This window comes from Tenrec ecaudatus, chromosome 10 (assembly GCF_050624435.1).
Source record: "Tenrec ecaudatus isolate mTenEca1 chromosome 10, mTenEca1.hap1, whole genome shotgun sequence".
Lineage (NCBI taxonomy): Eukaryota > Metazoa > Chordata > Mammalia > Afrosoricida > Tenrecidae > Tenrec > Tenrec ecaudatus.
The window spans coordinates 82,819,750-82,963,928 of NC_134539.1; positions in this window are offsets into that span (position 1 = coordinate 82,819,750).

Below are 144,179 nucleotides of genomic sequence, written 5' to 3' on the forward strand. Positions count from 1 at the left end.
AGGTATTGCAATCAATATCATAAAACATAGCATGAATTGTAAAGAAAATCAATTTACTCTGTAGATTTTCCCTCACATCACAATCAAAACAGTGTAAAAAGAAAATAAGTCATATGACCGAGTACGCTGGTAGATCTTGCTGAAGACCAATTTCCAGTGTTAAAAGATGTCACTTTGAGGAATAAGGCACAGCTGAGCCCTAGTGGTATAGTGGTTACAAACATAATGCGTCAGAACCAACCAAGTTGGGTTGCTCAACACAAGATCAGCAGTTCTGCTCCCATACAAAGTTCCAGTATTGGAAACCCACAGGGATATCTCTCCCCTGTCCTATAGAGTTGCTAAGGGTTGGAATCAACTTGATGGCAGTGAACTGGATGTAAGCCAGGCTGACTAGAGACACAAATCAAGTGACACTCATATATGTGCAATAAATAGTTTTTAATCAAGAAGTCATTATAGTATTTCTATTTCAAGGAAATATCCCAGGCCAGTCCAACTCAAGTCCATAAGTCCAACACTAGCCCATAAGTTCCTTTCCAACTTACGCAGTTACATGCAATGATGCAGAATGCAGGGATTTCAAAGGCCAGTGATTGCAATGTCGTGTGGACCCAAGGTCGATGGAAGCATGGCAAGACTCTGGCAGCTCTCAACATGGGCAGGAAGCAGTCATGTGAATGCAAAAAGAAGGGGAGGTTCCCAGGGCCCTCCTTATGAGAAGGCCATGGTCACAAAGAGGCACCATCAGGCTATGGTGTGATTGACAGATTGGATACCAACCTTACACTTTTACATATCTTCAAACTGACATAAAATTATATAACTATCATACTATGGCATTTTCAATCACCTCATATGTACTTGAAAATGGACAATAATTATGAAAGGTAAAATAAAAGTTGATGTCTTTGAATTATGATGCTGGTGAAGAATATTGAATATTCCATGGACTTTCAGAAGAAGGAACAAATCTTTCTTGGTGGAAGTAGAGCCAGAATGCTTCCTAGACGTGAGAATGGCAAGACTTCATATCACATACTTTGGACATCTTAACAGCTGAGCATAGTCCCTAGAGAAAGATATCATACTTGGTAAAGTGGAGTGGTGAACAAAAGAAGGTCCTCAATGGGATGAATTGGCATACTGGCTGCAAAAATGGTCTCCAACATTAACTGTGAGGAAACAGGCTGTGGGTGCTATGAGTTAGAGCCAAATTAACAGTGTCTAACAATGACAACTCCCCTCCCGCGCCCCATCTGTCAATTTGCTGCACTGTGGTAGCTTGTGCTTTGCTGTGATGCTGGGAGTTAGTCCACTAGCACTTCAAATACCAGGCAGGATCACCCACGGTGAACAGATTTCAACACAGCTTCCAGACTAAGAACTGACAGGACGACAAAACAATCAGTCCACTTCTGAGGGATTCACCATTGAAAACTTTATGCATAGCAGTAAAATATTGTCTGATATAATGCCAGAAAATGAGTCCCTCAGATTGCAAAACAATCAAAATATCACCGAGAAAGAGAGCTTCCTCAAAGTAGAGTCCACCTTAATGATAACTCAAAACCTCACAACAGGAGCTGTAGATAACATCATAATAAATGGAGAAAATATTGAAGTTATCAAGGATTTCGTCTTGCTTAGATTCACAGCTAATGCTCATGGAAACAACAATAAAAAAACCAAATAACATATTGCATTAAGCAAATCTACTGCACATAACCACTTTAAAGTACTGAAGATCAAGAATTTCACTTAGGATTAAGTTGCGCCTGGCCCAAGGCATGGCATTTTCCGCCACACCTTATGCATGTGAAATTTGAACATTGAATGAGAACGACTGAAGGAGAACTGGTGCATTTGAATTAAGGTACTGACAAAAAAATACTGAAAGTACCATGGGTGGAGAGAAGAACAAACAAATCTGTCTGAGAAGAAGTGCAGCTAAATGTTCCTTGGCAGATAGGATGGCGAGACGTCATCTCATGTACTTTGCAGATGTTATCAGGACAGACCAGTCCCTGGAGGACATCATACACATTACAGTGGAGGGGTTGCAAAAAGAGGAAGACACCCGATCAAATGGATCGAGACAATTCCTACAACAATGGACTCAAACATAACAAAATTTTTGAGTATGGGGCAGGACCAGGCAATGTTTCATTCTGTTGTGTAGGCATTATTATGAGAAAGAACTGACTTGAAGGCATCTAGCAACAAAGTGTACTAAAGCTTCTTCTGGCACCTTCATTTGCTAATGGATTATAATTCAAAATGAGAAAAATCATTGCAACCATTCATTAATAATCAGAACATGAAACGTGCAAAATAAGAATCTAGGAAAATTGGAAATCATAAAAAAACGGAATCTGACCTATAAAGATCAATATCCTAGGCATTGGTGAGTTGAAATAGTCCCTTTGAATCTTAAAATGATAAGAATGACTATGCTGACAATGACAAATTCAAAAGAATGTCTCTTTCATCCTCAAAAAGAGCATTTTTAGATCTATCTTGAAGTGCAATGCTGCCTGTGACAGAATAATATTTATCTTCATACACAAGGAAGGCCGGTTAATAGAACCATTCTTCAAAATTTCTCACAAACCACTAAAGCCAATGAACAATTGTACCAACTTCTTTAGTCTGAAATTGACCACACATGTACTGAAAATGCATTAATAATTGCTAACAATTGGAATGCACACATGGAAACAAAAAGGAAGGAAGAGTAATTAGAAACTATGGCTTTGGGGATCGAAAAGAAGCTGAAGACTGCATGAAAGAATTCTGCAAGAGCAATAACTTCCTCATTGCAAACACCTTTATTCAACAACAGGAGCGGCATATATACATGTGGAAAACACAGGAATGGAATTGATTAAATCTGTGGGAAGACATGATAGAGAAGCTCAATATCATTGAGACAAAACAAGACCGGGGCCAACTATGTAAAAGACTATCAATTACTAATATGCAAGTTCAAATCAAACCTGAAGAAAATTAAAATAAGAACGCAAAAGAGCCCAAATACAGTCTATATTATATTTGTGGTCGGCTGGGGTTTCTAGAGAAACAAATCAGTGATACTGATACATGTAGAAGAAGGAAATTTATATCAATAAAGAATTTTACATTAAGAAGTCCACACAACAAGAAACCCCAGTCCAACTCCAGCCCATAAATCAGATGCAAACTAGAGGCCCTTCCAGACTCCTGAAGCTGTTGGAGGAATAGCCCAAGAAACAGGAAAACCACAGGTTGGTGGAAGCAGAGTTGGGAGAATCCAATGTCAACAGGCAGTTGGCAGGCCACAGACAGCTCTTAGGGTCAGCAGGTCTCATGGTGATTGCCATCCCAAGAAGCCAGACGTAGGGTCCAGGGTCATTTCATCAGGAAGAAAAAGAGTGAGCCCATTCTCCACAGTCTACTTATAGCTATGAAATAGGTCATACCCCCAAGGAGAGTGTGAGCTGCACCTTCTTATGATCCTGGTCAAGCTAAATTGACACGAAACCTTACTATCACAATATCTCACCTGAATTTAGAGCCTATCTCAAGAATGGTTCGGACATATTGAACATTAATGATCAGCTACCAGAAGACTTGTGAAATAGCATAAAGGTCATCAATCTTTTTTTTTTGTCATGTCACCTGTGGCTATTTATTTATTTATCTTAAATCATTTTATTGGGGGCTCCTCAAAAAGATCATTAATAATACAGGAAAGAAAGAAAATACTACAGTGGATATCAGAGGAGACTGAGAAACTTGCTCTTGAACCTAAAGCATTTAAAGCAAATGGAAGAAATGATGAAATAAAAGAGTTGAACAGAAAAATTTGAAAGGACAGCTTGAGAAGATAAAGTAAAGAATTATATTGTAACGTGTAAAGACCTGGAATTAGGAAAGCAAAAGGAATGAGTACAGTCAGCATATCATAAATTGAAAGAACAGAAGAAAAAATCCAAGCCTCGGATTACAATGTTCAAGGATTATTTATCAAACTATTGAATGATGTAGGGAGAATCCAAAGAATATGGACGGAGTGTACAGAGTCTCTGTTCCCAAGAATTAGTTGAGGTTCTACTAGTTCAAAAGGCCAAGAGGAAGTTGAAGCTGCAATGTAAGCATTAGTGAAAAGCAAGGAAGGGATAGGAATGGAAATATTTCAACACGCTCATGCAGTGATAGTCCATGTCAAGAAATTTGGAAGATAGCTATCTGGCCAACCAACTGGAAGTGATTAATATTTGTGTCCATTCTAAAGAAATATGACGCAACAAAATCTGCAAATTAATTTAAAATAACATTAATATGACATGCAAGTACAATTTTATTGACGATACCTTTAAAAGTAGTTATAGCAATATGTCAACAGGAAGCTGCCAGAAATCCAGGCTGTATTAAAAGAGGGCATGGGCAAGGTATATCAATGCTGGTTTCAGATGGACCTTGGCTGAAAACAGAGGATACAAGGAAAATGCTTACTTATGTACTATTGACTATGCAGAGGATTTTACTGTGTATCATAACAAACTTTGGGTAGCATATGAATACATATGAGAACAATGGGAATTCCCGTACATTTAATTGTGCTCCTGTGGTACCTGTACACAAACCAACAGGAAGTGGTTCGAATAGAACAAGTGGATAGTGCGTGGTTTAAAATCAGGAGAGTGTGTGTTGTGGTTATATCCTTTCACCATATGTGTTAGACAGGGTTCTCTAGAGAAACAAAACCAGGACATTTATGATTTGATAGATAGAACACGAAGGAATATAACAGCTAATTAGTCCACATAGCAGTACAAAGGACTCAGTTTAACTCACTTCCATGCAACAGTAAATATGGCAGTACAGCCAGGCAGCAAACTGCAGAACTAGGTAAGGCAGCCACACACTGGTCTGATCACCAGAGAGCAACTGAGAGATAGGTGTGGCTTGCTGAGCCATTTATCTCTTTGCCCACGAATCAAACTGCGAACTTATTAATCCCACATGTTCTTATTGGCCAGGTTGGCACTATAAACCTACCTATCTATCACACTATACTTATTCAAATAATCTGAGAAGCTGCTCTGTATGAAGAAGTTGAGGCATCTGGTTTGGAGGAAGAATCATTAACAACCTGTATTATGCAGATGACCCAATCTTGCTGGCTGAAAGTCAATAGGCCTTGAAGTACTTACTGATAAAGCTCATATAGTACACCTTCAGTATGAATTAGTCTTCAACACTAAGAATACAAATGTCTTCTCAACTTGACAAATATAAACACACAACATCATTACAAATAGAGAAATGTAGCTAAACTCTATTTTACTTGGACCCACAATCAATACTCACAGAAGCAGCAGTCAATAAATCAATGTATTTCATTGGAAAAATCTGTTGTAAAAGACCTCTTTAAAATGTGAAAGAGCAAATGTTTTACTCTGGGGATTAGCAAATTATGCCTGCTTTTAGCCTTGATATTTTTAATCACCTTAGATGCATGTGAAAGGAGTCTTAATTTCAGTGTCTGGTATGGGTTGAATGACTAACAGCAAGGTTGGTGGTTCAACCCACTTGCTGCTCCACAGAAGAAAGAGGAAGATATTTGACCCTGTAAAGATTTACAGCCTTGGAAACCCTATATGGACACTATGAATAAGAATAGACTTGATGGTAATGTTTGACATATGCATGTGAAAGGTGGACCATAAATAAGGAAGACTGAAGAAAATATGATGCCTTTAAAATATGATGTTGCAAATAATATTGAATATACCATGAATGCCCAGCAGAACAAAGAGGTCTATCCCGGAAGAAGAACAGCCAGAATGTATTTTAGAAGTGAGGATGGTAAAACTCCATTTCATATACTTTGAACATGGTATCAGGAGAAATTAGTCCCTAGAAAAGGACAAAATACTTGGTAGAGAATCGTCAAAAAACAGGTAAGCCCTGAATGAGATGGATCAACACAGTGGCTGTAACAATAGGCTAAAATATGACCATTGTGAGGATGTCACAGGACTAGAAAGGCTTTTATTCTATTGTGCATAGGGTCACTATAAGTGGCAGTGCGTGAGTTTTTGTTGATTAACAACACTGGGATATGAGCAATGTGCCCATGGCATATGCTAAACTGTCACCATGCTGGACACAGTTGATCTTTGTGGCTTTAGAGGGTAATTATTTAGAGGGTTATGATTCCACTGAATTTTTTTCTGTGTATTCAAACTATTCCATCCTAAGATTCCACATATCTATCCAAACCAAGCTCACTGCCATTGAATCAATGCTAACTCATATCGACCCTACAGGACATGGGTAAAATTGTACCTGTGAGGTTCTGAGACTGTACCTCTTTACAGAGTAGAGTCCCATCTTTCTCCCGAAGAGCAGCCGGTGATTTCAAAATACCGACCGTGCAATTAGCAGCCCAATGTGTAACCAAGAACTATTCAGGGAAGCTAGAGGGAGAGCATGAAAAGAAATGAGTAGTTGAGGTGGTTGGATGCGCATCCATCCCTTTGTTCTACTCTCTATGACTTTTTCTGAGTTCATTCAAAATGTAAATTAAGACACAAAATAGAATTCTACCCAACCCTGCTATATGCCTAAACAGTATCCATTTTTCTCATTCTTACTACTAATAGAAGCTCAATTTTGTTTAGGGTGATAATGTACCTACTTAAATCGCTCCCTCCTAGGCTCCCTTGCAGCTATGCATAAGCATTTGACCCAGTTTGGGCCAAATATGTGTAGGTGAAAGATACTGAGTAGGACTCCCAAGAAAGTTTTTGTTGTTGTTTAAGGCAAAACACTTGTCTGGCATAACCCATTTCATTTTTGTCCTTGGCTCTTCTGCTGTCATGCTCCCTAGTCAGAATATTGAAAGATGAGAGAGTCACATAGGTTACATGAGTTTGGCAGACCAAAAAGCATGCATTCTCCTATATCCAAGATGAGTCCCTGAGCAAATACGCCAGACCTAGGCTACCTATTTCAAGACTTACTATTGTATAAGACAAACCCCTGTGTGGTGCAAAGGGTTAACACAATTCACTGCTAAGAAAAAGATGCCTTGGAAGAAAAACCTGGCAATCTACATTTAAAAATTCAGCCCTTGAAAACCTCATGGGGCACAGTTTTACCCTGAATCATATGGGGTAACTGTAAATCAGAATCAATTCAGTGGCAACTGGTTTGGTATTTTTGGTGTTAATATAAGAAAAATGAAGCATTTGTGATTAGACCACTAGTGTCGGTTTGTTTTTTCCCATGTAGCCAGATGCAATTTGGACTGATAGAGAAATAATTAAAAGAATGTAGAGTTAAGTAAGCGTAATGATTATGGAACTAATCATTTAGCAATGGGCTGCTAACCACAAGGTCAGTAGTTCAAATGCACCAGTCACTCAGGGGGAGAAAAGTGAAGCTCTCTGCTTCTGTAAAGATTTACAGTCTTGGAAGCCCTATATGGGGTTGCTATAAGTTGTAATCAACTTGATAGCATTGTATTTGTTTGAGTTTGGTGACTAGTATGTAAGCTTTGAGGGGGTAGTAATAGATACTTTGAATACTATTCTTAGCACTATAGGTATTATGTCTTTTGCAAATGGATAAACGAACAAAAGCGATATTCATTTTGTGTTTTCTGTAGTTTGCCTTATTCTTCCAAGAAGATTGCTCAAGTGTTAAGACCCAGTCTTCTCTGGCATACTTGAATAAAAGAATAACTGATAGACACAGACTTGAACCCTGGCCTGTGTGATCTTGGGTGTGTCACTGTTTTTCAATCCATTTCTCATCTGTGAACTGGGGATTACACACGTAGCCCACAGGGTTGTTTTGGAGATTCAGAGTAATGTGTGTGTCTTGGATTGAGTGCCCTTGCATACCGAGCTTATTCCTCAGGCCTGGGTGCAGGGAGTCTATTTGAGATCTGATGGCAGGGAGTGGGAATAGGAAAGCAGACGCAAGACTGAGTTAGGGGGAGAAGCAATCACAATGGGAACGGGGTGTTGAGGCTTTTAATTTAGGATACAGGGGCTTGATTCCCCCAGGACTTCTGAGCAACATGGGTTCTGTCCTAGAATTGTCTACCAGAAACAGGAGGCTGGGCTCTTCTTCGCCTGTAGTGGTGTTGAGCATTCCTCCTAGTAAGGTGACCTCTCCTACCTTCCTGGGTTTGGCTTTCCATGCCTTTGAAAAGGCTTCGAGGCAGAAGGACATGGAGAGCTGCGTGCTGCACAGTTGTGATAAGACACCATTTCAGCAGGAGCCTGCACTTACATAGAGCCGTTCGTCACTGCTATGATGGATATCAGGAGGAGCCCTGGAAGTGCAGTGGTTACAAGTTGGTTTGCTAACTTCAAGGTCAGCAGTTCAAAACTACTAGCTCCAAGGAAGAAAGATGGGGTTTTCTACTCCAATAAAGAGTTGTAGTGTTTGAAACTCGCAGGGGGCAATTGTACACTGCCCCACAGGATCGCTATGAGTCGGTATTGACTGGAAGGCAGTGAGATGGTGTCAGAGATGGGTCAAAGGAATGTGGCATGGCAACCCTAAGAATCTGCTACAGAACCATAAAGTGCCTGGGATAGATGAGTTTATTGTGCTTGACCTTTTAAAACCATCAAACGGGCAACAGTTAGAAAGACAAACATACCAAGTGTCATTGGAGATCCGGGGAACGCAGAGAAACACTGCTAATGATGCAGGTTTGCTGCACAGCAATCTGGCAGAGCTTAGTGAAAGCCCATTGAATGGACCCTAGGACCTAGTGAGCCCCCCCTGGGCGTACAACCAAAGAAGCGCAATCACTGAGTTGACTTTCATTCCTCATGACCCTATCAAACAAAGCTGAATGGTCCCATGATGTTTTCAAGGCTTCTATTGGGAAGTAGACAGCCATGCCTTTATCCCACAGTGTGTGGAAGACGGCTTCAAACTACTGACCTTTGGGTTAGCAGCCAAGCACTTAATATCTCCCCCATCAAAGCTCTCTCCTGGATGGATAAAAACAAACAAAACCCCAGTTGATTCTTCCTCATTAGCAACCCTACAAGGCACAGTAGAATTGCTGCTATAGGTTTACAAAACTAAATTCTTACGACAGCAGACAGCCTCTCTTTGCTCCATGGAATAGCTGGTGGGTTGGAACTGCTCACCTTGGGGTTAGCAGCCCAACGCATAATTCCTGGGTATATAGGCCAAGCTATTTATCCAATTCACAGGGCCCTTGGGGCATTTTTAAAAGAATGGTCACCACGCTGATACCTGCAGTAGAGAAGAGTTGGAGCCGAATTGGATGCCAATCAACAGACAACTGAAGAAGGAAAAAAAAGAAAGATGATGATTGCTCATGACCAAGTGGCACGCAGCAGCACATGCAATTGATATGCAGCATGGCAATAACTCTTAATGACATTGCAAGGAGTTGAAAAGTTCAGAAACTGAATGAGATTTATATTGCAGTACCATTCATGGAAGCTGAAAGCCCATTCACCAAGCAGCATTGTCTAGTGCACATGGCTGTATGCCTATAAGGACACACACACACACCAAGCACCCAGCAGGGGGTACTTGTCTGAAGAGGGGAATGGAAGTGATGTGAATGTGGAAAAGGAGGGACAACACAGAAGCAGGGCCTGACATTGATCAGGGTTCACTGTGTGCTATAAAGTAGGCATGATTAATCACTTCCCTGTACCAGAAGGCTGAGCTAGATTTTTAAAGCAAATCGAGTGCCTAGAACACAATGGTTGTTAGCTGCTGTTGAGTCAGCCTCCAGTCCAACTCACTGTGACAACCAGCTCCCAGTGACTCCATGGGCAATATTCTCCCTGGTCCTGCACCATCTCTTTGGTTGTGCATCAGATTGTGATTCACAGGGGTTTTCGTTAATTGGTTTTCAGAAGTAGAATACCAGGCTCTTCTTCATCGCTCATCTTAGTCTGGACACATCACAGAAACAGGTTCAGTCTCATAGCCGCACCCAACCAAGCTTCCCCATTTCAGTATCATAGCAACACAGAAATCAGTTCAGTACCACAGCAATAACCAAGCATCCCCCTGACAAATGAGTGTTGGATGCACATGAGTTGCATTGTCTTGGACTCAAACCCAGATCTCCCACATGGAAAAGGAGAATTCTACAACTGAACCACAATTTACCCTCAGAATATAATAAGTATCCAGTAAATGGTTATTAAGAATGTGGCTGCCAGGAAAATCCAGCAATTTCCTGCCAAGGCTTAACACTAATATCTTCCCCCACACACTAGAAGGCTGCAGAGGAATGACTTTCTCCATGCCAGCCCTGGTATCTAGACAAGGGACCCTAACACTGAACCACTGAGCCCCAGCAGGCTGGGGAGCAATGTCAAATTGGATGAGGGACAATCCTGGTTGAGTTAGTTCCCCTAAGCTCCTAGGGCAGTTTAGCATGTCCACCGCTGTGTTCTGAATAGCCATGCGATTACCACCGAGAGAAATTCTACATGCTTTCACACCCCATGCTAGTCGCTGCAGCCATCGTTGAGTACAGTTCATGCTCATCACTATCTAGAACTCACGGTGACGCTGTGGGTGAGCCATTGGGCTGGGAACCTCAAGGTTGGCAGTTCAAAGGCACCAGTTGTTCTCTGAGAGGAAGGTGAGATGATCTGCTCCTGTCAAGATTTAGCCTGAGGAATTTTATATAGGGTCACAGTGAGTCAGGATCAACTCAATGGTGTGGGTTTGGTTTATTAGACCCACCATCAGATCATATTTAATGTATTTATTAACATGTATATTTGCCACAAATCCAATGTCTTATTTTTATCACTGCATTTCAATACAATTTGTGCCTTTGTGATTCTGTATTTCATTGGAGGTATTTGGAAATATTATTCTGGGGAGTGGGCAGGTGTTCCATAGCCTTTCCTAAATGCCAAAAGGATCCATGGGGTTGCAATGGTTAAGACCCTCTGATAGAGTTTATCAAAGAGTCCTGGAGGCACAATGGTTAAGTGCTCAGCTGCTATCCAAAAGGTTGAAGGTTTGAACCCACCAGTGGCTCTGTTCTTGGAAGAAAAACCAGGCAACTCATTCTTGTAAAGATTACAGCATAGAAAAGCCTAGAGCAGTGGTTCTCAAACTTCCTAATGCCACAACCCTTTCATACAGTTCCTCATGTTGTGGTGACCTCAACAACCATAAAAATATTCTCATTGCTGCTTCATAACTGTAATTTTGTTACAGTCACCCTGTGCAAGGGTCCCACAGGTTGAGAACCATTGGTCTAGAGAGCTCGGCACTGATGCATTGAGTCACTATGAGTTGGAATGGACTAGAAGGTTCCTAACAAAAACACCAACAATCATTTTTTACCATGACCTTGTTAACTCAAAAAGATTAATAAGCAAATTCACAAATGAGGACATCCAGTTGCCCCTCCAAACTGGAGAAGCATGAGTTAAATGGTGACCCTGACCCCACGGTGTCCTCCAGCTGGTGCCATGCTGCCTTTATTCCTTCTGCCTCTCAGTTCTATGGAGAAGAAGGGGAAAGGGAGGGAAAGAAAAAGAAAGAAAGGAAAAGATAATTTTCCCAGCTTCTTCACATCACTGAATTGAACTTTACTTTTAATAAAAGTATTATGAAATGGAAATGGTGCTTTCACTATTTTGCTTTCAGGTGATATTCAGAGACATGGTGCTGGTAATTATTTGAGCCGGGGAGGTTAGTGTGCAGATTTTCTGAATATGGTTGAGCCACATGCCCCCTTCCAGGCCTAGCATTTCCCTGGGCTATGAGAAGTTATAGACAGTCTACCCTCTTCTTCCTCTGACTTCGCTGCAAACCATGGACACACTGGTTCTGACTTGACCTGGCTCCAGTACAGAAAAAAATATCCTCCTTGCATAATTGTAGTGCTTGAATTGGAAGGCACCCAGATACAAATCTCTCTTCTGGTGGCATAATGGGTTATGTGTTGGGCTATTAACTGTAAGGTCAGCAGTTGGAATTCACCAGTCGCTCCTTTGGAGAAAGATGAGGCTTTCTTCTCCCATAATGAGTTATAACCTTAGATGAGTATAAAAACTCAAAATGCATTGGCAGAGATTCCACAGAGAATAAGCCTCCATTAAATCCCCTGGGACCATTCACCAGGGATGGGATTAAACCCTGCTCAACATCAGTACATCAGAAAGTGTATTGTTGCAGATATGATTAGGTTAAAAATTAGCATCTTATCATTTGTCTTTACTCTTAACACGTTTTTCATTTGTTCTTTTTTTAATTTTCTGCTTTCCTTTTTATTGAAAAATTAACTAATGTCACTAAACAAGTAGAGAATTTGTTAAATGAAAATCTAATCGGTTATGTAAATTTTCACTGAAAACATACACAATTTTATTTTTACAAAGAGTTATAGCCTTGGAAACCCAGGAGGCCGCAGTATTTTCTCTCGATAGGATTGTTATGCACCCAATGGCAATGAGTGTTGTTGGATTTTGTTTCTTTATTGTTTTCTGTAGCTATGGTGGGGTATAGGGTTTATGTGTTGGGCTGCTAAACGCAATGTCTGAAATGGCAAATTTGAAATCCCAAGCCACTCCAAGGGAGAAAGATGAGGCTTTCTACTCCCCTAAAGAGTTCCAGTCTCAGAGCAGCCAGTCCACAAAGAGAACAACATGGCTGGCCCCACTATGAGACAAGATGCCCCTCAGTTACCAAGGGTGATACAGGGGACAGCACTGGAGACACAGTGTGCGAACTGCACCTAACCTGATTCCACCACACCGAGGCAAAGTGTGGTGGAGTGCAGTGGAACAGCAAGGGAATGGAGTGGCAAGGTCCCCAGGGAATGCTGAAAGTGGACTTTGGGGCCAGGTTGTGGTGCCTCAACAGACTGGATTGGAAAACACTCCTAAGGTCCAACAAATGATCCTTGAACTAACTACAAGCTCTTCTTTCTTGATGTGTTTTGTTTTGTTCTTTGTCAGTGGTTAGTTTTTGTTGTTTTGTTGTCTGGTTGTATACTGTTGCTTTGTTTTCCTCTGTCTTGTTTTCGTGCATGTTAGTGTCTCCACAGGTCTGTCTAAATAAGAGAGGCTGGATGAACTATCTGGAGGAAAAACAACAGGACCGACAGTTCCGGGGGCACTTGGGATAGGGGGAGGTGCGGGAGGTAAGGAAGTGGTGTTAACAAACACAGGGACAAGGGAACAACATGGGACTCGAAATGGTAGTGAGGGGGAAGTGGCAGGCCTGGTAGGGAATGATCAAGGGAAAGGTTACGTAAAGAAGAGGTATAGCTGTAACCCAGGTGGGGACGGAGCATGGTAGTGGGACAGGAGGAAAGTCAAGGGAGATGGAGGAAAGAGCTAGGAGTCAAAGTGCATTTATAGAGGTCTAGACAAAGACATGTGCATGCAAATATATATATGGATGGGGAAATAGATCTATGTGTCTATATTTATAGGTTTAGTATTAAGGTGGCGGCAGGACCTTGGGCCTTAACTCAAGCACTCCCTCAATGCATGAATACTTTCTTTTATTAAATTGGCCCTCTACAATGCTCATCCTCCAGACACAACTGCTGAAGCCAAAGCTGGTGAACAAGTAAATGTGGTGAAGAAAGCTGATGGTGCCCGGCTATCAAAAGAGATAGTGTATGGGATCTTAAAGACTTGAAGATAAACAAGAGGCCATCTAGCTCAGAAGGAACAAAGCCCACATGGAAGATCACACCAGCCTGTGTGATCACGAGGTCCCGAAGGGATCAGTTATCAGGCATCAAAAAACAAAAAAATCACAGCATTGGCTGCACACCTCCATGATACGATTGCCAAAGACAAACTTGTGCATAAGCAAATGTGGCGAAGAATGCTGATGGTGCCCGGCTATCAAAAGAGATAGTGTCTGGGGTCTTAAAGGCTTGAAGGTGAACAAGCGGCCATCTAGCTCAGAAGCAAAAAAGGCTACATGGAAGAAGCACATCAGCCTGTGCAATCACAAGGTGCCAAAGGGACCAGGTATAAGGCATTATGAAAAATATATGGTATATGATATATATATATATATATATATATATACACATAATAGTGAATGAAGGGGCAAGTGCAGAGTGGAAACCCAAAGCCCATTTGCTGGCCACTGGAGATCCCCTCACAGAGGGGTTTAGGAGAGGAGATGGGTCAGTCAGTGTGCGATGTAGTACCGATGAAAAACACAGCTTTCCCCCAGATCCTGGATGCTTCCTCCCCCCAACTACCATGCTCCGTATTCTACCTTGCAGGACTGGATAGGGCAGAGGTTGTACACTGGTACATATAGGAGCTGAAGGCACAGGGAATCCAGGGTGGATGATACCTTCAGGACCAGGAGTGTGAGGGGCGATACTGGGAGAGTAGAGGGTGAGTGGTTGGAAACGGGGAACAGATTACAAGGATCCACATGTAACCTCCTCCCTGGGAGACAGACGGCAGAGAAGGGGGGGGAGGGAGACTCCGGATAGGGCAAGATATGACAAAATAACAATCTGTGGATTATCAAGGGCTCATTAGGGAGTGGGGAGTGGGAGGGAGGGTAAAAAAAAGAGGACCAGATGCAAAGGGCTTAAGTGGAGAGCAAATGCTTTGAGAGTGATTAGGGCAAAGAATGTACGGATATGCTTTATACAATTGATGTATGTATATGTATGGATTGTAATAAGAGTTGTATGAGCCCCTAATAAAATGTTAAAAAAAAAGAGTTCCAGTCAGAGAAACTCTCAGGTGCAGTTCTACCCTATCCTATAGATTCGCCATGAGTCGGCATCAACTGGATGGCAGGAAGGACACATAACGATTCAGACCTGGGCTTAGTTTGGGTTCTCACTGAAGCAGACCCTGGCCAAAGACTTAAAGGCAATGAGCTTATTTAGGAAACACTGAGCATGCAGGTAATGATGTGGCATTGTGAGCCAGTGGAGGGAAGGCCACCGATAACAAATAGATTGTGAATCCAATTACAAACCTGGGAACCTGCTGCTTAATCACTTAGGAAGTCTCCAGGGGTAGGTGTAGCACACGCCTCTCAGAGTTTTGCCATCCAAGGAGTGAGGGGCCTGGTCAGGGCTGTTCCCAGGGGCATATGTTCCTCAGCACATTCAGCCAGCACCAGCAAAGGTTCCTTCAGAGCTGGTCCTTGGTGACTGAGGCGAGTACACGGAATCAGGAATTTGGGAATGAAGAGAAGGAGCACCGGGAATGTCTGCTACAGATTGGAGACTGGAAAGTCAACTCGGTGCTCCTCAAGGGGACAGGCGCTCCCCTCTCTGGATCTCACTTTTAACATCGATACACAAAGGTCGATTCTGTGAGGGTCACAGACTGGGGACTCCCATGGCCAAATGAGGACCTGTGTGGACTCTGGTTGGCCTGCTTATTCACTGCCATCTAGAAGATTCCAACTCACAGTGACCCTGTAAGACCGAGCGGAACTGCCCCTGTGGGTTTCTGAGGCTGAAATTCTATATGGACTAGAAGGTCTCATCTCTGCACAGCCCCCCGCCCTATCCCCCACCCCCCGCTCCCCCAGTGTGACTGGTGGTTTCAAACTACTGACCTTCTAGTTAGCTGCCCAACACATAACCCACTGTGCCATCAGGGTTCTTTGGCCTACTTGGCTTCTATCCAATGTTATTGAATCGCCTTTGAAAAAATCAGGAGGTTTTTAAGAAAACAGGAATTTTGACTTTCTCTAGAAAAATCGATCTGGCATCACTGGAACCTAAACTAGAGGATCCACAATTCCACGTGGCTCCGGGAATCTCAACATTTCTTCCTCCTGCTCAAAGTAAAATGGTTTAAGGGGACCTTTCACAGCTGGTGGGCTGGTCTCCTTTCTAGAAAGTTGCCTCTGTAAAGAAAATGCATCTTTCTTCCCTTTTACCTAGTTGGGGGTGGTGAGGGTAGCAGGAGCCATTGGGTTAAGAAAAAACAGTCCAGGTAGCTTCAGTCTGCCCTGCCAGGGCTTTAGAGGCCAAGCCTTTTTTGCTCCAGCTGACTGGCCTGCTGTTTCCAGGGCAGCCCCACCATCTGTTCCCAGATGCAGGGAGGGAGCCGACTTTCCTTCATCACACCTGCCCCAAACTCAGGCCCAGAACTACTGTCTAAACACAGAACAACTTTTGTCTGTGGCCAAATGTGGGACCCCAAATTTCTTCCCTCTTTCCCGATACTCCTTCAGTGACTTGATGACCTGGGCCAGGCTGAGATGAATTAGCTTGCCCTCACAGCTGGCTGCTGGGTTCCAGTCAACTCCAAGAGGCCACTGGCTGTGCCCATCAGTAGAAGTGGGAGTTGAGAACCCTCAGCTCTTGGCTGAGCAGCTCTGTCAGTCTGTAGCTGTTGACTGTAGCTGCTTCTGACAGCCAGTCTAGCTGGTGCTTTAAGTCATTTCAGTCGCTCCACTTCAGCTGTGATTAGTCTAGTCTCTGTAGCCTCAGAGGGAGGGAAAAACAAAACACCTCAATGACTTTGAATCAGAGTGGGTTATCCTCTTTTAAAAGGCAGAAAGTATGAATTGGAGGATATTTTTTGGGGGGTCTCTTTTATGCATTTCACATTTATGAAATAAGAACTAACAGTATTTGTTCCAGTAAGTGGATCAGAACCACCTAAGGGCCCACTCCTCCCACCAGGCCACGCCTCACTAAAAATAGAGGTCCATCACTTGTCTGGCATTTTGTGGTACTGTGGTGACTTTTGTTTTGTGAGATACTGGGAGCTATGTGATTGGCATTTCATATACCAGCAGGGTCACCCAAAGAGCTTCCAGACAAAGAACAGACAATGAAGAAGGAATTGGCTACCTGCATGGGAAGAATGAGCCATTGAAAACCCTATGGATAGCAGCAATACTGTCAGTTACTAGACCCCCCATGAACAACAGAAGAACATTGTCAGAACGTGTGCCAGAAGATGAGCTCTTCAACTTGGAAAGTACTCAAAATACTGGCTGAGGAAGAGGAAGAGCTGACTTTTCATAGGCAAGTCGACCATAATGATGCAAATCGAGGATAGCCATCAGGACCTTCATTTGCTGATGGGCCACAACTCAAAATGAGGAGAAACAGTTCAAATCGTCATTAATAATTGAAACTTGGGATGTATGAAATATGAGTCTAGGGACATTGGAAGTCATTAAAAATGAAATGGAATACATAAAGATTGATATTGTAAGCATTAGTTAGCTGAAATGGACTGATATTGACCATTTTGAAACAGAAAATCTTATGGTTTACTCTGCTGGAAATGACACAATCAAGAGAAACAACATTGCATTCATCATCAAAAGGACATTTTAAGATCTATTTTAATGTACAATGTTATCTTTGATAGGATGCTATCTAGCCCCCTTCAAGGAGAACCAATCAATACAACTATTGTTCAAATTTATGCACCAACCACCCAAAGCCGGTGATGCAGAAATTGAATAATTCTACCACCATGTTCAGTCCCAAATTTGTCAGACTTGCTGTCAAAATGCTATTGGAATGCAAAAGTTGAAAACAAAGAGGAAGGATCAGTAGTTGAAAAATATGGTCTTGGTGATAGAAACCAAGCTGGAGATCGCATGACAGAGTTTGCAAGACCAATAAATTGCTGATAGCATATACTATATTTTCCAACTTCTGTTCTTTCCTCTTTGGTTCCAACATTTGCACTCCAATCACCAATAATTACCAATTTATCTTGATTGTATGTTAGAATTTTGCATGATTAATGATTTCTTCAAACATTTGATCAACAACAAAAAAGGTGACCATAAATGTGGACTTCTCCAGATGGAATACACGGAAATCAAATTGACTACACCTGTGGGAAGAGACAATAAAAGAAGCTCAATATCAGCAACTGAAACCAGTCCAGGGACTGATTGTGGAACAGATCAGCAATTGTTCATATGTGAGCTCAAGTTGAAGTTCAAGAAAATGCAAACAAGTACACGAGAGTCAATATACAACCTCGATAATAACCCACCAAATTTTGAGAACATCTCTGAATAAAGCACAGTGTCATTTAAAAAAATGGAAATAAAGAAAAGATACAAGTGCATGTCAGAAGAGACTCTGAAACTTACTCTTAATCAGAGAGTAGCTAAGGCAAATGGAAGAAATGATGAAGTAAAGAGCTAAATAGAAAATTTCAAAGGACAACTCGAGAATACAAAGTAAAATATTATCACAAAATGTGCAAAGGCCTAGAGTTAGAAAACCAAAGCAGATCATATTCAGCATATCTTAAACTGAAAGAACTGAAGAAAAATGTCAAGTCTCGAGGTGCAATATTAAAAAATTCTATGGGCAAAATATTGAATGATGAAGGAAACATCTGAGGAAGATGGAAACAATATGGAGTCACTGTATCAAAAAGAATAGACCAACATTCAACCATTTCAGGAGGTAACATATGAGCAAGAACCAATGGTCAGGAAAGAAGAAATTCAAGATGCATGGAAAGCACTAGCCAAAAACAAGATGCCAGGAATTGCTGGAATATATATTGAAATGTTTCCACAAGCTGATAAAGCACTGGCAGCACTCACACATCTATGTCAGGAAATTTGGAATACAGCTACTTGGCTAACAGACTGGAAGAGATCCATATGTGTATACATACCAAAGAAGGGAGACCAACCGAATGGTCAAATTATGTAACACTATCATTGGCATCACATGTGAGTCAAATTGTACTGAAGCTAATACAACAACAGTTGCATTAATTCATTGACAGAAAGTTACCATATTCAGCATTCAAGAGCCATGGTGGCACAGTGGTTACAGGTTGGATTGCAAACCCCAAGGTCAGAAGTTCAAAACCACCAGTCACTCCGTGGGAGAAAGGCAAGGTTTTCTACTCCCATAATGAGTTACAGTCTCAGAAACTCACAGGGGCAGTTAGTTCTACCTTATACTATAGGGTCAGGATGAGTTGTCATCAACTACAAGGCAGTGAGTTTGGTTTCCCAGAGATTTAAGCCAGATTCAGAAGAGGATATGGAACAAAGGATATCAGATATCAGATGGATCTTGCCTGAAAGCAGTGAATACCCAAAAGATGTTTACTTATGTTTTATTAACACCCAAGGTATCTGACTGTGTGGATCATAACAAAACATGGATAGTTTTGAGAAGGGAATTCCAGAACACTTTGTCTTGCTCATGTGAAACTTGTACATGGATTAAGAAGCAGTAGCACAAATAGAACAAGGGTAGATTGCATGGTTTAAGAATCAAGAAAGGTGTGCATCCAGGTTGCACCCAATTATTATACTTTTTCAATCTGTATGGTGAGCAAATAATCAGAGAAGCCAAATTATATGAAGAAGAACACAGAATCAGATTTGGAGGAAATATTATTAACAACTTGCTATATGCAGACGACACAGTTTGGCTTGGTGACAAGGATGGGGGACTTGAAGCACTTGCTGGTGAAGATCAAGGATTGCAGCCTTCAATGTGGGATACAACTCAACACAAAGAAAACCCAAATACTCCAGTCCCTGGAGAGGCATCATGCTTAGAAAAATGGAAGGGCTGTGAAAAAAGGTTGAAGGCCCTTGAAGAGCTGGATTGACACAGTGACTACAACAAGAGGACTGAGCATAGGAACACTTGGGTGGATGGAGGAGGAGCTGTTATTGTTACATTCTGCTGTGAATAGGTTTGCCATGGACCAGAACCAACTGGATGGCAAACTAACAACAACAACAACAACAACAACAACAACAACAACAACAGGGAGAGACATTAAAAAGCCAAACTCACTGCCATTGTGTTGACCTTGATTCAGAGCAACCCGTGAGTTTCCCGAGAGTGTAACTTTTCACAGGAGGGGAAAGCCTGTTTAACCTACTACTTAGCAGCCCAGCCCATCACCAGGGCTCCACAAGGATAGAGAGAAGCACTGTTAGGGCTGGATAGGGCAGAGGCTGTACACTGGTATATATGAGGGCTGGAGGTACAGGGAATCCAGGGTGGACGATACCTTCAGGACCAAGGGTGTGAGGGGCGATGCAGGGAGAGTGGAGGGTGAGTGGGCTGGAAAGAGGGAACTGATTACAAGGATCCACATGTGACCTCTTCCCTGGGAGAGGGACAGCAGAGAACCGGGGAAGGGAGACTCTGGATAGGGCAAGATATGACAAAATAACGATGTATAAATTACCAAGGGCACATGAGGGAGGGGGGAAAGGGGAGGGAGGGGGAAAAAAGAGGACCTGATGCAAAGGGCTTAAGTGGAGAGCAAATGCTTTGAGAATGATTGGGGTAGGGAATGTATGGATGTGCTTTATACAATTGATGTATGAATATGTATGGATTGTGATAAGAGTTGTATGAGTCCCTAATAAAATGTAAAAAAAAGAAAAGAGGAGAAAAAAATGATTAGGGCAAAGACTGTACAGATGTGCTTTATACAATTGATGTATGTATATGTATGAACTGTGATAAGAGTTGTATAAGCCCCTAATAAATTGTTTAAAAAAGTGATCCTCAATTCTATCTGAATCCTTGCCAGAGCTGCAAGTTGCCTTAATAAACACGAGCAAAAAAGTACCTCTGGCAGCAGACCGCTCAGGTTCAAATCCAGGCACTCTAACTTATTGACTATGTGACCTTGGGCAAACCTGGACCTCTCTGTGCTTCCAAAGACTCACTTTCCAGAAGGGAAGTCATAAGCCAACTTTTCTTATTCCTCACTGGGTTGCTTTGAAGATGAAATGAGACATCTGTCTAAAAATGCTTCTGACCATCCCTTGGTTCTCAGAGCTCCACAAATGCTATGGATTATTGTTATTAGATTATGAATGATTTTTTCCAAGGGTAGTGCAAAGATTAACATCAGTGCTACTTCTCTCTGACAAAATATAAATCCAAATTTCTAAATAGCAGGGTCTGAATAGATGCGCTGTTAACAGCATCTTGCTTTTCTCCCATCACTTGTCACAGTAAATCTGATAAGAAATGCTGGGCTAGGGCCTGCAGCCAAGCCCCTCACTGGCAGCGTGCAGGACCTCAGGTTGTTGGCAGGCCAAGGGGCATCACAATGGCAAGAGGAGACTCCACAAAGGGCCCCTGCTTCCTCCACCACGCCCCCCTTCCCCACATTCAGGGTGAAATGTCAAAATACAATTTTTTTGTCACCTGGAGAAATAATGAGCCCCCTTTCCCGTTGCCTTGGCATCGTCAGAGCGCAACAGCCACGTGGGGTAATCACTGTCTCAGTGTTAATGCTGCTCAGTTCAAACATTTACACAGGCCCTGGCGAAATGAAACCCGTGCTTTCTACCTAGGTGGAGTTTGAGGTGATTCAGCCCATTTGCTTCTGCTGAAGAGGCTACCTCAGAAAAACAGGAAATAAAAACATAGAGGGTGCCATTGACATTAGGTTTCTCGTTTTCTTCCTTTCTTCCCTACCTTCCTTTCTTCTTCTTGCCCTTCTCTTTCTCTTTTCTTCCTTCCCTCCCTTTGCTCACGTCTTCCTGCCTGCCTTCACCTTCCATCTTCCCTCCCGCACTCCTCCATTTCTTCATCGCTCCTCTCTCCCCACCCCCACCTTTCTCCTTTACTTCCCTGCCTTTTCCCTTCAGCCTCCCAGTCTCCCTCCTTCACTCTCTCCCTTTCCTCCTTCCTTTCCCCACCTTGTTTTGATCCAGTGATTTGTACTCCTTTCTTCCTCTCATCCCACCCCTCCCCATTGCTGGAGAAACATCAGTTCCTTGTGGCGCTGGTTTCTTGGCGCCAGACCCTGTTCTTTGGGTGTTCACAAGTCTGCGTCCTGTGTGCAAACATAAGACAGACATATGATCAGGGTTGGACAGAAGATGGGATTTGACAGGTGTTCTGCATCCCAAATGTTCAGGAGGCAAAGGTAAATTCAGGCTCCTGCCTTTAAGGTTATCTCTCCCATTGTAACTGCATCCCACAAAGGCTCCTGCCTCCTGGCCACATGAGGCCTGCTGCCTGCCTTCCTCTAGCTCCTGGGGAATTGGGGCAGCAGTGGCAAGAACAACAAAAATCCCCAGGAGTTGACAAGAAGGGAGGCTGCCTTGCTCGAGAGACGGCCCCCTCACCCACCTGCATGTTGTTGAGATGCAGGTTCTCATCCCTGTGGCTGGGCAAGAAACGCCTCCTCCCCAAACGCAGTGGCTTCAAACAAGGACCATCATCGTGTGGTTGCTGGGAGGCCACTGGGTCGTGCTTGGAGTCTCCCATGAGTTGGCAGTCACATGGGAGCTGGGGCAGGGGCCTCTGGTGACTCCAGTGCCTACACGTGCACTCAGAGGGCTGGCAGCTGAAGCTGGCCGTTAGCTGGGTGCTTAGCTAGGTTGTTGGTTGGAGTGTCTCCACGTGGCCTTTCCAGGTGGCTCAGGCTTCTTTCAGCATAGTGTTCGGGTGCTGAGAAGTGTCTTGAGAGGTAGCACGTGGAGGCTAGACATTCTAAGGGTGAGCACTCAAGAAGAAGTCTTTGAAGGTATTTTTCAGAAGCCGTGAAGCACTTTGGGGGAGGAAAGGGGGTTGCCCAAACTAGATGTCACAGTGTCATCTTCTCCATAATCTATTGGTTACAGAGGTCATGAAACATCCCAATTTAAGGGGAAAGGACATAGACTCTACCTTCCTATAGGTAGCCTGTCAAGGAATTTGGGGGTCACATACGAAGACTGGGAGACCCTGGGTGGCACAAATGGTTAAGGACTCAACGTATCAAGAGGTGGGCAGTTGCACCCCTCAGAACAAATAACTAATGGCCTGCTTCTAGAAGCCCACAGGCTTGAGAATCCTGTGATTTGTAGTTTCTCCCTGGCACCCAGGGGGTCCTCGGGAGCCAGAACCAACATAACAGCAACGGGTTGGGTTTTTGTTGGTTTTGTTTGGGCTAATATTAAAATGACTAGTATGAAATGATATATGTATTGTGTTTAACTCTCAGGACTCTGATTATGCTGAAGTTGAACAAAACCGTCTGCCTCTTCTATGAACGCCAGCCGATGGAGGCAAAGGGTGAGGGTCTAGAGGAAGAATGAATGTCAAATTCCCGTCCTCATGTTTCAGCTGTCATTAAAGGGCACAGGGGATAAACCAGATGTCTTTGATATGATTTTAGCCTAATGACATGCTAGTATGATGATGAGCAGCCTGAAAAGTGGTTTTAACTAATGTGATCCAATATTTGAAAAGTTGACGATTTCACATCGAATTTTATATTCTCAGCATCTCAGTTACAAACAGAAAATCAGGCCTTAAAATCCTTGCATTTCCCCAAGGCAACAACAGTCTGGAGCTAGAATTTGAATGTCCCCTGTGGATGAGCTGACACGTGCCTGTTAACCACAGTCCCCATCCATCCCTATTGCCCCCAACACAGAGGTTGGCTACAAGTATCCTTTATCTATATGGCTAAATAGGTTAGTTGGTTTGGATTGGGTTGCTAGTTTTTCCTGTTTTGTTTTTGCTTACTTTTGATTTTTGGGGGGCTAGGAAATGGTGTGTATTTTGGTACCATGTCTTCCAAAGCGAGAAAATAAAACCCAGTAAGCCAAGAAGGTCAAACAGTCTAGATTAATGATGAAAGGAGGAGCCCTGTTGGTGAAGTAGATTATGAGTTGGACTTCTAACGGCAAGATCAGAAGTTCGAAACTCCCCCCACCCCCACTCCACAAGAGAAAGATGAGATTTTCTACTCCTATAAAGATTTACAGCCTTGGAAACCCACAGGGGCAGTTATATACTCTGTCCAAAGGGTTGCTATATGTCAGAATTGATTCCAGGGTAGTGAGGTTTTCTTGATTGACATAAATAATTTTTGGTGAGTATTGAAAAAACCAGTCAATATTATTTTTAATACACATCAAAGAAGGTCCACATTAATTGTTCACACAACCCTGCCACCTTCTTTCTTTATTCCCTTGCCTCCCACTCTCCTTTCTTCCTCCCTATGGTCTTTTATCTCATTCTTTTTCTTTCAAGGGTTAGCCTAGGAGTGGGAAAGTCTGACTAATTCTTAACCAAAAGACTAAATTGGTTTTATTGTTGGTGTTATTACTTGGGTTAATTTTTTTTCTTTTCTCTTCTTCTATTGGTTTGTGTCATGTAACCCAGAAAATGGGAAACATTTGGAACATCAAAACACTATCCTTTCTCAGTAGACTACAAGCATTAAAGGCAACAGAGATAAATACTCCAATAATAACAATAACATACAAGGATAGCTAAAGAGATAAATAGATAGATAGAAAAACCACAAAATCTTAGCAGTTGTGGGAAGGAGAATGGGACTAGCCCCATGAATAAATATAGGTTTGCCAGAGAATAGTTCTATATACATATTAGCATATACTACAAATATGCCCATGAATATAATAGTGCATCCAGGAGGCATAGTTATGAAAATGTCTTAGCTATAACAAAACCCCTTGAGGGAGCGTGTCCTAAATATGGGGGATCAGGAACATAGCTCTGAGAGACCTCAAGATCAATTGGTACAAACTAGCTCACAAAGACAATGTTCTGTATCCATCAGGGAAGTGACTGGGGTCTTCAAAAGCTAGTGAGTAGCAAACTAAAAGTCAGTTCTTGGTCTCACCCTATGTGTTGGACAGGGTTCTCTAGAGAGACAAAACCATATTGCTAGTAATTATATATAAATATATCTATAAAGCTAGATATACAATACAAGAAATGAACCACTAAATTATATACAGATAGATAACACAAGAAACTAACAGTTAAATTATAAAACAGTGAGACACTAGCAGTCCTTTAAGGCTTGAGAGCCGCCAGTTGCCAGTCCCTTTCTGTAGAGAGAGCTGGGCTATATATACCCAGGCAGCAAACAGCAAGGCAAGTCACCAACTGTCACCAACTGTCGGTCCCCAGCTCCAGAGACGAACATTCCAATCCTGTGGGATTAAATGGACCTCAACTTACAGCGACACAGTCCACAAACTAGGCATCCCACAGGCAGTGTACCCCTTTAAATTGAGGCAAAGAACAAGCAAGGCGAGGCTCACGAAGCCATTTATCCCTCTGCCCTTCGATTAATCCTACTTGTGTTTATCGGCCAGGCTGGCACAATAAACTATTGCACCCTGTCTGGAGCAAATAACAGTGAAGAAAATCAAGATGCCTGGCAACAATTAGTCCAAATCAGTAATGGACTATGCGTACCTCAGCCTCTATGATGCTAAGGTCAGAAGAACTAAATGGTGCCTGCCTATCACAAACAGCTGCTCTGAAAGGGATCATGGTACATGATGCTAGATAGAGTGGGGAGTAATGTGTAAGAAAACTGAAAGTCATACTACTACTACCAATAGTAATAATAATAATGATAAAAGATGAGGTTTATTGGTTAGATAGACTAGTGAGATCGCCACTACTATGGTCCTTCATCACGCTTCAGGTCTGGAACTGAATTCAACCCCCTGAAAAATAAACAGGTTTATAAAGTGAACCTTATGAGAATCAAAGATTGCAGCCCTCAGTATGGATTACAACTCAATGTCAAGAAGACACACATGCTCACAACTTGATCAATAGGTACCATGATAAATAGAGAAGTTTGTTGTTGTTGTTTTATTTGTTGTTATTTGTTGAAGTTGTCACGGATTTTTGTCTTGATGAGGTCTATAATCAATGCTCTTGGAAGCTGCAATCATGAGATCAAATGACGCATTGCATATGGATACATTTGGTGCACAATACGTCTGTAGAGTGCTAAAAAGCAAGGATGTTACTTTGAGGACTAAGGTGCACCTTACCCAAGCCATAGTAATTTAAATTGCTTCATAAGTATGTGAAAGTCAGACATTGAATAAGGAAGGCTGAAGAAGAATTGATATGTTTGAATTGTGGTGCTGGTGAAGAATATTGAAAGTAACATGGACTGCCAAGGGAACAAACAGATCTGTCTTAGAAGAAGTATGGTCAGAGGGCTCCTTAAAGGCAAGGATGGTGAGACTTCCTCTCACATACTTTGGTCATGTTATTAAGAGAGACTAGTCCCTGGAGAAGGACATCATGCCAGGTGAAGTAGAGGGACAGTGAAAGAGAGGAAGCCCCTTAAGGAGATGGATTGACAGTGACTGAAACAAGGGGCTCAAGCTTGGGAACAATTACGAGAATAATTCAGGGCTAGGTAGTGTTTCTTTCTGTTTGGCATAGGGTCAATGTGGGTTGCAACTGGCTCAATGGCACCTGATAAGAACAACTACACCAAAATGAATCATAGCACTGAGGAGCACACATTCCTCAGAACCATCAACCATTCAAAAGCAAATAGGCAGTATTTGCCCAAGGCCAAATTCAAAAGGCAGGCAAGGTTAGGGGAGAAGGGTGAATGAAAACAGGAAGCAGAGTTTCAATGGCATGAGTGATATTACATTGCAGGAGATTGTCATCAATGTCACATAACAAAACGTGTATAAATTGTTACATGCAAAGCTGATTTTCTCTGTAAATCTTAACCCACCTTACAATAAAAAGTTTCTTTTTAAAAAAAAAAAAGACACCATCGTTCATATAATAGACACAGCCAAAGATCTCCTGGACAATCCTAAAATGATCTCCCAAATGATTTGGGTAGTTAGCCCTCCCCAGGGAGTTCTACCCATTGAACCGCTGGGCGGTTATGGCTGCAATTATATTTCAGGCCAGAAGAGGCAGCAGAGGCCTGGTTGTTCAAATGCTGCAAAACTACCAGACAATGGGCAGTTTCTTTCCACGGACGACTAGTGGCTCTGTCATATCCATGTCTGGTGTTCAACACTTGGCGACAGAATCCAGCCCGCTGGGTTTGGGTGGGGTCTGTTTCTCACCCATGCTTGGCTTGGGATTGTTCTATGGCATCCACAAAGTGGAGTCCTCTCCTTTCTGATGTCCCGAGAAAGCTGTTTTCTCCTTTTTCTCTCTCTGGCCCTCTTCCCAAGAACCCTGGGGTTCACTCTGCTTTCCTCTGGTTGATGTTTCTCAGGCAGTTACTTGACCTTGGTTCATCTACTGCAGGTGACCATTTGCAAGGAACTGTACCGTCCTTGGATGGTATTGTTCATGAGCTAGGCTGCGAACTACGGGTTAAAGGTTTGAGTTCACCCAGAGGTGCCTTCCAAGAAGGGCCTGGTGATATGCCTCTGGAAAAAAAAAACCACCCCAGCCATGGAAAATTCTAGGGACTGGACTTCTCTAACACACTTGGGCTCTCCATGAGTCCGAGTTGACTCAATGGCAATTGGTTGCTGGTATTCCTGTAAGTACAAGACAACAATCTTTAAGCAGTCCCTATTGGATTCATGGGAGGAGGATGGCTTCCTCTGAGAGAACTTCTCAGGGCTCCAAGGGCTCAATGATCTTACAAAAAATGAGAGAAACGATGAGCCTGATGACAGATGATATTGCTATGCAGGCCCCGTTTCAGGATGCTCAAGTTTCCAGGTCTTTCCCTGACTCACAGTGGAGCCCTGTGAGGTTCCAGATAGAAGGGCACCCTTGATCCCAGGACCTGGAGCCTTGTAGCTGAGCAGAGCAGTCATGATGAGAAAGAGGACCCAAGGGGGAAGTCAGGGGCTGCTTCACTTGTCTCGTTGTCAAGCAAACAAATGTTTTGGCAGGAAATTTATCTTCAAGAGTGTTCTGATTTCTTGAAGGAAATCTTTTTCTGAACCATTTCCTCAGGGGAAAACCACTCAACTACCTCGGGAAGGAAGATTTTTCTCCTTCCAAGCTTACCAGGCTGTGCTAACTCACAGAGGAGGTGTGACTAGCAGGCCATGAAACTGATTTCCAGAGTCCTATGAAAATCAGCAAGTGCTCAGCTGCTAAGTGAAAGTTCGGCAGTTGGAAAACCCCAGCTGCTCTGCAGGAGAAAGTGGTGGCTGACTGTGTCTGACAAGATGACAGCTTTGGAAACCCAATGAGGCAGTTCTCCTCTGTGCTCTACAGTTGCTTTGAGTTGGAGTGGACTTGACAGTGATAGATCTGATCTTTTTCCCCATGAAAATCAGTTTGCACGAATACATGTGCATTCATGGATGTCTGTGTCTGCTTTGGCATGCATGTGCACAAATGTGCCTATTTGCACGTGGATGGATACGTCTGTGAATGTGGGCGTCTCTATTTACTTTGCCATGTGTGTGCACATGTCTGCCTTTGTCAGTATGCATGCGGGCTCAGGCAGCATAAAGAGATCACAGAGAAACTCGGAGAGAAAGAGAAAAGTAACCTATTTTCTCATGGGTCTCCCATACCTGACGGTCTACTGGCATCCACCACCACGAAGACCAGAGGTCACTTCATGCCATGTGTCCAGCTGCCCATTGCTGGTTGAGGTCAGTCACCAGGGAGGCAAGTCAGACTGGCCTCGCCAACCTACCACCCATCTGCAGGAGTGATTCCCACCATCTGTCCCGGAGCCCCTCCCACCTTACTCAGCCTCCCTAGACCTTGAGTGAAAGGCGTTTGCAACGTTTTTACATAAAGATTTCTGAGATTGACTAAAGAAATGATTTCATTTGACAAAACATGAAGCTTTGAATTTAAAGATTTGAGGCAAGTGCCCTCCAGAGAGGGGGACACAGGACGGGGCCATGCTCCCTTCCGGTATGCACAGGGGTTGCTATGAGTTGGAACCAACTTGATGAGCACCTGCCAGCAACAACAACAACCAGAAGTTGTCCAAACTTCTGTGGCCTCAACTCGGAAATGAGAATATTAATATTGCCTCCTAGAAAGAACTCAAGGTATGTACAATTGGTTCATAGGCATTTGGAAAGTGAGTACATTAAGTGGACTGATGACATTGATAAGGCAATAAGAAACTGAGAAGGCTTCACTAACAGATGCTTTCACATCTGTAACCAGTAGATTCCTTCCTTCTTCACCTCTTGCCATCTTAATCAGCTCCCACACTTTCCAGGCAGCTTGAGGGATTAAATGTTCAGTCTGATCCTATTATAAGCCTCAGAATCAGAGGCTTTACCTGAGGTTTGAGGAGCTATACTGGGAATGAGGGAGAGTAACTTGTCTTTTCTATTGCTCTCCTATCGCTCCCTCTTCCCTAGCCCTTCCCTGTCTCTGGGCCTGCCTTTCCTCCCTAGAGCAGTGGCTTCCGGGAGAAGTGGATGGAAACAATGAGCACATTCCTGACCAGGCCTCTTACCATGCTATGTTCCAACCCTCTCTTGGAAGGGCCTCCACGAAGTCCTCTTATGTCATCTCACAATAACTTGTTAGATACCATTGAGTGAGCTCCTGACTCATAGCAAAAGTACACACAAGAGATTGAAGCACCACCTGGTCCTGCACCGTCCTCACAATGGTCCTTGTGTGTGAGCCCATGGTTGCAGCAGTGTTGAGGAAATCCTGTCCAAGAAGGCTGCCAGTGGGTGGGAGGGGCTGCAGCTTTCAGAGACTTTGGAGGATGCCAAGGTGGACAGTTCACGGTGTATCATATGAGGTCAGCCAGCGGGCCTTGGGGGCCCTTCCCATTATCCATAGATATTTGAAATAAATGGAGGCCCTCAGCAAGATGGGCTGCAGACACCTCCAGGACTCACTTGATCCTTGGGAAGCTCCCTTAGCCTTAGGACACCACCTGCTGGAACTGTGGCTTTGCTGCCTCTCCTGGCTCTCAACTTCCCTCCTAAAGGACTCCAGCCACCCTTCTCCTTCCATATCCTTCCAGCAGGAGGCAGATATTGGTCTCTATGCTTTTGCATGTGGCCAGTTTTCTAGGGACAGATCAGCCTCTCCCAAGAATTTGGGTTCACCAGAGTGAGCGTGCCCACAAGTCTGCAGAGCGTACAGCCAGGCCTCTGAAGAGAGAACTGCTGGAAGATTTGCCCCTTTTCAAAAGCGCTAATTCCATAGTTGAGAGCTCGTCTCCTGGGGACTCAGCTTGAGTCTCAAGGAGCACATCCCCTTTGACACTGCTGGCAACTCGAGGTGCTGTGGGTCATTTTCTTGCCTTTGAGGAGTGCAAGGGAAATGCTACAATCTGTCCCTTCACATGAACCACCATTCCTTATCTGGAGAACTCTCAGAGATGACAGGGATGGGAGGGAGATGTTTCTGGGGCACGCTTTCACCTGCACATCTCTCAGGTGAGTCAAACATTTGACCCCCCAAAAGTTGAGTGTGATGGTGAGAGTTCAGGCTGGGAGATAGAGTGTCTGGGTTCAAATCAAGAGACTGCACATCTCAGCTCCCATGGTTCTCCTTCATAAAACCCAAGCCAAGCAGTTTATCACTTCCCTGCTGAGCATCCTACTGAGGCCAGCTAAACTCATTCTTTGCTGATGACAACGTTGCTTGTACCAAATGGCTTTGCCATGTAGCCCTTAGCAATGGCCAGAAGGGCTGCTCATCAAACCGCAGAGCAGGGCTTCTGGCGCACATGTTAAGAAGGGGGCTATTCACAACAAAGTCGGTAGTTCAGAACCCACTAGCTGTTTCTCTGGAGAAAAACTGTGGCTGTGTGCTTCCATAAAAATGCCCAGCCATAGAACCCCCCTGGAGAGGGCCATGATGAGCTGGAGTGAGCTCTACAGGAGTGGGATTTTTTACTGTGGATGTAATCCCACCTGGGCAGAGATTTTCTTTGTGACATTAAAGAGGCTGTACCTTACACCAATCACTTGGCTGATACAAAAGGATTCAATTCAACACTGAAGCAAACCAACTCCAAGGGAAGAAGGCAGAGAGATCCAAGGACCACCAACCATGGAGGTTTTTGAAGTCAAAACAAGAATACCGCCCACGAGCCCTCAGCCCCCAGGGATGGACAAAGAGAGCCTGCCCATCAAGCTGGTGCACTGGCATGATGCTGTCAGCCTCCGGTGCTGTGAGAACATTGACTTTGGTGTGTTAAAGGCACCCACTTGCGGTATGTTTGTGATGTCAGCGTGTGGAAACTATGGCAAGCCCCCCTCCCTGCCTCACAGCAGCAAAGCCTTGGCATTAAAACCCCGTGCCTTCTGGGGCGCTTGTCAGCTGTGAGAGGGCAGTAAATGCCCTTGGCTTTTCTGCTCCTTGTTGCGACCTCCCGCTGAGGCAGGGAGCAGAGGATGTGAGGTTGGAATCTGTTTTGTTTCATCACTACCCTTTGTCATCTCTCTGAACACTGTCATGTGCTCCTCACCAGTGCTTCGCCCTCTCTATCACCAAGCCATGTGCTCTTTAAAACATGCACACACACACACACACACACACACACACACACACCTGATGTTCACATTTTGAGGCACATTTGTCTTTAATTCACTAATAATAACAATAATTATTCAAAGCCACTTTACCATCTGAAAAGAAATCTCTATGCATACACTTAGATCATGGATGCCAACTGCCTTCTTAAGAACATTTCCCAATGAAATATTCAGCAGCGATTATATTAAGCCTGAAGCTGTTCATCCAGTTTGTGTTAATCAAAACAAAAACAAGAGACGAAGGGATCCAAAAGGACATGTAAGATCATAGACTGAAAGTAGCCCCCTCGAGCACCAAAGGCTTGTCCAGAAGGGCAGAGCCACAGGTAAAAGCTATGTCTCTCTGGAGTTGCTGGCATTTAACTAGATGCAAAATGTCAGCGCAGGAAATTGCTTGCCCAATGCAAATACTAACAAGGGAGGCATGTGTTCCTGTGTAAATGGAGCTTCTGCCAATCCGGGCCTTCAGGATCCAGCTCCCATCACAGCATCCACGGGAAGCACCAGGGGAATGTTCCGTTTGCTTATTTTCCCTCTCTTTGCTAAGAAGAAAAAGAGCCTTTGTGGCCTAGTGGCTACAGGTTGGGCTGCTAATTGCTATATCAGCAGTTTGAAACTACCAGCTGCTTTGTGGGAGAAAGATAAGGCATTCTGCTCCCATAAAGAGTTCGAGTTTAAGACACTCACAGGGGCAAACTTACAGGGGCAGTTCTACTCTGCCCTATAAGTTGGCTGTGAGTCAGCATGGATTCGATGGCAGTGAGTTTTCTAAGAGTAAGGAGTATCTAGGGGTGTAAACAGTTAATGAGCTCTGCTATTAAGGGAAAAGTTGTCATTCCCAACCCACTTAGAGGAGCTGTGAAAGAGAAGCCTGGCAATCTTCTTCAGAATCCTCGGCCATTGAAAAGTTTATAGAATGTATTGGCCTTGGTTGTTAAATAGATCCAGGTATATGGTGGAGCATACAGGGACCAATGTCATAAAACTGGGTGGGGGTGGAAAAAATCTCTGAGACAGATGCAAAAACTGTGAGGGAATGAGTTGTTGAGCCTGGGGGATCAGGACCATCGTCTCTGGGATTTTCAAAGTTCCTGAGCAATCAGGAAAGGGGCAACAGTTGGTCTCTCCCCATCCAGAGGACAGCAGAAGAGGAGAACTGATTGAGCACAATGAATTAATGACTAGTGACTCAAGCAACGATCACCCTCCACCACTGGAGACCAGAAGAACTAGATGGTGCCTAGCTCCCACTATCGACTGCTATGAAAGAGATCACATTAGAAGGGCTTGATTAGACTAGAAGGGAAATGTGGGGCAAAACTCAAAATCATGATAAAACACCAAGCTTACTGTTTGGATAAAGGCTGGTGAAATTGCAAGACTATGGTGCTTAGTTACCATGCAGGTCTGGAACTGAACTCATCATGGCTCGATGTTCAACCAAACAATAGACAGGCCTATAATGGGAACAATGACATTAGAGACATACAAATACCGTAGAATAATAGATTACATGAGATCAAAAGACAGCATTCCCCCAAGAACGAAGTTCAAAAAAGTTGAGAATGAAGGCAGCTTGGAGACAAGAAACAAGAAGATGTGGGGGAAGTGATGGTACATTGTGGGAATTGCTGTCAATGACATGAAACAAAATGTGTATGCATTGCTCAATGGACAGCTGAGCTGCTCTTTAACCTTCACCCAAATCACAATAAAAATGTTTTTAATCAAAGAAAACTTCATGGTTCACTTCTACTCTGACACACACAGGGTGATGAGGAAAGAGTGTCAACCGGGTTTGCTGTGGTCCAACCACCAGACATGTGCTTATGGGAGAAAGAGCATGATGACGCTGGCAATACCGAGCAGGACCAAGATGGTTTTATTTGCCTGCATCATGAAGATGGTAGCCTGGTGGTGAGATGATTCAGAGCTCAAGTGCTAACCAAGAAGCCACCCAGTTTAAACTCACCCAGCCCTACTGAAGGAGATTTCCCTCCTCAAAGGTGTTGTTGGTTGTTATGTGCCATTGAGGCGATTCTGACTCCCTGTGACGGGAAGGAAAGGCACACTGTGCTATAGTGTTAGGGTTTTCAGCGGCTACTTCCTCTGAAGTGGGCAGTGGGACCCTTCTTTGTATTCTGTTCTTAGCCTGGAAGTTTCCCTGACACCTCTTCACTTCGGGTAACCCTGCTGGCATTTGAAATACCAGTCACGTGGCTTCCAGCATCACAGTAACACACAACTCACCACAGCACCACAAATTGACAGACAACAACAGGCTAGGAATCTTCATGGGAGCAGGCAGTCACGTCTTCACTCTCTCGATGGGGATCAGTGAGTTCAAACTGCCAGTCTCTCTGTTACAGCCGCACATGCAACCACTGTGCTGCTAGGTACATTTCCTTAAAATTCTGCCTAGAAAAATCTGTGGAACAGTTCTTCTCTGTCACAGAGGGTCACTGTGAGCCAGGATGGGCTCTGAGACACACAAATGCAACACCATGAAGCCACCTTACTCTGTCCTGCTCTTATTTAACTCTATTCTTTTCTGAGCTATCTTTTCCGTATATTCAGAAGAGACTGACACTGAGCAGTGTTAATTCCACCAAGGCCAGGAAGGAGGTCAAAGAGTCACAAAGGACTATCTCTTTGCTCTCATTCCACTGCACTAAGGAGGCTTGGGTGGCAGCTGGAAGCTGCACATTTCACTCCCTGTCCCTACACTCCTGGCTGAGTCTCCTCAGAGTGAGACTGCCCCTTTACCCAGCTCACTGCATTGGCTGTCTTGCTCTGAAAAGAGAATTCGCACATGTGAGTCTGACTGGGTGGCAGATGGGAATCTTAATGCTGCTCTTTGGAATATGAAAGGTCTTGGATCAGAGTGCTGCAGGGGAGTGATGTCTGCAGAAGACCTGCTGGTCTCCCAGTTAGAAAGAAGCCTTCCCCTTTGCCTCAGAGGTGCGTTCACTTTGGGTGGCAAGTCAGATCCTTGGGCTGGCACTCTCAGTAAACAGGTCATATGGGCACCTTGAGAAGCGCTTGCTCACTGACCCAGCTCCCCAAGGATGTAAATATACCAACCAGGATGACTAAGGACACCAGTGCCAAGAATGATCACATTCTTTGCATGTGTACAAATGAGGTGGGCAGCCACCTTCGCTGATGGTGGCTGCACAGTGAGTGTCTGGAATTACACCTGGCTAGGTGGACCATTGTAAGAGTCGGTGACATGATAATAGGGAGTACACCCCGTTGCCAGTAAAGCTGAGGAAATGGCATTTGAGGAAGCAGGGGCAGCCGGGTCGCCAGCATGAAGTCAATGAGAACCTTGCTTGTGCCTCCTTTGTTCACTGGTGGCTGCTGGCATCTGGGTAGTGAGGACACCATGGCTACTGCCAGAATTCTCCACGGTCCCTGGTTCCACTCTCAAGTCGCTGGCTTCATCACTACCACTGCCATCGAGTCGATTCTGACTCACAGCAACCCGAAAGGACAGAGTAGAACTGCGGCTGGTGGGTATGGGGGGGGGCTGTGGATCATTATGAGAGCATTTCTATCTCGCAGTAGCTAAAGGGTCCAAAATGCTGACCTTACGGTTAGCAGCCCAACATAACCCACTTGGTCATGAACCCTTGCCAGCTGATCCAGGGAGTCCATTCCCAAGTGCATATCTAAAAGAATGAAAGACGAATACCCAGATGGATGCTGCACTAATCACTATGGGCAAAAGGTAAACAATAAGCCAACAATACCCATCAGTAGAAGAATAGAGAAAATATGATCTACACAGAGTGGTGTATACATATAGTCTGCCACAAGAAAACTAAGGCCTTTGATTCGGACAGACTCTGTAACACAGGTGAACGCAAGACATGAAGTGAAAGATGCCAAACACCAAATGCCATGTATTGTGAGTCCATTTAGAGCAAAAATGCTGGACAGGTAAATCCCGTAGAGCCATAGAGTAGATTGGTGGTTTCCCAGGGTGGGGTGGGAGGGGCAATGGGGAATGACTGCTTAATGGCTGCAGGGTCGATGAAAATGTTCTGGAACTGGATGGTGGGAAGCTTTCACAGTGTCCTTAAAACTACTCTTAAAAAGGGGAGAGAAAGAATCTGCAGAAAGCACAGTTCTGATTGACTCACATGAATGCGATCACCAAGAATTGGAATCCACTAGAATTGGAATGGCAGCTAGACTATTGTTTCCTTGGGAGGTGCCTCCAGGAAGGACCAGTAGAGAAGGGTAATACTGATAGAGCAAAGGAGGGGGCCGATAAAGAAATGTCATTGAGTAGGTTCCCAGAGACAGTATAAATCCTCTTGTAGTTGTCCCCCCCAACGGCTGAGGGAACTGGAGTGTGGCTCCACCTATCCTCATGTGTCATTGGTTAAAGTGGCATTAGGTCCTGGAGGATGTCAACTTCCCTGTCTGCTCAATGACTGTTCCCTGTGTGGGGAGTTACATGTGCTTCCTGTGAGACCATTGGCATTTATGGGAGTGGTGGGTGCCAAGTGCTAAGACATGGGCACATTAGCAGCTGCTACAGCAAGTGCTGTACATTTTTAGCTGCTTGAGTGACAGGTGGGCCCTACCTCCTGCCTATATTCAGTGGTAGGGTGTTCAGATGGGGGGCATCCGAAAAATAACAAGGCCCTATTCTTTGCAAATAGACATTATTATTATTTTAATCTGTCGCAACCCCCTTTCTTATCTGTCCCTGTGAACTACCTCACTGGCTGAAATATCAGTTCCCTGGGGAAGACACCACATTTCAATACGGTCACAAGGCTGTTTTCATTGGCCCAGTGGAGACACTGACATAAGATGGGTCAACTAGATGCTTTTTCTGGAGCATTTCCAACCAAAAAACGAAAAAGAAAGTCCCGCTTTTGCAAGTGGCCTGGCATCTAAGAAGCATAATTCAGAAGCACATGTCCCGCCACGTGGAAGAGGCGGTCTATGTTGCGAGATTACAGCATGTGCCCTGAGAGACAGACACAAAGAACACAGGAACATGCCAGTGGTGGTCAGGAACGGTCGACAGAGCCAGCTGTCCTCTTGTTCTCCCCACCTTTCCATTTTCCTAGGATTCTCTCTTCCAAGTATTGGTCTCTTTGCCTGTTTACAACCAAATGAGCCCCAAATAAGATCCAGATCATAGAAATAGAAGGAGGAAGTTGGATGGAGACTGCAGTTCATACTCCCCGGAAGCCATTCAGACTCCCTGCAAGAAGGAGACACTGTGATGGAATTAGCTCTGGATTCCTGACATTTATTGAGGAATGCGCAGGGAATAAGCACCTGTGGGGGGAATCCAGGAAGGGCACAAGAGGGAAATCTCAACAGAGGTCTCAACCCTGCCTATGGAGAGTGTCATAGTCAGTGTCCCCTAGAGAAACCAAACCAGTTATATAGTTGTAACTGGAGATATCGATATATCCACCAGGGCTCCTATGGTTAACCACTGCACCAGCCACTCATTGCCATCAAGGTGGACTCAAAGTGACTGTGTAAAACAGTATAGAACTGACCTTTTGGGCATTGGAGACTGTAACTCTTCAGGAGATTATGAAGCTTCATCTTTCCCTCAAGGAGCCCTTGGTGTTTTCAAACTGATGTCCTGGCTGTTGGATGCCCAATGGGCCACCCACTACGACACCAGTGCCCCAGAGAGTGAGGCTTATTTCTAGGAATTGGCTCACATAGGGGAATGGCAAGTTCCAAATTCAGAGGTCAGGCAACAGCCTAAAGAGCTCTGTAGATGTTCATCCTAAAATCGATAGGTTAGGTGATGGGAAAAGACACAGAATAAGAATGGTCAGATTACAAGGATCCACATGTGACCTCTTCCCTGGGAGAGGGACAGCAGAGAAGGGGGGAAGGGAGACTCCGGATAGGGCAAGATATGACAAAACAACGATGTATAAATTACCAAGGGCATATGAGGGAGGGTGGAATGGGGAGGGAGGAGGGGAAAAAAAAGAGGACCTGATGCAAGGGGCTTAAGTGGAGAGCAAATGCCTTGAGAATGATTGGGGCAGGGAATGTATGGATGTGCCTTATACAATTGATGTATGTATATGTATGGATTGTGGTAAGAGTTGTATGAGTCCCTAATAAAATGTAAAAGAAAAAAAAAAAAAAGAATGGTCAGAACACACCCTAGGGAAACTCCCTTTCTGCGCTGAAGGCCTTTGCCTGAAAGGTTTACCCCTTCCCACATTATGGAAGGTATTCTATTTTGCTTGAGACCAACTCCTTCATAAGAGCAAATAGATGAGGTGAACAAGCGGCCATCTAGCTCAGAAGCAATAAAGCCCACCTGGAAGAAGCACACCAGCCGGTGCGATCACGAGGTGCCAAAGGGACCATGTATAAGGCATCATGCAAAAATAAAAGAATATATATATATATATATATATATATATATATATATATATATATATATATATATATATATATATATATATATATATATATATATATTTATATCTGTGTGTATATGGGTATATATATATACCATAGAGAATGAAGGGGGAAGTGCAGAGTGGAGACCAGAGGCCCAAATGTCGACCACTGGAGATCCCCTCATAGAGGGTTTTAGGAGAGGAGATGGGTCAGTCAGGGTGCGATGTAGTACCGATGAAGAACACAGCTTTCCCCCAGATCCTGGATGCTTCCTCTCCCCAACTACCAGGATCCAAATTCTACCTTGCAGGACTGGATAGGGCAGAGGCTGTACACTGGTGCATATGGGAGCTGGAGGCACAAGGAATCCAGGGTGGACAATACCTTCAGGACAAGGGGTGTGAGGGGTGATACTGGGAGAGTGGAGGGTGAGTGGGTTGGAATGGGGGAACTGATTACAAGGATCCATATGTGACCTCCTCCCTGGGAGATGGACGGCAGAGAAGGGGGGAAGGGAGACTCCGGAAAGGGCAAGAGATGACAAAATAACAATCTGTGGATTATCAAGGGCTCATGAGGGAGGGGGGAGCGGGGAGGGAGGGGACAAAAAAGAGGACCTGATGCAGAGGGCTTAAGTGAAGAGCAAATGCTTTGAGAGTGATTAGGGCAAAGAATGTACAGATGTGCTTTATATAATTGATGTATGTATATGTACGGATTGTGATAAGAGTTGTATGAGCCCCTAATAAAATGTTTAAAAAACAAGAGCAAATAGATGAATGCTTGTTTGACCAAAAAACTGGGCACCATAGCCTGGCCACATTGATATGCAAAAGGAGCCATCACTGGGAGCTCTGTAACTGGGACCTGGCCAAGTGGTGACCAGTAGCCTGGGACTTTGTAGCCTAATACGTTGCAGTGAATTGCTTACTAGTTCTCCTCTAGCTATAGTCTTTGTAACTCCTACCAATGACAGGGTGGAACTATGCCACCGAGGGAAGTAGATAGCATGCTAATAATATCAGTAAGGTGCATGGCATCCTCGAAGAGGTGAGACCATTCAAATAAGACCTGTAGACCCCTAATGTGGGGATTGGTCGGTTTGGTCATCCTGGGTGAGTTAACTCAGAAACAGAAAGTGGAGGTTCTAGAGCACCGAGAAAGACGAGCCAGCAGTGGAGTGTGCTCTTTGGACCCAGGATTATTACTCTGAGCACCACCTCTGTCCAGGAGACAGAGATCCCTGACACTGGATGCATCAGGAGATAATGAAAAACAGTGGCAGATAAATAGCTCATGGAAGCACAGGCAGCAGCACCAAGACCCCAGAACAGGGAGCTCGCCAGCACACAGAATGAGAAAGCTGAGTGTCTTTGGGCCAAGGCTTCCAGACAAAGTGGGCTGCCTCAACGCACTTATCAGCAGAGCTGAAAGAACTTTGTACACGGTCCCAAGCAGAGCAGAGGTCAAGGAGCTGCAGGGCAGAGGCCAAGGACCAGAAAAAGTTCTGCCTCTGGGCACCACTGGGAAGAGACTGTCCTGACTGAAGAACTATATCCCCAGTCATTTCTGATCCTGAATTGTCACCTGCTAGGTCCCCAATTAACCCCAGAAACATAAGTATTGTTTGCGAGTTCTGTGTGGCCATTGCCACTTAAGGATTATCAAACCCAGCAGAGAAGAAGAGAGTGTCATGGTAGGGATGGTTGGTGTCAGAAACTGTGAAAAGAAAGGAGGGTGGCGGCATTTTGATCTCTGTCTCATAGGAATCAGCCTTGGGCTGTTTATCTCGATTTTCCTCCATTGCCTTTTGTGAAGTTACAGGGGGGTCAAATGCCTCCACTATGCCATTTATACCCCTACATTGACAAGTCGTTGGATGAAGGTTAGTTTGGGGAAGGAGCAGACCTTGGATGAGCTCTCATCAGCTGAGGCAATCCTGATAGGGGCCAGACAGCTGGGACCTTTTCTATCAGTGGCTCTCTCCGCAGCTGGGGAAATCAGTCACTTGGCCCTGAGAGGAATCTGGGTGACACACTCATCTATGACAATACCCTGAAGAACAAGCTCCCACAAAAACCTGGCTGAGAACTCTCGCCTAGAAAACAGGAGTGCATGCCTAGCTAATAATAGCCATTTACTGAAGGCCCTATGATTGGAACTGTGCCTCATTTACAGATGGAAAACTAGAGGAAGGGATTTAAGGTGGCTAAGTTAATAAGTGACAGAGACAAGATTCAAACACAAGTTTGAAGCTGGTACTGTTAGCCTTTTATCCAGGGCTGGGTTTTAGATGAGGCAAATGAGACACTTGTCAGGCACACAAGGTAAAGAGGCCTTCCCTCTCCAGTGTGACTTTCCCCATAAGTCTGAATCATGGGCCTGGTGTGTCTTATTTGCCTTCCCTGAGTCTCAGAACCTGGTCTAGTCTGATTTGCTATTTGGAGGAATAAGCCAGAATGCTCAAGTACTCTGAGTCAAGACCCAATCTCTCCTGGAATTGTTCAGTGGGACTTACCAGCTTCTTCCTTCGTGTTTCACTTTTCTAGAAACCTCCATGGAGGACTAGCTCTCATGAAGAGAGCTTCAAAAAGCTCATGGCAAAATTCCATTATTTTTTCGTATCATTTTTCCACAAGCTTTTGGAAGCTCCCTCCTCATCCCTTTCCACAGTCTTTCTCAAGGAAAGAGACTGTTGCTGGTTGATGTCAGATGCCCCTGAGTCTGTTTTCTACTCAGAAAGCTCTGCACAAACTCTATCAAAAAATGACGTAGAGTCAAACGTGCTGTGTGTCTTTAAGTTGATGTCAGCTCATAGTGACCCTACAGGACAGAGTAGAACTGCCCCCAAAGGTGTCCTAGGCTGAGATCATTATGGGACCAGCTCGTCAGGTCTTTTCCCCTTTAGAGCCCATGGGTAGGTTCAACCTACCAGTCTTTTGTTTAGCCACCCAGTCCTTAGCCATTGTACAACCAGGGCTCTTTAAAACAGGGATTAGGTTGATTAATTTTATAATCTCCAGCCACATTTGAAAGCTGCTTCCCAGAACACCCTTGCCCAGATTGTTGATTAAGACGGGCATTTGGGGACTCATTTCTTTCTCATTTGTGTAAGTGCACTCTATGAGAGGGGTTTCCCTTCATAGATAGGTGATCACATACTATTTTTCCAAATTGAACCACTCTTGGTGGTATATTGGGTTAAGAGTGGGGCTGCTGCTAATGGCAAAGTTAATGGTTCAAACCCACCAGCTACTCCTTGGGAGAAAGATGAGGGTTTTCTGCTCCAGTAAAGATGTGCAGTTCTGAAAATCCGCAGAGCCAGTCTATTGTGCCATATATGAGGTCAACCCCATGGCAGTGGATTTGGTTTTGGTCTGTGGGGGAAGTCCTTAAGTCATTCTTTAGCCACATGGAGGAGTCCCTGGGTGGTGCAGTTGGTTAACATACTGGGCTACTAACTCATAGGTTGGAGCTTCAAGCCCAGCCAGAAGTGTCTCTGAAGAAAGGCCCGGTGCTGCATTTCAAACAACAACAACAAAATCAGTTATAGAAAAAAACAACAGAATGTCGTTCTACTCTGGCCCAAAGGAGTCCCTATGAATCAGAGTTAACTTCATGGCAACTGGCATGGGTTTGGTCCATGGGAAAAAAGAACCCTTCATAATTGCCTCCATGCCCAATAGTTCCTTTCCGGTATCCCTAGACCACCCCAGCACCCTCAGCATCTTGCCTTATAATTGCCATGGGTCCATCTCTCTTCCCAATGGGCCAGGCCGTGATGCAGCCGCTGCCGACACAGAGGGATTGTGCAGTCCCTGCATGATCTACAGTCCTCATGACATATATCTTGAATGAAGATTAAGTGATCCTCATTAGAGCTTAGCTCAGGTGAATCCATTACCTCAGCTGGAACCCAAGTGGTGCCAGACCAATATCTGTTTTTAAAAGATAGAAGGGCATTCCTAATCTTTGTGGAGAAACAGAGAGGATTTAGTGAAATGTTTCTGCAGTTGAGGCTACAGATGATCTGTTGACATGGTCTAAAAGGTTGTAGGTGGTTTAATGTCTCTTGGTAGCATCAATTTTGCATTTTGTCCTGACTTAGCAAATTGGTTGGGATTTCGGCTTACTGACAAGGACCTTCAGAAAGAATGTGGTTGCAGGAGCAAGTTTACGAAAGGAAGGAGCTTTGAAGTAGCCCTCACTGAGTGCCAATCCAAAACTCTGTTACCCAGCACCTCAGAGGGCTTGACCTGGGATGGACTATGGCAGCAGCACCATGAGCCACTTCCTCCAGTGGCCCTGACTGAAGGCTCAGAACCTGCCTCTGATTGGCAGCTGAGAGATACTAGGACCGTCACCTGCCACATCGCCTGTATTTCTCCTGGCAGTAAGAAATCCCCTAAGTACACTATGTTTGGGCAATCTTTCCAGCCTACAAGCAGTTGTTGCTTATCTCTGTTAGCTTTGTGCAGGGGAACAATCAGGCTTTGAAATTGAAAGACTTGCATGTGACTCATGAGGTTAAGAGCCCAACACATAACCACTATATTACCAGGGTTCCTTCCTCTTGAAGGATAGGTAAGCAACAAAAGGACCATTTCTCTTAAAACCTCTGATCGAGAGTGGCACACAACTCCTTCCACTTTTATTCTATTGGCCAAGCCCTTTGCTGGCAGGGCAGGGAAGTTTACTCTTTCCTTGGATGACTAGGAAGTGAGTGAAATTTTGTCATCTCATACAAAGGGAAACATGCTCTATGATCAAATAAGTTAAAAAAAAAAAGTCAAAATATTCATAGAATCTGCCCAGTGTGGCAAAAGCATGAGCACTCCCATTGTAGAAGAAACACTGCTCTCGGGAACCACACTGTGCCTGGCAAGGGAGGCTGGGAGGATTTATGCTTGCTCACTTTGGCCAAGTCATTAAGCAAGGCTGATCAGTAGAAAAGGAAATCGGGTTTTGTGCGGGGATGTGTCATTGGATATGCAGGCGATTCTCCTTGAGATGTATTGGCCCACAACTTTGGACTCACATACAGCAGTGACCATGAAGATGGCATCGGACCTGGCAACACTTCATTTTCGTATATAGAAAGTTGACACAAGCATCTCCTGGTGGTGTAGTGGGTTACACATTGTGTCCCTAACCTTAAACTCAGCAGTTCGAAAACAGCAGCAATCAGTGAGGGAAAGATGAGGCTTTCTACTCCTGTCAAGAGTTACAGGCTCAGAAACTCATGGGGGCAATTCTCCCCTGTCCTACAAGGTCGCTATGCATCAGCAGTGACTCGATGGCAGGGAGATTAAGTTGATATTACCTATTTTAGAAAACGGTTCTGGTTATTCAATTAAGTAAGGCAGGTGCAGCCCTGTCACACAGCGTTTGTTTAGATAGCACAGTAGTGTCCACTCACTCATTAGCTCAGTGTGTCTGGAACCCCAATGTGTATTACCACATGGGACAATTCAGGTTGAAGACACTGGGGATTCGTTCTTTGTTGAACAAGCCCTGGAATTGCAAGAGTTCTAAAAAGGGGTCAAAGTTCCTATTTTTATAACTCTCTCTCTCTCTCTCTCACACACACACACACACACACACACACACACACACACACGGAGAAAGTGGTGAACTTCACAGAACGTAGTGGGGACTTCACAGAAAGGGGGGTTGATAGCAGTGAACAGGGTTGGGATGGGTCTTGTTCTATCCATTTGAAAGTCTCTAGGCTAAACAGAAATGTCCTGGTGGTATAGTAGGTTCGGTGTTGGCCTGCTAACCACCAGGTCAGCAGTTCTGAATCCACCAGTTCCTCCATGGAAAAAAGATGAGGCTTTCTATTTGAGTAAAGAATTATAGTCTCAGAGACTCATTGGGGCATGTTTATTCTTCCCTATAGGGGCGCTGCGAGTCAGAATGAACTCAGTACAGTATGCAAATAACAAGCTGTGCTAATACCATTCCAGAGAGACAGTGGTGTTCCAGGGACATTGGTTTCCCCTGACCCTGACCCTGAGGAAACATGAGGTCTTCAGGTCCTCTCCTGCTGCTCTTCTTTACCATCCTCCCATATCCTCCTCTGCACTCCCAAGTGGTGGGCATGATTTATAAACACAGAAATCCACTTACTCCTTTGGAAAAGTGCTTTACTTCACCCAAAAATTCGGAGAACTGTGTCGTCTCCCTTTCAAAGTAAATTATACGATGAACATACAATATTGATTGCAGGCATGTGGATTCTTAATCCTCAAGTTCCCATGAAACCCTGCTTTCCATGGCAAATCAGCCCGCCATTTCAGCATGCCAGTATTGCCAGGAGAAAGGAGCCTAAGCAGCCACCACTTCTCCGCAGCCTGCTTTTCACGGTCACACGGGGATGTCAGAGTGCCCCACACCTCATGCACTGACTCAATGCTTGCTTGCAGGGGTTGCATTTCGTTAGAGCCCAACAACTTCCGAACATTGGCAAATTCCCTCAACCAAAGGTGGGCAGCGGCCTCAAAATGTCACCAGTCATTAACCACCAGCAGGGTTGCGTTATGCTCGTCAGTGCCATCATGTGCAAGCGGAAAGACAATTCCCACAGGCTGCCAGCTGTGTTTGGGGAGGGAATGCCAAGTGGGGAAGCTGGGGGTCCTCACCTCAGCAGCCACAGTTCCTGGCTCCAGGCCCTGCCCCAGGCTGTGCCAGGACGAAGAGCCTGGACTCTCAGAGACTCCGTAGCTCAATTTCCACTCAGGCTGTGTTGTGTTGTGTTGATCATTCCTTCCCTAGGCTGCCACCCATCTGTCAGTTTGTCATCATGTTGTCATTTGTCTATAGCTGTGATTGCTGTAAGCAGTGTCACCAGCTAAGATTATAACCAGAGCAAGCCACTCTGGACACGCTTCACCAGAGCATCCAAGCTAGGACACACTGGGAAGAAAGACCTGATGATGTACTACTGAAAATGAGTCCATGGAACCCTATGGATCAAAAGAGAATACCGTCCAAACAAGTACTGGAAGAGGAGCACCCTAGGTGGGAATACACTCACACTATTCAGTGGGAGGTCTCCCTGGGTAGTGTTTGACTAGCACCCAGGAAGTCGGCAGTTAAATCCCACCCAGAATCCAAGAGGTGCCTAAGGAAGGTAGGCCTGAAAATCTGCTCCCAAAAGGTCACAGCCTTAAAAACACTATGGAACAGTTCTACTCTGAAATGCATGGGGGTCGCTATGAGTCAAAATGGACCGAAAAGCAGCTAATAACAACAACACTGTATAAAGAACAACACTGCAAGTCCTTAGGACAAAATACACAGCAGGCACAATAGCCTCAACCCCACAGGATAGGGCAACTTATTTTCCTTTGTACCAGAGACCGGAACTGTACAACGGAATGAAACCCTGCCTGCTCTTGTGTCATCACCACAGTCGTTGGTCCATGTTGAGCCCATTGCTGTAGCCACTGTGGACATCCATCTTATCAAGTGTCTTCTTCCCTCTTGCTGCCCCTGTACTTTAACAAGCATTATGTCCTTTCTTAAGAACCAGTCTCTCCTGATAGCATGTCCAATGGATGTGAGATGAAGACTTGCCATCCTCACTTCTAAGGGGCATTCTGGCCGTGCTTCCTCCAAGAGGGATTTGCTTGTTCTTCTGACAGCCCAGACGACTTTCGGTATTGTTTGCACATCATTCACATGCATTGATTCTTCTTCAGTTTTCCTTACTCACTGTCCAGCTCTCACATGCATATTGACCATTGAAACTACTTACCTTGAATTCAGAGCTTAGGGTACACTACTCAAAGCCACATAGCTTGTGAGTGGCTGAAACATGTCTGCTGCCAGGATCTGTCCAATTTATTTTATTGAAACATCATACTCAAAAGGTGCTTTAGGCAAACATATTTTGTCTTTTGACTACATGTCCCAATAATATAACCAGACTCAGACCCTCACATTGTAATGATTCAGGAATATGTCTGAGAGGTAAAAAGACTGCCAACCATATAACTGATGGGAGAATAGGTACTGACTGTCACCTGCAATGCCATTCCTTCAACAAATATTTATTGAGTGTTATTCAAATGACAACTTTTTGCAAAGCTTTAAGAAGACCCAGATGTAGAGAACACAGTCCCTGCTCACAGGAGACTCACAGATACTGCATCAGGGCATTCAGATCAGGGACACCACAGATGGATGCAGAAAGAAAAATCATTAAAAAAAATAGCAACACGCACAGAATCCAGGACAGATAAAATCCTCAGGAAAAGTAATGGGAGTAGCGATACTGTGGTAGCTTTTTAATCTCCCATCATCTTGCATAGGGGTGGAGTCCAGACTGTCACTCAGGCCATAGCCAGTGAGGTCTCAATGTGGGCATGGCCTTCTCTTGAGGATTCTGGCAACTCCTGTATTCTTTCCTGGGGGTGAGAGACACCCATAACTTGATATTCCTGCTGACAAGATACATGGATCTACATTGACGGCAGCCAGAGCCTTGAACGGCGAGGAGTCATGTGGAGACCCATGCCACTTTCCACCTCCACTGGGTCCATAAGACATTCCACCGACTGCCCTGTGATCTTCCAGCACTTGGTGTCATTGCATGTGTTGCATAAGTCTGAAAAAATTTACACACTGTTATTGGATATATGGGTTAATTTCGTACTTTTGGACGTGGTCTGGGATGTTTTCTTAATATACAATTATTCTTCTATATAAAGCTTTTTTAAGACACATGAGTGTTTATGAATGTGCTTCTCTAGTCAACTCAAACTGACTCAGATACCATGAGGGCACAGGGTGGCTGTGTAGGGAAGGGGAGGGAAAGGGAACTGATAACAATGATGGATTTAGAACACACACACACACACACACAGCCTAGGGGCCGAATAACAGAAATATGGGTAGAGGGACACAGAAGACGGTGTGTATAAAGATATTAATTTATATACAATTTAGTAAGGGTGTGAGGGTTGAGGAAAGAGGGAAAAAACAGGAGCTGATATCAAAGGGGTCGAATAGAATGATAGTGTTTAGAAAATGATGGTGGCAGCATATGTACAAACTCGCTTGATCTAATTGATTTATGGATTGTTATATTATCTGTCAGAGCCCCAATTAAAATGTGTTCTTTTTTCGATAACAACATAAACTCACTGCCATGGAGTCAATTTTGACTCAGTATAGAACACCCCCTGCGGTTTCCTCGCTTGCTATTCTTTAAGGAAACAGAAAGCCTTTGCTTTCCCCTGCAGAGTGGCTTGTGGTTTCAACTACTGACTTTGAGGTTAGCAGGCACCATAGCACCATGATTCCTAAGGATGCTGATAGAAAGGGAGAACCTTGTGGAATGTAATTTAAAATTCTTTAATTATCTAGACTTACTTAACTGGAAGAGTCCCAGAGACTATGACCCTGAGTTACTCTTCAAACCTTGAATTGAAACTGTCCCCTGAAGTCATCTTTAAACTAAATAACAATTTAGCTCTTAAAGGATTGCATCCTTGAGTATTGCAGTCTTTAAAAAATCAGCACAAAACTAAATGGGTTACAGATAATTCAAAATATATGTGAGAGGGTTGTGGCAGAGAGATTAAGTAAAAAGAAAGGAAACACCTAGAATAGAAAGAACAAGAATGTTAATTCAATATGAAGAGTGTGACCAATGTCACTGAATATTGTGTCCAGAAAGGGTTGAAATGGAACAGATTTTGCTTTGTATGTTTTCACATATCAAAATTAAATATCAGTAGAAAAAAAGAGAGACTCGCATCTGTTTGAGGCAGACTACCAAATACTGGGTAATATATAATGCTAAGTATTGAATATTATCCCATTTTCATATGGCAAGTATGGAAAGCCAAGGATGGAGTGAGGCATTCACAGGGGAGATGGCATTTGAATGATCCGGGAATATGGCTAAGAAGATGCTCATTCCCGAGTGTTTCCACTGGGTTTGCAAACACATCAGCAAATGAATGTCAAATAACCCGTCTCACCGTCTAACTCAGAGCTGTGCAACCAAACTCTCTTCTATGATGAAAATGTTCCAGAGCAGTGATCCTCAACCTGTGGGTCGCGACCCCCATGGGGGGGGGAGGGGTCGAACAATGCTTTCACAGGGGTCATCCGATTCATCACAGTAGCAATATTATAGTTATGAAGTAGCAACAAAAATAATTTTATAGTTGGGGGTAGCACCACACATGAGGAACTATATGAAAGTGTCACAACATTAGGAAGGTTGCAAACCACTGTTCTAAAGGCATGACATCCAATCTGGTAGCTACTACATTTTATCAGGAATGACCAGTCCATGGAAAGGGACATCATGCTCGGTAAAACTGAAGGTCCAAAGAAAAGAGACTGACCATCAAGGAGATGGGCTGACACCATGGCTGCAACAATGGACTCCAACCTAACAACCATGGCAAGATTTGGCACAAGATCAGGCAGTGTCCTCAAAGTAACATCCTTGATCTTCAGTCTTTTTAAAAGATCTGTTGTAGCACATTTAGCCAATGCAGCGTGTCATTTGATGTCTTGACTAATGCTTCCTTGAGCATTGATCTGGCTTAGGGTTTAAAAATTCCCCTTGGCTTCTCAATCATACAGGAGGCCCACACAGTGATCATCTTTCCTCACTACAGAGTGTCATGCCACACTCACATTGGTCTCCTTGCTGTTCCAGGAAGAAGCTTGGAGAACCCAATCACAAGGCCTTTTGCACTGACTGTCTCCTACCTGGAACACTTTCCCCACCGCCAGATGGCCACTCCTGTGTCTTCCTGCCTTATTCAAGTTCTGCACTGTCAATGAGATCTTCCTTGGCTGCGATGCACTACTTGCCCCAAGTTTCCCATCCAGTGCAGTTTAGTGAGAAAAATCTCACTGCTACCTGCAGGGGTGGGAGCCTTGGCACTGGCATCTCAGAGAATGGAGCATAATCAGAACAGAAATGAGACCCTACCTCTCATGCTAAAAGGCTGCTAACTGCAAGGTCTAAACCACCACACAACCAGCCACTTCTCAGGAGAAAGGCTGAAAGTTAGTCTCAGAAACCTACAGGGGAAGTTCTACCCTGTCTTATAGGGTCATTATGAATCAGTATCAACTCTATGGCAGTAAATTTGCATTTGGGGGGGAGCGTTCTAAGGAGCTCTGGGTCACATACCCTGATCAATCCAACTGGCAGCTGCATCAGCTGGCTAAGGCTTCAAAAGTCTGAGTACGTAACCCAGGGCTCAGTGCTGTTGGCAGAAACTTGTGGGGGGTCAGAAGGACTTGAGGTGATGGTGTCCTTCTCAGTGGCCTCAGATAATCTTCTCCCCGGTCTGGGCATCAGCATCTTCTTTGCAAAATGGGATGATTGCATTAGAGAACCACTAAACTCCTACATACCTGAGCAACCAGGAAGCAATTGTGAATCCTGGTGAGGAGCAAAGACTATGCTGGTGGCTCTGCAAATCTTGGGAAGCCTGGATCCGATGTGGCTGGAACTGTCCACTGCGAGGCACCAAGAATTCCGAGAGCTGTGGTTCAGGTCTCCCCCTTGCCTGTGTACTATGGAAGATTTAATAAATGTTCTCCTCATGCTACCTTTAGGATCCTTGGTGGCAAAGTGGCAAAATCCCTTCACGTTGGCCTGCTAACTGCAGGGTTGGCAGTTCAAACGCACCTGCTGCATTCCTGTAGAAAGGGCAGCTTTCAACTCCCACAAAGAATTGTTGTTTCAGAAATCCACAAGGACAGTTGTATCCTGTAACTATGAGTCAGAACTGGCACAATAGCAGTGCGTGAGTGAGCTTTAAACTACATTTGAGACTGGGGTCTATTTTGAATTCCCCTACCTGTCCATTGGGTGTCATGGGAAGAAAGTAGATAGGAGAAAAAAGGGTAGGAGGCAGTGAGGGAGGAGGGTAGAATGTACTGGAGTAACACATTCTGGCAGAAAATTGTGTGTATGTGTGTGTGTGCGTGTTCTATTGTAATTCACACAGAGTATGGGTGGGGGAGGGAACTGAAAAAGTAATTATCCATGAAAAAGAAATTTATTTTTCTTTGGTGATTTTCCTTTTGTTGAGCTAAGGGATGGAGAATGTACTGCATAGGCATGACCAGCCACTAGACCGGTGTGCTGTTAACACACCCTCCTGCCTTTGCATACTGGGGGCCTCTCTGTAAACAGAAGTAACTTGTGACTTCTGATTTCCTGGGGCTCTAAAGAGAACCCGAGAATAGAAGTTTTAAATCGTGAACAAAGGGGAGACAAAGGGTTAATGAGAGGACAGAAGTTTGAAGTTTCATTGGATGAACACAGCGCCAGCATCCAACAAACATGCCAAAGGCTGAACTCTGCCCGGAAGTAATGAATGAGCACTGCCTTTAGCCCGTGTCCTCACTCTCCCCGTCTCCTGCACTCCAAGCCAGCCTCACTAAGAGTAGTCAAAGGTGACATGATGGTCCTTTCATCTCTCTCTGACCCCTCACACTGCCTTCACCTCTATCCATGTTGCTTCATCCTTCCCCCTTCTCCCTGATCTTCCTCTTTGAAAGATCTAATTCACACTAACTGGTAAAAGTCAGTTAGCACACAAGAGAGGAGACATCTCCTTCCTCAGCCTATACTGCAGAAAAGGAAATTCGGGCTTGTGCTCATTTGCCCAAATGGCAAAGGTCCCATCAGGGGCAGGGCCATGATGTGAAAATTCAAGCAAGCAGCCCCAGAGCCAGAGCTCCCAACCCTCATCCACTGCAGTTCAAGTTCATGGGGTGAAGTGGTGAAACCCTAACCAGAAACTGAGAGTCAATGTAGATACCCAAGGTTTACTTGCCAGGGCACTCACTCACTGCCATTGAGTCAATGCTGACTCATAACAACCCTATAGGACAGGGTAGAATTCCCCTGTGAGTTACTGAGGATGTATCTCTTTATAGGAATAGAAAGCCCCATCTTTCCCTTGTGGCGTGGCTAGTGGTTTTAAACTGTTGCACAAAGCATAACCATGACACCATCAGGACCCCAAAACATGCCAGGGCAATCAATGGTTCTGTGAGATCTCTCAGGATAGAGATATACCTTGCTCCTTGGCTACACACGAGAAAGCATTCACCTCCAAGCCTAGTTTGTGATCCAAGTGAGTTTTATGAGAATTAGAAGAAGTTTCAGGTTTATAAAGGCACCTGCAGGGCTCTTCAGAAATGTGCTTCTCCTTAGAAGCTTCCCTGAAAGTCACGAGGTCTGCTCTCTGCTCCTGCCTTTTAAATTACTCCAAGAGGTGGGGCGTGCTGGTGACCCTGGTGAACTCATTGGCTGAACTGAATTCACCTGGCCTTGGTGGGCCATTTCAGGTGCAGAACACACCCAGGTGTACCTCCCCTTCCTGGCTGGGAACCTGAGCCTTTGAGCATGCGCAGTGTACCACTCGTTCATGGGACAAAGGCTCAGACTGCTGACCCTGCGTAATGGATGCCTCAGTCCCTAAGCTAAACTACCTAGCAGTTCCAAAACCCCACTGCTGTGTAGTGTTCATAAACTTTGGCAGGAACACATCCTTACCACGAAGAATCCTGGTGGCCCAATGGCTAAGCACTTGGGCTTTAGACCGCGGTCAGTAGCAATACATTTGAAAAAGGTCTTTCCATTGTAAACATTCCACCCCACTGCCATCAAACGCAAAGAACCTCTGGTGACATGGCGGGCTATTCACAGAGCTACTAAATGCAAAGTCTTTGTCCGTTCTACACACTCACACACACAAACTCACACTCATACTCTTTCAAAATCTCTGGAGGGCTTCTGATGTCGTGTCCTTTTTACACACACACACACACACACACACACACACACACACACTTGCAGTATCTCTGGAGGGTAACTGACTTCGTGTCCTTTTTACACACACACAAACACACACCCACTCTCATACCCCTGCAGAAACTCTAGAGGGCTTCTGACTTCGTGTCCTATTTAGTCACACACACAAAAAAACACTCACACCCATGCAGAATCCCTGGAGGGCTTCTGACTTCGTGTCCTTTTCACTCACACTCACACACAACCTTCCAGAATCTCTTGAGGGCTTCTGACATCGTGTACTTTTTATACACACAAACACACACACACACACACACATACTCACACTCATACCCTTGCAGAATCCCTAGTGGGCTTCTAAATTCGTGTACTTTTTTACAAACACACACACACACACACACACCATGGTAGAATCTCTAGAGAGCTTCTGACTTCGTGTCCTTTTTACACACACACACACACACACACTTTCAGAATCTCTGGAGGATTTCTGATTTAATGTCCTTTTTACAAACACAAACACACACACACACACACACTTACAGAATCTCTATAAGGCTTCTGGTTTCGTGTTCTTTTTACACACACAAACAAACACGCACCCTTGCAGAATCTCTGTAGGGCGTCTGATTTCATATCTTTTTTACACACACATACACACAAAAACACTTGCAAAATCTCTAAAGGGCTTCTGACTTTGTACGCTTTACTTACACACACACACACACACACACACACACACACACACACACACACACACACTCTTGCCCCTACAGAATCTCTGGAGTACTTCTGACTTCGTGTCCTTTTTAGGACACACACACACATACCCTTCCAGAATCACTAGAGGGCTTCTGATTTTGTTTCATTTTTACACACACAGACACAAAGACGCACCCTTGGAGAATCTATGGAGAGCTTCTGACTTTGTGTCCTGTTTACACACACACACACACACACACACACACACACAAACAAACACTCACACCCTTGTAGAATCGCTGGAGGGCTCTGACTTCGTTCTTTTTTTACAAACACACACACTCATACATTTGCAGAATCTCTTGAGTGCTTCTGACTTTGTGTCCTTTACACACACACCCTTGCAGAATATCTAGAGGGCTTCTGACATCGTGTCATTTTTATACACACACACATACTCACACTCATACCCTTGCAGAATCTCTGGAGGTCTTCTGATTCTTCTCCTTTTCACACACACACACACACACACACACACACACACACACATATACATACACACCATTGCAGAATCTCTGGAAGGCTTCTGATTTAGTGTCCTTTTTACACACACACACACACACACACACACACACTATGACGCAACCTTGCAGAATCTCTGGAGGTCTAATGAATTCGTGTCTTTTTTAGTCACACACACACAAACACTCACACCCTTTCCTAATCTCTGGAGGGCTTCTGACTTTGTGTCCTTTAAACTCACATGCACACACAACCTTCAAGAATCTCTAGAGGGATTCAGATATGGTGTCCTTTTTAAACACACACACACACACACACATACTCACACTCATACCCTTGCAGAATCTCAGGAGAGCTTCTGACATCTCCTTTTTACAGACACACACACATACACACCGTTGCTGAATCTCTAGAAGGCTTCTGAATTGGTTTCCTTTTTACACAAACACACAAACAATCTTGCAGAATCGCTGGAGGGCTTCTGACTTTGTGTCTTTTTACAAACACACAGACACTCACACACAGACCCTTGCAGAATCTCTAGAGGGCTTCTGACTTTGTGCCCTTTTTACACACACACACACACACACACACACACACACTCACACTCTTGCAGAATCTATGGAGGGCTTCTGACCTCGTATCTTTTGTACACACACACGCACACACACCCTTGCAGAATATCTGCAAGTCTTCTGACTTTGTTTCCTTTTTACACACACACTCACATACAGACCCTCGAAAACTCCCTAGAGGGCTTCAGACTTCTGGTTCTTTTTACACAAACACATACACACACCATTGCAGAATCTCTAGAGGGCTTCTGACTTCGTGCCCTTTTTACACATCCACACACACTCACACTCATACACTTGCAGAATCTATGGAGGGTTTCTGGCTTCGTGTCCTTTTTACACACACACACACACACACACACACACACACTCACACTCATACACTTGCCGAATATCTGCAGGTCTTCTGACTTCGTGTCCTTTTTACACACTCGCACACACACATGCACACATACACGCACCCTTGCAGAATCTCTGGAGGGCTTCTGACTTCACCTTTTTACACATACACACACACACACACACTATCACGCACCCTTGCTGAATCTCTGGAGGGCTTCTGAATTCATGTCTTTTTTGACACTCACTCACAAACACTCACACCTTTGAAGAATCTCTGGAGGGCTTCTGACTTCGTGCCCTTTTCACACACACACACTCACACACCCTTGCAGAATCTCAGGAGAGCTTCTGACTTTATGTCCTTTACACTCACACCCACACACATCCTTGCAAATCTCTAAAAGGTTACTGATTTGATTTCCTTTTTACACAAACACACACACAATTTTGCAGAATCGCTGGAGGGCTTCTGACTTCGTGTCCTTATTACACATACACACACACACACTCATACACACTCTCACTCAAACCCTTGGAGTATCTCTAGAGAGCTTCTGACTTCTTGTTCTTTTAACACAAACACACACACACACCATGGCAGAATCTCTAGAGGGCTTCTGACTTCATGCCCTTTTTACACACACACACACACACACACACACACACACACACACACACACCCTTTCTGAATCTCTGGACGGTGTCTGAATTAATGTCTTTTTTACAAACACACTCACACTCTTGCAGAAACTCTAGAGGGCTTCTGACTTCGTGTCCTTTTTACACACACACTCACACACCCTTGCAGAATCTCTAGAGTGCTTCTGACTTAGTGTCCTTTTTACACTCACAAACACACACACTGACACTCATACATTTGCAAAATCTCTGGAGGGCTTCTGACTTCGTGTCCTTTTTACACACACACACACACACACACACACCCTTGCAGAATATCTGCAGGTCTTCTGACCTCGTGTCTTTTGTACACATACACGCACACACACCCTTGCAGAATATCTGCAGGTCTTCTGACTTCGTGTCCTTTTTGAACAATAACACACAGATGCACACATGCACGCACTCTTGCAGAATCTCTGGAGGGCTTCTGACTTCTCCTTTTTACACATACACATACAGACCATTGCAGAATCTCTAGAAGGCTTCTGAATTACTGTCCTTTTTACACACACACACACACACACACACACACTATCACGCACCCTTCCTGTATCTCTGGAGGGTTTCTGAATTCATGTCCTTTTTTGACACACACACACACACAAGCACTCACAACTTTGACTTCGTGCCCTTTTGACACACACTCATTCACTTGCAGAATCCCTTGAGAGCTTCTGATATCGTGTCCTTTACACTCACACCCACACACATCCTTGCACATCTCTAGAAGGCTACTGATTTGGTTACTTTTTACACAAACACACACACAATCTTGCAGAATTTCTGGATTGCTTCTGACTTCGTGTCCTTTTTACAAACACACACACACACACACACACTCACACTCAGACCCTTGCAGAATCTCTAGAGGGCTTTTGGCTTCGTGTTTTTTTACACACACACACACACACATACATGCACCCTTGCAGAATCTCTGAAGGGCGTCTGATTTCATGTCCTTTTTAAACACACACACACACACGCACTCATACACTTGCAGAATCTCTGGAGGGCTTCTGATTTCGTGTCCAATTTACACACACACACACACACACACACACTCACACTCTTGCAGAATATCTGCAGGTCTTCTGACTGCGTGTCCTTTTTATACACACACACACACACACACACAAGCACTCACACTTGAAGAATCTCTGGAGGGTTTCTGAGTTCCTGTCCTTTTTACACACCCAAATGCACACTGGCAGAATCTCTGGAGGGCTTCTGACTTCGTTTCCATTTTACACACACACATGCACGCACCCTTGCAGAATCTCTTGAGGTATTCTCACTTTGTGTCCTTTTTACACACAGACACTTGCAGAATCTCTGGAGGGCTTCTGATTTTGTGTCCTTTTTAGACACTCACACACACACAAACTTTGAAGAATATCTGTAGGGCTTCTGACTTCCTTTCCTTTTTACACACTCACACACACACACACACCCTTGCACAATCTCTGGAGGTCTTCTGACTTCATGTCCTTTTTACACACACACACAAACTCACACTCATACACTTGCAGAAACTCTGCAGGGCTTCTGACTACATGTCCTTTTTACACACACACTCACACTCAGACCCTTGCAGAATCTCAAGAGAGCTTCTGATTCCGTGTCCTTTTTACAAACACACACACACACACACCATGGCAGATTCCCTAGAGGTCTTCTGACTTCGTGTCCTTTTTACACACACACACACACACACACGGTTGCAGAATCTCTGGAGGGTTTCTGAATTAATGTCCTTTTTGCAAGCACAAACAAACACACACACACTCTCTTGCAGAATCTCTAAAAAGCTTCTGGTTTCCTGTCCTTTTTCCACACACACACACACACACACACACACACACACACACACGTACGCACCTTTGCAGAATCTCTGTAGGGCGTCTGATTTCATGTCTTTTTACACACACACACACAGAGAAAACCATTGCAGAATCTCTGGAGGGCTTCTGACTTTGTCCGTTTTACACACTCACACACGCAAACTCACACTAATACCCTTGCACAATCTCTGAAGGCCTTCTGATGTCGTGTCCTTTTTACACACACACACACACGCACCCTTGCAGTTTCTCTGGAGGGCAACTGACTTCGTGTACTTTTTACACACACAAAACACACACTCACTCTCATACCCCTGCAGAAACTCTCGAGGGCTTCTGACTTCGTGTCCTTTTTAGTCACACACAGAAAAACACTCACACCCTTGCATAATCTCTGGAGGGCTTCTGACTTCGTGTCCTTTTCATACACACAAACACACACTCACACACATACTCACACTCATACCCTTGCAGAATCTCTGGAGGGCTTCTGACTTCATGGCCTTTTTACACACACACACAAACACACTCACACTCAGACCCTTGCAGAGTCCCTAGTGGGCTTCGAAATTCTTGTACTCTTTATACAAACACACACACACACACACACCATGGTAGAATCTCTAGAGGGCTTCTGACTTCGTGTCCTTTTTATACACACACACACTTTCAGAATCTCTGGAGGGTTTCTGACTTAATGTCCTTTTTACCAACACAAAACCACACACACACACACTTCCAGAATCTCTATAAGGCTTCTGGTTTCATGTCCTTTTTACACACACAAACATACACGCACCCTTGCAGAATCTCTGTAGGGCATCTGATTTCATGTCCTTTTTACACACACATACACACAAAAACACTTGCAAAATCTCTGGAGGGCTTCTGACTGTGTAGGTTTTACTTACACACACACACACACACACACACTCATGCCCCTACAGAATCTCTGGAGGGCTTCTGAGTTCGTGTCCTTTTTAGGACACACACACACACACCCTTCCAGAATCACTAGAGGGCTTCTGATTTTGTTTCATTTTTACACACAAGACATATACACGCACCCTTGGAGAATCTCTGGAGGGCTTCTGACTTCGTGTCTTTTTACAAACACACACACACTCACACTCAGACTCTTGCAGAACATCTAGAGGGCTTCTGACTTCTTGTTCTTTTTACACAAACACACACACACCATGGCAGAATCTCTAGAGGGCTTCTGACTCGTGCCCTTTTTACACACACACACACACACACACACACAAACGCTTTCTGAATCTCTGTTGGGTGTCTGACTTAATGTCCTTTTCACAAACACAAACACTCAAACACACACACTTGCAGAAAATGTAAAGGGCTTCTGATTTCGGGTCGTTTTTACATACACACACACACACACATGCACACACCACTCACACAACCTTGCAGAATGTCTAGAGTGCTTCTGACTTCGGGTCCTTTTTACACACACACACACACACACACACACTCACACTCATACACTTGCAGAAACATCTGGAAGAGTCTGGTCTGGAGACTCAGATCCTGAGAATGTGGTGTGGGGGCACCAGGCTCACGTGGCTGAGGATGTTTCGGTGCAGGGTGGAGCCATGCACCCCAGAGCTCTCTGTATTCCACAGGCGGATGGTGCTGTCAGAAGAGCAGGTGATAAAGGAGCTCGGGGGCAAGCAGGCCTGTTGACTGTCCTTCACCTCAGGGTAGACCTGGAGGAGCACAAGGACCAGAGGGACCTGGGTCAGACCTTGGCTGCCCACAGAGATGGGACGGGATGAGAGTAGAGAAATGGTTGGTCAAGACTTAACCCCAGGCTTTTCCCAGAGCAAGCAAGTCATAATGATTAGCTCTTGTCTTTAACAAGTAAAGGAATATACATTAACCAAGCACCTAGTAAGTACTAGGCATTCTAAATCTCCAACTTTCATTGTCTCCTTTTCGTAAAAATCAAATGCATCAGGTATGTCATTTCACAATTGCAGAAACTAAGGTTTGGTCAAGTTCAGGAACATGTCCAAAGAGGCAAAGCTCAGACTGCACAGGGCATACTGAAAAACGTCTGAGATGAGTCAGCACTAAAATCCCCTCCCATCCTCAGAGCCAATTAACAGATACGAAGGGACCCAGGGGCACTGCTGGGGGAGCAAGGGTGCAGGAGGAAACAAATTCCACACTTGAGGAACTCCAGCTCCTAATAGTAGCCCAGGAAACACGGTCAGTCTCAGCAGACCTGGCCCACGTACCTCTACACTCCAGAAGCAGGAGGAATGATAGAGAGCTGAATACACCTTGCCCACTTTCTTGGGGTCCTTCACATCCCAGACATAAATACTATGGTCATTGTACACACAAGACAGCCACTGATTTGCAGGATCAAAGGCCAAGGCGATGGTGTCTGGATACTACGCATTGGCCACTCCAGCGAAAAGGCGACTGAGGAAAGAGGGGGGCAGGGTGTCCAGGGCAGACAGGGCAAACTAGTGAGTGAGCGCAAATGAAATGGGGCACTCAAGGGAGGAGCAGCAGGTTGGCCAGCAGTCACTGGAGAAAGAACGCAGCAGCTGGCCTGGCATTCCTTGCCATGGGGCTCTCCAAAAGAACACAAGTTATTTCATAGCCCCCAACGTCAGGCAGGGACAGTGTGTGGCCGTGATGCAGCCAAGCAGATGTCAGGCCCTTCTAGACTCACGTCAGAGGACAAGGAAGGACACTGTGCAAGCCACAACCATGGTCATATATCATTTCCTACCAATTGCAGATTTAGTCCCGTCCTGCCCTGAAAGAGAAATTAATATACCCAACTGCAGAACTGCCCCGCTTCCTGACAGCACTGAAACCAGAGCAAAACTTCACTTCCTGCAATCACCCAACCCAAGGCCCGAGGCTACAATAAGCCCCTCCTACCGCAGCTGCAACCCAGGACCACCCTGAGGGAGAAAGGCCTGCTCCATCAGGTTTCAAGTCTCTCTCAGAAACCCTAAGGAACTGCCCGTCTGTCCTAGCTGTGGTCTTTACAGGACAATGCATTACCACACGGCAGACTCAGATTACCACGGTTGCCCACAGTGAGCAAGAAATGCTAAAAGACCCACCTGTGCTTGACTGCAAGGGTCTGCCCAGAGGCCTATGTGTGCCCTTCTCTCCTTGCAGCATGCCAAGGATGGCCTGGCACAGAGTGGGGCTCTGACAGGACTCAGGGGCCCACCCACACCGCTCACCTGGCCTCTGTGATGCTGGCAATGTCTGTTCCCAGGGCATGGGGCCGGGGCAGCGTGCTGAGGAAGTGCAGGTTGGAGGGGTTGAAAAGACGGACGGTGCTGTCAGCACAGCCACAGAAGATGTAGTCCTGGCTCACCGAGATGCAGTGGGCCACTGTGGTCTGTGAGCACAGAAGCCCCATTCAGCAAGGGCGTCTGCGCACTCCTTCACCCCACCTCAACAGCCATGAGCCAAGAGGCAAGGACAAGTGCAAGGTAGGACAGCTGCCCTGGCCAGAGCCCCTCAATGCCCCTCCCTCTAACAGCAGCTAGCCAGAGGGCCCACAGCCCCATGCAATTAGGAAGAAGGAGTCAGCAAGCCTTATAAGCCACCTGAGTTTTAGGCAAACACACACTCAGAAAAGGCCGGCCAAGAGAAAGGCAGCAGAGGCAGCGGACAGGGCCAGCACACTTACTGTGATGCTGTCTTTGTGCTGAGCAGAAGAGGAAAGCAGAGGAAGCGGCAGAGACAGAGAGCGCGAGCGAGCAGAGAGGTTCCCAAACACCTTCCTCCGCCTGGGGCCTCCCCCAGCGTGCATGCAGACCCCGCTGCTAACCCCAGGACCCCCGGAGCCTAGAGGTGACAGACGGGAGGGTGCCGACAAAGCATTCACTTACCCTCAGCTCCACCCACTTGTCCAACAGTCTCTGGTCACTGAACTCGCACAGCTGCCCCGAGGATGTGATACAGAAGGTGCTTTCAGCCTTCTTCCCGCGGCCACAGGCTACATCAGTGAACAGGTACTTCTGCATGTCCCCCAGCAGCCCGGAGCGGCCCAGCAGGGGCACAGTGGCATTCACCTGTGGAGGCACACCACAGGTGCCACCCACACACCCACCCTGCAGGCTACCCCCTGGAAAGCAGGCCCTGGGGAGAGAGGGAAAAGGCTTCCCTTGCAGATTGACATAGCACCTGGCCCAGCTGAGACTTCCAAAGGGCTTTTGAGCATGCAGAAGGGGGCGCAGGTGGAACAGATCTGGGCAGACCCCACCCTGGTGGCTACTTGCTGCCTCACCGTTGAGGTCTTGCTGTCATCAAGGAACCAGAATTTGATGTGTCGGTTGCCTGCAATGACAAAGTAGCTGCAGTCCTCAGAGAAGGATACTGCTTTCACCCGACTGGTCACCTGGTTGGAAGCCACTACAATGTTTTTCTGGAGAGAAAGTCAAGGGAAATCAAGGCTCTGCTTCTAGGAGCTGAGGGAAAAGAAACTTACACACTAAAGGAGGTTAGACAAGCTGTGAACTTGACCTCTCCTTCTGCCCCTTCTTCAGCATCCTAGATACACAGTTGCTCCTTTCTGCTCAGAGTTCTCTAGAAAGGGACTGAGGCCAGCAGGCGGAAGTGAAGGCCACCTGTCAGCAGTTTCTTGGCTCCCCTCCCGGCCCTGCCTGTCCTGAGGCCAGCAGCCCACTCACCTTCCAGGCCCAGACATTGACGATCATATCATGCTGGTAGCCCACTGAGACAATGTACTTGGCGCTGGGTGAGAAGGCCACACACGCCACGCCATAATTATGCTCCTGAAGCTCTGCCACCTGGCTGCGCTCCGACACGTCCCACACCCGCACAGCAGGCATGTGTCCACTCTGCGGGGACGAAGATCCCAAAGTAAAGGCCAGAGGCAGCCAGCTCCCTCCCCATCCAAGGAGGCCTGGCTCTCCCAGCCACTGGACAAGAGCCTGCACATAAATGAAGGACACCTAACCTAATGTGCCTGCACATGAATCAAGGACACCCCCGGAGGGAATGTGATCAGTGTTGGGGAACAGGGACTCTCAGGGATGGGCTCCTGGCGTGATTTGGATGGGCAAGAACCACCACTACTGCGGTTGGCTCCCACAGCCTCACAGGGCAAGTCTATGGGAGGGCAGCCCTGTTACACACTGTGACCAACAGGAGGACTCCAGGATAAGGAATGTTTTAAGGAGGTGTTTTCCAAAATGTGGTTCCCAAATTGGCAGCTTCAGCCTCATCTGGAACTACTTGTTAGCATTGCAAACTGAAGAGAGCCACGCCAGACCTGCTGAGCCCGAGAGCCAGCAGTCTGTACTACGGGGCCACCATAGCACTTCTGATGCAGGCTACAGCCTAAGAACACTGCTCTAGGGCAGACCAAACACCCAAAGTTGACACCAGTACAGAAAGTCAAACTTGGCACCAGTCCTATGCGGGCTGCAGGCTGTCACTCTCTGCTAAGGCCAGGCCACCCCCTCTGCAGTGCCTGAGCTTCCTTCCTCACTCACCTCGCCGGTGACCAGGTACTTGCCATCAGGAGAGAAGGCAAGGGCAGTGATGGTTTTCCTGAAAGGAATGGGGGCAGGCTCAAGAGAGGCACTGGCAGCCTGGCCCAGGTCTGGCCTCTCACAGTCCCCTCTCAAAACAAGGGCAGCAAACCCGCCCTCCTTGTGCTGCTTCCCTTGCAGGCCTGGGGCCCAACAGGGCCCAATGCCACAGAGAAGCAGGTGGCACTCCTCTGGCCGTCCCTGGGAAAAGGTGGCACTCCCCAAAGCCCCAGAGCCCATTTACCTGGAGCTGTTGAGGATGTGGTGCTGCTTGTGTTTCCGGGGATTGAAGAGCACAACCACACACCTGGGGAGAGGGAGAGGGGAGCACAGCCTTAGCACCCCACCTCAGTGGCCCAGCCCAGAGGACCCCACGTTGCCAGAGTGCAGCTGGCTCCTGGCAGCACTCTTCTGCCTTTCTCCCCTTCTGTAGCCCCACACGGTGCAAGGGCCTGTAGGGAGCCCTGCCTGCCCAGTGCTCTGTGCACCAGCACCATCGGGCCATGCCCCATAGTGATGGGGTGGCCGGTCTTCCCAGAGCCCTTGTCCCTACCCCAGGGCAGAGGGCAGAGAGAAGGATGCACATGATTTGCGTAAGAACAGGCCTCAGCTGTGCCCTTGTTTACAGACCTCCTGGTTTCCAGGAGAGAGTGGGATCTCTCATGTCTGCACCCATGTGTGTACTTGGCAAGAGCCAGCCCTCCACATGTTGGATGAGGAAGCAAGTGGAAGGTCAGGGCCCAGGGCCAGGCCTGCAGGGAGACTAAGGGGGATGGAGAGGCAGAAAACTGCCTGAGGGAGGGAACTTCATGGAGCTCCTGGCCCACGTCAGACTCTTTAGCCCAAAGAGCCTGAGCAGCGCTATTCTAACAGCCTCCAGGCTCCCTCTCCAGTCAGGCAGCAAGGCTGGGTGAGATTGCATGGAGACTGAAATTCAAGAGTGAACTCGAGAGAGGGAGGCAGGTAAGAGTCAGGGACAAGGAGCTGGGAGCCAACAGCTCGCCAGTGTCTCAGGGGCCATGGCGCTCAGCAGGTTTAGGCCTTCTGCCCAGCTGTCCCCTCTCTTCATTAGCGCTATGCCTACTAATTGCTATTAGCTGGCCACAGCAAGCCAGGAGCCTGCTCCCCCAGGTAGACGGAGGAGAGACTCAGTAGAAGGCTACTTGTCCCAACACTGTCTTTTACAACAGGAAGCAAACACAGGACCCGCATCTGGACCCCACTGCTTGCATATGGGAGCAGGAGCTGCAGCACAGGGCTTGGTCTCTTCTGCAGACAGAGGCCTCCGGCTTGGCTCAATGAGCCAGTTCGCTATGCAAATTCCACTGTCAACTAGGGATTCTGGGATCTTGGAGGTGCACCAGCAAAAGATAAGGAGGTCCCGAGGGTCTAACAAGAGCATAAAGCTGTTGCCACGTGTCCTATGGAATTTTCTCTTCAGCTCTTTGACTTTGTCATTTCTTCTCATTGTCTTAGCTACTCTATGATATAGAACAATTCTGACTCATAGGAATTTGATACTACTGTCCTCTCCCAATTTCCTTTATTTTCCACCTTCATGTGTGTTAAAATATGCAGTATTGCATCAGATTTCCTATGCTCTAAACCAGTGGTTCTCAACCTTCCTAATTCCTTGGCACTATAATGAAGTTCCTGATGTTGTGGTGAACATCCATTCGTAAAATTATTTTCGTTGCTACTTCATAACTGTAATTTTGCTACTATGAAGAAGAGACCGACCCTGTGAATGGGTAGCTCAACCCCCAGAGAGGTCCCGATCCACAGGTTGAGAACCGCTGCTCTAAATTAAGAGGTGTTTCTTTAAGATGTAGTTCAGTATATTGTTAGACGCCCAAGTCCTGTTGTTGTTGTTAAGTGCCGTCGAGTGGATTTTGGCTCACAGCAACTCTATGTACAATGTACCGAAACGCTGCCCCATTAGTGCATTCCTCACAGTGGTTCTCTGCTTGCGCTCATTGTTGCAGCCACTGTGCTAATGCATCTTGTTGGGGACCGCCTCTCTTTTCCTGCCCTTTCATACCAAGATTTGGGACTTCCTCTAGAGCAGTGGTTCTTAACTTTCCTAATGCCATGATATTTTCATACCGATTCTCATTTAGTGGTGACCCCCCCCAACCATAAAATGATTTCATTGCAGCTTCATAACTGTAATTTTGTTACTGTTATGAGTCACGACACCCCTGTGAAATTTTCATTCCATATCCACAAAGGGGTCGCGACACACAGCTGAAGATCCCCTGCTCTAAACTAAGAGGAGATTCTCTTAAGATAGAATTCAGCATACTGGTAGATGCACAAGTTCTGTTGTTATTGGTGTTAGGTACCATCGAGTGGGTTTTGGCTCATAGTAACTCTATGCACAATATAATGAAACGCTTTCCCATCCTATGCCATCCTCACAGTGGTTCTTTTGCTTGTGCGCATTGTTGCAGCCACTGTGCTAATCCAACTTTTGGGTAGCTGCCTCTTTTTTGTGGCCTTTCTACTGTACCAAGACTTGTGTCTTCCTCTAGGGCAATGGTTGTCAAATTTCCTAATGCCATGACCCTTTCATACAGTTCCTCATGTAGTGGTGACCCCCATCATAATATTATTGTTACTTCGTAACTGTAATTTTCCTACAGTTATGAATCATTTCACACATGTGAAAGGGTCATTCGATCACCAAAAGTGGTCGCGAACCACAGGTTAAAAACCACTGGTCTAAACTAAGAGGAGTTTTTCTTAATATCTACTTCACCCTATTGTCAGGAGCACAAATCCTATAGTTATTGTTAGATTCTGTTGTGTAGCTTTCGACGCCTAGCAACTCTAAGCACAATATGATGGAAAGGTGTCCTGTCCTGCGCCATCCTCCCAGTGGTTCTTTTGCTTGCGCGGATTGTTGCAGCCACTGTTGTATTCCATTGTGCTGTGGGCTGCCTCTTTTTGCTGCCCTTCTACTGTACCCAGATCTATGTCTCCCTCTAGGGTAGTGGTTCTCAACCTTCCTAATGTCATGACTCTTTCACACCATTCCTCACGTACTAGTAACCCCCCCAATCAAAAAATAATTTTCCTTGTTACTCCATAACTATAAATTTGCTATTGTTATGAATCAGGTCACCCAGGTGAAATGCTCATTGTTCCCTCCTAAGACGTTGTGACCCACAGTTAGGGAACTGTTACTCTACACTAAGAGTTTCTTTTAAAGTCTCCCTCAGCATATTGTTAGAGGCACAAATCCTGTTGTTTGGTGCCTTCAAATGGGTTTAGGCTCATACCAACTCTATGCACCATGTAATAAAATGCTTTCCCGTCCTGTGCCTTCCATACAGTGGTTCTTTTGCTCACACTCATTTTTGCAGCCACTGTGCTAATCCATCTTGTTGGGCACTGCCTCTCTTTTCCTGCCCTTCTGTACCAAGATATCTGTCTTCCTCTAGAGCAGTGGTTCTCAACTTTCCAAATGCCACAACCACTTCACACCATTCCTCGTCTAGTGGTGACATCCAACCATAAAATATTTGCATTGCTACATCATAATTGTAATTTTGCTTCTGTTATGGATCAGGCCACCCATGTGAAAGGTTCGTTACTCTCCTCAAAGGTGTCTCGACACACAGTTTGAGAACCAATGGTCTAAACGAATAGGAGTTTCTCTTAAGGTCTACTTCAGAATATTCTTAGAAGCCCAAGTTCTTTTTATTATTGTTTGGTGCCTTTGAGTGTGTGTTGGCTCATACCAACTGTATGCACAATATAATGAAACTCGGCCCCATCTCGTGCCATCTTCACTGTGGTCCTTTGCTTGCACTCAAGCTGCATCTATTCCATCTTGTAGGGGCTGCCTGACTTTTGCAGCCCTTCTACTGTACCAACATTTGTGTTTTCCTCTAGGACAATGTTTCTCATACATCCTAATTCTGCGGCCCTTTCGTACAGTTCCCAATGTAGTGGTGGACCCCAATCATAAAATTATATTCATTGATATTTCATAACTGTACTTTTGCCACTGTTATGAATCAGGCCATCACTGTGAAGGGGTGTTTCGAAACACCCCCCACCTGAAAGTGTTCATGACCCAATGTTGAGAACCCTGCTGTAAACTAAGAAGAGTTGCTCTTAAGATTTACTTCAGCATATTGTTAAACACACAAGCCCTGTTGTTATTGTTGTTAAGTTCTGCGGAGGGGGTTTTGGCTCATCGCATCTCTATGCACAATATCATGAAATGCTTCCCAGACCTGTGCCATCCTGTCAGTGGTTGTTTGCTAGTGCTCATTGTTGGAGCCATATTTGGGGGGGCTGGCTATTTTTTGTTGCCCTTCTACTCTACCAAGACTTGTGTCTTCCTTTAGGGCAGTGGTTCTCAACCTTCCTAATGCCACAACATTTTCATACCGTTCCTCATATAGTGCTGACTGCCAAATCATAAAATTATTTTCATTGCAACTTTGTAACTCTAATTTTTCTACTGTTATGACTAGGCGACCACTATGAAAGGTTCATTCATCCCCCAACAGGGCTCGTGACCCAAAAGTTGAGAACCGCTGCACTAAACTAATAGGAGTTTCTCTTAAGGTCTACTTCAGCACATTATAAGAAACACAAGTCCTGTTGTTTTGTTGTCAGGTGCAGTTGAGTGGGTTTTGACTCATAGCAACTCTATGCTCCATATAATGTAACGCTGCCCCATGTTGTGCCATCCTCACAGTGTTCCCTTAGCTTGAGCTCATTGCTGCAGCCACTATGCTATTCCATCTATTTGGGGGCTGACTCTATATTGCGGCCCTTCAACTGTATCAAGACTTGTGTCTTCCTGTAGGACTGTGGTTTTCAGCAATCCTAATGCCACGACCCTTTCATATAGTGCCTCGTGTAGTAATGACCCCCCAACCAAAAAAATTGTACTGTTGCTACTTCATAACTGTAATTTTGCTACTGTTACGTATCTGGCCACGCCTATGGGAGGGTCATTTGAACACCCCCAAAGGATATACCACTCAACTCACAAGTTGAGAACGGCTGCTCTAAACTAAGAGCAGTTTCTCTCAAGGTTTAGTTGAGCATACTGTTAGATGTATGATTCCTCCTGTTATTGTTGTTCGGGCCGTGGAGAGGGTTTGGGCTGATAGCAACCCTGTGCACAATATAATAAAGGCCTGCCCAGTCTTGCATCATCCTCACGGTGGTTCTTTGCTTGCGCTCATTGTTGCAGCCACCGTGCAAATCTGTCTTGTAGGGACTTCCTCTCTTCTGCTGCCCTTCTACTGTACTTGCGTCTTCCTCTAGGACAGTGTTTCTCACCCTTCCTATTTCTACGACCTTTCCATACACTTCCCAATGTGTAGTGGTGGTCCCCAAAGCATAAAGTTTTTTTTTCAACTGTTATTCCATAACTGTAATTTTGCAAGTCTTATGAATCTAGTCACCCTGTGAAAGGGTTGTTCAACCAACCAAAGTGGTCACAAATCACAGGTTGAGAACTGCCGTTCTAAATTAAGAGGATTTTCTCCTGTGGTATAGCTCTGTATATTATTACACGCAAGAGTCCTGTTCTTATTGTTGTTCGGGGGCTGTCGAGTGGGTTTGGCTCATAGTTGGCTCATAACAACTCTATGCACAGTATCATGAAACACTGTTTCTTCCCCTAACACCCTCACACTTTTCTTTTGTTTTCACCATTGTTGCAGTCTCTGTGCTAATCCATCTTTTGGGGGACTGCCTCTCATTTGCTGACCTTCAACTGTACCCAGATTTGTGTCTTCCTCTAGGGCAGTGGTTCTCAAACTTCCTAATGCACGACTCTTTCACACCATTCCTCATGTATTGGTGACGCCCCCTCCCCAATCATAAAATTACTTTCCTTGTTACTTTATGACTAAAATTATGCTACTGTTATGAATCAGGCCACCATGTGATATAGTCATTCTCCCCCCCACCCCCCAAAAGGCATCACGACCCACAGTTTGAGAACTGCTATTCTACACTAAGTGGAGTTTATTTTTAAGGTATGTTTCAGCATATTGTTAGAAGCACAAATCCTGTTCTTGTTTTTGGCTGCCTTCGAGTGGGTTTTGGCTCATAACAACCCTATGCACAATGTAATGAAACGTTGTCCTGCCCTGTGCATCCTCACGGTGGTTCTTCTGTTTGCGCTCATTGTTGCAGCCACTGTGGTAATCCATCTTGTTAGGGACTAACTCTCTTTTCCTGCCCTTCCGTACCAAGATTTGTGTCTTCCTCAAGAATAGTGGTTCTCAACTTTCTGAATGCCACTACTATTTCATATCAGTCCTCATGTAGTGGTGACTCCCCAACCATAAAATATTTTCATTGCTACATCATAACTGTAATTTCGCTTCTGTTATGGATCAGGCCACCCATGTGAAAGGTTCATTAGTCTTCTAAAGGCACTGTGACACAGTTTGAGAACCACTGGTCTAAACTAAGGGGAGTTTCTCTTAAGGTCTACTTCCGCATATTCATAGACGCACAGTCCTGTTGTTATTGTTTGGTGCCTTTGAGTTTGTGCTGGCTCATAGCAACTCTATACACAATATAATGAAACGTGACCCCGTGTCGTGCCACCCTCACAGTGGTTATTTTGCTTGTTGTCATTGTTGCAACCATGGGCTAATCCAACTTTTGGGGGGCTGCCTCTCTTTTGCTGCCCCTCTACTGCCCTTTCATTCATTTCCTCATGTAGTGATGAACCCCCCAATCATAAAATTATTTTCATTGCTACTTTGTAACTTTAATTTTGCTACAGTTATGAATCAGGCCTCCACTGTGAAAGGGTCATTTGACCCCCCCAAAGGGCTCGTGACCCACAAGTTGAGAACCACTGCTCTAAACTAAGAGGAGTTTCTCTTAGGATCTACAGCACCATATTGTGAAAAGCATGAGTCCTACAGTGATTGTTGTTAGGTGTTGCCCAGTGGGTTTCGATTCTCAGCAACTCTACACACAAGATAATGAAACGCTGCCCCGTCCTGTGCCATCCTCACAGTGGTTTCTTGTCTGCACTCATGGTTGCAGCCACTGCGCTAATCTATCATCTGGGGGTCTGCCTCTCATTTGCTGCCTTTCTGCTCTGCCAAGATTTCTGTCTTGCTCAAGGACAGTGGCTCTCAACCTTCTTATAATGCCACAGGCCTTTTATACCACTGCTCATGTAGTGGGTACAATCCCAGTCATAAATTTATCGTCATTGCTACTTCATAACTGTAATGTAGCTACTGCTATGAAGTGGGACACCCCTGTGCAAGGGTAGTTCATCACCCTAATGGAGTCATGACCCACAGGTTGAGAATCTCTGCTCCAAACTATGAAGAATGTCTCATAAGATATATTTCAGCACATTGTTAGAAGCAAAAGTCCTGTTGTTATTTTATTTAGGTGCCTTCAAGTGGGTTTTGGCTCATAGCAACTCTATGCAAAATATAACGAAATGCTCCCCCATCCTGTGCATTCCTCACAGTGGTTCTTTGCTTGCGCTGGTTGTTGCAGCCACTGAGCTATTCCAACTTGGAGGGGCTGCCTCTCCTTTGCTGCCCTTCTACTCTACCAACATTTGTGTCTTCCTCTCGGACAGTGGTTCTCAATCTTCCTAAATTCACGACCCTTTCATGCAGTTCCCAAAATAGTGGTGGACCCCCAGTCATACAAAATTTTTGCTGATATTTCATAACTGTAATTTTCCTAATCTTATGAATCAGGCAACCCTTGTGAAAGGGTCATTCAACCCACTCACTCCCCAAAAGGGTTCGTGATTCATAGGCTGAGAACCCTGCACTAAACTAAGAGGAGTTTCTCTTAAGATCTACGTCAGCATATTGTTAGAAGCTCAAGTACTTTTTGTGTTGCTGTTAGTTGCCGTCGAGTGGGTTTTGACTCTCAGCAACTCTAAGCACAAGATAATGAAACGCTGCCCCGTCCTGTGCCGTCCTCACAGTGATTCGTTGATGGCACTCATTGTTGCAGCCACTGAGCTATTCCATCTTGTAGGGTCTGCCTCTCACTTGCTGCCCTTCTGCAGTACCACGTTTTGTGTATTCCTCTCGTGCAGTGTTTCTGAACCTTCTTAATGGCATGGCTCCTTTATACAATTCTTAATGTTGTGGTGATCCTCCAACAGTAATATTTTTTCATTGTTACTCCATTACTGTGATTTCACTACTGTTATGAATTGGGCAACACCTGTGAGAGGGGGTCGCGACCCACAAGTTAAGAACCACTGCTCTAAATTTAGAGGAGTTTCTCTTAAGATCTAGTTCAGCATATTGTTAGAAGTACACGTCCTGTAGTTATTGTCATTAAGTTCTGTCGAGTGGGTTTTGACTCTTAGCTGCCCTGACCTGTGCCACCCTCACCGTGCTTGTGTGCTTGGCCTCAGTGTTGCAGCCACTGTGCTAATCCAACTTGTTGGAGACTGCCGCTCTCTTCCTTCCCTTCTGTACCAGATTTGTGTCTTGCCCTAGAGAAGTGGTTCTCAACCTTCCTAATGCCATGACTCTTTCATACCATTCCTCATGTAGTGGTGACTGCCAAATCATGAAATTATTTTCATTGCTACATCATAACTCTAATTTTTCCACTTTAATGAACGGTCCACTGCCGTGAAAGGGTCATTCATCCCCCAAAAGGGGTCACGACCTTCAGTTGGAGGCCCGCTGCGCTAAACTAATAGGAGATTCTCTTAAGGTCTACTTAGGTACATTGTTAGAAAAACAAGTCCTGTTTTTTTTTTTTTCTTGTGTGTTTTGACTCATAACAACTCTATGTCAATATAATGAAACACTGCCCCATCTTGTGCCATCCTTGCAGTGTTTCTTTGGCTTGTGTTTATTGTTGTAGCCACTGTGCTATCCCATCTATATTGGGGCTGAGTCTATTTTGTTGCCCTTCAACTGTATCAAGAATTGAGTCTTCCTCTTGGACAGTGGTTTTCAACATTCTTACTCACGACCCTTTCATCCAGTTCCTCATGTAGTCGTGACCAACCAACCATACAATTATTTTTGTTGCTACATCATAGCTGTAATTTTGCTACTGCTATAATTCAGGCCACCCCATGAAAGGGCTGTTTGACCCCTTAAGTAGACATGACCCACAGGTCGAGAGCCGCTGCTCTAAACGAAGGGGAGATTCTCTTAAGGTCTTCTTCAGCATATTGTTAGAAGCACAAGTCCTGTTGTTACTGTTGTTGGGTGCAGTCTAGTGGGTTTGGCTCATAGCCACTCTCTGCACAATATAATGAAACTCTGGGGGTCTTAAAGGCTTGAAAGCAAACAGGCTGAAATCTAGCTCAGAAGCAACAAAGCCCACAGAGAAGAAGCACACAAGCCTAAGTGAGCACGAGGTGTTGAAGGGATCAGGTAGCAGACACCAAAGAACAAAAACCATCATTGTGTGATCACCTTCCCCACATAAACGCTGAAGATGAATGTGTGCATAAGTATGTGTGGTGAAGAAGGCTGATGGTGGCCGGCTATCAAGCGATATAGCGTCCCGGGTCTTAGAGGCTTGAAAGTAAACAAGCTGGCCCAGAAGCAACAAAGCCCACATGGAAGCATCACACCAACATGTGTGATCATGAAGGGCTGAGGGGACCAGTTTTCAAGCAACAAAGGCGGGAGGTGGGATTATATCATCGTGAATGAGGGGAGTACATGACGGGGGACCAATGCCCACCTGTAGACAACTGGACATCCCTTGCGGAGGGGTAGTGGGAAGGAGATGAGTCACTCAGGGTTCAGTATAGCAATAATGAAACTCACAACCTTCCTCTAGTTATTAAACGCTTCCTCCCCCCACCTCTCATGATCCCAATTCTACCTTGCAAACCTGGTTAGACCAGAAGATACACAGCCGTACAGACGGGAACTGGAAACACAGGGAATCCAGGACAGATGAACCCCCCAGGACCAGCGGTGAGAGTGGCGATACTGGGAGGGAAGTGGGTATAGAAATGGGAAACCGATCACAAGGATCTACATATAACTTCCCCCCTGGGAGATGGGCAACAGAAAATTGGGTGATGGGAGACGCCGTGCAGTGTAAGATAAGAGAAAATAATAATGTATAAATTATTAAGGGTTCATGAGGGAAAAGGAGCAGGGTGAGAAGGGGATAGGGGAAAGGGGAAATGAGCTGATTCCAGGAACCCAAGCGGAAAGCAAATTTTGAGATTGATGAAGGCAACGAATGTATAAGTGTGCTTTACACAATTGGTGTATGTATGGATTGTGATGAGTTGTATGAGCCCCAATAAAATGATTTTAAAAAAGAAAAAGAAAGAAATGTCTATAAATGAATGAAGGCAACATATGTACAAAATGCCTGATGCAATCAATATGGATTGCAACAAAAGTTGTAAGAGTCTCCAATAAAAGATTTTTAATAAAAATGTATATATAATAAATATTTTCCTAACTTATATAAATGATTAATAAGAATAAAATTAAGCAGCCTGGGCGTTTTATAGGAAAAAATGATAAAAGAACAAATGAGAGATTCAGCAGGAAGCAATGGATAGGAAAATATTATAAGGAAAGTTTTCTCTTATATGGAATGTACATTCTCTTACACGACAACAATCAGAATATGCCGTAAGAACCTCAGACCAAATACTAGAATAAAATAGAGGAAAACATTCCCAACCCTTCAATAAAATGCTATATGCTTTCGATGATTTTCACAAAAGTTCAAATTTTTAACAAAATATTTTGTTCATTCACATTTTTAATTATGCATAAATTTATGTCTACTTGCATTACATCTCATAAAAAGGCATAAGAATTGTTTTTGCACTGTTTAAAACTAAATAGAAGATAGTGAAGGTGAAAAATAGTTTTCGTGAATGTTGCTTTGAAATACAAATGGCATTGTCCTAAGAAATTTAAATGATTTAATTTTTTAAAATCATTTTATTAGGGGCACATACAACTCTTATCACAATCCATACATACATCAGTTGTGTAAAGCACATCCGTACATTCATTGCCCTCATCATTCTCAAAACATTTGCTCTCCACTTAAGGCCTTGGCATCATGTCCTCATTTTTCTCCGCCCTCCCTGTTCCCCCCTCACTCATGAACCCTTGATAATTTGTCAGATCTTACATTTTTTGTCTCCCTTCACCCACTTTTCTGTTGTCCATCCTCCAGGGATGAAGTTATATGTAGATCCTTGTAACTGAGGTCTCAGAGCAGCTGGGTGTGATGCAGGGGAGGCTCTGGAAGCAGCTGAAGACACTGTGGGAGTTGGCAGCCCAACAGTGAGGGTCACTGCATCCGGGGGTACCAGAAAACTGGCTGGGGTTGCTTATTCCCCTAGATGCTACCCCTGCCTTGAAGAGAACCATGACAGAGGCCTGTAGACATGTGTCAGGAAAAGATGAGTCCTTCACTGTTTCCTCTTCCCACAAACCTTTGAGGAGAGCCTGCAGGGCAGGGGCTCGGCTCCCTGGATCCAGTCACCTGCCCTTCCCCACAGCCACACACTCGCCAGCCCCAACTCCCCCTGCCCTGGGTTTGCTTCTTGAATCCAGAGGAGCAGCCTGGGCAAAGACCATGAAGAACCTTGTCCTTCAGGCAGCCCCTTTGATTGGGTCCCTTGTCCTGCAGAGTGTGGACACATGCACACTAACTGTTGGGGGACTCAGCTGTCACCACAGGGGCCAGGATCTGAAGAGGATGCTGGCACTGCAGGGCTTCCTGAGGGAAGCCGAGGACTTGCAGAGCTGGCTGAGCAGCCAGCAGCTGGTGGCCAGAGGAGAGAGGACTATGAGCACACCCTAGTGAGGAAGGGGCTAGGGGCAAGGAAGGTGCCCTGGAGCCGAAGGAAGACGGGTGGTGGAGGGGGGGCTGCATGCACAAGGGGCTGATGGGGAACATCAGTCTGGACTGAGGACAGCTGTGGCTTCCTATTCCCCTCTCTGCGTAGAGGGGCAAGTTCTGTGGCTGTCCAGTCTTGCCCTGCCCAGTCACTCACTGAGGTGTCTCACAACCACACCAGCCAGTGCCCCCTGGGACCCTTCTCCTCTCTTCTCAGCTCCTCTTAACCAAGTTTGCAATGTTTCAGCACCAAGTGAAGATGGGTGGCCACCAGGGGGCAGCCTGCCCCACTAGCGGAGAGCCTGCTGGAGTGGCGGCCCAGCACTGCCCCCAGGGCCCAGCAGTGGTGACAGGACCTACAGTGAGTACCAGCAGCCTGGAGCAGGGGTGAGTTTGGGGGAGGTGCTGGGCATGGGCTGGAAGGGCTTCCAGGGAGACCCTTGCTGTGCTGCGGCTCTGCCAAACCCCTGAGAGGTGAACTTGCTTTCTGTGTGCCCACATTGGGGGCCCGGGCCACGTGTTCCAGGGAGCAACTTGTGCAGCCTGTAGCTTGGGACCCCTTACTTAAGCTGAGAGGCCATGTCAGACGACCTTCAGCAAAGCTCAGCCTTTGAGTTCTGGGCTTGTGGCTTCAGGGCACGGTGAGGGCAGCTGCTGGTTCTGGCCCAGCTGCAAGCAGCCTGGCTGTACCTGGCCCTTCTTGGGACTCCAGATAGCACTGGGGAAACTGGGTGCACCGAGAGCCTGGGTTACTTGCTAGAAACCACAGCTAATTAGCAGTGAAGTTGAGACACGATATGGCCCTCACCATAAAAAGGAAGTGTTTTCTGCCCTGGTGACCCTTGGCCTTCCCTGAGGTCAAGGGTGACCATAGCAGCCATATGAAGAGTGTCAGAAGCAGGGCACAGTGACTGCCTCAACCTCCCCACTCTCCCCTGCCGGGGCTCTTCCAGTCTTGGCCTAGTGCCTCTATTGCTGGGGAGCAGACTGGAGAGTCCCCCACCCCTGTAGGACCCACAACCTTCCTATCAGTGCCAGCGGATCTGAGAAGGCACAGTCTGGCAGGGTATGACCAGGCTCCCTGGAAATGGTCCCATTGAAGATCTGGAGAGCAGACCGATTGTTTTCCTTTGATTGTGTTACAGACACCTTACAGGAGAGAAGGACGTTTACAGATCACTGTCTACAGTTTCTGACCTTCAAAGCACTCAAATCATTGCCATCGAGTCGATTTCTATCATCGAGGCCCTGTAGGACAGCACACGACGGCCCCTGTGTCGCTGAGGCTGTCAGTACGGGAGCAGACAGCCGAGCCGCGTCTTTGTGATGGGTTTCAGACCACTGACCTTGCCATGAGCAGCAGCCCAAGGCATGCCTTTTTCTGACCTTGGGTTTGACTAATATATATATATACACACATATAATGCACATATATATATGAATTTTAATATAGAGGGTTTTGTTTTAAGTGGAAACATGCAGAGCAGTTTAACAATTTATACACATTTTGTTTGCAGCCCTCATAATATAACACAGCACTCTTCTTGCCTTCTCCCTGGCCCCTCCCTCCCTCCTGAACTTTGAGGGCAAATGCTCCCCTTTGCTCTGGGAAGCACTTGCCTCACAGGTGCCATGCGTTCACTTTATCAGCTCGACTGTTGCTTGGGCAGGGGTGATTCCCAGAGCTGGGCTCTGTTTTGAATTTGAAGGGCCCTGGTCTCGGGGTTCCAGCAGTCCCTGTCAAACTTGTAATGCCCTCTCTTCATGAAGTCACCTTCCATTGGCTTTCAAGCTGTGCACAAGTTGCCAGTTTGAGCTCAACCAGAGCAGTTTGAGGCGGTGGCTGCGCACCATCTAACTCTCCTGGTCTCCAGGACAAGGATGGAGGGCTGTGGTGTTGGTGGTCCGTTAGTCCTGTGGACTGCTTTACTTCAGTTTTTTATTTTCTTCACTCGTCAACTCCAGATGGGGAGAGAGGGGATCCTAGTTGCTAGAGGTGGCTTTGCAATGGAGACAAGCATTTTATACTAAAGTGAGATTCTTACGTGACATTTGCGTGACTGCAGCAGCTCCTGCTCATCTTCCTCCGTACTCACCCTAGCTGACCACCTTCCTGCCTCAGAGGATGGGGCACTCCCTCTGCCCGTCCACCCTCAGGTCCTCACTTTCAGTCCCACAGGATCCTGTGGTATCAATCCCCCCCTATCAGCCCCACCCCCTGCCTACACAAGGATTACAAACCCTTGCTCCACTCAGATTCTCTGTAGCTAGTGTCACCTCCCCTGTGTTCCTCAGAGTGTGCTCTGCACCCATGAGATTATTGATTGGTTTCCACCCATAGTGACCCTCTGTGTCCCACAGGGCTTGCTCTGGGGGCAGCTCTCAGAGGGCGAAACCAGGAAGAGGAGGGGAGGGAGCAGTTGGGCAGAAGAAGCTGTGATGGACCCCACAGAGCCAGACTGCCCATGGAGGACAGGACCCTGTGGCTGTTTCCCCGAAGGGGTGCCCCTCAGGGTAGATCAATGCTCTGGAGACCCCACCACAGGTGGAGGCCCCTCGACCCCTCCTCAGTCCCGCCCTCCACACCCTCACCTACATTTGGAGCTGGGTGAGCTTCTCCTCATGGGCCGCCAGCTGCCTTTCCAAGTCCTGGTGCCAGGCATGTGGCCCTCTAAGGGGCGGATCCCTGCTCACTCCACAGTCAGGGTCTAGCAGGAGGTCCTCTCAGGAGGCCAGCCAGACCGCGGCCTGACCCAGCATTCCACGCAGCTCCTCCTAGTCCTGGCTCACCTGGCAGTGCTCCTGGTGAAGGGCCCAGGCCGTCCGGAGCTCCTGCAGCTGCCTGTCCAGCTCCCGGAGACATTGTGACCTGGGGGGCAGAGGGCTGTTGGGAGGGGCGCAGGGTGTCGCCTGGGTGGGGCAGGGCTGGGTTACCATGGAGCAGGGAGCAGCAGGAAAGGGAGCTCTGGCCACGCACCACCCTGGCCCTAGCCCTCAGCGCGCACATCTCTGGGGCCATGACGTGGCTGGTGTCCAGCAGCTGCTACCCCGCCGGCCGCACTGCCTGGGCTCTCAGGCAGAGCTCCTGCCCCAGTGTCTCCTTGGCCCCAGCTGGCCCTTCTGAGGATATAGACTAGCGCCTGCTTCTCTTGAGCCCGAGTACTGGGTGGGGGACAGGGCATGGGAACAGGTCTCAGGGCCAGAGGGCAGAACAGGGAGGAGGCAGGGAAGAGCTGGGTGCCCCCACCCGCATGGAACAGAGCGAGCCCCCATCCAGGTGGGGTGGCACATACAGCAGTTCCTGGCAGTGCCTGAGGAAGGTGTGGCCATGGGCTACCCACTCCAGCTGCTGGCCCTTCTCCCAGGCCTTCATGTTCAGGTGGCCCAGGCCTCCAGCACCTCAGCCAACTGCCCGGCCAGGCCCTCCTTGACCGCAGGGTGTACCTGGATGGCCTCCATCCCCATCTGAACCACCACCTCGTCCACAGCCACCAGCTCCCTCTGCAGCTGGCAGAGAGCAGGCTGAATGCTCCTCCACCCAGGACTCTGCAGGCCATCCTGGCTGTACCCCAGCCTAGGTCAAGCCCAGGCCCGTCACCCCCCATCCCAGAGGGTGAAGGGGCGGGCTGCAGTCCTGCCTGGGGTCAGCTGGGGGTGAGGGTTCCTCATCCATCCATTGCCTACAGAAGAGGGGTTCTTGCGGGGGGGAGGGACTGGGGCCCTCCCCTGCAGGAGGCGGTGCTGGCGCTGCAGGACCTCCACAGACACCAGGTCGTGGCCAAGGACAGCACCCTCCACCAGGACCACCTTCTGCATGTGGCCCCACAGCTCGAGCGCCGCCTTGTGGAAGTCGAGGGCACAGCGGGAAGGAGGGCCAGCAACTTTCTCCCTTAGAACAGGGCCACCTCCTTTTGAGCAAAGACTGTGGCTTGGGGATTTGTGGGGCTTTAACACGGAGGGAAATAGGACGAAGACTCTATTCCCTAACTTATAACAGGGAGAATCTGGAAAGCTGGTATTCCACGGTAGGAAAGCCTCTACTTTGGTAAGTTAGAGGTAAAGTCCAAGTACATTATCCTGCTTTAAAAATCATTCCCACGGATTCTCCGTTAACAGCTAGGCTGCCATAATGTGAGCACATGGCTGATTGTATCTCTGTGTAGAAGCAGATATGATCCTTTTGCCCTCTCTTCCCACCGTGACACCCAGCCCCCCTTGTAGCTTCCCCCAATGCAGGTATTAGCTTTCCTCACCTTGGTGAGCTCAAGTACAGGGGCCTTACGATAGATACCGCCCACCTTGTGACCATGTCACTACTGAAGAGGTGTGTCTCCAGGCTCCCTATACACATCCCAAGATAGCAAAGGTTCCACTTCTCCCAGTTCCACGTGGTCCATCAAAGGAGCTGAAGTGAGCATGCCTAATAAAACATGTCTGACTCTGTATTGTATTCTCTCGCCCCTGTCTTTCCTGTCCTCTGTGACTTTACCGTGACCTTTACCTATTATCATCGCTGTACATTCGCGCCTTCTGGCCCTTCGGTAGTTAGAAGATGGATGGTTTCCTCTGATCACAGCAGGTTCCTGATGAGGCCCGGGGGCACAGGCAGGGCCCGAGGGAGGCAAGGGTCTTGACACGCATGTTGGGTGGAAGGCAAAAAGATGGGGAGCCCTGAGCACATGAGGACGGCGGCTCAGGGAGCGAGTGGGTTGCCTGTCAGGGGGTCTGCCTGTAGCACCTCCAAAAGTCAGTGAGGAGAGGGCTGGCCCTGGGGCCACCCAGCCCCAGGATTTCGGTTGCAGGACCTGTCAGGTGCTCAGTGCACTGAGACACCAGATCCCGAGCAAGGAGGGTGTGGGGAGGGGAGGCAGGGAGCTCTAAGAGTGGCGGTCAGCAAGAAGACCAGCAGGGCTTGTGCCCCCAACGAAACTGCGGCCCGTGCTCAGGGAGCATTGGGAGAGCCCACTTCGTGGTCCTGCCACAAGGAGTGACCTGCGCTGAACGACTCCAAACTGGGGGCAGGAAGGAGCGTGGTTGGACGGGGAAGGCTGATTGATGCTGGGAGCTGGAGTCAGCCATGCCCCTTCATACAAACATGTGCACACGAGAATACACACAGAAGTATGCATGCACACACCCACATGCCCACCCCTAAACATGAGCACACACACACACGCACACACATGCACACACATCTGGGGTAGGCCCCTGTGTCCCGAACCCCTTGGCTGTCACTGGCCTGTCCCTCTGGGCACCCACCTCTGTGCGGGCTTTCATTGCCTTGTCCAGCCTCACCCATGTGGCCTCAACGCCGCTCCTGTGGACTTGACTCTGGGCCATGGAGCTGGGTAGGCGAGTTCCAGGGCACCTGCCAGCTCCCTCAGGGCCTGCACCCTGGCAGCCCCACACTCTGCCCTTTCTCCCGGAAGACCTTGAACTTCTCTTCCAGCATCTGCCAAAGGTGAGGCTGGAGAGGGTCAATGTGGATGGAATTCAGGCAGCTCCTAAAACTCACGAAAGGGCCAGCTGGCCCCAACAGCTCCCACATCCCTCAGCCCTGGTTCTAGAACTCTGCAGGGCATCTCCTGCCCCCTCAGCCCACCCAGCATCTACCCTACCCTCCGTTCCTCCATCCACTTTCCCAGCACGACTCACTTCCACACCCTCCAGGTCCTGCCCACACTGTCTCTGGAGAGGACCCGGGTTCAGGAAACCCAGGGCAGCCCCTGCTGTCTGCAGCCTGTGGAGGAGGCAAACCTGGGTCGGTGGATCAGGGAGCCTGGTCACAAAGCCCACTTAGCAGGGTCACTTTCCCAAGCCAGGGGCTCCCTACAACTGCAAGGGCATTCTGGGAAGAGTTGAGCTGGGCTGAGGATGCCCTGCACAGCCCCAGGCTGACCCAGGTCACAGTACAAGCTACTGCGTTTCCAGCCCAGATGGAGCTTAGGCGAGATAATGATTTGCCCATGATCCTAGCCCAGAGGCTGGCCCGGAGTCTCAGGGGCCCTGCATTTGCTGCATGCAAGAACCATGGAGGGGTGCAGCTTCTACCTTTGAAGGGTGTGCAGTCTCCTCCAAACACACAGCATGCCTGGGTGGCACACAACGTGGCTACCTGCGGAGTGCCGGGCTTTAGAATGACCCCACCTGCTGACTCATGGGGATCCTCCAGAGGGTTTGCAAGCCAGTAAATCTTTCCAAGAGCAGGGAACCTCTTCTATCTCCTGAGGAGCAGTTAGTTGGACTGAACCAGGCAACAGCCCAACACTTCCCAAGCAGGCCTCCTGGAGCATCGTTAGAGCAAGGGGTAAACTGCTAGTGATAATGGGCTCCTGGGAGGAGAGTTTGCAGAAAGGCCTGAAGCGCTGAGCAAGATCTCAGGACGGTGGCCCTCTGGGAGCTTAGGACAAGTTCTAAACCCAGCCAGGAAGCTGAAGGGCTGACCAGACAGAAGCTGAGGGGGAGGAATGAGAATGCTGGGATAACTGCTGACCCCCGGCTGGGGGCAGGGCTTCCTGGTTGGAGCTGTGGGAGCTGACTCAGGCCAGACCCCACCTGCTCTGAGACGCTAAGGTCACCCTCAAAGTTCACAGCCAACTGTCTCACGTGCTCGTCCATATCCAGGTGGGTGCCTGGGGGAGGGGGTGGCTTCGGCAAGTGCTGCCACCCCAGGCCCAGAGTCCCACCCTCAATGCCCGGGCCCTTGGCCACCATGCTGTCTCAGGAGAAAGCCACAAGCCTCCCAGATGCTGTGTCCCACTGGGTGGAGGCCCCCCTGAGGAGACATGGATCGCACCAATGAATCACACAATCTGCCTCTGACCCCTTGAGGCCTCGTCACCCCCCACTATCATCACCCCAGTGCCGCTTCCCACTCTGGACTAGAGTGCATAGGTATTAGCAAGAGATAAAACTCACAACACATGGAACCCAGGAACAGGAATGGGAATAGAGATACCAAATGACATATAACCGTACACCCCTCGCAGGGAGAGGAGCAACAGAAAGCTGAGGATAAAAGAGACAATGGTTGATGTGATATATGAAAATAATAACAATCTATAATCTATCAAGGAACCACGAGTGGGGGAGGAGGAAAAAAAGGTGAGCTGATCCCAAGGGCTCAATAGAAAGTAAATGTCTAGAAAAGAATGATGGCAATATACGTATGACTACGTCAGATACAATTGGTGTATGGATTGTAACAAGAGTTGTAAGAGCCCCCAATAAGGACACACTGAGGATGACAAAATACACCACTGAAAACCTTATGCTAATCATTGATACACTGTCAGGTAGTGGAGGACTAGTAAAACTAGGCAGAACCTTGTCAGAGAGAGGACCAAATGACGAACACTTTTGGTCAGATTAAAGGGGAGGATCAGTGACAAAGAGCCAGGCCGTTTGCAGGATGCATGGCCACGGGAGCTGCAACGATGGGTTCAAACATCAGAAAGAAATGAGGGTGGCCCAGGACTGGCAAGCCTTTCCTTGTCCTGTACATTGGGGTTGCTTTGAAGCAGACAAACTGGACAGCACCTACCAACAAGACCAACCGAGGAAGAGGAAGCCACTATGGTCCCAGAAACAGACATCACTAGGACGTGTCAGGAGACTTTTACAAAGGTAACCAATGGCCTGGCCCTTCATCACAGAAAGCTGGGGAAGCACCATTGTCCTGGTTTACCAGACGTTCCCCAGATAAATTACTGTCCAGCTGCCCATAGGAAGGAGAAATGCCTATAGACATGACGGAAGGGAGGTTCACTCCGCTATGGGAATGTGCTAATCTGTGCACTGAAATGTTGAAATCCACAGACACACGTGTATAAAAGAGAGCTGTAATTAAATATTAAATGCACATCAAGAAAACTTCCCTAAAAGATCTTTTTAATCTCATAAGCCCACCATTATGCCATAGGCCCCCCAGAATTCACAACCATCTACAAAGGAGATGGAAATGAGGCTGACTGCTATTAAGAGCAAAGTCAGAGAAAGCAAAATAATCTCATATTTGGTGGGCATCTGCATATAGCTGGGGAGCACCCAAAGCTGTTTCGCATAGATAATGTGGCTTCTGCTCAGATATGTCTGAGTGTACGTGAGGTTTGGAAGGAGTAGCATTTAACTGGCTAAGGCATCATCTCACTTTACTGAATTTCAAAATCAAGATGCTCAAGAACTTGCAATGCTAAAGTGACCAATGCATGAATCATTCCGCCCTTCAATTAACACCACCTGTGCAACTTGGACATTTGGCGTGATAAGCTAAGAATATGAGTGAGCATAACCTGTTGTGAAAAACAGGAAGATACAGAAAGCTCCACTGTTTAATGTAATTATTGTATACGGGAACCTGCAGGATGTAAAATTTCCCATCAACAACTGATGATGGAAAATGATAATGCTCCTTAACCCACCCCCCCCCAAAAAAAAAACTCATGTGGAGGCACTCTAGAAATGAAAAAAGTAATCTGCGTGAGGCAACACTGAAGTCAGCCGATGAAACGCGGCATGTTAAGATTTCCTTCACATTCAAATAGTTGAAAATCTAAGGCATGAGCTGAGAATAGTAAAACTGTTTGATGCTCCATAATCGGTGCAGGGGAAACACCAGAATAATTGCCTCTTCCTTAATATACTTGAATCTGCTGGAGTTACATTTGGAGGTGAGATATGGGAAACTGTTTGAATTACAATAGTATGGAATTAAAAACAATTTTACACTGTGAGAAGCTCAAGTGTTTTCATTGGAATCAGTTGTCTGAATGACACCCACCTGGAGCTTTTTTTTTTTTCTTCAGTTGTAGCTTATGATTCTGTGTCTTCTCTTCTGCAGGCTAGGTTTTCAGGGTATTGACTGCTCTTTCTAGACTTTTGACAAACCTTTTGTCTGCAGGTTTAAGGTCTGGTGCTGGCTGCACTTTTGCCTATGGGAAGGAGAGGGACACAGAATCAAAGGGTTTATTCAGATGGTCTATGTGTCCTAACGTAGAAGTCAGACAGAACAGTCTGGTTACTGTAGTTGCCATCCGCCTGGGACTGGGTTTTGCCCGCAGAAGAATGATAGGGATAAAAGTGATGCAAACAGCAGCAAGCATCTTTAATATTTTGATGCGTTCAGACTCCAGCCTAGACACTGATCCTTTCTGGGGACATTATATGCAGTCTCCCCTGACTCCAAAACAGTTCTGAGGAGTCGGTGATTGTGACTGAGTAGGAGGGCTCACTGTCTAGATATCATACGTCGTAGGTTCACATGAGGGCTATTCCACATCAAGCGGTGTCTTAGTGTGCCTCAATCAATTTTTCCACCCAAATCCCTAGGATTCTGAAGTTCCTAGTACCCTGTGTCCTGCAGTCCCTTTTACCCAATAACCCTGGTGTTTATACTTTATAACCACATTTTCATTTGTGGAGATTAAAAAAAATTTTGTTATTAAATAATGTGGTTTATGGAAATTGAAAAAAATAAGCCATTAGAAACTTATTTGTCTGAAAAAAATAATGCCAGTTTGCAAGGAAATGTCTGGATAGGCTGAGTAGGCAATAATAGAGCTGGCTCAAAGTTGGCAGTCAAGCACTTGCTTCATTGAATGTATGTCACTATCCACAGTGTTGGAAGTAAATTGGCGTCATGAAACAGGTTCCTGAAAGGTCCCCAAATCACTATTCCAAGGATTTAAACCATACTTTCCCCCATTCCACTTAACCTCCAGATCATTCAAGCTTTTAAAAAACAGGTCAATTTCACATTCAGTTCATCAGCCCACAACTCAATTGGCTCATATCAGTTCAAAGACCCAGAAAACACAATCTCTGAGTTGTTCTGTATTATAGTTATGATGAGCTGCATTATGACCATCTGCATCTCTTTCTTTTTTTAGATAGTTTACCATAAGTAGCATGCACTCATGCTATACCACACACCTCTGATACCATTGTAGCTGTAAGTTTATATCCAATGTATTCAAGACCCACAGACTGATGACGGTGAGATATGTAAAACCAGGGGGTGGGAGTCCCCCATCCATATATTTTTCATTTTTTTTAATATTAACTAAGACACTCAATATTGGTTTCTCTTGTTAGTTTTTAAAATTTTTTTAAAAAGATGCTCAGTTACTGTTTTGTTGGGTTTTTATATTTTGTGTTTGTTTTTATATTTACCTCTTTTGTATAGGTAGGGAATTTATAGGGAAATATGTACTGTATGGAATAAATTTTAAGAACTAAAATATATTTTATTTTAAATAAATTAACGGATCTTTGATCTTACAGCTAAATCACTGATTATATATTTGCAGAGCCGACTTAAAGGATGAAAGAAAATTCTATCAAGGGTGTTACTTTTGACTTCAAAGCCTTTTAAATAAAGTCTTTTAACTACCTGTGGAAAAAAATATAAGAAAAAAAAAAGCTAGAATCATGAGGTATTTGACTTCGGTCAGGACTGCCTCTTGACAAAATTGTCGGGATGGGATCGGACATAACTGAGAACTGAGTACCTTTCATCCAAACAGTTACTGTGGGGTAGATTCCAAGTCATGGAACTACCAGGTGTGCAGAGCCAAACTGAACCGAGTGATATAGGGCCTGCTAGGCTGTGTGAGGTTACAAAAGCAGACCACCAGGTCTGCCTTCTGAGGTACCACGATGTGGGTTCAGATGATCATTTAAGTTATGAATTGAGCACTTTACTGTTTGTGCCACCCAGAGATGGCATGGAGGAAAATAGCTTTTCACTGTTTAGTGTCTTTCCCAAACGGAAACGGGTGCTTACTTGTGTCCTGCCTTTTCTTATATTACTTGGGTTAGTCTGAGTACATTAGAGAAATAAATCCACTGAAACTGAAATGTATAAAATAGAGCTTTAGATAAAGGGTAAATGCACATGGAGAAAAAATCCCAAACCTGTGCAGATCAAGCCTACAAGTCCAACATTAGCGCATATGTCACACCCCAATCCACTATGTCCTCCTCCATCTTCACAAACACATGCAGTGATGGTAGCTGCAGGTGGAAAGAACTGCCCATCTGGGTTTCTGAGGTTGTTAACTCTTTACTGGAATTAAAAGCGCCTTTGGTGCGCCTGGAGCGGCTGTTGTTTGTAACCACTCAGCCACGAGGGCTCCATCTCCTTGTGCAGGACTACTCGTGATTTATTATCTACTCCAATGCCGATCAAAGGGTGGTACATGGGTCGGTGATAATCTGTGACCTGTTTAAAATCTGTCCATTTGTGGCTAGGTACAGAAAGGAAGGTCAGGGTGCAGGTCACTGCTCTGTCATGTAAACGGCAAAGCCGCAGCAGGGTTTCTAGAGTAAGGACACACTGAGGATGATGAAATACACCACTGAAAACCTTATGCTAATCATGGAACCACTGTCAGGTAGTGGAGGACTAGTAAACCAAGGCAGAACCTTGTCTGAGAGAGAAGGCCAGATGACGAACCCTTCTGGTCAGATTAAAGGAGAGGGCCAGTGACAAAGAGCCAGGCCGTTTGCAAGACGCATGGCCACGGGGGCTGCAAAGATGGGTTCAAACATCAGAAAGATATGAGGGTGGCCCAGGACTGGCAGACTCATAGTGACCCTATAGGACAGGGTACAACTGCCCCTGTGGGTTTCCCAGACTGTCACTCTTGACAGGAGTCGACACCCTCATATTTCTCCCAAGGAGTGGCTGGGGGTTTAAGACTACTGTCTTTGTGGTTAACAGCCCAAAAGTACCAGGGCCTCTAGAACTGCAGAACCCCAGGTCCCACCCTGAACCCACAAAATCAGAATCTGCCTCCCACCCTGATTTCCAGGAACCTGGGTAAGTGCATGCATGTGAAAGTTTAAGAAATACTGCCTTAGAAACCATTACTTTCCTGATCAACTTCCTCCTGCCAGGGGTGCAGAAATGGAATTCCATTGGGCCATGCTCCCCTAGAAGCATATTGAGGTCTCAGTGCTCCTATATCCTGCCTGTCGTCCAGATTTCCTGATTCTCACCTGGACTGTGGTCCCTACAGAAGGGTATTGGTGAGTCCTCAGTATGAACAGCCCCAAATTAGGTCTAGAGACACAGCTCCCATTTCAGAGTAGTAGAATCCACAGTTTACTGTAGAATTAATGACTTTTACTGGCTTGGGGTAGGGTCTAGTGGGAAATGTGTTTCAGCAAGAGATAATATGTATTCCAGATGTACACAATGAGTTTGTCTTGAGACATATTTTTGCCTGTAGTTGTTATGGAGTCTCTTTATATCCCATGCAATGTTAATCTTTTTGAAAATTTATATTTGCTTTTTATTACCCAGATATATAAGTGATTTATAGCTAGGTCTGATGGATTGGAATCAGATAACCAAGCCTGGATTAACCATGGGTCCTGGTGACCATTAGTCAGTTCTTTCTGTTAATGATATTTTCACCTGAGTGAATGCATTCAAGACTTTTCTTCTCTTACGATAAATAAGCAGGTGGGTATCATTTTGCTATGCTGGCACTTCCTTGTGCTGTTTTAAGTTCACCCAGCAATTTTTAAAAAGACAGACATATTGAACTGTCATACACTGAATAATTCATGTGGAAAAATGGGGGGAGTGCTAAATAGAGGTGACTCGTGGTACAGTCTTATTTACTGCTTGTTAGAAGGTACTGTGATCTTGTATACATAAACACTAGAAACCAGAAGAGAGGAAATGGTGGCTCCATGGCACAATTCTCACTAGTCATGAAGGAAATTTGGGTTTGATTCTTGGCCAGTGTGCCTCCTGTTACAGCTACCACCTATCTGGTAGTGGAGGCTGGCATATTACTATGATGCTGAACAGATTTCAACAATGGTTTCAGCCTACAGTCAGACTAGGAGGGAAGGCCTGGTGACCTCCTTTCAGACATCAGCCACTGAAAACCCCCCAGCTGACAAGGGGTCAAATCTACAACCCACTGAAGGAACGGGGCAGGACCAGTGGGCATTGTGTTCTGTAGCGCATGGAGACCGCATGAGTCAGGAGCTGACTGACTTGAAGGCAATGGGCCGCAGCACTCTCTCGGAAGGCAGTGGTTGGAACACATAGGTGTCCTTCATGTGGCCCCATGATCATCAAGCCTAAGTCACACAACCAACTCCGGGAAATGAAAGATACCCAGGGTACCAGGAATATTTGAAGGACCTGGTGTAAATTGGTTCAGTCCAGGGGAGTTCTGGAAGCCACCGTGTAAGCTTCTTGCTGAAACCACTAACTTAGCCCAGTGTAAGTGGATGGGTGTCTGCGCATGCACCCAGCCACCATTAGTGTTTTGTTGTTGTTGTTGTTGTTGCTGCTGTTCACGTCCATAGAGTCGATGCCAATTCACAGTGAGCCTATATGACAGGGTAGAATTCCCCCTGTGAGTTTCTGACACTGTGACTCTTTATGGGAGTAAAAAAAGCCTCATCTTTCTCTTGAGGAGTGGCTGGTGGTTTTGAATGGTTGATCTTGCTGTTAGTCCATTGCGTAACCAGGTGCTGTCAATTTGGTTCCAACTCATGACCACTCTATGTGCAGCAGAACAAAACAGGACGCTTCCCTGCGCCATTCTCACAGCCATTCCTACATTTGAGCTACTGTGTCAACCCATCTTGTGGAGGTTTGTCCTCCTTTTGGCTTGGCCAAGATGCTGCCCTTCTCCAGGGACTGGTCCCTCCTGATAACACCCAAAGTACATGAAGCCAAGTGTCACCATCCTCGCTTCTAAGAATCAATCTGGCTGTAGTTCTTCCAACACAGATTTGTTTGTTCTCCTAGAAGTTCTTTGGTGTATTCAATATTCCTCACAAGGACCGTATTTCAAATGCATCAATTCTTCTCTTGGGACTTCCTTATGCATTTTCCAGCTTCCACATGAAAATAATCATGCCTTGAGTCAAGATGCTCCTGGGTTCTTAAGGTGACAAATTTTCTCAATACAATTTGTCCAGTGATTTCTTGACAGATGTTTCCATGAGCGCTGGTTGTGGATTGGTCCAAGTAAGATGAAATGCTTCACCATTTCTATCTTTTCTCTGTTTCTCATGTTGCTTATTGGTCTAGTGGTGAGGATTCTTGTTCTCTTAACCTCGAGTTGTAATCCATACTGAAGACTATCATCTTTGAACTTCATCAGTAAGTGCTTCTACTCCTCTTCCCTTGCAGCAAGCAAGGTGAGTCGCCTGCATATCTCAGGTTGTTCTCAAGTCTTCCTCCAATCCTGAAGTCTCCAATTCAGCCATTCAAAACTCAAAACAGCTCAATGCCATGGAAGTCAGGTCAATTCTGACTACAGCAACCCTGTAGGCCAGGGAAGAACCTCCCGGAAAGTTTCCAAGACTGTAATCTTTCTCACTTGGGATAGCTGGTGAATTCCAAGTGCCGTCCTATTGATTAGCAGTCATGCTTAACCAAGGCCCTACCTGGATTCCAAGTGTGACCTAGCAGCCACAGTTTTCTTCCGAGACCAACGGGGTTGTTAGGTGTGAATTCTCAACCCACGGTGGTCCAGCAGACCTGCTCAGTATTCACCCAGGTGCAAAATCCATCAAGAGGATGCATTGTCATTACTTTTTTAATCATGTAACACACCCAGGTGTAGCAGCAACCCAGCTTTCTAATATCTCCCTGGTTTTGATAAATATGTCACATTCCCTGATAACTCTTCCAAATCCTTTAATATCCCGCAGCTCAGTCCCTGATGTCTGGCTGTAACAAAATGTGTGAAGGGAGACCAAATGCCAATAAATTCTCCCTGTCTGCCTCAACTCAGCACATAATCAGCTCCAAGGTAAATGCATGGTAAGTCAGCTATGCGCTGGCGGGGTGGGGAAGAGGGTGGGATGAACCCCCTTTCAGTTTTGTCTTCTTATGGAGCTGACCAAAAGGACTTCTAATTTCAGTCTATTAGGAGAGTGAGAGTTAGGGTTTCCCCCCCCACCCCCATTTTTTTCCTTTCCCTTTTTGTCCCTTTCCCCTTGGAAGATCAGCCTGCTCTGCTGTTCTGAAAGGGTTGTCTGCTTTATGCTTCACTCTCCACTCCATTAAATCACCTTTCCTCACATTAAATACAGGTCTTCAGGGTGGTCAGAGAGCTTCGCTCTGAGGGATGATGTTATAATGAAGACGACATGTATGAAATATCATTTTTCAGCTCAATCCCAGGCAGACCACGGGGAAGCATGAATGGGGAGGGGGAGAGGTGTACCTCACTTTAGACAAGAGTCAGGCTTCTGAGAGGGCAGTCTCAACCTGGATTGCTGCAGAAGGCTTCTTTACCTCAATCACTCATTCATTCAAACAGCTTGCTACTTACTTATTAAGTGCCAGGCCTTGGGACTCTTTCAGTGAACAAAAGAGACAAAAATCCCTCTTCTGTCAAGAAGCTTCCATACACAGAGGCATTCAAACCCTTCCTGGGGAATGTGCTTAAAGTCCAATTTACATGAAAGCAGAGGAAGATCCTGATGTGAGGGACATCAGACACCCACACACACAAATCATCCAGGAGACACTATTCACTGGAGTTAAATAATTTTTGATTTTTTTCCCCATGAGCTCTCTTTTTTTTTTCTTTCTGAGAGCAATTGTCCTTGGAAGCGATTAGCTGTTATCACTGTCTAACACCTTAGTGTGTATTTATTAATTGGCTCCTTTTCCTGCCTAGATAGGAGGGGCCTCCAGGGCTGCTAAAAGACAGAAAAATCCCCAAAAGGCAGCAACAAGAGATGCAGAAGACAATTGTGGCCCGTGTTTCTCATTTGAGTCTCTGGGGGGCCATTTGGTAAAGATGCAGATTACACACACACACTGCCACGCCGCCCCCACCCAATATGGCCCTACTAAATAAGGATCCTACCCCACCATCTGTCCGGGAGCCCCTGAACTGGCCCTTCCCATGAAACAAGCCAGGGCCATTGAAAGTGAATCTTTAGGCAAAAGACCAGTGACTTAGGCTTTCCAAACCAGGATAAAGCCCATTTGCTAAGCACTTGCATATTAAAACCAAAAGGTTGATGCTTCAAACCCACCTACAGGTTCCTAAGAAAGCAGGCCTGACAATCTGATACTGAAAGGTCACAGTCTTGAAAAGGATCCCTGGTGACATATTGTCCTGCTACCCATAAGGCCAGCAGTTCAAAACTACCAGCTGCTCTGAGAGAGAGAGCTGAGGCTTTCTACTGTAAAGATGTATAGTCTCAGAAACCTACCAGGGCAATTATACTCCGTTGCCATGAGTCAGAATTGACTCAATGGCAGTAAGTGAGTGGATGGGCTGGAATTGATTTACACCAACTAACACCAAGAACAACTATTTTGGGCGGCAGTGCCATTCTTCTCCTTTATCTAGAATCTGAACTATCAGCGTCATTAACAATTTAGACAACAGACAAATAATAATAAACTACAGAAGGATAAAGAAAAGCTAACGAAGTTACTTCTGTTTGAGGTTTAGTTGTGTTTTTAGCAAAAAATATGAAATATGAAGGGACTTGCTGAAATTAAATATAAACCTATTTTGCAACCCCAAGTCTTTCTTGCCAAAAAATAATGTCTCACAATAGGAATGGCCTCTGCACTGCCAAGAAAGCATGGCTTCTGCGTTGGATCAGATCAAGATAGCTATAATACCCTGTATTGAGATCACAAAATAATGTAATGCAGTGCCTTGTTGACAGTCTCATGTACATACACAAAATATTTTCTAAGAGTCTTCAGGAGGCTGTGCTACAGCCTAAGTAGGCTGAATTGCAGCCTAAAACAGAGAGAGATCCATCTCAAAGAGATGTGGGGATAGGCTTTCATAAAATGGAGTGCATCATGTAATCCAATGCAAGGGAAACCCAGTAAGTTTGGGAAGGAACTGCATTGGCTTGGACTAAACAGCCAGAGATTGTGCCATATAAAAAGAAGGAAGACAATTGATAAAGCAACCCAGACATTATTGTGGAAAAGGAAAAGAGACTTAGAAGACAATCAAAAGCTACAAGGAACCTCTCTCAGGGAGAATGTCCTGTGGCTTCAACTTGTGTGCTCTGGGGGATATTCGGCAGTCACATATAAAATTGTGTATTCAATTTAATCCCTTTAAGGGATTTATTCATGGGCCGTCACCCCAACTATCCTGACAAAAAATCTATCTTGAAAATCACCCTGCAGTGAGGAAGTTAAAGGTAAGAACATGGTACGATCACATGGAGGAAAATTGGGGAGCCAATGCAACAGCAAGAACCAAGGCCCTAGACCTATGAACCAAAGCAAACCCGTCTTGCCCGGTCTTGCTGCCTTAGCAGCTTTGGTCAATGCCATGTGGAGCGGAGTTGAGCTGCCCTGGTCAAACCTTCCTCAAATTACAAAAATTGTGAGCAAATAACACACTGAGTGGGATTGAAAGTCACTAGGCAGCAGTAGGTAAGTAAAACATATGGGTCTACTATTACCTATCTGTAAAAAGTCTTTGGCAACTGGTTTATGGAAGACCCAGGCCCTGATTACCTCCCATAAACGTGTATTCTTTATCATAGCCACGGACGCTCATGAAAACATGACAGTTGTGCTCAGGAGAGGAAAAGGCGGGATAAGAACTGAGAAAGACGGTCATGTGACCTGGATATTGCTCGAACACTCCATTCTCCTTGGTGTCTTGGAAGAAGTAGAGGGATGAGAACCTAAAGCTGTAAACATTGTGTGGATTAGAAACATGTTAAGTTTGGGGTGAGGGCAGAAGGTGCAGTTTTAGTCCTATAAAGAGTTCCAGTCTCTAAAACCCACATGGGGAGTGTTACCCTGTCCTATAGGGTCACTGTGAGTCTAAAGGGATTCAACAGCAGTGAGGTTATTTGTTTTTAGATTCGTTGGCTGATTTGTTTCATGGCTGAGGAAAGTGGAACCCAGAGAGGTGAGATGCCTTGCCAAGGATATACAGTGAACGACTGGCAAAGCCAGGGTGGGAACCCAGGCCACCCACTCTGGAGTCTGGCCCTCCCCGACTTTTGACCCAGCCTCTCAGGAGCTCTGATTTATCACAAGTAATTTTCCCCGAAGTATTTCGTCATCCTCAGTGTGTCCTTAGTCTAGAATCCCTGCTACGCGCTTTGCCCTTTACATGACATTGCTGGAATTGGAAATAGCAGTGACCTGCACTCTGACCTTCTTTTCTGTACCTAGCTACAAATGGACAGATTTTAAACAGTTCACAGTTTATCACCGGCCCATGTACCACCCTGGGAGCAGCATTAGGGTAGATAATAAATATTAGGGTAGATAATAAATCACGAGTAGTCCTGCACAAGGAGATGGAGCCCTCGTGGCTGAGTGGTTACAAACACCAACCGCTCCAGGTGCAAAAAAGGCGCTTTTAATTCCAGTAAAGAGGTAACAACCTCAGAAACCCAGATGGGCAGTTCATTCCGCCTGTAGCCAACCTCACTGCATGTGTTTGTTAAGATGTTGGAGGACACAGTGGATTGAGGTGTGACAAATGCGCTGATGTTGGACTTGTAGACTTGGGCTGCACTGGTTTGGGATTTTTTCTCCATGTACTCTAATGTACTCAGACTAACCCAAGTAATATAAGAAAAGGCAAGACACAAATAAGCACCCGTTTCCGTTTAGGAAAGTCACTAAACAGTGAAAAGCTATTTTCCTCCATGCCATCTCTGGGTGACACAAACAGTTAAGTGCTCAATTCATAACTTAAACGATCATCTGAACCCATACCGTGGTACCTCAGAAGGCAGACCTGGTGGTTTGCTTTTGAACCCTCACAGAGCCTTGCAGCCCCTATCTCACAAGGTTCAGTTTGGCTCTGCACACCTGGTAGTTCCATGACTTGGAATCTACCCAACAGTAACAGTTTGGATGCAAGTATACTCAGTCCTGAGTTATGACCGGCCCCATCCTGACGATTCTGTCATGAGGCAGTTCTGACCGAAGTCAAATACCTCATGTTACTAGCTTTTCTTTTCTTATTTTTTTCCACAGGTAGTTAAAAGACTTTATTAGGAAGGCTTTGAAGTCAAAAGTAACACTCTTGATAGAATTTTCTTTCATCCTTTAAGTCGGCTCTGCAAATATATAATCAGTGATTTAGCTGTAAGATCAAAGATACGTTAATTTATTTAAGATAAAATATATATTAGTTCTTAAACTTTATTCCATAAAGTACATATTTCCCTATAAATTCCCTCCTTATACAAAAGAGGTAAAAAATAAAAACAAACACAAAATATAAAATCCCCAACAAAACAGTAACTGGGCATCTTTTTAAAAATTGTAAAAAACTAACAAGAGAAACTAATGTGTGTATTTGTTAATATTAAAAAAAGTGAAAAATCTCTGGATGGGGGACTCCCACCCCCTAGCTTTATATATCTCACCTTCATCAGTCTGTGGGGCTTGAATACTATGGATATAAACTTACAGCTACAATGGCATTAGAGGTGTGTGGTATAGCATGAGTGCATGCTACTTATGATAAATTTTCTAAAAACAGAAAGTGAAGCAGACGGTCATAATGCAGCTCATCATAAGTGTAATACAGCACAACTCAGAGATTGTGTTTTCTGGGTCTTTGAACTGATATGAGCCAATTGAGATGTGGGCTGATGAACTGAATGTGAAATTGACCTGTTTTTTAAAAGCTTGAATGATCTGGAGGTTAAATGGAATGGGGGAAAGTGTGGTTTAAATCCTTGGAATAGTGATTTGGGGACCTTTCAGGAACCTGTTTTATGACGCCAATTTACTTCCAACACTGTGGATAGTGACATACATTCAATGAAGCAAGTGCTTGACTGCCAACTTTGAGCCGGCTCTATTACTGCCTACGCAGCCTCTCCAGACATTTCCTTGCAAACTGGCATATTTTTTTAGCCAAGTAAGCTTCTAGTGGCTTATTTTTTCAATTTCCATAAACCACATTATTTAATAACAATTTTTAATCTCCACAAATGAAAATGTGGTTATAAAGTATAAACACCAGGGTTATTGGGTAAAAGGGACTGCAGGACACAGGGTACTAGGAAATTCAGAAGCCTATGGATTTGGGTGGAAACACTGATTTAGGCACACTAAGACACCGCTTGACGTGGAATAGCCCCCATGTGGACCTACGACATGTGATAACTAGGCAGTGAGCCCTCCTACTCAGTCACAATCACCGACTCCTCAGAACTGTTTTGGAGTCAGGGGAGACTGCATATAATGTCCCCAGAAAGGATCAGTGTCTAGGCTGGAGTCTGAACGCATCAATATATTAAAGATACTTGCTTCTGTTTGCATCACTTTTATCCCTATCATTCTTCTCATGCAGCCAAAACTCAGTCCCAGGCGGATGGCAACTACAGTAACCAGACTGTTCTGTCTGACTTCTACGTTAGGACACATAGACCATCTGAATAAACCCTTTGATTCTGTGTCCCTCTCCTTCCCATAGGTAAAAGTGCAGCCAGCACCAGACCTTAAACCTGCAGACTAAAGGTTTGTCAAAAGTCTAGAAAGAGCAGTCAATACCCTGAAAACCTAGCCTGCAGAAGAGAAGACACAGAATCAAAAGCTACAACTGAAAAAAAAAAAAAAAGCTCCAGGTGGGTGTCATTCAGACAACCAATTCCAATGAAAACACTTGAGCTTCTCACAGTGTAAAATTGCTTTTACTTCTATACTATTGTAATTCAAACAGTTTCCCATATCTCACCTCCAAATGTAACTCCAGCAGATTCAAGTATATTAAGGAAGAGGCAATTATTCTGGTGTTTTCTCTGCACCGATTATGGAGCATCAAACAGTTTTACTATTCTCAGCTCATGCCTTAGATTTTCAACTATTTGAATGTGAAGGAAATCTTAACATGCCGCGTTTCACTGGCTGCCTTCTGTGTTGCCTCACCCAGATTTACGTTTTTCATTTTGAGAGTGCCTCAACATGGTTTTTTTTTTGGTTTTTTTTGGTCAAGGGGCATTGTCATTTTCCATCTTCAGATCCATATGGGAAATTTTACATCCTGCATGTTCCCGTATACAATAATTACATTAAACAATGGAGCTTTCTGTATTTTCCTGTTTTTCACAACAGGTTATGCTCACTCATATTGTTAGCTTATCATGGCAAATGTCCAAAATGCACAGGTGGTGTTAATTGAAGGGCGGAATGATTCATGCATTGGTCACTTTAGCATTGCAAGTTCTTGAGCATCTTGATTTTGAAATTCAGTAAAGTGAGATGATGCCTTAGCCAGTTAAATGTTACTCCTTCCAAACTTCACGCACACTCAGACATATCTGAGCAGAAACCACATTATCTACGTGAAACAGCTTTGGGTGCTCCCCAGCTATATGCAGATGCCCACCAAATATGAGATTATTTTGCTTTCTCTGACTTTGCTCTTAATAGCAGTCAGCCTCATTCCATCTCTTTTGTAAATGGTTGTGGATTCTGGGGGGCCTATGGCATAATGGTGGGCTTATGAGATTAAAAAGATCTTTTAGGGAAGTTTTCTTGATGTGCATTTAATATTTAATTACAACTCTCTTTTATACACGTGTGTCTGTGGATTTCAACATTTCAGTGAACAGATTAGCACATTCCCATAGCGGAGTGAACCTCCCTTCCGTCATCTGGTCCCAAGTATTCTTGATATTGGTCAGGAGTGTTACCTGGAGTTGTCTCAGCAGGTTTCATGCCATGGGCAGTAGAGCTACCACAGTGGTCAGCACAGCAGTTCTCGCTGACCAGGCACTGCAGTTCTTATCCAGGCTCCTGTCCTCACTTCTTTCTTCACTTGTTCCAGAGCTGATGGGTCCTTAGCATTCCTGCAGGTCAGCTTTCTCCCTGAGGTTAGTTTTATGTCTGGACTCACACTGACTCTCCCTCACTGTGAAAAACTTTGAAGGTAGAGAGTGCTACAACTTGAAGACAATCTGAATTGGGTACAGTGGAAGGAAGTATGATCTATAGATATAGATAATTATATAGATATTATATTGAGATATATTCCGCAATAAAATACTGATTAAGAAAGAAATCTGCCTGAAAGACAATGAAGGTATTGAACAGAGTGTAAGCTTCACTCTTTCCACATGAAGAGAAAGGTACTTAAAGTAGACTTCTATTCAAAATAATTGAAGCAAGAAAGTAAAAGTTATTTGTCCCATGTAAAGGAGGGAATTGTCAAGTCAATTCTTTTTGATGGGTGTCTGTGATGTGTGTGATAGGAAAGCTTACAGCTGTTGGCAATTGTTGAACATGATGATAATCTAAGGCCACTGAATCATTCATGAAAAGAATTGTTGAAAATTTATTTTGTTGCCTATACATGTACCATGAGAAAAATAAATTAAAAATGAAAGATAATTTCTTCATGCATAATCAGAAACTGATGGAAAGTCTTGCTGGTACAACACTTCAAAACACTAGCTAAAATATTGAGCTGGAAAAGAGATTATGATATAAGCCAGAAATTTGAAATTAAAAAATTGTTAGCAATGGAATAGTCTTTATTTAATATTTAATTATTTTCTCATTTTTTTCTCCAAAACCATTTTATTTGGTGCTTATAATCATATCAATTCTTAGTTTAAGTGCATCAAGCAGCATTGAACAATTGTTACCAGAATCAGTTTCAAAACACCCCCTTCCTTCTTGAACTCCTTGGCATTAGCTCCCTTTTATCCCCGCCACCCCCTACTGTAGGCCCCAGAATCTCTTATTCTCTTTGCTATCTCGATGTGTTCATCAATTCTGGGTGTCATCTAATGTAAAACAGATAAACAAAGAACAAAAATTCAAGAATGTTACCGCCCATGACAAAAATACATCTGAGATAAACCCAAATAGGAATTGGAAATTGAAGAAGCAGGCAGTCCAAGTGCAGTCTGCTGCCCTTCCCCAGAGTCCATCACAGACCCAGGTGTGCTTAGGACCAAATGTGTCAGGCTGGCTACTGGAATGTGATGACCTTGCTGTCTGACTGCCTTTCCCAAGGCTTCTGGATCTAAAAATACTCTTTAGTAGCTGGCATCCTACAACACACCTACCTTCTTCTGAACATAAGCCAACATTCCCCAAACTGATTGTTACATAAATTACATGGAATATCCAAAACAACAACAACAAAACCATATCACTGCCTTCCAGTAGATTCCACCTTATAGCACAGCCTTCCAGTAGATTCCACCTTATAGCACAACCTTATTTCTCTATCTCTGCTGTTGAGGAGGGAACACTGTTCTTCACTTTCAGCACAAAGGAGGGATGCTTGCAAACCTCCATTCCTGCACTGGCCACAGTGTGAAACCACTGGCTGTGGAGACTGGTGCCCATTCCTGATGATGAGCCGGCTCTGTCTCTTCTCTCTGTGAGAAAACTATTGCATCCAATGCCTGTGAATAAGGTGTGCTTTTTCTGGTGACCTCAGACATTGGTTGAACGGAAATATTCTGTTAAGTCGTCCTTACACTATAAAAGAAGGGGAAAATGCAAATGGATGGAAGAATAAGGTTATTTTTATCAAGCTACTTTGTAAATTAAAGCACAACCAGAAAAAATATCTTTAAAAGGAAAACCATTAACATGTTAATAAATATAAACAATATCATAAATGATGTCACAGAAAAGATGAGATTATTAACCTAAAAACACAATGTAGGAAATTCTATGAAGACCATGGTAATGGGAAAAAAACAATTCCTGACAATAGTATTAAATATGTTTAAACAAAATACAGAAAATAAACTAATAGACATAAGCAACCAAAATAAGATTCAAATTGGAAACACAATTAACGTAACTCACTGGCACTGACTCATAGTGACTGTCTAGAGTAGAGTAAATCTGCCTCTTAGAGTTTTAGGCACTGTAAAACTTTTTTAATTGAGAAATTGGCAATTTTATTATGAAATATATAATAGATAATATTATATCGATGTTACATTTCTTATTTAATTTTCAATATTATTTTGTTAAAATAATTTTTGAAAGTATTCAAAATAAAAATATTTTAAAACATTTTTTCAAAACTAATATGTTTTAACATTTTATTTCTTTCAAACAAAAACCCTTTTATTAAGACCTAATCCAGACATCATCCCATTCTACAGTTAAATTGTATCCAGCAGTGTTTTAGAGTTAGAAAACATGTTTTTTCCTTCTTCAACTCCTATTAACTCCCCCATCTCTCTTGCTGAAACCCCCAGGAACCCTTATTCTGTAGAGTCACCCACCCTGTGCTTCATACATTAAGAAACATATAAAAATATATGAGGATCAAAAGTGCTACCAACAAAAACAAAACACAGCAGAAATAATCCCTTAAATTTGTAAAAATCACATAAAATGTTAAAACCCAGATTCAGCACAAAATTCACAAAAGGAGAGATCAAGTGAAAAGTTTTAACCATCAAAGTCAGATGTGTCACTCTGAAATTCTATAGTCATCTCTCCAATACTCTCTGATCACCAGCTTTTTCCACCCCTCAGTTACGGTCAGAGGGAAATCACAGGAGGTGTATTCCCTGTGGAGATCCTGCAAATGTATTTTGAGCTTCCACTGTCATCCATGGCCTTCTGCATGCCAGAATCTCACAAGTTAAGCTCTGATACTATTTAAAAATTTTTGTTTTTTAAGCTCTGATACTATTGGCTTCTTTGGATTTGGATTATATAATTTACATTCCTTGTAAATCTTTTTAAAGCCTCATCTGTCTCCCTTGGAGTGGCTGATGCTTTTGAACTGCTTACCTTGTACTTAGCATCCCAATGTGAAATCCACTATGCCACCAGGGTAGTGGAGTTGTAAATAACCTTTATTAGCATATATTATATATTAGTTATTTATTATACTTTGTTCTCCTGATTGAAAAACATATAGCTGTAATTTAATTAGGACTGGTACATTTATTAAATTTTAAATGTTAAATAATTTTAAAATTATTTAACAATTAAAATTTTAAAAAACGGTTTCAGATTATTTTAGGTAATTACACTTAGCTGACCATTCTGCACCTCAGGCCATCAAAGATGCTGGGTGTTTTTGAGTCACTTTTACTCATGAAGACTTACAGCAAATAAGTAAACTTCCAAGTCCTGAATCATCCTCACTTGCTCTTAAGTTTGATACCATTTTTGCAGCCACTCTGTCTGTGCTTCTAACTGAGCGTTTTCCTCTGTTTTGCTGACACTCTACCAAACAGGATGTCCTTTCTCTAGGAACCAGTTCCCCTGATCACAGATTCAAAATACGTGTGAAGTCACACTATTCTCAGTTCTAAAAAGCATTCTGAGATATGAGTGTGGAATGTCCTCCTCTTATGACACATTTGCTTTCTTTTGGAAATCAAAGTTTTCATTCCAACAAGCGTTCACTTCCTTGGGACTCCAATGAGTAATCTTACAAAGGAGTCCGCGAACCAGACAGCTCATTCCAGTTCACCTGTTCCCCTCTGTGCCTGGAACACTTGTTTTTGCATCAAGGGAGACAGTGGAGAGCAAGCATTATGAAGGATATGCCACAAGTTTAGCCCCAGAAGTCACCCATTTATTTTCTCAGACTTAGAGATCTTTAGTCAATTATCACACACAGTGCACAGGGAGCATTGTAGAAAGAACTCCAGAGGCCTGCCCGGGCTGTAATAGATCCGCGAGCTCAGGACATTTGAAATCATGCTTTGCACTCATGAATCTGTGCATGCCTGTATTTCATTGTCAACAGATTTTGAGTAACAGATAGGATGAGAATGACCATGATAATCAGTTTGTAGAGAAGGAAAATCGGTCATACAAGATGAGTATGAAGGATCAGAGTAACTTTAATATTTGTTCCTCCGTTCAAGTATGCAAGGAGGAAATTAAAAAGCCTGTAAATTTAGAGGTGAGTGGAGAGAAAAAAAATTGTACCTGGTGTGGCTGAGAGGTAAGAGAGGAAACCCTCATTCAACAGGAAATCCTCCCTGTCATTCATGTGTCTGTCTAGGACTGGGTGTGTGTGTTCAGTGGGTCCTGCACGCCCCCTGCTGCCCAATGTGTTCCCTGCAGGGGAGGCTTGTGTCGGCTCACACTGACTTCCCTCACTGTTCCTTGCACAGTAATACATGGCGGTGTCCTTAGCAGTCACGGAGCTCAGCTGCAGGGAGAACTGATTCCTCCATGTGTCTCTGGTGATGGAAAGTCGGCTCAGGAATGACGGGTTGTAATCTGTACCACCATCATAATCTCTGTATCTCATCCACCACAGTCCTTTCTCTCAGGTCTGGCAGATCCAGTTCCAGCCGTAACCAATGCTGGTGATGGAGACACCAGGGACAGTGCAGGTGAGGGACAGCTTCTGGGAGAGTTTCACCAGTGCTGGCCCTGACTCCTGAGGCGGCACCTGGGACAGGACGCCTGTAAATAAAAATAATTGGAATATGTCAGTCACTTGCAGTTACAACCATCCTCATAGAATCAACACTGATATATGAGACCCTCAGGTTGGGGAACTGTCACCAGGCACAGAACTCACAGAAATGGCATCTTTAGACCACAGTTCTGCTTTCCCAAGGGACCCACAGCCCTGTCAGAAGAGAACTGATAGCTTTCAGTACCCAAGGCTGGGATTTTAACCTAGTGCCTGCAGAATGATTTGCATAGGAGGGAACCCTGTGTTTATCAATAGAGGTTCTTTTGTTTCTTCTGAGGCCATTGTAGGGTAATTCTTCTTTTGAACTTATTTGTGTGTTAGGCTGCAATGAGAGATCTCTTTTCCTAAGAGGTGTGTGTGAATGGCCAAAGGAAAACCCAGCATTTCTGAGCCCAGTGTTCTCTCCCTCCAGCCTTCATTGCTCCTGCCCTGACTGAGGCTCCCGTATATCCTGTGTGTCGAGGACTGGACAGTATGGAATTATCCTGTGTGTCGAGGACTGGGCAGTATGGAGTTCCTTGAAACCATCAGGTCCACCCGAGAGTATCATCATTGCCCCACACTCTCCAACACCCATGTCTTCTTTAGACACTGATGCTGTGAGGCAGAACTATGGGCTGTCACTCTATGTGCCAAAGCCTCTCTCGACCCTTACAGGAAGTTGGAAGCTGCTTAAGGCTAAAGGGCATGCTCACATTCAGGTCTTTGTGAGAGGAAGCCGGCACACCTGGTTGAGACGCCATCTAGGTCAGATGGGCTTGATTCAGCCAATGGGTTTAACCAGTATGGTCGACCACGCCTCCCAACTGGGGCCCTGAAAATGCCAAAAACTTGAGACTACGCCTCTCTCCCAGCAGACACTATGCAGTTCAGTGCCTCCCGGCACTTAATAATTTAAGTATAAATTATTTCAGGAATTGTAAAATCATGCTTTGTTTTGAGTTGTTTTCTCTTCAAAAGATATTTGGCGTCAGATGTGCACACATACAGTTTCAACCAACTGGCATTTGGGGAAAAATACAACAGTGGAGAGAAACGGAATGTGTTGAAAGAAGCACATTGAGGGCAGAATTTAATGACATTGAGAGAACACTGGGCCTTCTGGGATTGATTTCAACTTATCCCAAGTTTGATGTGTTTCTCCCTGTCTTCTCAGGAAGAACGATGGATTTTCATTTTCAGGGCAGGAAAATAAGAGATATTTGAACTGTCCTTCCGGAGGAGTTCCCGGAGAGGCTCTCGGCTTGGGTAAATTGGGAAAGTCTAGACACAAGAGGAAACAAGCACTCAGCACCCCTGTCCTTGCTCCCATGGCAAAAACTGTGTCCCCTGTACCCTGAGCTCCCTCTGCTGCCCTCTTGGTCTCCTGACGCTTGAGATGTTTGTCCACGTTCCTTTCACCGTGGCTCCTGGTACTTTTCCCACATAATACATGCCAGTGTCTCCAGGTTTCAGATTATTGCTAAAACATGCTTAGCTGGCTGAGCTATCATGGTTGCAGTGTGTTGATTTTGAAGACGGGGCTGTTGCTAAAATTGTCATCACTAGGCTTCTTTGCCACATAACACACGCTTTGTTTCCCAGAGCCTGATAGATCTAAAAACTTGCTATCTGCAGACATGGCAGTGAGACATAGCCCTCTGAGAAAGCTTTCTGAGCCCATCACTGGTCTGTAGCAGCTCTACCTGCACTATTACACCTAGAAGTACAGAGGAGATCTAATTTAAAAGAGTTCTAAGATGAAAAGCACTGGGTTTGATGTTCAAGGTGGTCACAGGGTAAGACATCCATGTCACCAAGAAGAATCCAGAAGGGTGTCACCGCCACAGGTATCTCTGATGTCCAAGTGCCCGCTAGGTAACGTAGATAGTCCAAGTGCCCGCTAGGGAACGTACATAGTCCAAGTGCCCGCTAGGTAACCTAGATAGTCCAAGTGCCCGCTAGTTAACCTACATAGTCCAAGTGCCTGCTAGGTAACCTAGATAGTCCAAGTGCCCACTAGTTAACCTACATTGTCCAGGTTCCCCCTAGGTAACCTAGATAGTCCAAGGGCCTGCTAGGTAACCTACATAGTCCAAATGCCCGATAGGGAACCTACATAGTCCAAGTGACCTCTAGGTCACCTAGATAGTCAAAATGCCCGCTAGTTAACCTACATAGTCCAAGTGCCCGATAGGGAACCTACATAATCCAAGTGCCCGCTAGGGAACCTACATAGTCCAAGTGCCCGTTAGGTAACCTAGATAGTACAAATGCCCGCTAGGGAACCCACATAGTCCAAGTGCCCGCTAGGGAACTTACATAGTCCAAGGGCCCGCTAGGGAACCTACATAATCCAAGTGCCCGTTAGTTAACCTAGATAGTCCAAGTGCCCGCTTAGTAACCTAGATAGTCCAACAGCCCGCTAGGTAACCTACATACTCCAAGAACCCGCTAGGTAACGTAGATAGTTCATGTACCAGCTAGGTAACCTAGATAGTCCAAGTGCCCGCTAGGTAACCTACAAAGTCTAAGTGCCCGCTAGATTATCTATATAGTCCAAATGCCCGCTAGGTAACCTACATAGTCCAAGTACCCGCTAGTTAACCTAGATCGTCCAAGTACCCGCTAGGTAACCTACATAGTCCAAGGGCCCACTAGTTAACCTACATAGTCCAAGGGCTCGCTAGGTAACCTACAAAGTCTAAGTGCCCGCTAGGTTATCTATATAGTCCAAATGCCCCCTAGGGAACCTACATAGTCCAAGTGCCCGTTCGTTAACCGAGAAGTCCAAGTGCCCGCTAGGTAACCTAGACTGTCCAAGTGCCCGCTAGGTTACCTGCATATTCCAAGTGCCCGTTCGTTAACCTAGATAGTCTGAGTGCCCGCTAGGTAACCTATATAGTCCAAGTGCCCGATAGGTAACCTAGATAGTCCAAGGGCCCGCTAGTTAAACTACATAGTCCAAGGGCTCACTTGTTAACTTTGATAGTCCAAGTGCCCGCTAGTTAACCTAGATCGTCCAAGTGCCCGCTAGTTAACCTAGATAGTCCTAGTGCCCGTTAGTTAACTTAGAGTGTCCAAGTGCCCACTAGGGGAAGTACTTAGTCCAAGTGCCCGTTAGCTAACCTAGATCGTCCAAGTGCACGCTAAGACACCTAGACATCCAAGTGCCCGTTAGGTAACCTAGATAGTCCAAGTGCCCGCTAGGTAACCTACATAGTCCAAGTTCCCGCTAGGTAACCTAGATAGTCCAAGTGCCCGTTACCTAACCTAGATAGTCCAATTGCCCGCTATGCAACATACGTAGTCCAAGTGCCCGTTCGTTAACCTAGAAATCCAAGTACCCGCTAGGTAACCTAGACTCTCCAAGTGCCCGCTAGGTTACCTACATAGTCCAAGTGCACGCTAGGTAACCTAGATAGTCCAAGGGCCCGCAAATTAACCTACATAGTCCAAGTGCCCGGTAGTTAACTTACATAGTTCAAGTGCCCGGTAGTTAACTTACATAGTTCAAGTGTCCATAGGGAACATACATAGTCCAAGTGCCCACTAGGGAACATACATAGTCCAAGTGCCCGCTAGGGAATCTACATAGTCCAAGGGCCCGCTAGTTAATGTAGATAGTCCAAGTTCCGCTAGTTAACCTACATAGTCCAAGTACCCGCTAGTTAACCTAGATCGTCCAAGTGTCCGCTAGTTAACCTACATAGTATAAGTGCCCGCTAGGGAATCTAGTTAGTCCAAATGGCCGCTCTGGAACCTACATAGTCCAAGTGCCTGCTAGGGAACCTACATAGTCCAAGTGCCCGCGCTGGAACATACATAGTCCAAGTGCCCGCTAGAGAATCTACATAGTCCAAGGGCCCGCTAGTTAACGTAGATAGTCCAAGTGCCGCTAGTTAATCTACATAGTCCAAGGGCCCGATAGTTAACCTACATAGTCCAAGTACCCGCTAGTTAACCTAGATCGTCCAAGTGCACGCTAGTGGACCTACATAGTCCAAGGGCATTCTAGTTAACCTACATAGTCCAAGGGCCCGCTAGTTAACCTACATCGTCCAAAGGCCCGCTAGTTAACCTAGATAGTCCAAGTGCCCGCTAGTTAACCTACATAGTCCAAGTGCCCGGTAGTTAACCTACATAGTCCAAGTGCCCGCTAGGTAACAAAGACAGTTCAGATGACCACTAAGTTACCTACATAGTCCAAGTGCCCGTTCGTTAACCTACATAGTCCAAGTGCCCGCTAGGTAACCAATATAGTCCAAATGCACGCCTGGGGCCCTAATAGTCCAAATGCCCGCTAGTTAACCTAGATAGTCCATGTGCTCGCTAGTTAACCTAGATAGTCCAAGTGCCCGCTAGTTAACCTAGATAGACCAAGTGCCCGCTAGGGAACCTATCTAGTCCAAGTACCCGCTAGGAAACGTACATAGTCCAAGTGCCCGCTAGGTAACGTACATAGTCCAAGTGCCCGCTAGGTAACGTAGATAGTCCAAGTGCCCGCTAGGGAACGTACATAGTCCAAGTGCCTGCTAGGTAACCTAGATAGTCCAAGTGCCCGCTAGTTAACCTACATAGTCCAAGTGCCTGCTAGGTAACCTAGATACTCCAAGTGCCCACTAGTTAACCTACATTGTCCAGGTTCCCCCTAGGTAACCTAGATAGTCCAAGGGCCCGCTAGGTAACCTACAGAGTCCAAATGCTCTCTAGGTAACCTACATAGTCAAAATGCCCGCTAGTTAACCTACATAGTCCAATTGCCCGATAGGGAACCTACATAATCCAAGTGCCCGCTAGGGAACCTACATAGTCCAAGTGCCCGTTAGGTAACCTAGATAGTCCAAATGCAAGCTAGGGAATCCACATAGTCCAAGTGCCCTCTAGGGAACTTACATAGTCCAAGGGCCCGCTAGGGAACTTACATAGTCCAAGGGCCCGCTAGGGAACCTACATAATCCAGGTGCCCGTTAGTTAACCTAGATAGTCCAAGTGCCCGCTTCGTAACCTAGATAGTCCAACAGCCCGCTAGGTAACCTACATACTCCAAGAACCCGCTAGGAAACGTAGATAGTTCATGTGCCAGCTAGGTAACCTAGATAGTCCAAGTGCCCGCTAGGTAACCTACAAAGTCTAAGTGCCCGCTACATTATCTATATAGTCCAAATGCCCGCTAGTTAACCTACATAGTCCAAGTACCCGCTAGTTAACCTAGATCGTCCAAGTACCCGCTAGGTAACCTACATAGTCCAAGGGCCCGCTAGTTAACCTACATAGTCCAAGGGCTCGCTAGGTAACCTACAAAGTCTAAGTGCCCGCTAGGTTATCTATATAGTCCAAATGCCCCCTAGGGAACCTACATAGTCCAAGTGCCCGCTAGGTAACCTAGATAATCCAAGTGCACACTAGTTAACCTATATAGTCCAAGTGCCTGCTAGTTAACCTAGATCGTCCAAGTACCCGCTAGTTAACCAACAGAGTCAATGGGCCCGCTAAGTAATCTATATAGTCCAAATAACCGCTAGGGAGCCTACATATTCCAAATGCCCGCTAGGTAACCTATATAGTGTAAGGGCCCGCTAGGTAACCTACATAGTCCTAGTGCCCCCTAGTTAACCTACATTTTCCAAGTGCCCGATACGTAACCTACATAGTCCAAGTGCCCGCTAGGTAACCTACAAAGTCCAAATGCCCTCTAGTTAACCTACATAGTCCAAGTGCCCGATAGGTAACCTACATAATCCTAGTGCCCGCTAGTTGACCTACATAGTCCAAGTGCCCGCTAGGTAACCTAGATAGTCCAAGTGCCTGCTAGTTAACCTAGATAGTCCTAGTGCCCGTTAGTTAACCTAGAGTGTCCAAGTACCCACTAGGGGACGTACTTAGTCCAAGTGCCTGTTAGCTAACCTAGATAGTCCAAGTGCCCGCTAGTTAACCTAGATAGTCCAAGTGCACGCTAGTTAACCTATATATTCCAAGGTCCCGCTAGGTAACCTAAGTAGTCCAAATGTCCGATAGGGATCCTACATAGTCCAAGTGCCCGCTAGGTAACCTACATAGTCCAAATGCCAGTTCGTTAACCTAGATAGTCCAAGTGCCCGCTAGGAAACCTACATAGTCCAAGGGCCCGCAAGGTAACCTAGATAGTCCAAGTGCCCGCTAGGTAACCTAGAGTCCAAGTGCTCGGTAGTTAACCTACATAATCCAAGTGCCCGCTATGCAACCTAGATAGTCAAAGTGCCCGTTACGTAACCTAGATAGTCCAAGTGCCCGCTAGGTAACTTACATTGTCCAAGTTCCTGCTAGGTAACCTAGATACTCAAAGTGCCCGTTACCTAACCTAGATAGTCCAAGTGACCGCTAAGCAACCTACATAGTTCAAGTGCCCGTTCGTTAACCTAGAAGTCCAAGTGCCCGCTAGGTAACCTAGACAGTCCAAGTGCCCGCTAGGTTAACTGCATATTCCAAGTGCCCGTTCGTTAACCTAGATAGTCCGAGTGCCCACTAGGTAACCGACATAGTCCAAGTGCCCGCTAGGTAACCTATATAGTCCCAGTGCCCGCTAGGCAACCTTGATAGTCCAAGGGCCCGCTAGTTAACCTACATAGTCCAAGGGCTCACTTGTTAATTTTGATAGTCCAAGTGCCCGGTAGTAAACCTAGATCGTCCAAGTGCCCACTAGTTAACCTAGATAGTCCTAGTGCCCGTTAGTTAACCTAGAGTGTCCAAGTGCCCACTAGGGGACGTACTTAGTCCAAGTGCGCGTTAGCTAACCTAGATAGTCCAAGTGCCCGCTAGTTAACATTGATCATCCAAGTGCCCGCTAGTTAACCTAGATAGTCCAAGTGCACGCTAGTTAACTTAGATAGTCCAAGTGCCCTCTAGTTAACCTAGATCGTCCAAGTGCCCGCTAAGAAACCTAGACATCCAAGTGCCCGTTAAGTAACCTAGATAGTCCAAGTGCCCGCTAGGTAACCTAGATAGTCCAAGTTCCCGCTAGGTAACCTAGATAGTCCAAGTGCCCGTTACCTAACCTAGATAGTCCAATTGCCCGCTATGCAACATACATAGTCCAAGTGCCCGTTCGTTAAACTAGAAGTCCAAGTGCCTGCTAGGTAACATAGACTGTCCAAGTGCCCGCTAGGTTACCTACATAGTCCAAGTGCACGATGGTTAACCTAGATAGTCCAAGTGCCCGCTAGTTAACTTACATAGTTCAAGTGTCCATAGGGAACATACATAGTCCAAGTGCCCGCTAGGGAACACACATAGTCGAAGTGCTCGCTAGGGAATCTACATAGTCCAAGGGCCCGCTAGTTAATGTAGATAGTCCAAGTGCCGCTAGTTAATCTAAATAGTCCAAGGGCCCGCTAGTTAACCTACATAGTCCAAATACCCGCTAGTTAACCTAGATCGTCCAAGTGCACGCTAGTTAACCTACATAGTCCAAGGGCCCTCTAGTTAACCGACATAGTCCAAGGGCCCGCTAATTAACCTACATCATCCAAGGGCCCGCTAGTTAACCTAGATAGTCCAAGTGCCCTCTAGTTAACCTACATAGTCCAAGTGCCCGCTAGTTAACCTACATAGTCCAAGTGCCCGCTAGGTAACCTAGATAGTCCAAGGGCCCACTAGGTAACCTACATAGTACAAATGCCCGCATGGGAACCTAAATAGTCCAAATGCCCGCTAGGTAACCAAGATAATCCAAGTGCCCTCTAGTTAACCTAGATCGTCCAAGTGCCCGCTAGTTAACCCACATAGTCCAAGGTCCGCTAGTTAACCTAGATAGTCCAAGTGCTCGCTAGTTAACCTACATAGTACAAGGGCCCGCTAGTTGACCTAGATAGTCCAAGTGCCCACTAGGTAACCTAAGTAGTCCAAATGTCCGATAGGGATCCTACATAGTCCAAGTGCCGGCTAGGTAACCTACATAGTCCAAGTGCCCGTTCGTTAACCTAGATAGTCCAAGTGCCCGCTAGGTAACCTAGACTGTCCTAGTGCCCGCTAGGTTACCTAAGTAGTCCAAGTGCCCGTTCGTTAACCTAGATAGTCCAAGTACCCGCTAGGAAACCTACATAGTCCAAGGGCCCACTAGGTAACCTAGATAGTCCAAGTGCCCACTAGGTAACCTACATAGTCCAAGTGCCCGCTAGGTAACCTATAAAGTCTAAGTGCCCGCTAGGTAATCTATATAGTCCAAATGACCGCTAGGGAGCCTACATAATCCAAATGCCCGCTAGGTAACCAAGGTAGTACAAGGGCCAGCTAGGAAACCTACATAGTCCTAGTGCCCCCTAGTTAACCTACATACTCCAAGTGCCCGATACGGAACCTACATAATCCAAGTGCCCGCTAGGGAACCTACATTGTCCAAGTGCCCGTTAGGTAACCTTGATAGTCCAAATGCCGTCCAGGAAACCCACATAGTCCAAGTGCCCGCTAGCGAATTTACATAGTCCAAGGGCCCGCTAGGGAACCTACATAATCCAAGTGCACGCTAGTTAACCTAGATAGTCCAAGTGCCCGCTTAGTAACCTTGATAGTCCAACAGCCCGCTAGGTAACCTACATACTCCAAGAACCCGCTAGGTAACGTAGATATTTCATGTGCCAGCTAGGTAACTTAGGTAGTCCAAGTGCCCGCTAGGTAACCTACAAAGTCTAAGTGCCCGCTAGATTATCTATATAGTCCAAATGCCCGCTAGGGAATCTACATAGTCCAAGGGCCCGCTAGTTAACGTAGATAGTCCAAGTACCGCTAGTTAATCTACATAGTCCAAGGACCCGCTAGTTAACCTACATAGTCCAAGTACCCGCTAGTTAACCTAGATCGTCCAAGTGCCCGCTAGGTAACCTACATAGTCCAAGGGCCCGCTAGTTAACCTTTATAGTCCATGTGCCCGGAAGGTAACATAAGTAGGCCAAATGTCCGATAGGGATCCTACATAATCCAAGTGCCCGCTAGGTAACCTACATAGTCCAAGTGCCCATTCGTTAACCTAGAAGTCCAAGTGCCCGCTAGGTAACCTAGACTGTCCAAGTTCCCGCTAGGTTACCTAGATCGTCCAAGTGCCGGCTAGTTAACCAACAGTGTCAATGGGCCCGCTAGTTAACCTACATAGTCCAAGTGCCCGGTAGTTAACTTACATAGTTCAAGTGTCCATAGGCAACATACATAGTCCAAGTGCCCGCTAGAGAATCTACATAGTCCAAGGGCCCGCTAGTTAATGTAGATAGTCCAAGTTCTGCTAGTTAACCTACATAGTCCAAGTACCCGCTAGTTAACCCAGATCGTTCAAGTGTCCACTAGTTAACCTACATAGTATAAGTGCACGCTAGGGAATCTAGTAAATCCAAGTGCCCGCTCTGGAACCTACATAGTCCACGTACCTACTAGGTAACCTACATAGTCCAAGTGCCCGCGCTGGAACATATATAGTCCAAGTGCCTCCTAGGGAATCTACGTAGTCCAAGGGCCCGCTAGTTAACGTAGATAGTCCAAGTGCACGCTAGTTAACCTACATAGTTCAAGGGCCCGCTAGTTAACCTACATAGTCCAAGGGCCCGCTAGTTAACCTACATCGTCCAAGGGCCCGCTAGTTAACCTAGATAGTCCAAGTGCCCGCTAGTTAACCTACATGGTCCAAGTGCCCGCTAGTTAACCTACATAGTTCAAGTGCCCACTAGGTAACCTAGACAGTTCAGATGAACACTAGGTTACCTACATAGTCCAAGTGCCCGTTCGTTAACCTACATAGTCCAAGTGCCTGCTAGGTAACCAAAATAGTCCAAATGCCCACCAGGGGCCCTAATAATCCAATGGCCCGCTAGTTAACCTAGATAGTCCAAGTGCTCGCTAGTTAACCTAGATAGTCCAAGTGCCCGCTAGTTAACCTAGATAGACCAAGTGCCCGTTAGGGAACCTATCTAGTCCAAGTACCCGCTAGGAAACGTACATAGTCCAAGTGCCCGCTAGGTAACGTAGATAGTCCAAGTGCCCGCTAGGGAACGTACATAGTCCAAGTGCCTGCTAGGTAACCTAGATAGTCCAAGTGCCCGCTAGTTAACCTACATAGTCCAAGTGCCTGCTAGGTAACCTAGATAGTCCAAGTGCCCACTAGTTAACCTACATTGTCCAGGTTCCCCCTAGGTAACCTAGATAGTCCAAGGGCCCGCTAGGTAACCTACATAGTCCTAATGTCTGATAGGGAACCTACATATTCCAAGTGCCCTCTAGGTAACCTACATAGTCCAAATGCCCGCTAGTTAACCTACATAGTCCAAGTGCCCGATAGGGAACCTACATAATCAAATTGCCCGCTAGGGAACCTCCATAGTTCAAGTGCACGTTAGGTAACCTAGATAGTCCAAATGCCCGCTAAGGAACCCACATTGTCCAAGTGCCCGCTAGGTAACCTAGATAATCCAAGTGCCCGCTAGTTAACCTATATAGTCCAAGTGCCTGCTAGTTAACCTAGATCGTCCAAGTGCCCGCTAGTTAACCAACAGAGTCAATGGGCCCACTAGTTAACCTACATAGTGCAAGAGCCCGCTAGTTAACTTAGATCGTGCAAGTGTCCGCTAGTTAACCTACATAGTCCAAGTGCCAGTTAGCTAACCTAGATATTCCAAGGACCCGCTAGTTGACCTATATTGTCCAAGTGCCCGCTGGGTAACCTACATAATCCAAGTGCCCGCTAGGGAACCTTCATAGTCCAAGTGCCAGCTAGGTAACCTAGATAGTCCTATTGCCCGTTAGTTAACCTAGAGTGTCCAAGTGCCCACTAGGGGACGTACTTAGTCCAAGTGCCCGTTAGCTAACCTAGATAGTCCAAGTGCCCGCTAGTTAACAGTGATCATCCAAGTGCCCGCTAGTTAACCTAGATAGTCCAAGTGCACGCTAGTTAACCTAGATAGTCCAAGGTCCCGCTTAGTAACCTAGATAGTCCAACAGCCCGCTAGGTAACCTACATACTCCAAGAACCCGCTAGGTAACGTAGATAGTTCATGTGCCATCTAGGTAACCTAGATAGTCCAAGTGCCCGCTAGGTAACCTACAAAGTCCAAGTGCCCGCTAGATTATCTATATAGTCCAAATGCCCGCTAGGGAATCTACATAGTCCAAGGGCCCGCTAGTTAACGTAGATAGTCCAAGTGCCGCTAGTTAATCTACATAGTCCAAGGGCCCGCTAGTTAACCTACATAGTCCAAGTGCCCGCTAGGTAACCTAAGTAGGCCAAATGTCCTATAGGGATCCTACATAATCCAAGTGCCCGCTAGGTAACCTACATAATCCAAGTGCCCGTTCGTTAACCTAGAAGTCCGAGTGCCCGCTAGGTAACCTAGACTGTCCAAGTGCCCGCTAGGTTACCTAGATCGTCCAAGTGCCCGCTAGTTAACCAACAGAGTCAATGGGCCCGCTAGTTAACCTACATAGTCCAAGTGCCCGGTAGTTATCTTACATAGTTCAAGTGTCCATAGGGAACATACATTGTCCAAGTGCCCGCTAGGGAACATACATAGTCCAAGTGCCCGCTAGAGAATCTACATAGTCCAAGGGCCCGCTAGTTAACCTAGATCGTCCATGTGCACGCTAGTTAACCTACATAGTCCAAGGGCCCGCTAGATTAACCTACATAGTCCAAGGGCCCGCTAGTTAACCTACATCGTCCAAGGGCCCGCTAGTTAACCTAGATAGTCCAAGTGCCCGCTAGTTAACCTACATGGTCCAAGTGCCCACTAGTTAACCTACATAGTCCAAGTGCCCGCTAGGTAACCTAGACAGTTCAGATGACCACTAGGTTACCTACATAGTCCAAGTGCCCGTTCATTAACCTACATAGTCCTAGTGCCCGCGAGGTAACCAATATAGTCCAAATGCCCGCCACGGGCCCTAATAGTCCAAATGCCCGCTAGTTAACCTAGATAGTCCAAGTGCTCGCTAGTTATCCTAGATAGTCCAAGTGCCCGCTACTTAACCTAGATAGACAAAGTGACCACTAGGCAACCTATCTAGTCCAAGTACCCGCTAGGAAACGTACATACTCCCAGTGCCCGCTAGGTAACGTACATACTCCAAGTGCCCGCTAGGTAATGTAGATAGTCCAAGTGCCCGCTAGGGAACGTACATAGTCCAAGTGCCCGCTAGGTAACCTAGATAGTCCAAGTGCCCGCTAGTTAACCTACATAATCCAAGTGCCTGCTAGGTAACCTAGATAGTCCAAGTACCCACTAGTTAACCTACATTGTCCAGGTTCCCCCTAGGTAACCTAGATAGTCCAAGGGCCCGCTAGGTAACCTACATAGTCCTAATGCCCGATAGGGAACCTACATAGTCTAAGTGCCCTCTAGGTAACCTACATAGTCCAAATGCCCGCTAGTTAACCTACATAGTCCAAGTGCCCGATAGGGAACCTACATAATCCAAGTGCCCTCTAGGGAACCTACATAGTCCAAGTGCCCGTTAGGTAACCTAGATAGTCCAAATGCCCGCTAGGGAACCCACATTGTCCAAGTGCCCGCTAGGTAACCTACATAATCCAAGTGCCCGCTAGTTAACCTATATAGTCCAAGTGCCTGCTAGTTAACCTAGATCGTCCAAGTGCCCGCTAGTTAACCAACAGAGTCAATGGGCCCGCTAGTTAACCTACATAGTGCAAGAGCCCGCTAGTTAACTTAGATCGTGCAAGTGTCCGCTAGTTAACCTACATAGTCCAAGTGCCAGTTAGCTAACCTAGATATTCCAAGGACCCGCTAGTTGACCTATATTGTCCAAGTGCCCGCTGGGTAACCTAGATAATCCAAGTGCCCGCTAGGGAACCTTCATAGTCCAAGTGCCAGCTAGGTAACCTAGATAGTCCTATTGCCCGTTAGTTAACCTAGAGTGTCCAAGTGCCCACTAGGGGACGTACTTAGTCCAAGTGCCCGCTAGTTAACCTAGATAGTCCAAGTGCACGCTAGTTAACCTAGATAGTCAAAGTGCCCGCTTAGTAACCTAGATAGTCCAACAGCCCGCCAGGTAACCTACATACTCCAAGAACCCACTAGGTAACATAGATAGTTCATGTGCCAGCTAGGTAACCTGGATAGTACAAGTGTCCGCTAGGTAGCCTACAAAGTCTAAGTGCCCGCTAGATTATCTATATTGTCCAAATGCCTGCTAGGGAATATACATAGTCCGAGGGCCCGCTAGTTAACGTAGATAGTCCAAGTGCCGCTAGTTAATCTACATAGACCAAGGGCCCGCTAGTTAACCTACATAGTCCAAGTACCCGCTCGTTAACCTAGATCGTCCAAGTGCCCGCTAGGTAACCTACATAGTCCAAGGGCCCGCTAGTTAACCTACATAGTCCAAGTGCCCGCTAGGTAACCTAAGTAGGCCAAATGTCCAATAGGGATCCTACATAATCCAAGTGCCCGCTAGGTAACCTACATAATCCAAGTGCCCGTTCGTTAACCTAGAAGTCCAAGTGCCCGCTAGGTAACCAAACTGTCCAAGTGCCCGCTAGGTTACCTAGATCGGCCAAGTGCCCGCTAGTTAACCAACAGAATCAATGGGCCCGCTAGTTAACCTACATAGTCCAAGTACCCGCTAGTTAACCTAGATCGTTCAAGTGTCCACTAGTTAACCTACATAGTATAAGTGCACGCTAGGGAATCTAGTTAGTCCAAGTGCCCGCTCTGGAACCTACATAGTCCAAGTGCCTGCTAGGGAACCTACATAGTCCAAGTGCCCGCGCTGGAACATAGATAGTCCAAGTGCCCGCTAGTTAACCTACATGGTCCAAGTGCCCGCTAGTTAACCTACATAGTCCAAGTGCCCGCTAGGTAACCTAGACAGTTCAGATGACCACTAGGTTACCTACGTAGTCCAAGTGCCCGATCGTTAACCTACATAGTCCAAGTGCCTGCTAGGTAACCAATATAGTCCAAATGCCCGCCACGGGCCCTAATAGTCCAAATGCCCGCTAGTTAACCTCGATAGTCCAAGTGCTTGCTAGTTAACCTAGATAGTCCAAGTGCCCGCTAGTTAACCTAGATAGACCAAGTGACCGCGAGGCAACCTATCTAGTCCAAGTACCCGCTAGGAAACGTACATAGTCCAAGTGCCCGCTAGGTAACGTACATAGTCCAAGTGCCCGCTAGGTAACGTAGATAGTCCAAGTGCCCGCTAGGGAACGTACATAGTCCAATTGCCCGCTAGGTAACGTAGATAGTCCAAGTGCCCGCTAGGGAACGTACATAGTCCAAGTGCCCGCTAGATAACCTAGATAGTCCAAGTGCCCACTAGTTAACCTACATTGTCCAAGTGCCCTCTAGGTAACCTACATAGTCCAAATGCCCGCTAGTTAACCTACATAGTCCAAGTGCCCGATAGGGAACCTACATAATCCAAGTGCCCGCTAGGGAACATACATAGTCCAAGTGCCCGCTAGAGAATCTACATACTCCAAGGGCCCGCTAGTTAACCTAGATCGTCCAAGTGCACGCAAGTTAACCTACATATTCCAAGGGCCCGCTAGTTAACCTACATAGTCCAAGGGCCCGCTAGTTAACCTACATCGTCCAAGGGCCCGCTAGTTAACCTACATAGTCCAAGTGCCCGCTAGTTAACCTACATGGTCCAAGTGCCCATTAGTTAACCTACATAGTCCAAGTGCCCGCTAGGTAACCTAGACTGTTCAGATGACCACTAGGTTACCTACCTAGTCCAAGTGCCCGTTCGTTAACCTACACAGTTCAAGTGCCCGCTAGGTAACCAATATAGTCCAAATGCCCACCACGGGCCCTAATAGTCCAAATGCCCGCTAGTTAACCTAGATAGTCCAAGTGTTCGCTAGTTATCCTAGATAGTCCAAGTGACCGCTAGTTAACCTAGATAGACGAGGTGACCGCTAGGCAACCTATCTAGTCCAAGTACCCGCTAGGAAACGTACATAGTCCCAGTGCCCGCTAGGTAACGTACATACTCCAAGTGCCCGCTAGGTAATGTAGATAGTCCAAGTGCCCGCTAGGGAACGTACATATTCCAAGTGCCCGATAGGTAACCTAGATAGTCCATGTGCCCGCTAGTTAACCTACATAGTCCAAGTGCCTGCTAGGTAACCTAGATTGTCCAAGTACCCACTAGTTAACCTACATTGTCCAGGTTCCCCCTAGGTAACCTAGATAATCCAAGGGCCCGCTAGGTAACCTACATAGTCCTAATGCCCGATAGGGAACCTACATAGTCCAAATGCCCGCTAGTTAACCTAAACAGTCCAAGTGCCCGATAGGGAAGCTACATAATCCAAGTGCCCGCTAGGGAACCTACATAGTCCAAGTGCCCGTTAGGTAACCTAGATAGTCCAAATGCCCGCTAGGGAACCCACATTGTCCAAGTGCCCGCTAGGTAACCTACATAATCCAAGTGCCCGCTAGGTAACCTATAGTCCAAGTGCCTGCTAGTTAACCTAGATCGTCCAAGTGCCCGCTAGTTAACCAACAGAGTCAATGGGCCCGCTAGTTAACCTACATAGTGCAAGAGCCCGCTAGTTAACTTAGATCGTGCAAGTGTCCGCTAGTTAACCTACATAGTCCAAGTGCCAGTTAGCTAACCTAGATATTCCAAGGACCCGCTCGTTGACCTATATTGTCCAAGTGCCCGCTGGGTAACCTAGATAATCCAAGTGCCCGCTAGGGAACCTTCATAGTCCAAGTGCCAGCTAGGTAACCTAGATAGTCCTATTGCCCGTTAGTTAACCTAGAGTGTCCAAGTGCCCACAAGGAGACGTACTTAGTCCAAGTGCCCGTTAGCTAACCTAGATAGTCCAAGTGCCTGCTAGTTAACAGTGTTCATCCAAGTGCCCGCTAGTTAACCTAGATAGTCCAAGTGCACGCTAGTTAACCTAGATAGTCCAAGTGCCCGCTTAGAAACCTAGATAATCCAACAGCCCGCCAGGTAACCTACATACTCCAAGAACCCGCTAGGTAACGTAGATAGTTCATGTGCCAGCTAGGTAACCTAGATAGTCCAAGTGCCCGCTAGGTAACCTAGATAGTCCAAGTGCCTGCTAGTTAACCTACATAGTCCAAGTGCCTGCTAGGTAACCTAGATAGTCCAAGTGCCCACTAGTTAACCTACATTGTCCAAGTGCCCTCTAGGTAACCTACATAGTCCAAATGCCCGCTAGTTAACCTACATAGTCCAAGTGCCCGATAGGGAACCTACATAATCCAAGTGCCCGCTAGGGAACATACATAGTCCAAGTGCCCGCTAGAGAATCTACATACTCCAAGGGCCCGCTAGTTAACCTAGATCGTCCAAGTGCACGCAAGTTAACCTACATAGTCCAAGGGCCCGCTAGTTAACCTACATCGTCCAAGGGCCCGCTAGTTAACCTACATCGTCCAAGGGCCCGCTAGTTAACCTAGATAGTCCAAGTGCCCGCTAGTTAACCTACATGGTCCAAGTGCCCATTAGTTAACCTACATAGTCCAAGTGCCCGCTAGGTAACCTAGACTGTTCAGATGACCACTAGGTTACCTACCTAGTCCAAGTGCCCGTTCGTGAACCTACATAGTTCAAGTGCCCGCTAGGTAACCAATATAGTCCAAAAGGCCGCCATGGGCCCTAATAGTCCAAATGCCCGCTAGTTAACCTAGATAGTCCAAGTGTTCGCTAGTTATCCTAGATAGTCCAAGTGACCGCTAGTTAACCTAGATAGACCAAGTGACCGCTAGGCAACCTATCTAGTCCAAGTACCCGCTAGGAAACGTACATAGTCCCAGTGCCTGCTAGGTAACGTACATACTCCAAGTGCCCACTAGGTAATGTAGATAGTCCAAGTGCCCGATAGGGAACGTACATAGTCCAAGTGCCCGATAGGTAACCTAGATAGTCCATGTGCCCGCTAGTTAACCTACATAGTCCAAGTGCCTGCTAGGTAACCTAGATTGTCCAAGTACCCACTAGTTAACCTACATTGTCCAGGTTCCCCCTAGGTAACCTAGATAATCCAAGGGCCCGCTAGGTAACCTACATAGTCCTAATGCCCGATAGGGAACCTACATAGTCTAAGTGCCCTCTAGGTAACCTACATAGTCCAAATGCCCGCTAGGTAACCTACACAGTCCAAGTGCCCGATAGGGAACCTACATAATCCAAGTGCCCGCTAGGGAACCTACATAGTCCAAGTGCCCGTTAGGTAACCTAGATAGTCCAAATGCCCGCTAGGGAACCCACATTGTCCAAGTGCCCGCTAGGTAACCTACATAATCCAAGTGCCCGCTAGTTAACCTATATAGTCCAAGTGCCTGCTAGTTAACCTAGATCGTCCAAGTGCCCGCTAGTTAACCAACAGAGTCAATGGGCCCGCTAGTTAACCTACATCGTGCAAGAGCCCGCTAGTTAACTTAGATCGTGCAAGTGTCCGCTAGTTAACCTACATAGTCCAAGTGCCAGTTAGCTAACCTAGATATTCCAAGGACCCGCTCGTTGACCTATATTGTCCAAGTGCCCGCTGGGTAACCTAGATAATCCAAGTGCCCGCTAGGGAACCTTCATAGTCCAGTGCCAGCTAGGTAACCTAGATAGTCCTATTGCCCGTTAGTTAACCTAGAGTGTCCAAGTGCCCACAAGGAGATGTACTTAGTCCAAGTGCCCGTTAGCTAACCTAGATAGTCCAAGTGCCTGCTAGTTAACAGTGTTCATCCAATGTCCGCTAGTTAACCTAGATAGTCCAAGTGCACGCTAGTTAACCTAGATAATCCAAGTGCCCGCTTAGAAACCTAGATAATCCAACAGCCCGCCAGGTAACCTACATACTCCAAGAACCCGCTAGGTAACGTAGATAGTTCATGTGCCAGCTAGGTAACCTAGATAGTCCAAGTGCCCGCTAGGTAACCTACAAAGTCTAAGTGCCTGCTAGTTAACCTACATAGTCCAAATGCCTGCTAGGTAACCTAGATAGTCCAAGTGCCCACTAGTTAACCTACATTGTCCAAGTGCCCTCTAGGTAACCTACATAGTCCAAATGCCCGCTAGTTAACCTACATAGTCCAAGTGCCCGATAGGGAACCTACATAATCCAAGTGCCCGCTAGGGAACATACATAGTCCAAGTGCCCGCTAGAGAATCTACATACTCCAAGGGCCCGCTAGTTAACCTAGATCGTCCAAGTGCACGCAAGTTAACCTACATAGTCCAAGGGCCCGCTAGTTAACCTACATCGTCCAAGGGCCCGCTAGTTAACCTACATCGTCCAAGGGCCCGCTAGTTAACCTAGATAGTCCAAGTGCCCGCTAGTTAACCTACATGGTCCAAGTGCCCATTAGTTAACCTACATAGTCCAAGTGCCCGCTAGGTAACCTAGACTGTTCAGATGACCACTAGGTTACCTACCTAGTCCAAGTGCCCGTTCGTGAACCTACATAGTTCAAGTGCCCGCTAGGTAACCAATATAGTCCAAAAGGCCGCCATGGGCCCTAATAGTCCAAATGCCCGCTAGTTAACCTAGATAGTCCAAGTGTTCGCTAGTTATCCTAGATAGTCCAAGTGACCGCTAGTTAACCTAGATAGACCAAGTGACCGCTAGGCAACCTATCTAGTCCAAGTACCCGCTAGGAAACGTACATAGTCCCAGTGCCTGCTAGGTAACGTACATACTCCAAGTGCCCGCTAGGTAATGTAGATAGTCCAAGTGCCCGATAGGGAACGTACATAGTCCAAGTGCCCGATAGGTAACCTAGATAGTCCATGTGCCCGCTAGTTAACCTACATAGTCCAAGTGCCCGATAGGGAACCTACATAATCCAAGTGCCCGCTAGGGAACATACATAGTCCAAGTGCCCGCTAGAGAATCTACATACTCCAAGGGCCCGCTAGTTAACCTAGATCGTCCAAGTGCACGCAAGTTAACCTACATATTCCAAGGGCCCGCTAGTTAACCTACATAGTCCAAGGGCCCGCTAGTTAACCTACATCGTCCAAGGGCCCGCTAGTTAACCTACATAGTCCAAGTGCCCGCTAGTTAACCTACATGGTCCAAGTGCCCATTAGTTAACCTACATAGTCCAAGTGCCCGCTAGGTAACCTAGACTGTTCAGATGACCACTAGGTTACCTACCTAGTCCAAGTGCCCGTTCGTTAACCTACACAGTTCAAGTGCCCGCTAGGTAACCAATATAGTCCAAATGCCCACCACGGGCCCTAATAGTCCAAATGCCCGCTAGTTAACCTAGATAGTCCAAGTGTTCGCTAGTTATCCTAGATAGTCCAAGTGACCGCTAGTTAACCTAGATAGACGAGGTGACCGCTAGGCAACCTATCTAGTCCAAGTACCCGCTAGGAAACGTACATAGTCCCAGTGCCCGCTAGGTAACGTACATACTCCAAGTGCCCGCTAGGTAATGTAGATAGTCCAAGTGCCCGCTAGGGAACGTACATATTCCAAGTGCCCGATAGGTAACCTAGATAGTCCATGTGCCCGCTAGTTAACCTACATAGTCCAAGTGCCTGCTAGGTAACCTAGATTGTCCAAGTACCCACTAGTTAACCTACATTGTCCAGGTTCCCCCTAGGTAACCTAGATAATCCAAGGGCCCGCTAGGTAACCTACATAGTCCTAATGCCCGATAGGGAACCTACATAGTCCAAGTGCCCTCTAGGTAACCTACATAGTCCAAATGCCCGCTAGTTAACCTACACAGTCCAAGTGCCCGATAGGGAAGCTACATAATCCAAGTGCCCGCTAGGGAACCTACATAGTCCAAGTGCCCGTTAGGTAACCTAGATAGTCCAAATGCCCGCTAGGGAACCCACATTGTCCAAGTGCCCGCTAGGTAACCTACATAATCCAAGTGCCCGCTAGGTAACCTATAGTCCAAGTGCCTGCTAGTTAACCTAGATCGTCCAAGTGCCCGCTAGTTAACCAACAGAGTCAATGGGCCCGCTAGTTAACCTACATAGTGCAAGAGCCCGCTAGTTAACTTAGATCGTGCAAGTGTCCGCTAGTTAACCTACATAGTCCAAGTGCCAGTTAGCTAACCTAGATATTCCAAGGACCCGCTCGTTGACCTATATTGTCCAAGTGCCCGCTGGGTAACCTAGATAATCCAAGTGCCCGCTAGGGAACCTTCATAGTCCAAGTGCCAGCTAGGTAACCTAGATAGTCCTATTGCCCGTTAGTTAACCTAGAGTGTCCAAGTGCCCACAAGGAGACGTACTTAGTCCAAGTGCCCGTTAGCTAACCTAGATAGTCCAAGTGCCTGCTAGTTAACAGTGTTCATCCAAGTGCCCGCTAGTTAACCTAGATAGTCCAAGTGCACGCTAGTTAACCTAGATAGTCCAAGTGCCCGCTTAGAAACCTAGATAATCCAACAGCCCGCCAGGTAACCTACATACTCCAAGAACCCGCTAGGTAACGTAGATAGTTCATGTGCCAGCTAGGTAACCTAGATAGTCCAAGTGCCCGCTAGGTAACCTAGATAGTCCAAGTGCCTGCTAGTTAACCTACATAGTCCAAGTGCCTGCTAGGTAACCTAGATAGTCCAAGTGCCCACTAGTTAACCTACATTGTCCAAGTGCCCTCTAGGTAACCTACATAGTCCAAATGCCCGCTAGTTAACCTACATAGTCCAAGTGCCCGATAGGGAACCTACATAATCCAAGTGCCCGCTAGGGAACATACATAGTCCAAGTGCCCGCTAGAGAATCTACATACTCCAAGGGCCCGCTAGTTAACCTAGATCGTCCAAGTGCACGCAAGTTAACCTACATAGTCCAAGGGCCCGCTAGTTAACCTACATCGTCCAAGGGCCCGCTAGTTAACCTACATCGTCCAAGGGCCCGCTAGTTAACCTAGATAGTCCAAGTGCCCGCTAGTTAACCTACATGGTCCAAGTGCCCATTAGTTAACCTACATAGTCCAAGTGCCCGCTAGGTAACCTAGACTGTTCAGATGACCACTAGGTTACCTACCTAGTCCAAGTGCCCGTTCGTGAACCTACATAGTTCAAGTGCCCGCTAGGTAACCAATATAGTCCAAAAGGCCGCCATGGGCCCTAATAGTCCAAATGCCCGCTAGTTAACCTACATAGTCCAAGTGTTCGCTAGTTATCCTAGATAGTCCAAGTGACCGCTAGTTAACCTAGATAGACCAAGTGACCGCTAGGCAACCTATCTAGTCCAAGTACCCGCTAGGAAACGTACATAGTCCCAGTGCCTGCTAGGTAACGTACATTCTCCAAGTGCCCACTAGGTAATGTAGATAGTCCAAGTGCCCGATAGGGAACGTACATAGTCCAAGTGCCCGATAGGTAACCTAGATAGTCCATGTGCCCGCTAGTTAACCTACATAGTCCAAGTGCCTGCTAGGTAACCTAGATTGTCCAAGTACCCACTAGTTAACCTACATTGTCCAGGTTCCCCCTAGGTAACCTAGATAATCCAAGGGCCCGCTAGGTAACCTACATAGTCCTAATGCCCGATAGGGAACCTACATAGTCTAAGTGCCCTCTAGGTAACCTACATAGTCCAAATGCCCGCTAGGTAACCTACACAGTCCAAGTGCCCGATAGGGAACCTACATAATCCAAGTGCCCGCTAGGGAACCTACATAGTCCAAGTGCCCGTTAGGTAACCTAGATAGTCCAAATGCCCGCTAGGGAACCCACATTGTCCAAGTGCCCGCTAGGTAACCTACATAATCCAAGTGCCCGCTAGTTAACCTATATAGTCCAAGTGCCTGCTAGTTAACCTAGATCGTCCAAGTGCCCGCTAGTTAACCAACAGAGTCAATGGGCCCGCTAGTTAACCTACATCGTGCAAGAGCCCGCTAGTTAACTTAGATCGTGCAAGTGTCCGCTAGTTAACCTACATAGTCCAAGTGCCAGTTAGCTAACCTAGATATTCCAAGGACCCGCTCGTTGACCTATATTGTCCAAGTGCCCGCTGGGTAACCTAGATAATCCAAGTGCCCGCTAGGGAACCTTCATAGTCCAAGTGCCAGCTAGGTAACCTAGATAGTCCTATTGCCCGTTAGTTAACCTAGAGTGTCCAAGTGCCCACAAGGAGACGTACTTAGTCCAAGTGCCCGTTAGCTAACCTAGATAGTCCAAGTGCCTGCTAGTTAACAGTGTTCATCCAAGTGTCCGCTAGTTAACCTAGATAGTCCAAGTGCACGCTAGTTAACCTAGATAATCCAAGTGCCCGCTTAGAAACCTAGATAATCCAACAGCCCGCCAGGTAACCTACATACTCCAAGAACCCGCTAGGTAACGTAGATAGTTCATGTGCCAGCTAGGTAACCTAGATAGTCCAAGTGCCCGCTAGGTAACCTACAAAGTCTAAGTGCCTGCTAGTTAACCTACATAGTCCAAGTGCCTGCTAGGTAACCTAGATAGTCCAAATGCCCGCTAGTTAACCTACATAGTCCAAGTGCCCGATAGGGAACCTACATAATCCAAGTGCCCGCTAGGGAACATACATAGTCCAAGTGCCCGCTAGAGAATCTACATACTCCAAGGGCCCGCTAGTTAACCTAGATCGTCCAAGTGCACGCAAGTTAACCTACATAGTCCAAGGGCCCGCTAGTTAACCTACATCGTCCAAGGGCCCGCTAGTTAACCTACATCGTCCAAGGGCCCGCTAGTTAACCTAGATAGTCCAAGTGCCCGCTAGTTAACCTACATGGTCCAAGTGCCCATTAGTTAACCTACATAGTCCAAGTGCCCGCTAGGTAACCTAGACTGTTCAGATGACCACTAGGTTACCTACCTAGTCCAAGTGCCCGTTCGTGAACCTACATAGTTCAAGTGCCCGCTAGGTAACCAATATAGTCCAAAAGGCCACCATGGGCCCTAATAGTCCAAATGCCCGCTAGTTAACCTAGATAGTCCAAGTGTTCGCTAGTTATCCTAGATAGTCCAAGTGACCGCTAGTTAACCTAGATAGACCAAGTGACCGCTAGGCAACCTATCTAGTCCAAGTACCCGCTAGGAAACGTACATAGTCCCAGTGCCTGCTAGGTAACGTACATACTCCAAGTGCCCGCTAGGTAATGTAGATAGTCCAAGTGCCCGATAGGGAACGTACATAGTCCAAGTGCCCGATAGGTAACCTAGATAGTCCATGTGCCCGCTAGTTAACCTACATAGTCCAAGTGCCCGATAGGGAACCTACATAATCCAAGTGCCCGCTAGGGAACATACATAGTCCAAGTGCCCGCTAGAGAATCTACATACTCCAAGGGCCCGCTAGTTAACCTAGATCGTCCAAGTGCACGCAAGTTAACCTACATATTCCAAGGGCCCGCTAGTTAACCTACATAGTCCAAGGGCCCGCTAGTTAACCTACATCGTCCAAGGGCCCGCTAGTTAACCTACATTGTCCAAGTGCCCGCTAGTTAACCTACATGGTCCAAGTGCCCATTAGTTAACCTACATAGTCCAAGTGCCCGCTAGGTAACCTAGACTGTTCAGATGACCACTAGGTTACCTACCTAGTCCAAGTGCCCGTTCGTGAACCTACATAGTTCAAGTGCCCGCTAGGTAACCAATATAGTCCAAAAGGCCGCCATGGGCCCTAATAGTCCAAATGCCCGCTAGTTAACCTAGATAGTCCAAGTGTTCGCTAGTTATCCTAGATAGTCCAAGTGACCGCTAGTTAACCTAGATAGACGAGGTGACCGCTAGGCAACCTATCTAGTCCAAGTACCCGCTAGGAAACGTACATAGTCCCAGTGCCCGCTAGGTAACGTACATACTCCAAGTGCCCGCTAGGTAATGTAGATAGTCCAAGTGCCCGCTAGGGAACGTACATATTCCAAGTGCCCGATAGGTAACCTAGATAGTCCATGTGCCCGCTAGTTAACCTACATAGTCCAAGTGCCTGCTAGGTAACCTAGATTGTCCAAGTACCCACTAGTTAACCTACATTGTCCAGGTTCCCCCTAGGTAACCTAGATAATCCAAGGGCCCGCTAGGTAACCTACATAGTCCTAATGCCCGATAGGGAACCTACATAGTCCAAGTGCCCTCTAGGTAACCTACATAGTCCAAATGCCCGCTAGTTAACCTACACAGTCCAAGTGCCCGATAGGGAAGCTACATAATCCAAGTGCCCGCTAGGGAACCTACATAGTCCAAGTGCCCGTTAGGTAACCTAGATAGTCCAAATGCCCGCTAGGGAACCCACATTGTCCAAGTGCCCGCTAGGTAACCTACATAATCCAAGTGCCCGCTAGGTAACCTATAGTCCAAGTGCCTGCTAGTTAACCTAGATCGTCCAAGTGCCCGCTAGTTAACCAACAGAGTCAATGGGCCCGCTAGTTAACCTACATAGTGCAAGAGCCCGCTAGTTAACTTAGATCATGCAAGTGTCCGCTAGTTAACCTACATAGTCCAAGTGCCAGTTAGCTAACCTAGATATTCCAAGGACCCGCTCGTTGACCTATATTGTCCAAGTGCCCGCTGGGTAACCTAGATAATCCAAGTGCCCGCTAGGGAACCTTCATAGTCCAAGTGCCAGCTAGGTAACCTAGATAGTCCTATTGCCCGTTAGTTAACCTAGAGTGTCCAAGTGCCCACAAGGAGACGTACTTAGTCCAAGTGCCCGTTAGCTAACCTAGATAGTCCAAGTGCCTGCTAGTTAACAGTGTTCATCCAAGTGCCCGCTAGTTAACCTAGATAGTCCAAGTGCACGCTAGTTAACCTAGATAGTCCAAGTGCCCGCTTAGAAACCTAGATAATCCAACAGCCCGCCAGGTAACCTACATACTCCAAGAACCCGCTAGGTAACGTAGATAGTTCATGTGCCAGCTAGGTAACCTAGATAGTCCAAGTGCCCGCTAGGTAACCTAGATAGTCCAAGTGCCTGCTAGTTAACCTACATAGTCCAAGTGCCTGCTAGGTAACCTAGATAGTCCAAGTGCCCACTAGTTAACCTACATTGTCCAAGTGCCCTCTAGGTAACCTACATAATCCAAATGCCCGCTAGTTAACCTACATAGTCCAAGTGCCCGATAGGGAACCTACATAATCCAAGTGCCCGCTAGGGAACATACATAGTCCAAGTGCCCGCTAGAGAATCTACATACTCCAAGGGCCCGCTAGTTAACCTAGATCGTCCAAGTGCACGCAAGTTAACCTACATAGTCCAAGGGCCCGCTAGTTAACCTACATCGTCCAAGGGCCCGCTAGTTAACCTACATCGTCCAAGGGCCCGCTAGTTAACCTAGATAGTCCAAGTGCCCGCTAGTTAACCTACATGGTCCAAGTGCCCATTAGTTAACCTACATAGTCCAAGTGCCCGCTAGGTAACCTAGACTGTTCAGATGACCACTAGGTTACCTACCTAGTCCAAGTGCCCGTTCGTGAACCTACATAGTTCAAGTGCCCGCTAGGTAACCAATATAGTCCAAAAGGCCGCCATGGGCCCTAATAGTCCAAATGCCCGCTAGTTAACCTAGATAGTCCAAGTGTTCGCTAGTTATCCTAGATAGTCCAAGTGACCGCTAGTTAACCTAGATAGACCAAGTGACCGCTAGGCAACCTATCTAGTCCAAGTACCCGCTAGGAAACGTACATAGTCCCAGTGCCTGCTAGGTAACGTACATACTCCAAGTGCCCGCTAGGTAATGTAGATAGTCCAAGTGCCCGATAGGGAACGTACATAGTCCAAGTGCCCGATAGGTAACCTAGATAGTCCATGTGCCCGCTAGTTAACCTACATAGTCCAAGTGCCTGCTAGGTAACCTAGATTGTCCAAGTACCCACTAGTTAACCTACATTGTCCAGGTTCCCCCTAGGTAACCTAGATAATCCAAGGGCCCGCTAGGTAACCTACATAGTCCTAATGCCCGATAGGGAACCTACATAGTCTAAGTGCCCTCTAGGTAACCTACATAGTCCAAATGCCCGCTAGGTAACCTACACAGTCCAAGTGCCCGATAGGGAACCTACATAATCCAAGTGCCCGCTAGGGAACCTACATAGTCCAAGTGCCCGTTAGGTAACCTAGATAGTCCAAATGCCCGCTAGGGAACCCACATTGTCCAAGTGCCCGCTAGGTAACCTACATAATCCAAGTGCCCGCTAGTTAACCTATATAGTCCAAGTGCCTGCTAGTTAACCTAGATCGTCCAAGTGCCCGCTAGTTAACCAACAGAGTCAATGGGCCCGCTAGTTAACCTACATCGTGCAAGAGCCCGCTAGTTAACTTAGATCGTGCAAGTGTCCGCTAGTTAACCTTCATAGTCCAAGTGCCAGATAGCTAACCTAGATATTCCAAGGACCCGCTCGTTGACCTATATTGTCCAAGTGCCCGCTGGGTAACCTAGAAAATCCAAGTGCCCGCTAGGGAACCGTCATAGTCCAAGTGCCAGCTAGGTAACCTAGATAGTCCTATTGCCCGTTAGTTAACCTAGAGTGTCCAAGTGCCCACAAGGAGACGTACTTAGTCCAAGTGCCCGTTAGCTAACCTAGATAGTCCAAGTGCCTGCTAGTTAACAGTGTTCATCCAAGTGTCCGCTAGTTAACCTAGATAGTCCAAGTGCACGCTAGTTAACCTAGATAATCCAAGTGCCCGCTTAGAAACCTAGATAATCCAACAGCCCGCCAGGTAACCTACATACTCCAAGAACCCGCTAGGTAACGTAGATAGTTCATGTGCCAGCTAGGTAACCTAGATAGTCCAAGTGCCCGCTAGGTAACCTACAAAGTCTAAGTGCCTGCTAGTTAACCTACATAGTCCAAGTGCCTGCTAGGTAACCTAGATAGTCCAAGTGCCCACTAGTTAACCTACATTGTCCAAGTGCCCTCTAGGTAACCTACATAGTCCAAATGCCCGCTAGTTAACCTACATAGTCCAAGTGCCCGATAGGGAACCTACATAATCCAAGTGCCCGCTAGGGAACATACATAGTCCAAGTGCCCGCTAGAGAATCTACATACTCCAAGGGCCCGCTAGTTAACCTAGATCGTCCAAGTGCACGCAAGTTAACCTACATAGTCCAAGGGCCCGCTAGTTAACCTACATCGTCCAAGGGCCCGCTAGTTAACCTACATCGTCCAAGGGCCCGCTAGTTAACCTAGATAGTCCAAGTGCCCGCTAGTTAACCTACATGGTCCAAGTGCCCATTAGTTAACCTACATAGTCCAAGTGCCCGCTAGGTAACCTAGACTGTTCAGATGACCACTAGGTTACCTACCTAGTCCAAGTGCCCGTTCGTGAACCTACATAGTTCAAGTGCCCGCTAGGTAACCAATATAGTCCAAAAGGCCGCCATGGGCCCTAATAGTCCAAATGCCCGCTAGTTAACCTAGATAGTCCAAGTGTTCGCTAGTTATCCTAGATAGTCCAAGTGACCGCTAGTTAACCTAGATAGACCAAGTGACCGCTAGGCAACCTATCTAGTCCAAGTACCCGCTAGGAAACGTACATAGTCCCAGTGCCTGCTAGGTAACGTACATACTCCAAGTGCCCGCTAGGTAATGTAGATAGTCCAAGTGCCCGATAGGGAACGTACATAGTCCAAGTGCCCGATAGGTAACCTAGATAGTCCATGTGCCCGCTAGTTAACCTACATAGTCCAAGTGCCTGCTAGGTAACCTAGATTGTCCAAGTACCCACTAGTTAACCTACATTGTCCAGGTTCCCCCTAGGTAACCTAGATAATCCAAGGGCCCGCTAGGTAACCTACATAGTCCTAATGCCCGATAGGGAACCTACATAGTCTAAGTGCCCTCTAGGTAACCTACATAGTCCAAATGCCCGCTAGGTAACCTACACGGTCCAAGTGCCCGATAGGGAACCTACATAATCCAAGTGCCCGCTAGGGAACCTACATAGTCCAAGTGCCCGTTAGGTAACCTAGATAGTCCAAATGCCCGCTAGGGAACCCACATTGTCCAAGTGCCCGCTAGGTAACCTACATAATCCAAGTGCCCGCTAGTTAACCTATATAGTCCAAGTGCCTGCTAGTTAACCTAGATCGTCCAAGTGCCCGCTAGTTAACCAACAGAGTCAATGGGCCCGCTAGTTAACCTACATCGTGCAAGAGCCCGCTAGTTAACTTAGATCGTGCAAGTGTCCGCTAGTTAACCTACATAGTCCAAGTGCCAGTTAGCTAACCTAGATATTCCAAGGACCCGCTCGTTGACCTATATTGTCCAAGTGCCCGCTGGGTAACCTAGATAATCCAAGTGCCCGCTAGGGAACCTTCATAGTCCAAGTGCCAGCTAGGTAACCTAGATAGTCCTATTGCCCGTTAGTTAACCTAGAGTGTCCAAGTGCCCACAAGGAGACGTACTTAGTCCAAGTGCCCGTTAGCTAACCTAGATAGTCCAAGTGCCTGCTAGTTAACAGTGTTCATCCAAGTGCCCGCTAGTTAACCTAGATAGTCCAAGTGCACGCTAGTTAACCTAGATAATCCAAGTGCCCGCTTAGAAACCTAGATAATCCAACAGCCCGCCAGGTAACCTACATACTCCAAGAACCCGCTAGGTAACGTAGATAGTTCATGTGCCAGCTAGGTAACCTAGATAGTCCAAGTGCCCGCTAGGTAACCTACAAAGTCTAAGTGCCCGCTAGATTATCTATATAGTCCAAATGCCCGCTAGGGAATCTACATAGACCAAGGGCCCGCTAGTTAACGTAGATAGTCCAAGTGCCGCTAGTTAATCTACATAGTCCAAGGGCCCGCTAGTTAACCTACATAATCCAAGTACCCGCTAGTTAACCTAGATCGTCCAAGTGCCCGCTAGGTAACCTACATAGTCCATGGGCCTGCTAGTTAACCTACATAGTCCAAGTGCCTGCTAGGTAACCTAAGTAGGCCAAATGTCCTATAGGGATCCTACATAATCCAAGTGCCCGCTAGGTAACCTACATAGTCCAAGTGCCCGTTCGTTAACCTAGAAGTTCAAGTGCCCGTTAGGTAACCTAGACTGTCCAAGTGCCCCCTAGGTTACCTAGATCGTCCAATTGCCCGCTAGTTAACCAACAGAGTCAATGGGCCCGCTAGTTAACCTACATAGTCCAAGTGCCCGGTAGTTTTCTTACATAGTTCAAGTGTCCATAGGGAACATACATAGTCCAAGTGCCCGCTAGGTAACATACATAGTCCAAGTGCCCGCTAGAGAATCTACATTGTCCAAGGGCCCGCTAGTTAACCTAGATCGTCCATGTGCACGCTAGTTAACCTACATAGTCCAAGGGCCCGTTAGTTAACCTACATCGTCCAAGGGCCCGCTAGTTAACCTAGATAGTCCAAGTGCCCGCTAGTTAACCAACATGGTCCAAGTGCCCACTAGTTAACCTACATAGTCCAAGTGCCCGCTAGGTAACCTAGACATTTCAGATGACCACTAGGTTACCTACATAGTCCAAGTGCCCGTTCATTAACCTACATAGTCCTAGTGCACGCTAGGTAACCAATATAGTCCAAATGCCCGCCACGGGCCCTAATAGTCCAAATGCCCGCTAGTTAACCTAGATAGTCCAAGTGCCTGCTAGGTAACCTACATTGTCCAGGTTCCCCCTAGGTAACCTAGATAGTCCAAGGGCCCACTAGGTAACCTACATAGTCCTAATGCCCGATAGGGAACCTACATATTCCAAGTGCCCTCTAGGTAACCTACATAGTCCAAATGTCCGCTAGTTAACCTACATTGTCCAAGTGCCCGATAGGGAACCTACATAATCCAAGTGCCCTCTAGGGAACCTACATAGTCCAAGTGCCCGTTAGGTAACCTAGATAGTCCAATTGCCCGCTAGGGAACCCACATTGTCCAAGTGCCCGCTAGGTAACCTACATAATCCAAGTGCCCGCTAGTTAACCTATATAGTCCAAGTGCCTGCTAGTTAACCTAGATCGTCCAAGTGCCCGCTAGTTAACCAACAGAGTCAATGGGCCCGCTAGTTAACCTACATAGTGCAAGAGCCCGCTAGTTAACTTAGATCGTGCAAGTGTCCGCTAGTTAACCTACATAGTCCAAGTGCCAGTTAGCTAACCTAGATATTCCAAGGACCCACTAGTTGACCTATATTGTCCAAGTGCCCGCTAGTTAACAGTGATAATCCAAGTGCCCACTAGTTATCCTAGATAGTCCAAGTGCACGCAAGTTAACCTAGATAGTCCAAGTGCCCGCTTAGTAACCTAGATAGTCCAACAGCGCGCCAGGTAACCTACATACTCCAAGAACCCGCTAGGTAACGTAGATAGTTCATGTGCCAGCTAGGTAACCTGGATAGTCCAAGTGCCCGCTAGGTAGCCTACAAAATCTAAGTGCCCGCTAGATTATCTATATAGTCCAAATGCCCGCTAGGGAATCTACATAGTCCGAGGGCCCGCTAGTTAACGTAGATAGTCCAAGTGCCGCTAGTTAATCTACATAGTCCAAGGGCCCGCTAGTTAACCTACATAGTCCAAGTACCCGCTAGTTAACCTAGATCGTCCAAGTGCCCGCTAGGTAACCTACATAGTCCAAGGGCCCGCTAGTTAACCTACATAGTCCGAGTGCCCCCTAGGTAACCTAAGTAGGCCAAATGTCCAATAGGGATCCTACATAATCCAAGTGCCCGCTAGGTAACCTACATAGTCCAAGTGCCCGTTCGTTAACCTAGAAGTCCAGTGCCCGCTAGGTAACCTAGACTGTCCAAGTGCCCGCTAGGTTACCTAGATCGTCCAATTGCCCGCTAGTTAACCAACAGAGTCAATGGGCCCGCTAGTTAACCTACATAGTCCAAGTACCCGCTAGTTAACCTAGATCGTTCAAGTGTCCACTAGTTAACCTACATAGTATAAGTGCACGCTAGGGAATCTAGTTAGTCCAAGTGCCCGCTCTGGAACCTACATAGTCCAAGTGCCTGCTAGGGAACCTACATAGTCCAAGTGCCCGCGCTGGAAAATAGATAGTCCAAGTGCCCGCTAGTTAACCTACATCGTACAAGTGCCCGCTAGTTAACCTACATAGTCCAAGTGCCCGCTAGGTAACCTAGACAGTTCAGATGACCACTAGGTTACCTACATAGTCCAAGTGCCCGTTCGTTAACCTACATAGTCCAAGTGCCTGCTAGGTAACCAATATAGTCCAAATGCCCGCCACGGGCCCTAATAGTCCAAATGCCCGCTAGTTAACCTCGATAGTCCAAGTGTTCGCTAGTTAACCTAGATAGTCCAAGTGCCCGCTAGTTAACCTAGATAGACCAAGTGACCGCTAGGGAACCTATCTAGTCCAAGTACCCGCTAGGAAACGTACATAGTCCAAGTGCCCGCTAGGTAACGTACATCGTCCAAGTGCCCGCTGGGTAACGTACATCGTCCAAGTGCCCGCTGGGTAACGTAGATAGTCCAAGTGCCCGCTAGGGAACGTACGTAGTCCAAGTGCCCGCTAGGTAACCTAGATAGTCCAAGTGCCTGCTAGTTAGCCTACATAGTCCAAGTGCCTGCTAGGTAACCTAGATAGTCCAAGTACCCACTAGTTAACCTACATTGTCCAAGTGCCCTCTAGGTAACCTACATAGTCCAAATGCCCGCTAGTTAACCTACATAGTCCAAGTGCCCGATAGGGAACCTACATAATCCAAGTGCCCGCTAGGGAACCTACATAGTCCAAGTGCCCGTTAGGTAACCTAGAAAGTCCAAATGCCCGCTAGGGAACCCACATAGTCCAAGTGCCCGCTAGGGAACTTACATAGTCCAAGGGCCCGCTAGGGAACCTACATAGTCCAAGTGCCCGTTAGTTAACCTAGATAGTCCCAGTGCCCGCTAGGTAACCTAGATAGTCCAACAGCCCGGTAGGTGACATACATACTCCAAGTACCCGCTAGGTAACGTAGATAGTTCAAGTGCCAGCTAGGTAACCTAGATAGTCCAAGTGCCCGCTAGGTAACCTATAAAGTCTAAGTGCCCGATAGGTAATCTATATAGTCCAAATGACCGCTAGAGAGCCTACATAGTCCAAATGCCCGCTAGGTAACCAAGGTAGTACAAGGGCCCGCTAGGAAACCTACATAGTCCTAGTGCCCCCTAGTTAACCTACATAATCCAAGTGCCCGATAGGGACCCTACATAGTCAAATTGCCCGCTAGGTAACCTACATATTCCAAGTACCCGATACGGAACCTACATAATCCAAGTGCCCGCTAGGGAACCTACATAATCCAAGTGCCCGTTAGGTAACCTAGATAGTCCAAATGCCCGCCAGGAAACCCACATAGTCCAAGTGCCCACTAGGGAATTTACATAGTCCAAGGGCCCGCTAGGGAACCTACATAATCCAAGTGCCCGTTAGTTAACCTAGATAGTACAAGTGCCCGCTTAGTAACCTAGATAGTCCAACAGCCAGGTAGGTAACCTACATACTCCAAGAACCCGCTAGGTAACGTAGATAGTTCATGTGCCAGCTAGGTAACCTAGATAGTCCAAATTCCCGCTAGGTAACCTACAAAGTCTAAGTGCCCGCTAGATTATCTATATAGTCCAAATGCCTGCTAGGGAATCTACATAGTCCAAGGGCCCGCTAGTTAACCTACATGGTCCAAGTGCCCACTAGTTAACCTACATAGTCCAAGTGCCCGCTAGGTAACCTAGACAGTTCAATTGACCACTAGGTTACCTACAGAGTGCAAGTGCCCGTTCGTTAACCTACATAGTCCAAGTGCCTGCTAGGTAACCAATATAGTCCGAATGCCCGCCACGGGCCCTAATATTCCAAATGCCCGCTAGTTAACCTAGATAGTCCAAGTGCTCGCTAGTTAACCTAGATAGTCCAAGTGCCCGCTAGTTAACCTAGATAGACCAAGTGACCACTAGGGAACCTATCTAGTCCAAGTACCCGCTAGGAAACGTACATAGTCCAAGAGCCGGCTAGGTAACGTACATCGTCCAAGTGCCCGCTAGGTAACGTAGATAGTCCAAGTGCCCGCTAGGAAACGTACATAGTCCAAGTGCCCGCTAGGAAACGTACACAGTCCAAGTGCCCGCTAGGTAACCTACATAGTCCAAGTGCCTGCTAGGTAACCTTGATAGTCCAAGTGCCCACTAGTTAACCTACATTGTCCAAGTGCCCTCTAGGTAACCTACATAGTCCAAATGCCCGCTAGTTAACCTACATAGTCCAAGTGCCCGATAGGGAACCTACATAATCCAATTGCCCGCTAGGGAACCTACATAGTCCAAGTGCCCGTTAGGTAACCTAGATAGTCCAAATGCCCGCGAGGGAAACCACATAGTCCAAGTGCCCGCTAGGGAACTTACATAGTCCAAGGGCCCGCTAGGGAACCTACATAGTCCAAGTGCCCGTTAGTTAACCTAGATAGTCCCAGTGCCCGCTAGGTATCCTAGATAGTCCAACAGCCCGGTAGATGACATACATACTCCAAGTACCCGCTAGGTAACGTAGATAGTTCAAGTGCCAGCTAGGTAACATAGGTAGTCCAAGTGCCCGCTAGGTAACCTATAATGTCTAAGTGCCCGCTAGGTAATCTATATAGTCCAAATGACCGCTAGAGAGCCTACATAGTCCAAATGTCCGCTAGGTAACCAAGGTAGTACAAGGGCCCGCTAGGAAACCTACATAGTCCTAGTGCCCCCTAGTTAACCTACATAATCCAAGTGCCCGATAGGGACCCTACATAATCAAAGTGCCCGCTAGGTAACCTACATATTCCAAGTGCCCGATACGGAAACTACATAATCCAAGTGCCCGCTAGGGAACCTACATAGTCCAAGTGCCCGTTAGGTAACCTAGATAGTCCAAATGCCCGCCAGGAAACCCACATAGTCCAAGTGCCCACTAGGGAATTTACATAGTCCAAGGGCCCGCTAGGGAACCTACATAATCCAAGTGCCCGTTAGTTAACCTAGATAGTACAAGTGCCCGCTTAGTAACCTAGATAGTCCAACAGCCAGGTAGGTAACCTACATACTCCAAGAACCCGCTAGGTAACGTAGATAGTTCATGTGCCAGCTAGGTAACCTAGATAGTCCAAATTCCCGCTAGGTAACCTACAAAGTCTAAGTGCCCGCTAGATTATCTATATAGTCCAAATGCCTGCTAGGGAATCTACATAGTCCAAGGGCCCGCTAGTTAACCTACATGGTCCAAGTGCCCACTAGTTAACCTACATAGTCCAAGTGCCCGCTAGGTAACCTAGACAGTTCAATTGACCACTAGGTTACCTACATAGTGCAAGTGCCCGTTCGTTAACCTACATAGTCCAAGTGCCTGCTAGGTAACCAATATAGTCCGAATGCCCGCCACGGGCCCTAATATTCCAAATGCCCGCTAGTTAACCTAGATAGTCCAAGTGCTCGCTAGTTAACCTAGATAGTCCAAGTGCCCGCTAGTTAACCTAGATAGACCAAGTGACCACTAGGGAACCTATCTAGTCCAAGTACCCGCTAGGAAACGTACATAGTCCAAGAGCCGGCTAGGTAACGTACATCGTCCAAGTGCCCGCTAGGTAACATAGATAGTCCAAGTGCCCGCTAGGAAACGTACATAGTCCAAGTGCCCGCTAGGAAACGTACACAGTCCAAGTGCCCGCTAGGTAACCTACATAGTCCAAGTGCCTGCTAGGTAACCTTGATAGTCCAAGTGCCCACTAGTTAACCTACATTGTCCAAGTGCCCTCTAGGTAACCTACATAGTCCAAATGCCCGCTAGTTAACCTACATAGTCCAAGTGCCCGATAGGGAACCTACATAATCCAATTGCCCGCTAGGGAACCTACATAGTCCAAGTGCCCGTTAGGTAACCTAGATAGTCCAAATGCCCGCGAGGGAAACCACATAGTCCAAGTGCCCGCTAGGGAACTTACATAGTCCAAGGGCCCGCTAGGGAACCTACATAGTCCAAGTGCCCGTTAGTTAACCTAGATAGTCCCAGTGCCCGCTAGGTATCCTAGATAGTCCAACAGCCCGGTAGATGACATACATACTCCAAGTACCCGCTAGGTAACGTAGATAGTTCAAGTGCCAGCTAGGTAACATAGGTAGTCCAAGTGCCCGCTAGGTAACCTATAATGTCTAAGTGCCCGCTAGGTAATCTATATAGTCCAAATGACCGCTAGAGAGCCTACATAGTCCAAATGTCCGCTAGGTAACCAAGGTAGTACAAGGGCCCGCTAGGAAACCTACATAGTCCTAGTGCCCCCTAGTTAACCTACATAATCCAAGTGCCCGATAGGGACCCTACATAATCAAAGTGCCCGCTAGGTAACCTACATATTCCAAGTGCCCGATACGGAACCTACATAATCCAAGTGCCCGCTAGGGAACCTACATAGTCCAAGTGCCCGTTAGGTAACCTAGATAGTCCAAATGCCCGCCAGGAAACCCACATAGTCCAAGTGCCCACTAGGGAATTTACATAGTCCAAGGGCCCGCTAGGGAACCTACATAATCCAAGTGCCCGTTAGTTAACCTAGATAGTACAAGTGCCCGCTTAGTAACCTAGATAGTCCAACAGCCAGGTAGGTAACCTACATACTCCAAGAACCCGCTAGGTAACGTAGATAGTTCATGTGCCAGCTAGGTAACCTAGATAGTCCAAATTCCCGCTAGGTAACCTACAAAGTCTAAGTGCCCGCTAGATTATCTATATAGTCCAAATGCCTGCTAGGGAATCTACATAGTCCAAGGGCCCGCTAGTTAACCTACATGGTCCAAGTGCCCACTAGTTAACCTACATAGTCCAAGTGCCCGCTAGGTAACCTAGACAGTTCAGATGACCACTAGGTTACCTACATAGTGCAAGTGCCCGTTCGTTAACCTACATAGTCCAAGTGCCTGCTAGGTAACCAATATAGTCCAAATGCCCGCCACGGGCCCTAATAGTCCAAATGCCCGCTAGTTAACCTAGATAGTCCAAGTGCTCGCTAGTTAACCTAGATAGTCCAAGTGCCCGCTAGTTAACCTAGATAGACCAAGTGACCACTAGGGAACCTATCTAGTCCAAGTACCCGCTAGGAAACGTACATAGTCCAAGAGCCGGCTAGGTAACGTACATCGTCCAAGTGCCCGCTAGGTAACGTAGATAGTCCAAGTGCCCGCTAGGAAACGTACATAGTCCAAGTGCCCGCTAGGTAACTTAGATAGTCCAAGTGCCCGCTAGTTAACCTACATAGTCCAAGTGCCTGCTAGGTAACCTTGATAGTCCAAGTGCCCACTAGTTAACCTACATTGTCCAAGTGCCCTCTAGGTAACCTACATAGTCCAAATGCCCGCTTGTTAACCTACATAGTCCAAGTGCCCGATAGGGAACCTACATAATCCAATTGCCCGCTAGGGAATCTACATAGTCCAAGTGCCCGTTAGGTAACCTAGATAGTCCAAATGCCCGCGAGGGAAACCACATAGTCCAAGTGCCCGCTAGGGAACTTACATAGTCCAAGGGCCCGCTAGGGAACCTACATAGTCCAAGTGCCCGTTAGTTAACCTAGATAGTCCCAGTGCCCGCTAGGTAACCTAGATAGTCCAACAGCCCGGTAGATGACATACATACTCCAAGTACCCGCTAGGTAACGTAGATAGTTCAAGTGCCAGCTAGGTAACATAGGTAGTCCAAGTGCCCGCTAGGTAACCTATAATGTCTAAGTGCCCGCTAGGTAATCTATATAGTCCAAATGACCGCTAGAGAGCCTACATAGTCCAAATGTCCGCTAGGTAACCAAGGTAGTACAAGGGCCCGCTAGGAAACCTACATAGTCCTAGTGCCCCCTAGTTAACCTACATAATCCAAGTGCCTGAAAGGGACCCTACATAGTCAAAGTGCCCGCTAGGTAACCTACATATTCCAAGTGCCCGATACGGAACCTACATAATCCAAGTGCCCGCTAGGGAACCTACATAGTCCAAGTGCCCGTTAGGTAACCTAGATAGTCCAAATGCCCGCCAGGAAACCCACATAGTCCAAGTGCCCACTAGGGAATTTACATAGTCCAAGGGCCCGCTAGGGAACCAACATAATCCAAGTGCCCGTTAGTTAACCTAGATAGTCCAAGTGCCCGCTTAGTAACCTAGATAGTCCAACAGCCAGCTAGGTAACCTACATACTCCAAGAACCCGCTAGGTAACGTAGATAGTTCATGTGCCAGCTAGGTAACCTAGATTGTCCAAGTGCCCGCTATGTAACCTACAAAGTCTAAGTGCCCGCTAGATTATCTATATAGTCCAAATGCCCGCTAGGGAATCAACATAGTCCAAGGGCCCGCTTGTTTAACCTAAATAGTCCAAGTACCTGCTAGTTAACCTAGATCGTCAAAGTGCCCGCTAGGTAACCTACATAGTCCAAGGGCCCGCTAGTTAACCTACATAGTCCAAGTGCCAGTTAGCTAACCTAGATATTCCAAGGACCCGCTAGTTGACCTATATTGTCCAAGTGCCCGCTGGGTAACCTAGATAATCCAAGTGAGCGCTAGGGAACCTTCATAGTCCAAGTGCCCGCTAGGTAACCTAGATAATCCAAGTGCCCGCTAGGGAACCTTCATAGTCCAAGTGCCAGCTAGGTAACCTAGATAGTCCTATTGCCCGTTAGTTAACCTAGAGTGTCCAAGTGCCACTAGGGACGTACTTAGTCCAAGTGCCCATTAGCTAACCTAGATAATCCAAGTGCCCGCTAGTTAACAGTGATCATCCAAGTGCCCGCTAGTTAACCTAGATAGTCCAAGTGCCCGCTAGTTAACCTAGATAGTCCAAGTGCCCGCTAGGTAACCTAAGTAGTCCAAATGTCCGATAGGATTCTACATAGTCCAAGTGCCCACTAGGTAACCTACATAGTCCAAGTGCCTGCTAGGTAACCTACATAGTCCAAGGGCCTGCTAGTTAACCTTCATAGTCCAAGTTCCCGCTAGTTAACCTACATAGTCCAAACACCCGCTAGTTAACTTAGATAGTTCAAGTGTCCGCTAGTTAACCTAAGTAGTCCAAGGGCCCGCTAGTTAACATACATAGTCCAAGTGCCCGGTAGTTAACTTACATATTTCAAGTGTCCGTAGGGAACATACATAGTCCAAGTGCCCGCTAGGGATCATACATACTCCAAGTGCCCGCTAGGGAACATACATAGTCCAAGTGCCCGCTAGGTAACCTACGTAGTCCAAGTGCCCGCTAGGGAATCTACATAGTCCAAGGGCCCGCTAGTTAACGTAGATAGTCCAAGTGCTGCTAGTTAATCTACATAGTCCAAGGGATGCTAGTTAACCTACATAATCCAAGTACCAGCTAGTTAACCTAGATCGTCCAAGTGTCCGCTAGTTAACCTACATAGTCCAATTGCCCGCAAGGGAACGTAGATAGTCCAAGTGCCCGCTCTGGAACATACAGAGTCCAAGTGCCCGCTAGGGAATCTACATTGTCCAAGGGCCCGCTAGTTAACGTAGATAGTCCATGTGCCGCTAGTTAATCTACATAGTCCAAGGGCCCACTAGTTAACCTACATAGTCCAAGTACCCGCTAGTTAACCTAGATCTTCCAAGTGCACGCTAGTTAACCTACATAGTCCAAGGGCCCACTAGTTAACCTACATAGTCCAAGGGCCCACTACTTAACCTACATCGTCCAAGTGCCCGCTAGTTAACCTAGATAGTCCAAGTGCCCGCTAGTTAACCTACATAGTCCAAGTGCCCGCTAGGTAACCTGGACAGTTCAAGTGACCACTAGGTTACTTACATAGTCCAAGTGCCTGTTCGTTAACCTACATAGTCCAAGTGCCGGCTAGGTAACCTATATATTCCAAATGCCCGCTAGGGACCCTAATAGTCCAAGTGCCCGCTAGTTATCCTAGATAGTCCAAGTGCTCGCTAGTTAACCTAGATACTCCAAGTGCCCGCTAGTTAACTTAGATAGACCAAGTGCCCGCTAGGGAACCTACCTAGTCCAAGTGCCCGATAGGGAACTTACATAGTCCAAGGGCCCGCTAGGGAACCTACATAGTCCAAGTGCCCGTTAGTTAACCTAGATAGTCCAAGTTACCGCTAGGTAACCTAGATAGTCCAACAGCCCGCTAGGTAACCTAGATAGTTCAAGGGCCCGCTGGTTGACCTACAAAGTCCAATTGCCCGCTGGGTAACATAGATAATCCAAGTGCCCGCTAGGGAACCTTCATAGTCTAAGTGCCTGCTAGGTAACCTAGATAGTCCAAAGGCCTGCTAGTTAACCTACAGAGTCCAAAGTCCGCTAGTTAACCTAGATAATCCAAGTGCCCGCTAGGAAACCTAAGTAGTCCAAATGTCAGATAGGGCCCTACATAGTCCAAGTGCTCCCTAGGTAACCTACATTGTCCAAGTGCCCGTTCGTTAACCTAGACTGTCCAAGTGCCTGCTAGGTTGCCTAGATAGTCCAAGTGCCCGTTCGTTAACCTAGATAGTCCAAGTGCCCGCTAGGAAACCTACATAGTCCAAGGGCCCGCTATGTCACCTAGATAGTCAAAGTGCCCGTTAGGTAACCTAGATGGTCCAAGTGCCCGCTAGGTAACTTACATGGTCCAAGTTCCAGCTAGGTAACCTAGATAGTCCAAGTGCCCGTTACCTAACCTAGATATTCCAAGTGCCCGCTAGGCAACCTACATAGTCCAAGGGCCCGTTCGTTAACCAAGAATCCAAGTGCCCGCTAGGTAACCTAGACAGTCCAAGTGCCCGTTAGGTTACCTGCATATTCCAAGTGCCCGTTCGTTAACCTAGATATTCCAAGTGCCCACTAGGTAACCTACATAGTCCACGTGCCCGCTAGGTAACCTATATAGTCCAAGTGCCCGCTAGGTAACCTAGATAGTCCAAGGGCCGGCTAGTTAACCTACATAGTCCAAGGCATCACTTGTTAACTTTGATAGTCCAAGTGCCCTCTAGTTAACCTAGATCGTCCAATTGCCCGCTAGTTAACCTAGATAGTCCAAGTGCCCGTTAGGTAACCTAAGTAGTCCAAATGTCCGATAGGATCCTACATAGTCCAAGTGCCCGCTAGGTAACCTACATAGTCCAAGTGCCTGCTAGGTAACCTAGATAGTCTAAGGGCCTGCTAGTTAACCTACATAGTCCAAGTGCCCGCTAGGTAACCTACATAGTGCAAGTGTCCGCTAGTTAACCTACATAGTCCAAGTGCCCGGTAGTTAACTTACATAGTTCAAGTGTCCGTAGGGAACATACATAGTCCAAGTGCCCGATAGGGAACATACATAGTCCAAGTGCCCGATAGGTAACCTACGTAGTCCATGTGCCCGCTAGACAATCTACATAGTCCAAAGGCCCGCTAGTTAACCTACATAATCCAAGTACCAGCTAGTTAACCTAGATCGTCCAAGTGTCCGCTAGTTAACCTACATTGTCCAAATGCCCGCAAGGGAACCTCGATAGTCCAAGTGCCCGCTCAGGAACCTACATAGTCCAAGTGCCTGCTAGGGAACCTACATAGTCGAAGTGCCCGCTCTGGAACATACATAGTCCAAGTGCCAGCTAGGGAATCTACATAGTCCAAGGGCCCGCTAGTTAACGTAGATAGTCCAAGTGCCGCTAGTTAATCTACATAGTCCAAGGGCCCGCTAGTTAACCTACATAGTACAAGTACTCGCTAGTTAACCTAGATCATCCAAGTGCACGCTAGTTAACCTACATAAACCAAGGGCCCACTAGTTAACCTACATAGTCCAAGGGCCCGCTAGTTAACCTACATCGTCCAAGGGCCCGCTAGTTAACGTAGATAGTCCAAGTGCCCGCTAGTTAACCTACATAGTCCAAGTGCCCGCTAGGTAACCTAGACAGTTCAAGTGACCACTAGGTTACTTACATAGGCCAAGTGCCTGTTCGTTAACCTACATAGTGCAAGTGCCCGCTAGGTAACCTATGTAATCCAAATGGCCGCTAGGGAACCTAATAGTCCAAGTGCCCGATAGTTATCCTAGATAGTCCAAGTGCTCGCTAGTTAACCTAGATACTCCAAGTGCCCGCTAGTTAACCTAGATAGACCAAGTGCTCGCTAGGGAACCTAGATAGTCCAAGTGCCCGCTAGGGAACCTACATAGTCCCAGTTCCCGTTAGTCAACCTAGATAGTCCAAGTGCCCGCTAGGTAACCTAGATAGTCCAACAGCCCGCTAGGTAACCTACATACTCCAAGAACCTGCTAGGCAACGTAGATATTTCAAGAGCCAGCTAGGTAACCTAGATAGTCCAAGTGCCCACTAGGTAACCTACAAAGCCTAAGTGCCCGCTAGGTTATCTATATAGTCCAAGTGCCCGTTAGGTAACCTTGATAGTCCAATTGCCCGTTAGCTAACCTAGATAGTCCAAGTGTCCGCTAGATAACCTACATAGTCCAAGTGCCCAATAGGGAACCTACATAGTCCAACTGCCTGCTAGGTAACGTAGATAATCCAAGGGCCCGCTAGTTAACCTATATCGTCCAAGTGCCCACTAGTTAACCTAGATCGTCCAAGTGCCCTCTAGTTAACCTACATAGTCAATGGGCCCGCTAGTTAACCTACATAGTGCAAGAGCCCGCTAGCTAACCTAGATAATCCAAGTGCCCGCTAGTTAACCTATATCGTCCAAGTGCCCATAGTTAACCTACGTAGTCAATGGGCCCGCTAGTTAACCTACATAGTGCAAGAGCCTGCTAGTTAACGTAGATCGTGCAAGTGTCCGCTAGTTAACCTACATAGTCCACGTGCCAGTTAGCTAACCTAGATAATACAAGGGCCCGCTGGTTGACCTACATAGTCCAATTGCCCGCTGGGTAACCTAGATAATCCAAGTGCCCGCTAGGGAACCTTCATTGTCTAAGTGCCTGCTAGGTAACCTAGATAGTCCAAAGGCCCGCTAGTTAACCTACAGAGTCCAAGGTCCGCTAGTTAACCTAGATAGTCCAAGTGCTCGCTAGTTAACCTACATAGTACAAGGGCCCACTGGTTGACCTAGATAGTCCAAGTGCACGCTAGTTAACCTAGATAGTCCAAGTGCCTGCTAGGCAACCTAAGTTGTCCAAATGTCCGATAGGGACCCTACATAGTCCAAGTGCCCGCTAGGTAACCTACATTGTCCAAGTGCCCGTTCGTTAACCTAGATAGTCCAAGTGCCCTCTAGGCAACCTAGACTGTCCAAGTGCCTGCTAGGTTCCTACATAGTCCAAGTGCCCGTTGGTTAACCTAGATAGTCCAAGTGCCCCCTAGGAAACCTACATAGTCCAAGGTCCCTCTATGTAACCTAGATAGTCAAAGTGCCCGTTAGGTAACCTAGATAGTCCAAGTGCCCGCTAGGTAACCTAGATAGTCCAACAGCCCGCTAGGTAACCTACATACTCCAAGAACCCGCTAGGCAACGTAGATATTTCAAGTGCCAGCTAGGTAACCTAGATAGTCCAAGTGCCCACTAGGTAACCTACAAAGTCTAAGTGCCCGCTAGGTTATCTATATAGTCCAAGTGCCTGTTAGGTAACCTTGATAGTCCAATTGCCCGCTAGCTAACCTAGATAGTCCAAGTGTCCGCTAGTTAACCTACATAGTCCAAGTGCCCGATAGGGAACCTACATAGTCCAAGTGCCCGCTAGGTAACCTAGATAATCCAAGTGCCCGCTAGTTAACCTATATCGTCCAAGTGCCCGCTAGTTAACCTAGATCGTCCAAGTGCCCTCTAGCTGACCTACATAGTCAATGGGCCCGCTAGTTAACCTACATAGTGCAAGAGCCCGGTAGCTAACCTAGATAATCCAAGTGCCCGCTAGTTAACCTATATCGTCCAAGTGCCCATAGTTAACCTACGTAGTCAATGGGCCCGCTAGTTAACCTACATAGTGGAAGAGCCCGCTAGTTAACGTAGATCATGCAAGTGTCCGCTAGTTAACCTACATAGTCCACGTGCCAGTTAGCTAACCTAGATAGTCCAAGGGCCCGCTGGTTGACCTACATAGTCCAATTGCCCGCTGGGTAACCTAGATAATCCAAGTGCCCGCTAGGGAACCTTCATAGTCTAAGTGTCTGCTAGGTAACCTAGATAGTCCAAAGGCCTGCTAGTTAACCTACAGAGTCCAAGGTCCGCTAGTTAACCTAGATAGTCCAAGTGCTCGCTAGTTAACCTACATAGTACAAGGGCCCACTAGTTGACCTAGATACTCCAAGTGCCCGCTAGTTAACCTAGATAGTCCAAGTGCCCGCTAGGTAACCTAAGTAGTCCAAATGTCCGATAGGGACCCTACATAGTCAAAGTGCCCGCTAGGTAACCTACATTGTCCAAGTGCCCGTTCGTTAACCTAGATAGTCCAAGTGCCCTCTAGGCAAACTAGACTGTCCAAGTGCCTGCTAGGTTGCCTAGATAGTCCAAGTGCCCGTTCGCTAACCTAGATAGTCCAAGTGCACGCTAGGAAACCTACATAGTCCAAGGGCACGCTATGTAACCTAGATAGTCAAAGTGCCCGTTAGGTAACCTAGATGGTCCAAGTGCCCGCTAGGTAACTTACATTGTCCAAGTTCCAGCTAGGTAACCTAGATAGTCCAAGTGCCCGTTACCTAACCTAGATATTCCAAGTGCCAGCTTGGCAACCTACATAGTCCAAGAGCCCGTTAGTTAACCTAGAATCCAAGTGCCTGCTAGGTAACCTAGACAGTCCAAGTGCCCGTTAGGTTACCTGCATATTCCAAGTGCCCGTTCGTTAACCTAGATAGTCCAAGTGCCCACTAGGTAACCTACATAGTCCAAGTGCCCGCTAGGTAACCTATATTGTCCAAGTGCCCGCTAGGTAACCTAGATAGTCCAAGGGCCGGCTAGTTAACCTACATAGTCCAAGGCATCACTTGTTAACTTTGATAGTCCAACTACCCTCTAGTTAACCTAGATCGTCCAAGTGCCCGCTAGTTAACCTAGATAGTCCAAGTGCCCGCTAGGTAACCTAAGTAGTCCAAATGTCCGATAGGATCCTACATAGTCCATGTGCCCGCTAGGTAACCTACATAGTCCAAGTGCCTGCTAGGTAACCTACATAGTCCAAGTGCCTGCTAGGTAACCTAGATAGTCCAAGGGCCTGCTAGTTAACCTACATAGTCCAAGTGCCCGCCAAGTAACCTACATAGTGCAAGTGTCCGCTAGTTAACCTACATAGTCCAAGCGCCCGCTAGTTAACCATGATAGTCCAAGTGTCCACTAGTTAACCTAAGTAGTCCAAGGGCCCGCTAGTTAACATACATAGTCCAAGTGCCCGGTAGTTAACTTACATAGTTCAAGTGTCCGTAGGGAACATACATAGTCCAAGTGCCCCCTAGGGAACATACATAGTCCAAGTGCCCGCTAGGTAACCTACGTA